General features: G+C 40.2%; 4 protein-coding genes across 25 annotated transcripts; 2 read left to right on the forward strand and 2 right to left on the reverse strand.

The window, feature by feature from the left end:
* Window positions 1-39,307: 39,307 nt before the first annotated feature.
* On the forward strand, window positions 39,308-42,831 carry PDC (phosducin). Its single transcript, XM_008503285.2, has 3 exons — window positions 39,308-39,368; window positions 41,018-41,178; window positions 42,304-42,831. Exons 1-3 carry the CDS (start codon window positions 39,308-39,310, stop codon window positions 42,829-42,831), a joined length of 750 nt encoding a protein of 249 aa, XP_008501507.1.
* Window positions 42,832-47,162: 4,331 nt separating this feature from the next.
* Window positions 47,163-65,146, reverse strand: ODR4 (odr-4 GPCR localization factor homolog). Of its 5 annotated transcripts, none has more exons than XM_030455544.1 (14): window positions 65,017-65,146; window positions 64,127-64,261; window positions 62,914-63,045; window positions 62,437-62,532; window positions 61,540-61,646; window positions 60,785-60,821; window positions 60,522-60,662; window positions 59,810-59,905; window positions 59,326-59,391; window positions 57,567-57,695; window positions 56,946-57,036; window positions 55,238-55,423; window positions 50,300-50,392; window positions 47,163-48,379 (listed from the first exon to the last, which is right to left on the reverse strand). In XM_030455544.1, exons 2-14 carry the CDS (start codon window positions 64,223-64,225, stop codon window positions 48,312-48,314), a joined length of 1,341 nt encoding a protein of 446 aa, XP_030311404.1. In that variant the 5' UTR covers window positions 64,226-64,261; window positions 65,017-65,146; the 3' UTR covers window positions 47,163-48,311. The 5 variants fall into 5 exon arrangements, with proteins under 5 accessions (XP_030311404.1, XP_030311403.1, XP_030311405.1 ...); XM_030455543.1 differs by having other exon boundaries at window positions 64,983-65,141; XM_030455545.1 differs by lacking the exon at window positions 65,017-65,146 and adding an exon at window positions 64,869-64,969.
* A 394-nt stretch (window positions 65,147-65,540) lies between these two features.
* Window positions 65,541-103,859, forward strand: TPR (translocated promoter region, nuclear basket protein). Of its 3 annotated transcripts, none has more exons than XM_030455697.1 (51): window positions 65,541-65,733; window positions 67,381-67,485; window positions 67,944-68,017; window positions 69,367-69,463; window positions 69,831-69,934; window positions 70,698-70,862; window positions 71,452-71,544; window positions 71,695-71,775; window positions 72,626-72,713; window positions 73,158-73,298; window positions 74,388-74,479; window positions 75,320-75,517; window positions 76,036-76,143; window positions 76,664-76,890; window positions 77,716-77,879; window positions 78,464-78,603; window positions 78,681-78,829; window positions 79,139-79,301; window positions 79,726-79,860; window positions 80,604-80,744; window positions 80,910-81,078; window positions 81,563-81,729; window positions 82,736-82,888; window positions 83,560-83,676; window positions 84,722-84,925; window positions 85,024-85,208; window positions 85,619-85,766; window positions 86,138-86,275; window positions 86,958-87,089; window positions 87,310-87,440; window positions 87,783-87,993; window positions 88,332-88,478; window positions 88,862-89,060; window positions 89,968-90,173; window positions 91,036-91,097; window positions 91,926-92,134; window positions 92,439-92,711; window positions 93,453-93,601; window positions 94,254-94,337; window positions 95,195-95,395; window positions 96,668-96,799; window positions 97,357-97,447; window positions 97,884-98,068; window positions 98,874-98,942; window positions 99,679-99,773; window positions 100,395-100,501; window positions 101,299-101,394; window positions 101,595-101,751; window positions 102,512-102,630; window positions 103,153-103,251; window positions 103,644-103,859. In XM_030455697.1, exons 1-51 carry the CDS (start codon window positions 65,583-65,585, stop codon window positions 103,697-103,699), a joined length of 7,107 nt encoding a protein of 2,368 aa, XP_030311557.1. In that variant the 5' UTR covers window positions 65,541-65,582; the 3' UTR covers window positions 103,700-103,859. The 3 variants fall into 3 exon arrangements, with proteins under 3 accessions (XP_030311557.1, XP_030311558.1, XP_030311559.1); XM_030455698.1 differs by having other exon boundaries at window positions 99,682-99,773; XM_030455699.1 differs by having other exon boundaries at window positions 93,459-93,601.
* Window positions 102,997-120,648, reverse strand: PRG4 (proteoglycan 4). 16 transcript variants are annotated; one of them, XM_030455710.1, is made up of 12 exons: window positions 120,583-120,648; window positions 119,815-119,913; window positions 115,059-115,178; window positions 112,690-112,791; window positions 110,649-110,997; window positions 108,670-110,486; window positions 107,615-107,701; window positions 107,298-107,437; window positions 106,308-106,464; window positions 105,333-105,512; window positions 104,997-105,122; window positions 102,997-104,001 (listed from the first exon to the last, which is right to left on the reverse strand). In XM_030455710.1, the coding sequence occupies exons 2-12, from the start codon at window positions 119,909-119,911 to the stop codon at window positions 103,898-103,900; spliced, it is 3,279 nt and encodes a 1,092-aa protein (XP_030311570.1). In that variant the 5' UTR covers window positions 119,912-119,913; window positions 120,583-120,648; the 3' UTR covers window positions 102,997-103,897. The 16 variants fall into 16 exon arrangements, with proteins under 16 accessions (XP_030311570.1, XP_030311561.1, XP_030311567.1 ...); XM_030455701.1 differs by having other exon boundaries at window positions 108,670-110,596; window positions 110,636-110,997; XM_030455707.1 differs by having other exon boundaries at window positions 108,670-110,035; window positions 110,177-110,997.
* Between the last annotated feature and the right edge of the window lie 22,518 nt (window positions 120,649-143,166).

The following is a 143,166-nucleotide window of genomic DNA, read 5'->3' on the forward strand; positions in this document are numbered from 1 at the left end:
TTCTTTTTCATATGACCTGCTTGTGAAAAGGGAGTCTACATCTTCTTGGTAGCCACCCTTTGTACACAGGCACATGGCAATAAGGTCCCCCCTAAAGCTTTTAACCTTTTCTCCAGGCTGAACAAACTCAGTTCCCTCAGCTTTTCCTCATACAGCAGGTTTCCCAGTCCTTGGATCATTGCTGTGGCTCTTCTCTGGACTCCCTCCAGCCTGTCCACATTTTTTTTTTTTTTTACTCCAGAGACCAGAACTCACCATGGTATTCCAGGTGTGGCCTGACAAGCACTGAGTAGTGTGGGATGATGCCTTTTTAATCTTTGCTGGTGAAGCTGTTGTTGATGTAACCCAGCATCCTGTTGGTTTCTTTGCACACTGGTCACTCATACTGAGCTTGTTGTCCACCAGGACCCCCAGGTCCCTTTCCACAGAGATGCTCTCCATTCAACTGTATTCCAGTCCAAGCTACACTATGTTTTGTTTTCTGAGGTGCAAGACCTTACACTTGTCCACACTGAGCTTCATAAGGTTCTTTTTAGCTTACTTTTCCCATCTGTCTAGGTCTTCCTGAATAGTGACTCTCTCTTCTGGAGTGTCTGCTTCCCCACTCAACTTGGTTGTCTGCAAACTTCATGAGATCCAGAAAGATGAAGCAGAACTTTATACCTGCAAAGGACCCCTGAAGATGCCATCATGTTACCTGTTCCCTTTGCCCTGCAGCAGGAAGAGGCAGCAGTAACAGAACTGACACCTCCTGTAATTTGGGGATCTCTTTCCAACCCCAGAACTGGAAGCTGGAAGCTATGGGAGGGTCACAGCTGCACCTGCAAAGTGTTTTCTAAATCAGGTACAGACAGCCCAGCAGCAACGATGAATTTCTATTTCATTTTCTATTTCATTTGATAAAGGGCAATCAAAGGTTAGTCTTGGCAGTTAATTATTTGGAATTAGTCTATTAAATTAGTGTGAATGGTTTCAAATATCTTAAACTTGTGATACATAAAATACATAACAGCTAGTAGGTAACAAAAGAGAACCTGGCACCTTGAGTTTAAGGTTTCATTTGCTTAAGTGGTAGTGTAAGCCATGCTCCAGTTCTCCTCTAATGTTAAGAACCTGGGGTGAGAGAAGACCAGAAGCACCTGCACCTGTGTTGTGTCTGTAATCCTCCTGATCACACTTGTGATTAATGATGTTCAGCCTGTCTTGAGTATAAACAAACACACTCCAAAACCAAAAAAGGGGTCCAAAATTGAAAGGAATTTTATTAATAAGTTTTACTAATGTCTAACTCACCTAACTATGCTTAAAGCTAAGACAGAACTTAGACCTGAAAGTTCTAATGGACCTTTATAGCCATTAGGGCTTACACTGCAGAAAGCTGAAGGGTGTTAAGCCACAGGGAACACAACTGTGCTCATCAGAGATTGCCCAGTTACATCCCCATGGGAATAACAAGATGGGGAATGGGAGCTGCAAAACACCTGCAGGCAGTCAGCAACCTGAAGACAAAAACATTAAGGTACACCACATGGATTAAAATTAGTTTTATCAAGCATTTGGGAAGAGATTTTCCTCTGCCTCTTCATCAGTTACCCTTCTGCTATCACAACAAAAATTAATAGCATCTTGCCCAAGCCAGGACAAATCTCTTGCCAGGTAATTTATAAAACAAAATGAGCAACAATAAAACATTTACTAGAACTGCTGCTGAACAAGGAACAAATTATCTGCTATGACAAAAAAGTTGGACAGGGTGATCCCTACAGAAACATTAATGATCACACTAACTCAATTTGTTCTATTAATTAATACTACAGTAAAGGCCATATACTCATTATGTCCTTTTCCATCTCTGAAATTAATGAGCTCAAAGATGTCCTTTTTAAAACCTGCCAATAGTCACCACCTGGCTTGCTCACAATAGACCCTTTTGAGAATTTGGAGACATCCTTTACATACCACCCGAGTAATTCCAAGAATTAAAATAAATCCCTGTTTTCTGAAAATTAGTCATCAGGTCTTGGTCCACCATCGTTGTTTCCAGTCAAAACATTTGAAAAAGGAAACTACAGCAGCCAAGATCATCAAACATTGAGTTCCTGGGTTGGACATTTTGATACCTTAAATTTGTCCATGGAAATTTGTTGTGCTTGAGTGAATTAGTAACCTGGAAAAAACCTAAAATGAGTAAAAAAACACAATAGGTTGTGATTCATTTTTTTCACTGCTAAGTGTCTACGTGCCTTCATACCATGCTAGAGGACACACTTTGGTTACCAAGCAGATATCCAAACTAGCATATGCATCAGCAAATGAGGGTGACACAACCACCATCACTGAAGAGGTTCTTTGACACCATAAGGATAAGTCTGTAAGGAAAAAGAGAGGACACAGGAAGAAAGAATAAATTAAGAAGTCATCTTCACAGCAGGAATCTCTCCCTAGGTATCAAGCAATGTGTTTTGCTTCTGAGGATGATGTTAAATATTAAACACTGAAAAACAGCAGGTTTTTTGCAAGAACACTTGGCCTCTAAAATGGTAAATCCTTTTGTTTCCACAGGTAGACATTGACTTATCACTGTGGAGAAACTTTTGTGAAGGAAAGTGAAGAGGCATGTGGTTGGTAGGGACAGCATAGCTAACTAATGGTACCTATGTGTGTTAACCTATTAATACCAATTATTTAATTGCAGGAAAGGAGAGTTTCTGATGAGAATCACTCTCACCAGAAATAAGCAATGACTAAACATGCTTTGCTTATACCATTTTCAACCCACGTATTTCAAAGTGCCAGCTTGTGCAACAGGGGCTGGTGGTTTTGTATCATGACATGCAAATACAGATGACACCTTTACTACATGATAAAACAACAGCTGGCAGCCAGCTCTTGGAAACATCCATCCTGCCAAAACACCCAAGGTAATTGCATCAATCACTGGCTCCATATAAACAAGTTCATAATTGGTGGCAGCACAGTCTGCAAACCATCATGGATGAGTTTACTTACAAGGCAGCGTCTCTTACTACAGTCATATCTCCTGCAAATGTGTGTGATTTCACTGATTTCCTTAAAATTCCATCATTTTTGCACTGAATTGGACCTACACAGGCAGTGCAGGGGGATATGGCCCTCACAGTTCAGCCATCAGCCATTAAGAAAATATGGGAATATCACACACCAGCAGCAGTCCTCAGAGAAGGTCAGACCTTGAATTTCAGACTGAATTACAAGAGAGAGAATATGAATCATGGTTGGGTCAAAAAAACCCTTTTATAGACTGCACACAACTCCTCACTTTCATCTAAGAAACAAAACATAGCATAACTTGAGGGTGAGGAGAAGATATAAAAATAGCCAGAATTTTGGTTTAGCCAATTATTTTCACTTGGTGGAGGAAAGGAGTTGGAAAGTTCATAACTATTTTTTGGCCATTTTTAAAAAGCTGCATTTCAAACACAGAAAAATCTTACAGATTGTTGTTTAGGAGTTTTGTTTTGTTTTGTTTGTATTGGTTAAAATAAAAATGAAAAGGTTATCCAAAGGCAGCAGTGGTTTCAAAATTAAGTAAGATAGCTCCATGTGGCACTTAGTTAAGCCAAAATAATTTTTTTATGTCTTATGTCAATAAAAAACACTGAAGATGCTATTTTGATTCTAAAAATAGCTCTTTTTTCAAGTTTGAGTTGTGTTGCTGAACAACACCTCTCTTCTGCCCAGCCTGTAAAGTCCACACATACTGTACAGATTGGAACAACTAAGACAGCAAGCACAGACTGGAGCAGTTTCCCAGAGGAAAGAAAAAGAAATTCAATTTCAGAAGTTCACAGTTAGCTTACTAGAACAGGGAGGAAAAAAAAGAGAATTACATGTCCTTATGCTAAAAGGTTTTAAATTCAGCATGTTTTTGCAGGAATTTATCTGGCATACAGGGCTGGATTTAGAGCTGAGATGAATTTTACAAAGATTCTTAGTTTGAGATGCACTCAGCTTACCTGGGAAGATTAAATTACTTTTTCTTCAAGATGGAAAAAACCCTAAGAAAACAACAACAACAAAAATTTTCAGCGCACAAGTGGTTCTTGTATTTCAGAGACTGCAGTTAGAGCAGGTCAGTAAAAAGAGAAACAAAAGGAGAAGTGGATATTTGTCCTGGCACTGGATTCCTAAACCAGTGTGCTGAGCGAAGGAGAAAGTGCTTTTCCTGGTGTCCCCCTCAGCTGTAAGGACAAAGTTAAAGTTCTTTATTTATCATTGGCAATATCTGCCCAAATGTTCATGTTCAAGAACTACAGGACTCTCTCATTTCCTTATGGAATCACAGAATCCCAGACTGGTTTAGGGCTGGAAAAGACCTTAAAAATTATTTAGTTCAAACTCCCTGCCATGGGCAGGAACACCTCCCACTAAACCAGGTTGCTTCAAGCCCCATCCAACCTGGCTTCCAGGGATGGGGAAGCCACAGCTTCTCTGGACAACCTGTGCCAGTGTCTCACCCCCCTCACAGGAAAGAATTGCTTCCTAATGTCCTGGCTGTCCCCATCCTGGTCCCCAGGCTCTCTCTCCATCAGAGCCTGCAGACTGATGCATCACAGCCTGGAAGATGAGCCACACAGGCATGACTCTTTCCTGCTGTGTTCTGGGGTACTCACACACTCACAGAGCTGTATCCATGTGGGACAGAAAGGGAAGGGAAAAAAACATCCTGGTGTTTGACATTTTGAGGAGCGGGGAGGAAAGACTGCGGTTTCGTGGGTTTCCTCCCAGCCCTTCTCCATCACCCCCTGTGATCTGACACCAAGCCTGTTTTCCTACCGTCTGGAGACCAGGATGGCAGACGTGAGTGCCAGACAGGTTTATGATTTTGCCTGGCAATTATCTTCTATCTTTTGATAACATTCTGTACCCTCCTCCTCTGCAGACAAGAGCTATCCTAACACAGACGCTCTCTGAAGCAGCTCTGGAAACTGCCATCCAGTCCAGTTTGGGGTTACCATTCTTTTTCTTTAAATATTTATATTGGAACAACCTGTTGAAATATGCAAGTGTATACAGAAAAAGCCTTGAAACTGGAGGAGACGGCCAGTTCTGCTTCCTTCAGCTATTTGTTTTCTTGTTGCAGTGGAGAGAAGCCAAAATACAGGGCTGGAAGGAGTTCAGACTTAAACCACTGGAACATGGTAATGAGATTTTTTCCAGTACTAGATAGAGTTTTTTCTATCAGTTTGGAAAAGATTCTCAAAGCCTATCAGTGAGAGGTTAGGGAAAGGTCAGGGAAAATGAGCTCCTTCCAACAAGGCCCTGCTTTAACTATTTAGTTTTATGAAACTATACAACAAAATCTAAGGACAGAAAAAACACAGGAGAAGATAATGACCAGCAGCAAGAGCTGTGGGATGTATTTAACTCAGAGAGGAGTAACAATGTAAAAGAAACTTTAAGGCATCTTCCTGGTCCCCTAAGCCCAGGTCAGATGTGCCTATTCAGTTGTGTAACATAACCCACAGCACCCTGCTATAACTTAAACCAGTTACCAACAAACCCAGGGGCTGCTGGAGAAATTTCAAGCAGCAGGTCTTCCCTTGCAGCATCACTGTCTCTACCTGTTGCCAGGATGGAAAGAGAATGAAGGTGGAAGATGATGTCTTTTTAAAGCATTTCCTGTATTTTCAAATGCTTGCAAAAACTCTGATTCTTTCTTACATCTGGAAGGAGCAACATTAATTTCATCTAAAGCCTTCATCTCCCTTTTATACTCCTCTGAGGCACTTGCATCAGCTGCACAGTATTTCCTCATTAGCCACCTTTCACTTGGTACTAAAAGTCAAGAATAATGTCACTGATATTCGTCTTGAGCTAAATATGATCACTGCTTCATATAAACCAAAAGTTTACAGTTTTCTCTCTCCATGTAGTTCCTTCAGTGCATCATTTGCAGGCTCTCAGCACACCCGGTCCAATGCTGATACCTCCTGTTCAGCTGACACACTCTTCACAAGTCCATTGATCGTGAAAGCAGCTGAAATCTGACTTTTGCCTTGCCTTGCTCCTGTTGGAACTGCAATAAAGGTACAGTGCAACATAGAATGCCCACCAACCTGGACTTCTTCATTCAGAGCACCCAGAGCATTGCATAAAATTTTAGATATTCAGCTTCTCACACAAAAACGGGGAGACTTCCCCAGATGTCTTTACTTTACCTAGGATACTCCAGAGGTCAGCTGCATCTCATGAAACCCTATTTATTATAAGAGGTTAATGATGTGAAGCACCATTTAATTCATCCATTCAGTTATGTGGGCTGAGATTTCTCAAAGGAGGTGAAGGCAGCTGGGTGGTAGGATCAGTGGATTTCAGTGTATTATCAGCACCAGCATCACACACACACGGCTTAAATTCTTGGGTATATCCTAACCAGACTGTCACTTCAAAAGCAAATACCTATTGCTTATGTCATAGACTTCAGGTTCTTGACTTAGAAACAACTCATGATAGCTACACACATCATTCACAGCACAGAAATTTAAAAAGGCAGCTCCTCTTCATACCTAAATCTGGAGGTGGGCGAGGGTCCAAGCTTTCCTGAGCAAGCCAGCCTGAGATGAAAGGCTGCCAAAACAGACAACCATATCACACCTGGGGACCCTACTCCAAGCTAAACAAGAGTCTTGACCATGCATGTCCTTTTGTCTTGTCTATTTTTATTTTAAGCTCTTTGGGCAAAGTATCTGGAGATCTGATCCGACCTGACATGATGAAATCCACAGAAATATAAACAAGAAATATACAAGTGCATATGAAAAGTAAAGCCCTTCAGACCTTGTCCTGCCTGCTGGATAGAGAACATCTTTTTTTTTTTTTTTTTTTTTTGTGCAAGAGAATCCAAAAAATACTCAGGGTAATTAGCCAGGCAATTACTATAGACAAAATTATAATGACCACAGCAGTATTTCTCAACAGCTCCCTGAGTGCATTGTAATGCAACAGATAACAGAAGAAATGGTGCCAAAACTGATTCCAATAGACATTTCTACAACCACTTCAGGAAGTTGTGTCAGACATTGACAGGTCCATTGAGAAAAATCCATAAAAACATTCTTCAGATGCACGACCTTACATTTTTTTGATGTTAGGTAACCAAGGATATGTTCGGAAATTTACTTCAAATCATTCCCTTTCCTCAGATCCAGCATGTAACTGTTCATCTGAATAAAAACCTTGGATGTGTTCTGCAGCTGCAATGGCTTAGGAGAGATTTCTGACCAGAGGAATGTGACACTCCCACTGTTTCCACTGTTCAGGAAGGAAAACTTTGTGAAAGGCCTTCATAAAGCATTAAATCTCCCAAAGAAAAACTAACTGCTGTAAGCATTCTCCACAGCCAGTAAAAATAAAGTAGCTGGCTTTGTATTATTTTACATTAAAGTTTTTACAACCACAACATTGCAAGGCATAGTTTTGATTAGGCTGCAGGCAGTGCTGGTACAGAAAAGTTCCAAACCAAACCCTTAGAGGCATGTGGAAAAAGGAAAGAGCCTTCAGCAGAGGCATGTTAACATCACATAAATCAGGCTAGAATGGCAGTCAAGACAAGGATGATTTAAGAAATGCATCAGTTCAAATGACAGAGAAAGTGAAAGCCCCGGGACACAGAGAACGTGATCCCTTTCCTTTAAAGTTTGGAGTCTGCCAGATTTCAGTGCTCCTGGGCTCAGTGCCACCAGCACCATGCCAGAGCAGGCAAGAATCCTCCTCCTCAGGCAATGATTGGCAGCTTCCCCAAAGGAACACTTTCTGAACTTTAATGAGGTAACAGAAATACCCAAAGGAATCAGAAAAGGCCCAAAGTGCTATTTATAGCCTGTTGGTATGTTTTTAGCTTTGTGAATCTCACAAAGCAGTGAGCTAAATGAAGGTAATTAGTCTTTTACTTTAGCAGTACCTGAGCAAAGCCAAATCCTGTGCTGAGTCTGCTTGGATGGCTCCAGATCCCAGTGTCATCCATCTCATGGTCAGTTACTGAGCTCTCCACCCACGTTTGGAATTCCCAAAGCAAAACTTCATCATATCTCTCCTCCTTTCCTCTTGGATTAAAACAAACACATTTACACAAGATAACACCCATTACATCTGAGCATTGTGTCAGTTTCTCATTCTAAGAGAAATAACCTCTTGTGCTTCCACACTTCATGATGAATTCCCCAAATCATCTTCTCCTAATGCAAATTTTGCCCTATAGGTTTTGCTATTGGGGAAAAAAAAAAAAAAAAAAAAGAAAAAGAAAAAGAACAAGAAAAAGGAAAAAAAAAAGAAATGCTGCATATCCATGAAAAGAGATCAGTAAAAGAAATATTCAAGAACCATGTGAAGGAGAGAAAAGCCACCCAGAAGACAGTCAGTCACTCTGATGAGAAACAATTCACCCCAATCAAGTCCATATGAAGTTTGCACTCAGAAAAGAGCAGAGTCACAGTGCAGTAATTAGAACATGAAAATTACTTTGCTGCAGCAAAAAGAGCACAAAGTGCAGATCACTGAGTTCTGCTGCCTAGATTAGAAGTAGAGGGCTGACAGGGTGCTGGACAGATACTGTGACCAAACCAAGATCTAAGGAGCTGCCATCATGGTCACATCAAACCAAGTCCTCAAAAAGGGTTCCAGATGTCTGGGTGCAAAGGCCATCAGCCAAGTCTCTCCTCCATCTCCATCTCTGTCACTAGACAAAGCTTAAGAGATGCCAAGAGCTCCCTTGGATGGTAGAAGAATGGGACTTTGGACAGGGATGTGCTCCAGAGAGGGGAAATGAAACATCAAAAAGGAAAATTAAGTTAGAACTGTGGAAGATCCTGTCCTTTACTCTTAAAAAGCACAGCTAGCACATCATCTTACTCCAGACTGTCTTTGTCCTGTCATGTCTCCTCTTAAATCTCAGTCCTGCAGGAAAACCTTGTATGGTTGACCTCAACAGAAATAGATGGAGTTAAGCATCTGTTTTAAAACAGGGATAATGATTAAGAATCTAAAAAAAAAAAAAATTTCCTATTATCAGGAGGGAAAATTTAATCTAAGAGCTTACTGGTGCAAGTAGAAGCATATCTTTAACACTTTGCTGAAATTACAGTGAATGACTTGCCCAGTGCTCATGTCAGTTGAGCCTCTTGTGTAATAATACTACTACACTGCACTAATCCCCTTGCACCTTCAGGATGGAAAACTTAAATTCAGCTTAGCATAAAATCTCCATAGAATCATAGAATCATAGAATTGGCTGGGTTGGAAGGGACCTCAGAGATCATCGAGTCCAACCCTTGAACCACTGTTGTGGTTGCTAGACCATGGCACTGAGTGCCACATCCAGTCTCTTTTGAAATATCTCCAAATTTTATGAACAAGTGCAAAACAATTTCAGCAATTCTTTTTTTTACACCACCACCTAGGTTCAGTAACATCTGTGAAAATCTTCCCCTCTTCCTCAGCTTTTACACAGAAAAAAAGTACTTTTCCTCATATCTTCTTTCGTTGCTTTTAGATTTCATTTTATGAAACGTTTGATATTGTTTTCCCACAACACATATAGGGAAAGCATTTGCAGAAGCTAAGTCTGAAGTCTGATTTGCTGATGTCACAAATCACTTGTTAGGAGGATGGTTGTCACAAATAAAGGGCTCAGGAAGGTCCTTGACAACAGACAACATTGGGTCAGATTATGAGCTGGGGTAAGTCTAAGGCAGACACAGACTCAGGGACTACTGAATGCTTCTTTTCAAATACATCTCATAATCAGCACATATGCTTCTTATCTTTATATCTTAAGGATTCCATTATCCCAAGTCCTACCTCTTCACCAACACGAGGCAAGTATGGTTCAGAGGAAATTATAATGAGCCTGAAGCCACACAAATATTTGTAGATATATTTAATATAATCTTTTAAAGCTATAATATAATTATATAAAATTATAATTATGTAAAAATAACTATAATAATTTGTAGATATGTATTTAATAAAATATATAGCATAAATCCCAGGTCTTGGATGGAAATGCCCTCTCTTACCCTACTCCTTTTGGACTCTGCTTGCTTCCATAGGCTCCCTCAGATGCTTTCCCTTGGAGTGCAGTGACAGGCCAAGAGACTGTGAGCCCCACTCAGAGCTGGCAGACAGGTACAGACAGATGCAAATTAATTTCTTTCTTTCTCTTTCTCTTTCTTTCTTTCTTTCTTTCTTTCTTTCTTTCTTTCTTTCTTTCTTTCTTTCTTTCTTTCTTTCTTTCTTTCTTTCTTTCTTTCTTTCTTTCTTTCTTTCTTTCTTTCTTTTTTCTTTCTTTCTTTCTTTCTTTCTTTCTTTCTTTCTTTCTTTCTTTCTTTCTTTCTTTCTTTCTTTCTTTCTTTCTTTCTTTCTTTCTTTCTTTCTTTCTTTCTTTTTTTTCTTTCTCTATATTATATGCAGGACTTGAGCACAACCTTGTGCCCAAATTAATTGGAGCAGGTTCAAATTTACCCATTCTAAGCAAATCCTGAGCTATTATTTGCTGTGTAGAAACACCCTTGCTTTCTTCTCTCCACATGGTAGGCACTGCATCCTACAACTGCTTTTTAAAACTCTCTAGAGAGAAAAATGAAGCCTAGAGGCCAAGAACCAATAACAGATTTTGCAGATGAAATTGTCAATTTTAATTTAATGTCATTGCACAAAATGTCCCAGAAATCAACCAGCCAGCCAGTACCAGCCCAGAAGCATCATGAAATGCTACTATCATTGCTAAGAAAGCTTATGCTACACAATGAAGTTTCAAATCATTTGAGGATATCCCTGTCTATTCATGAGAACAGAGTGTATTAAAAAAAGAAAGATGCTTTTTTTACTACCTTTCTCAAGATGTTTTGATTTTATGTTTTCTGTGAGACAATGAAAGATTAATCAATAAACCAATGCACTGAGCCTTCATTTTGAAGGCCTTTATGTTCTAAAGTGTCTTGATCATAGTGTTCAGAAAATTGCTTAAAACCCTTGCTTCTGTTGAATGGTATAGATCAGTTGAACAGCAGATTTCTATGTCTTGAAAAGATATAGAAAAACATAATATGGAAAATATAATTCAGGCCAGAACTTGTCTTTAATATCCACAGAATCTGCACATATTTCATGGTTTAGAAGCAGAGAACCTAAAACACAGAGAAAAATGCCTGGATTTGCCATAACAGCTTTAAAAATCCAGAAAGGTATGGCTGTTTGACCTAAAAAAACCAAATAGTGTGAATATGTTTATGCTGAGAGTCCTTCACAGCACAGCCTTGTGGGCTAAATGCAGTTGGAAAGTTCTGTGCATTTTTTTTCTGCTTCTTTTCATAGAAAAGGGCTGTGCCAGCATCAGAGCGTTGGGCACCGCTGCTGCCTTGCTGCTCTCCCACTTGCCAGAAGTTTGCTGGCATCAGCTGGCAAATGTGCCAGGTGCTGTGTCTTCCCAACAGGGAACTTACAGTCACCCAGTCAAAGTGGAATCAGATTTGCATACTCAATTTCCTGCACAAAGAAGAAATCTGAATCTCAAATGCCCAAAGTGAAACACGCACAAAGGACCTAAAGGCTAAGAAGGTCTTGCACGTGGATAAGGCACGGTCTGGCCAGATAACTCACCATGCCCAAAGGGCAAATATTGATCAGAAAAGTAATTTTCAATGAATTAAACTTAATTTTTCAGCTCCTCCAGGGAATCAGAGATGACTCAGGAGTTCACGCTCTGCCATGTCTAAATGTGTATGGATCATGAAAATATGCAGGTGATGTGTTTGAAAGTGTGTGAACATGTGTGTATGTTTGAATATATATAAATAAAACAACAGATGCACCTAAGTCAGAAATTGTTCAGTAAAAAGCCAAGGCAGAAAAAGGACAGAATTTCAGCTCCCAAAGGACATTTTCCAGGACTCCTGTTCAGAAAACTAAATTAGAAGCTTTACTTATCCCCTGAAAATACTTGAGTGGAAGTTACTGAGAAACAGTAACCATGGAGTCCCAATTATGCCATTTTTTACTGTCATTTTCCAGGGTTTAACAACATTAGGCTGCAATGCTTTAGTTTCTAAGACATGGACAGTGCAGCAAGCTGCCAAGAAACATCTTCACTGGACATAATGAGTACTTGGCCTCCATCTGAGGAGGAGTGGCTCAGCCTAATTACACTCTTCCATGACGCAGAGGAGTAGACCTGATGACCAACAAAGGATTCCTTCCAAATATCTTTTTGTGATTATATGCTGATTAAATACCTGTGTGTATGGCCAGCTTATTTCCCAATTTTGCTCAAAATTCATTGTGCAGACTTGGATCTGCATCACTTTATGACGTCTGGTATTATATTAGGCCCGACGAATAACCACCCACCTCCTTTGGATGTCTGTCCCAGTCACTTTGGGGGATTTTTTTTTCCTTCCCCCTGGTTTTAAAATAATTGACTCTCTCTATATTATAACCATAGCCCATGTACACAGACTTCCCACCCAGCCCCACACACACAGGGCCAGCACAATGAGTCTGACATTCCTGTGCTATGCTGTCCAAAGTTCTGCTAAAAAATGTCCTTGATAATCTCCAAAAACCCCACAAATTTATCCCAGGCAACTAGAGTTTCACTGCTGCCCATGACACACGACTTTAAATAAACTCTGTAGGAGCATCAAGCCAGTGAAGAGAAATCTGAGATGGAGCTTAAGGATATCAGCAAGCACTGCAGTTCTCTTACTGTTAGAAATGCTTTGTTTGGGTTTTCTTCCAAACAGGCAAATAGAAGTCCAGAAGAGCTCTTCTGGTGTTCCAGTGACATTGCTCAGCAGAAGACTTTCCATACAGCCACTGTAAGAGCCATGCATGCTCTGATCCTCAGAGACACCATTCCAGGCATCTGTAGCTTGGCACTAGGAAAGAGCTGCTTCAGCTGCAAACTCTTTGGACCAGGAGGAACTGTGAGATTCTGTATCCAGACACCCCCTCCCTGCCTGCAGCTACCTCTCATCTGAGGAGCTGCCTGCATGGTAAATCAATAGCAACAGGAGATTATCTGAATCACCTGGACTTTTTTTCTTTTAAAGCATTCACTGAACCATGTGTGTGGAGCTCTGGTTAATCCTTGGGAAGGAAGCAAACACAAGCAAGCTGTCTGCACATGGCTGCTTAAAGCTCTTGAATAGTGGGATGGGCCAGTTTAATCATTTCACTTTTGAACCCAACTCTCTCCTCTGTCAAGATATTTGAATCATGTTACCCATGTCCACAAGAGATTGCTGTAATTGCTGATTGCTGATTCCTTTACACCCAGCCCATGAGAACCACTGGCCACTGAGTTGTCAAGGTGTATCAAGAACAGGGAGGTGATTTTAGACACCCAACGTGGCTTCAGAAAGGGCAAATTGTGCCTGGCCAATCTGATGGGTTTTTACAGTGGGGTGACAGCACGGGTGGATAGGAGAAGAGCAACTGCTGGGATTTTCCCTGACTTGCATGGTGGCCCACACAACATCCTTGTTTGTGAAGCAGAGAGATGTGGGTTTGGTGGATGGACTATGTGAAGGATAAAGAATTACCTGGATGGCCACATTCAAAGAGTTGCAGTCAACAGCTCAATGTCTGAATGGAACCAAAAAAACAGCCTAGAGAGCAGGTCAAGGAAGGTGGTTCTGCCCCTCTGCTCTGCTCTACTATCCTGATACCACACCTGGAGTACTGTGTCCACCTACTGGGGTTCCCAGTGGGACCTTCCAGCTCTTCCATGGACCTGCAACAGCTGGTCCAGAAAAGGCTCAGAAAGATGATGAGAGGCTGGAACTGCTCTGCTATGAGGAAAAGCTCAAAGACCTGGGGTTGTTCAGCCTGGAGAAGGTTCCATGGAGACCTTCTTGCAGAATTTCTACAATGTATATAGGGCAGTAGCACCTTGTCCAGGCTCTTCCCAGAGAGGTATCAGTCCTGGGGTCCAGGTGCTCACCCATCACCATGACCCATGGGCAGCAGCTCTCTGACCACTGCTCAGTCTAAGGGGGCTGCTCCTAATGGATGGGACATGTGCTGGGCCTAAACAGGACAAGTTCAGGGTGGCACAGGACTTTTGGAATGTCAAGGGAAGAAACCACAGGTGAGATCTGAGAGAGGTGCAGGGGTAAGGGATGGTGGGTCAGCTGTGGGACCAGGGGAGTGTCAGGCTCAGGGGTGTAGGGTGATCTGTACCAGGGGCTGGACAAGGGCTGTGGCTTTGGGGGCTCTGACATCAGGGGCCAGCTACTGAACAGGCTGAGTGCCTGAGCTCTGTCCTGGGGGGTCCAGCTGTCCCCCATATGCACATCCTGTGTCACTGGTGCCCTTCCTGGGGATAGAGCCCCTCCTGGTGACACTGAGAGCTCTCAGGGAACAGAGGATTGGTCTGAAGGGGTCCTGGGGAAGGTGTCTGTGGTGAGATGATGGCAGTGGGGATGCAGGGGCCAGGAGCCCAAAGGTTCCCTGTGCCAGCACAGCAGGTACCAGCCTGCCCTGGCAGAGGCTCGGATGCAGAGCCAGGAGATTTTCCCCTGGCCAGAGGTTCCAGGGACCAGGGGCTCAGTGAGCCTTTCCCCTCCCCAGCACCTGAGAACACTGGATTCTCAACTTCTCTGTTGCCTGGAGGCTCCAGTGGGGAGGGTGCAGCTCTCTCTGCACCAGCACCTGAAGATGCAGAGCTCTGGGCTCCTCCCTTACCTGCAGCCATGCCCCAGGCAGCAAGTGATGGTGCCAAAGTGGGCAGGATTTCTCAGGCTATCCTCAGCGAGCAGGACTTTGCAGCAAGGGCTGAGGGCCAGGGCATTGTCTCTGATGGTTCCATGGCCTTAGATGTTCTTCTGGAGGAGCTGCTGGAACACTGAAGAGGTCCCTGAGAGAAGCTGCAGGAGAGAGAGATGGCAACACACAAAGTGAATCTCTTATCCCCTTAAAAGCAGCTTCTCCCCAAGATGGAGATTCCTGGGATGAGGGTCACAGAGCTCCTGTATGATGGGAAGCTGCTGGCTTCCACCATGCCTGCAGGGCTGACAGAGGAGGCCACTGCAGTGTGGGGGGAGGTCAGCTGTGCCCAGGACCTGTAGTGAAATGAGGTAATCAGGTGTTGCTAATTAGGAGGTGGGAGGCGTGAGCTTGTTAAGCCCACCTGTGCCCAATTAGGGCTGACCCCAGCTGCACATGAGCAGGATTGGGTGACAAATAAACGCAGCCCTACACCCACAGCTCAGGGGCCATGGCCCCCGTTCCTCAGGCTGACCCTGGGGCTCTGTGCTGGGCTTTCTCCTGGAGCTGTCTCAGGGGACAGCAGCAGATCCAGCACCAGGTGGGTCCCCACAGGCTGGCCCAGAGGGGACATCATGGGGAGGCAAGTGATGGGTGTGTGGCGTCCCAGGCTCAGGTGTCTCAGAGCCTCAGCCCTCCTGTGCCTGCTTTCAGCTCTAAATGAACACTTGGGAAGTTTTCCCCACTTTCCCCCCAATGCTTCTCCATGCCAGGTCCAATCCTGTACCTTGTCTCTCTCCTGGGTTGGCAAGGTACCCATTTCAACATGTTCTGGGTGGCCCATGTGGGCCTGGACCCTTCCAGCCCAAGCTGGGACATGATGCCCAGGGCACAGAGCAAGGTTCTCCCTGCAGAGCCATCTGCTCCCTGGTGGGCACAGCCCAGGCTGCAGGACTGCCCTTGCTGCCCATCCAGATGGGATGGACCCGTGCCAACCTCCTGAGGGTCAGCAGGCCAAGTGTGAGGTCCTGCAGTGGGGCAGGGGCCATCCCCAGTGTCTGTGGAAGATGGGATGAAGGGATGGAGAGCAGCCCTGTGAAGAGGGATGTGGGGTACTGGTGGCTGCCAAACTAGACAGGAGCCAGCAGTGTGTGTTTGCAACCCAGAAAACCAACCATACCCTGGGCTGCATCCAAATCAGTATGGCCAGGAGGTAGAGGAAGGAGATACTCCCCCTTACACCCCTCTGGTGAAACACCATCACCACTGCTGGGGCCAGTTCCAGGGTCCTCAGCACCAGACAAACATGGACCTGTTGGAGTAAGTCCAGAGGAAGCCACAAAGACAGTCATGGGGCTGGAGCACCTCTGCTATAGAGCCAGGCTGAGAGAGTTGGAGGGGTTTGGTCTGGAGGATAGAAGGCTCTTGGAAGAACTTATTGTGGATTTGTAAGGTATAAAGGTTACTTAAAAGAAAGATGGAAAAACTTTCTACCAGGACTTGTAGTGACAGGACAAGAAAGAATAGTTTTAAACTGAAAGCAGGTAGATTTAGACAAGATGTAAGGAAGAAATTCCTTATAATGAGGTGGTGAGACATTGGAACAGGTTGCCCAGGGAAGCTGTGGGTGTCCCATCCCTGGAAGTGTTCAGGGTCAGGTTGTAAAGGGCTTTGAGCAACCTGATCTAGAGAAAGATGTCCCTGCCCATAGCAGGAAGGGAGGATCTAGATGATCTTTAAGGTCCTTTCCAACCCAAACCACTCCATGATCATACTGAGGAGTGGGATTATGAGGGACCCACATCACTCTTTTGTAAACAGAGAAAAGACAACAGCAGAATTGCTTCATCTTACTCCAAACTACCATTCAATTTTAGGAAACAAAGAATACCACCAATAATGAGACAGAAAAAGTCTTACTAAGTGGCAAGTGATTAGTTTAGAGACTGCAAGTGTGTTGTCAGGCTGTTCACAGCCTCAGCCTTTACCCATTGTTCTGCTGGAAGATTTCATAGAATCATAGAATCCGAGGTGTTGGAAGGGACCTCGAAAGATCATCTAGTCCAAACCCCCCTGCCAGAGCAGGGCCACCTAGAGTACCTCGCATAGGAACGTGTCCAGGCGGGTTTTGAATGTCTCCAGTGAAGGAGACTCCACGACCCCCCTGGGCAGCCTGTTCCAGGGCTCTGTCACCCTTACAGTAAAAAAATTTTTTTGAATATTCAACTTGAACCTCCTGTGCTCCAATTTACACCCATTACCCCTTGTCCTATCGCTGGTCACCACTGAGAAGAGCCTAACTCCATCTCCCTGACACTCACCCCTTACATATTTGAAAACATTGATGAGGTCACCCCTCAGTCTCCTTTTCTCCAAACTAAAGAGACCCAGCTCCCTCAGCCTTTCCTCATAAGGGAGATGTTCCACTCCCTTAATCATCTTAGTAGCTCTGCGCTGGACTCTTTCAAGCACTTCCCTGTCCTTCTTGAACTGAGGGGCCCAGAACTGGACACAATACTCCAGGTGCGGCCTCACCAATGCAGATTTGCTGCCTCCATCCACCAAGGCAGCAGAAACACAGGGAGAGAGGAACATTGCCTTAGGTAAGAGTGCTCCCTTCTGGCTACAGGTCTGAAAAAAAAACTGAAAAGAAGCAGCTTTTCCTTGCCCAGATATAAATTCAGAAAGTCAGACATCACATTGTCCTATGCACTTCATTAAAAAACAAGAAAAAAAACCCCAAACAAAAAACACCAAAAAAATCCCAACAACCCAAGCAAACAGAAAAACCCAAACCCAAAGGCAACAAACATGTAGGTGCAGAGTATTTACACACTATCAGAACCCCTCATCACACAGCCAATACAATTAAGGAGGGAAAACACTTTTTAAGGAGGGAACAGATGTCAGAACAGATGTCTAAGCACTTTTAGCTCAACAGTCCCACTATTTCCAAAAAACACAAGTTGTACCATGCTTTCTGCAAACATCTCATTAATAATCTACCATTCCTATACACTTCACCATTAGTGGAATACTAGGCACTATCAAATTAAATTGTTTTGATTTTGTAGAACAATGGTCACTTTTTGAAAAGGGTGAACCAAAGTTAATTATAGTTTTTCTCTTATTAACAAACACAAAAAAAAAAAAAAAAAAAAATCCAGACTATTTTCCAGCCAGACACACTGCTCAAAATCTTTTCCAACCATCACACACAAGGAAGCCAAGGAATGACAATTTCAGCAAAGTCTCCATGTCCTCATATGGGTTTTTATCCAACCAGTAAATTCATTTAGCATTTCTATTTTAAAAGCATTTAAACAGTTGAGCAAACTGCAATACCCACAGCCTAGGAGTAGTTTACAAATATGGTAGAGAAAATAACTGAGCTTGGTGCAATTCCCATCATTCACATTTTTCATGTGAAATTCATACAGAAATTCATTCAAAATACTATTTTTTCAAAGCTGTTTAGGTAACACCAGCTATATATGGTTCATTTTAAGAAAATTTGAGATAGTCCCTTCAGTCATGGGGTTTTGAGTGACTGTTCTTACACTTTCCTCATCCAGCATTCACTCAAAGCTGCTCTCCAGACTTTATTTCCCAACGTGAATTCCATAATCTCAGTCAACCTGTTCATGGAATTGATCTCACAGCCACCACAACTGTGAACTATTTGTCACAGCTGTGACAAATACTGGGCTAGAGGCCCCAGGAGAGAGGGAGAATTTTATTCTACAAGTCAGCAAATGACTGCATGAAATACATGTAAAATGGTAACTCCAGATATGGTTCCCACACTGAATTGCCCTCTGTTCCTTTTTTTGGACAAAAGGAAAGGCAAGCACATGGTTTATGGCATGCAAATGGTTTATGAAATGTCAAATTGAGGGGTTTTTTCCTTTTTTGTGTTTTCTTGTTTTTTTAAGTTGTTTGTTTGCTGTTTACAGCATTTCATTTTCTAAAATCTGTTCAAGATAGCAAAATCTACTGATGTACCCAAATAGAGAGTAATATTTTCCTTCTCAGTTGCACATTCCGAACCTCTCGGCAGAGATCGGTGAGTTCGGAACCGAGAGAGACGTGAGCAGAACCAGACCCAAAATCCCGATGCTTCCTGCACCGCTTCAGGCATCCCGCTCCTCCTTTCCGAAGGCAAACACTGACCTCTATGGGCAGCACGGAACGGTGCAAAATAAGAATAACAGGCCAAATATCTTCAAAAAAATAAAAATAAATAAATAAAAAATATTCCAGCAGCTTCGTGCACTTCTTTGTAAGACAAAGCCCTTGCACCGAAGTAAGATATGGATAAGGATTCTTCCTCTGGCTGTGATGATGCTCTCTGCAGTGGAATAGTTTGCATGTAACCAGGGTGAAACAGAAAACACTTCTAATCCCAAGGGAATGGCTCACAAAGCATCCCCAATGCCTGGGCTATTCCAGATCCCAACCTGACTCACTGAAGGTGGTTCTGAGCCCAAAGACAAGGAGGTAACACGGGCATCTCGACTGCAGGACAACATCTGAGAGCCTCCTGGCCAAGGCTGTGCTGGTGCTGGTCCAGCCCTGGTGTGGTATGGAAGATGGGATGATGGGCCAGGAGGATGCAGGAGCAGAGGATGGGAAGTTGGGAATCCAGGTTTTCCTCGTTCCTCTTCAAAGGCAGGGTGCTGCCAGAGGGTGCAAAACAGGGAAAAAAAAACTGAGATGCAAACTGTGACACAAAATGCAAAAATAGGAAATAGCAGTGGGTGGCTGGGCAGTGGGGAGATGGGATGAGTCTCCCCTCTACAGTGTGGGGACAACCATAGCTGAGCTTTCTCCCAGTGCTACCATCCAGATGTAAGATCTTACCATCTCCTCAGTGAAAAAAGAACTTAACAGACCAAAAATTTCAGGCTTGCTCTGCCTCTGAGCTGCAACAGGGCAAGACACTGCAGCTCCATGATGATCAGGACATGGAAAACAGATGCTCTTCTTCCTGCTCTTTATTTTGGTCTTCCTGAAGTTAATAAGAATGCAAAAAAATGGAGCTGTCCTAATTGGTTTAGGATCAGATTCCACTTCAAGATTTAATCCATCTTTCTGCAACAAAAGGCCTTTTAAGCCACTGATGAACAGCTATAATTTTGTAAATGCTCTTGCAAGCACAAGTTCTTCATCATCAGATGTAAAACTATCACAAAATCACACCAGTGATCAATTTTTAAAGATGTTTTGCTGAAGTTGTGGCAAGTACACTACAGCTTGCTAGCAGAGAAAATGTAATTTTAAATGTAAGCCATGAAGAGTATGTTTTAACCTAAAACTGTAGAATCTCATCAAAAGAAAGGAGGAAACAAAGGAAAAAAGAGAAAACTAAACATTTAAGAAAACTTTCTAGTTGCAGAAGGCTGTAAGTTATTTGAAAATGGTATTTTTAGGCATCAAAACTTTTTTGGCAATGCTGATTTCAAAGGCTGCCTACACAAGGCATACTGGGAATTTTTAAATGTTTTAAATGTTAAATGTTTAAATGTTTAAAAGTGTTTTAAATGTTCCTGTGACTCGCAGAAGGGAAAAGCTAAATTGTGATGGAGCTAAGACTGAGTGATGGCCTAAGGCATATCCAGGCCTTGCAGGAAAATAATGCTGTCAGAGAGAAAGAAATCAGCACCCACAATCTGACGTTGAAAAAATGGATTAAACAGATGAAAGTTAAACATTTAGAAGCAATTAAATTCAGTATCATATTTGACCACAAAGCAACCTGAAATCTAACATGACTCTCTAACATGACTGGAAGCTGATGAGTTTATGTTTAGAAATCCCTTGTTTTCCCTATTTCCTATGTTCTCCTCCTGTTCAGTCCTGGAAAAGCTCTACCAGCTTCTTCATTGCCAAATTGAATTCTGCCTCCATGATGCTGTCTGAAAACAGAGATATTGAATGTTTTAATAGGGTATGAAATTTCTTGGTTTGCCCTTTGGAACAGAGCTAAGTGAGCTTCCAAATTTAATGGGATCCTCCATTAAAAATTAACAACTGTCTCATAAAAGGCCTTTAAATTTTGCATAAGGAAGTGAAAGACATGATGCTTTTGAAATCTCTAGCAGCTGGTGCATGTCAGGTAGGGAACAGCTCAGGGACAGACTTAGCAAAGGGAGACATAGTCACACAGGAACCAAAAACAGGCAAACAATCAAATAAAATATGCATATAAATTTCTACATTAATGCTAGAAGTTGGGGGAAAAACATCACTGAAGCAGAATGTCTCATTTTAAAAAGAAATACTATCATTTTGGCTTCTCAAAACTGTGATTTTTAATTTTTTTTTTAATTGGGGCACGATGCTTAACTCCACAATTAGATTCCATCAAACCCAGGTTAGGAGTTCCAGCATGGGGACATTTCATCCTGGGCCATATTTCCACATTGTCCACTTGGCAGCTGTGCCAAGCCACTGTTTAAGCTGCCAGCAACTTAAATTCAGAAAAAAAATCCCTGCCATCATGCATAGCTTTGTCCTTCATTGTAATACTCTCCATGGAGAAATCTGGCAGGTGCCCAACACATCTATGATGTTATTTCTGAGGATAAATCAAACTTGAATATAAAATTGAGTTTATTGATACAGAGGAAAACTGAGTTCTCTTTGCCTTTTCTACAATCTCCTTTCTAAGGAAACAGTAAGCCCATTTTTCAGTAATTTGCAACTGACCCTTAAACAGCAGTTACAGAATTAACAACTTAACCAGTCACAGACCAGCTAAGGTTGGAGGGACCTCTGGAGATGGCCCAAATCCAACCCCCTGCTCAGGCAGGGCCAGCCAGAGACAGTGCCCAGGACTGCCCAGTTGGATTTGAGGATCCCCAAGGATGGAGGCTCCACAACCTGTTCTTTCCCAGGGTTCAACCACCTCCATGGTTTTTGTCCTGTCACCAGGTACCCCAGGCCACTCCTTTATACCCATCAGATTTTCATAAGCATTGATAAGAACCCTACTTGACTCCTCCTCTCCAGATTGAGCCCTCCCAGCTCCTTTGGCTTCTTTTCACCCAGCAGATGTTTCAATCCCTTAATCATTTTTGTGGCCCTTCACTGGGCTCATTCCAGTAATCCCACATCACCCCTGTACTGGGGAACCCATGACTGGACACGGCACTCCAGATGTGCCTCTCCAGGGCTGAGATAAGTGACAGTGGCCTCACACTGACACGGCCAAGCTCCCCCAACACTCCTGGGTGAATGCCATGGACTTGATTACACCCAATTTCTTTAAATGTTCCCTAACCCAACCCTTCTCCAACACAAGGATGTCCTCTCTGTGCCAGAGTTTATGGGCTCAGGAGGATGGGTATTAGTGCAGGCTGATCTTAGCTCTGGTGAGCTACTGGTGTTACCAGGGGTCAAGCCTGGTAGTTGACTGAAAGCTCATCATTATTTTATCACTAATATTACTCACAAATTAGACAAAACCTTGGTTAACATAAGCCACCAGATGGCCACTCCAGCAACCAGGTTCCCAACAGTTCACGGCATCCTGCAAGCCTCACTCACTATATGCAAGGGGTAGTAACTTCAGGTTGAACCTCTGCTGTGTTCTCTCTGTATATATCAGGGTTTTAACGGGGTCAAATGTGCTGATTTTGGTGCCACAGTCTCCAGGAGTGCCCCAGAAGCACTTTGGAATGAGCTGAAAGCTGTCAGCAACCCAAAGCTGTGAAAGGAGCACAGTTCAGAGGAACTCTGTTGGATTAGGTTTATCTCAGCAGAGATTGTAAAAGGATAAACCCATCAGCTAATTCAAGAGACGAAGAACTCCAAGAGAAATGTGCTGTGAGGGAGAGAAAACCTCTGCAAGTACAGCAGGTCCCACCATCTCCTGGGCATCAGAGCATTTCCCACTTCCCCTGGACCCAATAACCAAAACGAGACACAAGCTCAAGGGCAGAGGACAGCACAGCACTCAGGCCATTCTGGAGCTGCCTCACCATGGGCATGGACACTGAAGCCAAGGTCCTGTCCTTTCCCCACCTCTGCTGGTGCTCATGATCATAGAATCAGCTGGGTTGGAAGGGACCTCAGAGATCATCAAGTCCAACCCTTGAACCACTACTGCTGCAGTTCCCAGCCCATGGCACTGAGTGCCACATCCAGTCTCTTTTGAAATATCTCCAGGGACGGAGAATCCACTACTTCCCTGGGCAGCCCATTCCAATGTCTGATCACCCTCTCTGTAAAGAAATTCTTTCTAATATCCAACCTAAACCTCCCCTGGCACAACTTAAGATTTCTCAGTATTTCCACAGAGCCCCCTTCTTGAGCTCATCTGTGCAGAACAAGGGTGTGAGGTGGGACCTCCCTGGCTGCAAAGCACCCAATGCCACCTGACAGCCACAGCTTCAGATGTTTAAATACAAGTCTCCTACTTAAAGTTGCTCTGAATTTCACTGCTTCTGAACACCACAGAAGTCATCATTTATAGTTCTCCACACAATAAAATTCCCTCTCCCCTTTTTTCATTTGCACTCTGTAAGTACTTCATTTTTCAAATTAATCTGTAGCTAGACATGACTGGGTGATTTATTGAAATATTACCATCATTTCCAGGAACAGTTTTATCCTTTTTCATAAACAGCAGTCCTGTCACAATTGAGAAATATTTAAAAGGCCATCAGGATTTTAAGGGTAGCTTTAAGGGTAGTGACAGGTTCTTATACAGAAGAATTATAAGCACAGTGTATCTTCAGCATTTTTAATACATCTTGCTCTGCAACACCAAGGTGCCATCTGTATCTCTTCTTTAGGTCCTGTTGTTTTTCTCCCTTCCCAATTATATCTATGCACGAAATCCTTTAAACCTCAATCCAGTCTGCAACTTCATTGGCTCAAACTAATGAACAGAATTTTCTAATTCCCTAATGATAATCCTATTACCTGTCCAAAGCTATTTCTGCAAGGGTCACCATTACACAGAGATGTAAATCTGGGACCAGGTCTATCTGTGGTCAGTTGAAATCCAGCTCCTTGCCCGGGAAGCACCGAGGACGTTTCGGCAGCGCTCGCCAAACCCAGAGCTGAGTGACTGAGCCTCTCAGGTAGAGTGATCTGGATACTGATTGCCTTTCAAGTTTTGGTGTAGTAAAGAAATAAAAAATGGTGTTTTGAAGATGGCCGCAGCTGCTAAAATTGATGGGTAGTGTATTAAATGCTCTCATAGATAAACTGAACTGAAATGGTCTCTCCTTTTGACATCGGGCTGAAATGCAGCTGTTGAGACATAAAATAGCACCAGCTTGTGAATTTGGCAGCCTGCTTTGATTAACCTGAGAATAACAAGCTATGAGAGCTGTCATTATTTGTGCTTTAAATAAATACAGGTTTTGCTTTAGCATAGACAGTAAGTGGTATTTCCCAGCAGATGGAGTTGCTTGGGGGAAGAGGTACTGTAACAGAATACTGCCCCACTGCATGCCCAAGCTGTCAGAAGTGATGCTTGTGTCTAATTTAGCAGAGCTTTTCTGTTCCCTGCATGAAATCTTGTATTTCTTGATTTGATTTTGTCATCAACATAATTCAAAATGGGATTCCTGCTCTTTTGTAACCTATTCCTAACACATCTATGAGAACTCGCAAGAGAATTTAAACATGGAATTTCTTCTGCCTGTCCAGGGATGGAGCTCTGTGCTCCAGTGAAGGGTGAGTGATGAGCTCAGCTGTCTGGGACAATTCCCAGAAAATTTTCATATCTGGGTCCATCGTTTTCAGAGCCTCCAAGAAACTAAATCCTAATTTTAATATAAATCCTTCTTAACTGGGTTTCCAATTTCAGGCTTATAATTGTTTTCTTGCAAGAGAATCTTTTGATAAGTATAAATGTGAAGAAAAACAAGGCAAATTACCAGACAAGATATTTTGCTATGCAGCTGACATGACAGAATTAATTTTAAACAGGTTGCAAGTATGTAACTAGGGGTATAAATGATGTATTACATGAAGAGATGAAGAAAATGTCCCTGTCTACCTGATTTCTGATTTGAGGGCAATCTGCTCTTTACAGCAGTGGAAAGGTCTACAGCTTGGTGGAGTGGCAGAGCCTGCTGCACTTCAGCATTCTGCTGTTCTCAGTAACAGGACTTTATCACTTCTGCTCAGATTCTGGTTTGGCAGTGGGCATAAGGACAGCTGTATTTATATATATTTATATATATATGTATATATGTAAATCCTTAGAAAATAACCATAAGATGAGCTAACAAAGAAAACTAAGTGTATGTAACAGTCCACTAAACCCCCATTTGTGGATACTGAGAAATCAATATTTGCAGCTGAGATCCCCAGAAGATGAGCATGTTGTGAATTGTACAGGTCTAAGTAGTCAAGAAAGCTTGAGGCAAAATTACATTTTGGAATCCTGCTTCCAATCTGCTTACACAAAAAAAAATTTGATCTTCACCATCAGGAGCTCTACAAGTTTTCTGCAAGTAATTGGTATTCTTTTGACAGGAGGGAAGAGGCTGAATATAAAAGTCCCTCTTCTGCAGCCAGTACACACCAGATTGCTAGAATTATATGTGAATACTTCATCCTGCTTCAGAATGGGATTTTAAGCTGATCTCTGTTATAAATATTAATGTCTAATCCTAGCAATTCTAATTACAGGACAGCTCAAATCATGGGGAAATGCATTAGGGAATGAAAGATAATAATCAAAATAACACAACTTGAGAGAAAATTATGCAGCTAAAGATGATTGCTGTACACCTGTATATGCAACTCCTGGTTTTCAGTGGTAAAGGCAATTCATCACTTGCAGCAATGTGTCTTCAAGCCACCACAGGGTTCCTTTATTCCTAATTCACAAACTGAAAAAACAACCCTGGGTATTTTACATCTTCAAAACACTCGTGACTTTGTGTGTTTCCATCCTCATCTCAACTGCAAAAATCACTTCAGAAGACTGGCCTGGCTGATACCATCAGTAGCTCCACCTCAGTGGGGAAACAGTTCTCAATAAAACCTGTACTACAGTATTACTACAGTCTTACAGATTACAGGGATTAGTCAGAGCAGTTGTGCAACTGATTGCAGTGACAGGAGGCTGCAATTCTCACTCTGTTCTGCACAACTTCAGAATAGCCTTGAATGCAGAAGATGCAAGATCTTACCAAAAAAATCTGCATCACACTTAAATTTCCACCTCGTCTTCTAGACCTATTGCCTTCTTAGGCCATTTTCAGATAGCCAGGGGTATAAAACCAGAATTAACAAGGCAAATGGTGAGCAAGTAGGAAAAAGAAAAATCAAGTCTTCTCCATGATTTGTTATTTTTAACATGGCCGAGGGATGCAGGGAACTCAGCTACAGAGTCTGGTAACCAAGTGCCAACCCCTCTGAAATGACCCAATAGACATCATCTTAAGGGACTACCCACAGTCAGACTGAATTCTAACCTTCATTCTGGATTTCTTGAAGGACCACGAAGATTTAGGCTGAGTTCCAGTACAGTAAAATGTTCCTCACAGATTTAAATGTAAGCTGAACATGCTATAAATCAACACAGAGAACTCTCCTATATTGTGATGAGCACATGCCACAGGGTTTTGCCTTTAATGTTCAATGCCTACAGAGTTTGAGGGAAAGCTGTAGAACAGTTTTTACAATCAGTATCTGAGAACTGCTTAGTGGAAGGAAAATACCAAAAAAATATGAGTAGAAGAACATAAAATGAAAGAGAGAAGTGAGGTCTACCTAACACCAGGTATGAGCAGAGTTGGCCAAAATTAGGGGAACAGCACTTTGAGGCAAAAGAAAAAAAAAATCAAAACAAAACAAACAAAAAAGCCTTCCACCTCTTTCAAGTGAATCCTAACCATAGAATCATACAATGGCTGAGGTTGGAGGGGGCCTTAGAGATCATCTATTCCAACCTCCCTGCCAGTTAAAGTGAGAGATCTTGTGAATTCATGTCACCTCTTCTATTAATGCTTTTTTTAATTAAGATGAAGTGAAAAACTTCCATTTTTCACTGGCATTTTAATTCCAAGCAAGGTAAGGGCAGCAACAAGTAGAGGAAGTATGGCAAGCCTGGAGAACAGCTCCAGATGTTTGCCTTTCCAATGACTCAGAACCCTTTCCACCCATAACAGAAGAGAACAGAAAAGAAAGAAGGAAAAGGCAGGAAACAGCAGTAAGGAAATGCCAATCAGTTTTTCTCACTGCATTCCATCAGAGGAAGGAATGGCAACACCAAATCCTGCAGGGAGAGCTAGGCCAGGCTTCAATGAGCCAGCCAAAGGACCTTCTGCATTATGGAATCCCTCAAGGATTTGGAACTCTGCGTTATGGAACCCCTCAAGGGCAAAGGTTCCCAGAGAAAATGATGAATTCCCACTCAGGTTCCCTAAGGCAACCATCCAAACAGGATCATAGAATCACAGAGTCACAGAATCCCAGTTTGGATTGGAAGGACCTTAAAGCTCACCTGTGTCCAAGCCCCTTGCTATGTGTAGGGACACCTCCCACCAGACTAGGCTGCTCCAAGCCACATCCAAGCTGGCTTTGGACATTTTCAGGGATGGAGCAGCCACAACTTCTCTAGGCAACCTGCTCCAGGCAACCTGTTGCCTCACCACCCTCACAGGAAATAATTTCTTCTTAGTATCTCATCTAAATCTCTCCTTTTCCAGCTTGAAACCATACTTCCCCCCCCATCCTATCACTCCGTGCCCTTGTAAAAAGTTACTCCCCAGCTGTAGCTCCTTTTCACTTTTTTTTAATCAATTCATAGTTGATTAGAACTTCTACAAAAGCAATACCTTTGCTTTTAAAACATTAAAGTAATAAATTTGCATGGCCTCTTGAAATTAAATTTCAGTAGTACAGTTATTCATTATGGGCCATTATTATTAAAATATTCTTGAATAATTCCATTTATGCAACGTGTTAAGAAGAGTTGCTTTAGATGGAATTAAATATTTTATCTTGAGATGAAAGCATGTTATAGTAAAACTGTGCCATTTTGGCACAAAATATCAAAAACATTTTGGTGCTGAGCCATGTCCTTTGTAATTGCTGGAATCCAATGAAAAGAGCTGCCTCCAGCAACACCCAGAGATACCCACACATTCCCATTTCTCCTTGGAGCAGGAATGGTGTCTGGCTCTAAAGCAGGGAAGATATTCCTTTTCCCAGAGATCCCTCAGGAAACACCTTGGAGATTTTTAAATAAAGCAAACTGAGACCATTTTGAAAAAAAACTGAGATAAAGCTTCACCTTTTTGACAGCCCAGAACAATGACAATTTTAGGTTAAATCCAAGCATGCTGCTGATCTTTAAGCTCAGTGATGCTTTCCTCTGAACCCTCAATGACAAAACTGTGGGGAGACCTCAATTCTTTCCTCAGAAGAGATCCCAGCATTTGGCAGCTCCTCTGGCAGGTCAGATGCTCTCCAGGTTTATTTTATTCCACACTGCATTTTGCTGGAGGCAAGAGGCACATCTGAAAACCCAGCCAAGCTGAAAATAACCTTGCTAAGCCTTAAGCTGAAGAGGATGAAGCAAACCCTCAGAGTTAGGAGAACTCAGGCTCCATCAGACGAGGAAAGGTGCCAGCCCCTGACCATCTGAGGTCTGAACAGCCCCTGGGGATTTCCTTGCTACAGCCACCTCCAGGCATTTTTTGGTTTTCAGGAGACTGTGTCTCCCAAGGAATGCAAACTTGTTCTGATTGTACCTGTCTGAATCCTCCCAAGGCTCTATGGTTTGTCCAAAAAGGGATTCAGGCCACTGAACCAGGTTGTTCAGAAAATCTCAGTAAAGCACAACCTATGGTAAAAACACACTAGAACACATTTATTCAGCTCTTACTTAGACTACTTAATAAAACATTTTAGAAACTGGCTATTTAGTTAAAATACAGGAGCAATCTTTTTAGGCCTTTAGAATTTTATTATACTCTTCTGTTTAGTATGAAAATTGATGTGTCATCCAAGACTTCAATATTTAAAATGCAGAGATTAATATAGACTTGCTGTCATACAGACCAACCCAGTGTTTATCCACTGTTAACTACATAAATGAATTATGACTTGATTTTTTTTTTTTTTTTAGAGAGCTTGTTGGAACACATCAATAAATGAGGCTCTTACAAAGTGATTCACATTGGAACAGTTCTACTGGGACACTTAATGTCTTAACAATCATTTATCATGTAAATCCAAACTGACATCACAGTCATCTGAAATAGCATGTTTTTTTCTCTGATTTATTACACTCTCTGAGTTTGTATCTGAGTCTAATTCTCCCAGAGGGAGGGTGCAAGCTCTCACATGAATTCACACCATCTTTAACCCTGGTGAATCCACAAATGCAGCCCCTTGAGGTGCTGAAGCCACTGCAGAAAATATTTTAGACACCAAAATCATCAGGAAAAAAAAAAACAGCTCGAAAAATCAAATTTCATTACTTATAGTGATTGCAGAATTCCTCTGCTGCCCAAAATACATCACACTGCAGATCCCTGCTGCTCCATCCCCTTCCTGTAGGAGCTGCAGCCAGGCTCCTACCACAGGCTATCCAAGCATTACCCTCTGCTGCATAAACAGATCCATAGGGAGGAGAAAAAACCCTGTCAGGACACCTTTGTTATCTCTTGTTCTTACTTCTCTTGATCCCCTGACTTCTCTGCTGCACACAGAGGAAGTCAGGACCTGATTTATCTCCTCACGTTGGCCACAGCAGCACCAAGACAGAGCTGCTCTGACACTGCAGGAAGCACCTAAATCCTGCAGTAACTTCCTACAGCTCCAGGAACAGAGTTAGAACACATTTTTCCTATTCCAGGCAGTAGAAACTTGTGCTGTTCAGTATAGTTCCCATTTAGCCTTAGGATGAGCACCAAGAAAACAAAGGAATTGAGGCACCTTTGCCCATAGAGCAGCAGCTGTGATGCTGTTATGTCTTGGGCTTTGCACACACATTTTCACCTCATGCAGGTGGAAGTAATGCTTCTCCTGGGCTTTCTTAGAATCACAGAATCATAGAATCAGCTGGGTTGGAAGGGACCTCTGAGATCACCAAGTCCAATCCTTGATCCACTACCACTGTGGTTCCCAGACCATGGCTCTGGGTGCCACATCAGTCTCTTTTTAAATATCTCCAGACACGGAGAGTCCACTACTTCCCTGGGCAGCCCATTCCAATGTCTGATCACCCTCTCCGTAAAGAAATTCTTTCTAATATCCAACCTAAACCTCCCGAATTCTCTTCCAAATTCTGTCCCTAGGAGCTAAACCAGCATCTGAGCCCTGTATTGGGATGCACATACAGAGAGGATAAAATCAATCAGGGGGATTTATAATAGACATTTTTCTGCTAAAATCATTTTATTCCTTTCATTTCCTGCCTTCCCTATCCCTTCTTCTCCCCTAAGCAAACAAGATGCTGCTTCCTGCTGCTTGTCCCAACAAGCCCTTCTCTGCTGATGCTCCTTCCTCATGTCCATGAAGACTTTTGAGTGTCAGAAGCCCAATAGAATACGTGACAGTTGGATGACTGCAGCTTCTCATGAGTGATACAGCTGTAACGTGACTGTAGGGAAGGCTTAAATATTTGGAATAATTTCAGGATAGAGCCATGTCAGTCCCTGTGAAGGAGTCTTAGAAACAGCTCATTGTAGGAATCTGGCAGTGTTCAATGCCATGTTGGAGAGGGCTTGGAGCAACCTTAGCAAGTGGGAGGTGTCCCTGCCTATGCAGGTTGGGGTCAGGACTGTATCATCTTAAAGGTCCCTTCCAACCCAAACCATTCTGTGATACTAACTAACTGCAGGAAAATTGCCCCAGAATTTTGCCTTCCAGTTTTTACATAGATAAGTCAGTCCCAGGGAAAGGATTGATAACACAGTTTATCTCTGTGTTTGGGGGCAGAACAGGAAAAGCATGTTTTAAACCATCAAAATCATAACCTTTATGTATGCATCCAGACAAACCTGTGCTAATACCTCAGCTGCTGCAAACTGCAACCCCAGTTCGCTTCGTTTTGTCCTGCAAAGGAAACAAAACCATGAATTCTCATTTCATGCAGCTTTACAAGACACATGTAGAGCTATTCAGAGTTTAGCTGGTGAAAGTTTGCCATTTATATTTTTGTACAGGATGCAAAGGGAAAAAAAACCAAAAAAGCATAAAGCTTTTGGGATGATGCCAATCACATAAAAGATCCATGCAGGAGAGGGATAAAGCAGGAAGCCAGAGACCTGAGGGAACCACAGCAGGAGTTATGGCTCTCTGGGGCCACGTGGTACTGTCCACTTTGGCTTTCACCTTCTGATTTATAGAGGTCCCATGAGGAATACATCCCTACTACTGCTTCATCCAGCTATAGGTGCCACAGGAATGTCAGGATCAGACAGCAGAGATGTTGCACTTGGTGACAGTGCAAGCAAAGGGCCAGGCAACCCTGCTGGAATGGGACTTGAGCATCAATTAACCAGTTAATCAATTATTTTACAAATGGTTACTGCATTTTTTTCACAAGTGATCAAGTTTAAAAAAAAAAACAAAACAGAAACCATTGTGCTGTACACCTCCAGCTGGAAAGAACTTTACAGTTCAACAGGGAAAACTTTTTAGTTCAGATTTGGGTACCTTGACCTCACTTAGGATCACCTCTGCTATTCTCACAGTGGTTTTGCTGCCTTTTAACAAATACAGATAAACTCCCTAAAAGTGTGGCTCTTCCCACTTAAGATAAATATATAAATTAATTCCCCAAAGCAGCAAGTTGCACCTTCTGCTCTGTAAAGGGAAAACAATTTTGGATCCAACAGCTGCCCGTGTAGCTACTGTGTTAGTGTGTCAGGAGAGAAGAAAATCGTGGGTTTATTCATATTTTTGCACACATAAGAGACATTTGAGGATGGCTGGGAGGTGAGATAACAGGGCAGTAGAACCATCCCACCTTAGGCAGTGGCTCTTCCCCTCCTTCCAACCCAGGTGAAAAGGCCCCTTGGGAGAGAAAGGCAATAATTCAGTGTTAGAGCATCAGCTCTGGGAGAGAACTTTCCAAATAAAATCTTCTGCATCTCAGAGGATGCACATTGCTGCTCAGAGAAAGCCAGGAATGAAGAACACATCAGTTGAAAAACTTTCAGGGATAAGTTCTACTTTATTTTGGGGTTTTTTTAGTTGCTTAATTCTCTCCAGTTTGAGAGGAAGACTGCTTAGGTAGACCCTGCATTTTCTGGGAACCTGTTGGCTAGATCAAGCCTGCCTTTGGAAACAAAGTGGAGAGATACAGAGAAAGCAAAAGCAAGGACTCCTACTGATTTATGGTTATAGATATAATTAAAAAAAAAAAAAAAACCAAAAAAAAAAAAAAAAACCCAACAAAAAAAACCCCTAAAAAACCCAACACCAAACAAACAAACTCAACCAAGCCAAATAAACCCCCCAACTGACTCCAGAATTAGAAACCATTTCTGAAGCCAAACCTATTGTGCTAATTGTTTCCTGTGAGGGATACTGGGCATACCCAGTGCCTTAGGAGGCATTTTTAACTAAGCCTTACCCCAAATCAGCCACTGGATGTTCTCCCAACTTCACAAGTTTTGGTTCCTCCCAAGCCTCCCCTGCAGGGACCCTTTTTTCTTTTGAATGGAAAGAAGAGTCCATTCAAAGCCCCTGCAGGGTAATACTACTTCTAGAACTTTAATTAACATCTCAACAAATTTAAGTTTCTTCCTTTTCCCATAAAATGCTGCCCCTCAACCTTTCTAAATGCCTGTCCTCAGTCACTGCTAGCATTACAGCTCTGACATAAGTGATTTTTGACTTTTTTTGACTTTTGACTAATCCTAGGGATTATCCATGCTGCCAAACATCTGTTGAGCTTGGAATAACAATTATATATGAAAATATCATCATGCCTTTCCTAACTGCAGCAATAAACTCCAACCAGAACTCTGAAGGATGTGTCAATTCTGGCAGCTTACTGATGTTTACTGAAAGTTCAGAAATTAAATATCTACTTAAGCAGCAAATGGAAACTCTGTTCAGACTTCCAGAGTACCATGGTGAAATAAATGCTCAATCCATCTGACAAACTGGGCCAGGCACTGAGGTTAAATATGGATTGAAGTTTGTGCCCTTAAATCTCTACATTTGAAAATGTTGCCTTCTGATTTCTCTTCAAGGAGACATTTTCTTGGCATTCAGCCATTCTCCTCTTCCAATCCACCTGATATACCTTAAAAAAAAAAAAAAAGAAAAGAAAAGAAAAAAAAAAAAGTAAAACAATAGGTTTCCTGGTAGAATTAAAACCAAAACCAAACTAGTTTTTCATGACTGTAAGATCGGTGTAACTATTCCAACATACACACAGCAGGCTCCAAAAATCTGCATCCTGAGTTGCAAAAGACATTCACCTTTTAATAGACAAAAATTAGGCTTTTCCAAATAAAAAACTCATGTAAATCACGATTGAAATGTAGCATTATTAACACCATTATTAATACTTCCTTTGAAATAATAAAACTACCTCTATTTTAAAATATCTGTATTCTGCCTTTCCATATGAAGCATAGTGGTCTCGTGGTAGCAGTGAAGTTGACTGATGTGAAAGACATTTGGTTAATTTCCCATTTCAGAGCAGAATCCAGAGATAAATGTACAATCCAGAAAAAAAGAGAAAGCAGGAGGGTTTTTTTGTTGGTTTTTTTTTTAAATCCTACGATTTTTAACCTAACACAATGCTGGAGCCAGGGAAATTTCCTAACAGGGAAAGCCTGAAGGGTAAATGAAACATTGGAGAGAGAATATCTATTTAAAATGTTTCCACCTCACAGAAAAGAGCAGGGTTAACTCTCCCAAAGCGGATCGAGGGAATAATCCCATCCCTTAACCCTCTCAGCAGTCACAGTGACCCACAGCAAAGCTGGTGGCTTTCTACGTCACCCCATCCTATATTAGATTGCCTTCCCATCACCCTATCTTCTTTAAGCAAACAAAGCCTTGTTGAAATTATGGCTTTTTTTTGCTTTTTTTTTTCCCCAAACATGCTGATCTCATCACTCCGTGACACACGGTGGCTTTCCTCTGGGTAAGCCAAGAAATTCCCATTTTTCCATGCAATAAATCCATGCCCACCTGAGTGACACAGTGATGCTGCCAGTGGCCAATGCAGAGAACTCCAAAGGCTGCCTCTTGAATCCCTATTATCACTTGTATCCCTTGAATCATCCACCAGAGTGAAAAGCACCCAGTATTCCCCATGAGGAGCTGTGGGCACCCTGTTTCCCACCAGCAGCTCCCAGCCTCACCAGGAGATCCCTAAAGGTGCTTCCAGTTCCCACCTCCCTCTGGGGCTGGAACTCCAACCTTGACATCCTTTTTACTTATGTAATGATGCCTCCTGCAAACCTAAATGCACACCTGACCATGGGGTGGAGAGCTCCCCATGTTTTTTTTTACCCCTCTCTTTCTTTTCTGAATGGGAGCAGCTGCAAAGCACTTGGTTTCTAAAATACCACTGTGCTCTACCTGTCCACCCAGCCTCTTCTTCAGAAAACAGCAAGAGAGACCCAGCCCAGGGAATATGTTGGAATTGTAGGATCTCAGACAGGAGCTACCGAAGAGGTCATGGCCAGGGCTGAAGCACACAGGTCCTACCCATGCAAATCCATGTTCAACCATTGCAGCTCAGCCCACAGATCCCACCCTGTGGGCCACTGACGTTGCTAAGATGGCTTCAGGGATGTTGATGAGCTCTGGATTAGGCTCCTTGGAAATCTGTCCCTGCCCTTCCAAGGGCAGCTGCAGAGCCTCACACAGAGGATTCGCTTGATTTTACTTCACTGGGACATTTCCACCCCTTGGGTTGGGATGAACACTACTTTGTTCCATCTTAGTTTACCCAATTCCAGCAACTTCACCACTTAAATCCAAAGATGCTCTTGGCTTGTTTGATTGAGAAGCTGCCCAACCACTGGGAAAGACTGGTGCCCATTATCACAGAATGGTTGGGGTTGCAAGAGAGCTTAAAGATCCCAGCTCTAATCCTCTGCACCTCCCACAGGACCAGCTTGCTCCAAGCCCCATCCAACCTGGCCTTGAACACTGCCAGGGATGGAGCTGCCACAGCTTCTCTGGGCAACCTGGGCCAATATCTCAGAATCCCCACAGAAAATAATTTCTTTCTACTATCTCACCTAAAGCACCCCTCTTTCAGCTTGACCCCTCATCCTGTCACTTTATGCCCTTGCAAGAAGACCCTCCCCAGCTTTCCTGAAGCCCCTTGGGGTGCTCTAAGGTCTCCCCAGAACATTCTCCAGGATGCACAACCCCAGCTCTCTCCTGCCTTCTCCATCTCCAAACCTGCCTTCATGATTCATGTCATTTGACAGAGGGGACAAGCACGAACAGAGAAGAAATTCTGCAAATGGAGAGCAGGAAAAATGGGCAGAGAAGTGAGGTTCAGTCAGTGCTTGGGTGGAGGGAAATGCTGTTCACATTGGGACATTTTTCCCAGGAGGCAGGAGCCACAGGGCTGACTGAGCACACACCTGTAGCTCTGAGCAGAAGTGTACAATCCCACCTTGCTGCTCAACATCCTTTCCTTTCATTCTGTCATTTCCAAGATTCCCCACAATTTCATGCTTCCCAGTTCATAGGCCACGTCCCACCAGTCACCGATTTACTACCTCACCTCCTCCAAGGCACAGAACTACATTTTTGGTAAAATTTGCACATAGAGAATGGTGGATTTCTGCCTTCACCTTGTGTATACGTTGAGAAAAATATTTCTGATGCTTGCTTACTGGATTTGTAGTAAAAATTCTTACTTTAGAAAGCAAGTTTTATTTATTGCCTTTGCCCTATCACAGAACACATCTTGCCTTTTACACTTTTAGATTTATTTTTTTTAATTTCCCTCCCTTCTGTTACTATAATTTACCACTTAGAAGACACTATTTTTGTATTTACAGCTGCAATGTATTACAAGGATTAAGCCTTCATTGCAAGAACACAGTCACAGTGCTTTCTTACTGAGCTACCTCAGACATTCAGTATGCATAGGAGAAAATAGTAAAAAAAAAAAAAATTAAAAAAAATAATTGTAATTTTGGGTAAGCAAAACACTTCCTGAAGCCCAAAGGCACAAAATATTTGTCACTAAGCAGAAAGCATCATTTCAGATTGCATCAAAAGCAAACACTTTATTAAATGGTCATTTCTCCTCTGCAGGAAGGCTGGCCCAGCTGGTCTGATGATGACAGAAGGATGAGCATTAGTAATAGGAATTGCTGCTCCTGGGCTACAACAGATCCAAAGCTGACAGAAATAAAGGGTAGCTTCAGGCATATACTTAGTATGTGGGCTTTTTTTTCGGTGGCCAAGTGTCTTTTGGGACACAGAAAGGTGAAGAAAGCAAAAATTACAGTTCCACTTAGAAAGTCTGATGTAAAGACAGGAAAATAAAGAATTTACAGAATGCTCAGTCTCCTAAAATATGTATGGAAAGTCACCATATGCTTTACAAAACACATTAATTGATGATCTGATAAAGAAATATTTCCTCCCCATTAGCCCTTTCCAACTAAGAATGTCAAAAGCTTCTTTTGTTCTCAAAATCAAGGACAAAAGCTAATGAAAAAGCAATATATCCACTGAATCAGCTTGTTTTTGTTTTTCATCACCAGGATTGGTACTCATTTGGCACATCACAAGTTATTAAAATGGTGCAAAGGAAAAGCTTGAGATGAGCAGACATCCTGAAAGGTCTGTCAGTACCTCCTGAGATCCATCAGACACAAAGAGCTTTAGTGATGCCATCTACTATTGCTTTACTATCACTGCAATCACTCTGTGCTGCTGGGGGACTTGATTACCCTGTTCTGCTCTCTCTGTGTGCTCTTACCCCAGGTATTTAGCAGGACTGGAAGACTACATTCTTACATGGGAGACAAAAAATCAGGCTTAAAGCAGTGAGGATTCTGTTAGAGATGATTGCAGTGGCCAGGGATGAATGTCAGCCCATCCATGAGCACCAGACTGCACACTTTTGTAAAGCCAGGGCGGTGTCACCCATAGACCTGAGACACCTTGCTCTGGGTCACAACCAGCAGCCCTGTGACACCATTCTGCTTTACTGGCTCAGCATTACACATTTCCCCATGGAGGCCCTTACACAAGGTGCTCCAAAGCTGGCAGCACCCATATTTCACCAAATATTTAAGGACCTAATTTTTACTTTGGGAAATGCTGCTTGCCCAGCATATAAAAGAACACCCCCAAAAACAAACCAAAACAAAACAACCACAAGAAAAAAAACCCACCAAACCCAAACAGCAAGAAAAATACTCCACCTAAACCCTTAAGAAGGGTGTGAGAGAACTTCCTACCCTGGTGATTGCCCCTTTTTGCCCACACACTAAACACAGGAGCTTACACCCTTATCCACCACGCTTTCTTGCCAGGAGCAGCACATCCCACAGGAGAGCCAGCTCATCCTAGAGCTGAGCTTCCCACGGATCACCTTGCAGCTACACGTTCATCCGCCCTTGTCCTCCACTGCCTAACTGGGAAGGCACCAAGCCCCTGTAATTCTCACACCATCATGATAAGAACAATGAATATTTCTAACTCTTCTGAGTGGAAAGGGGAAGAGTTTGCATGACTTGCTCACAGCCTGACTCAGTGGCAGGGCCAGGATTAAGATTTAGGAGTTTCCCACTCCCAGGTCCAGGGCCAGCTTACCAGGGTTGTTACCTCATGCCACACTTCAGAAGAATGGTGAAATGCAGCCTTCCCTGCTGTTATGATTCACCTAATCTTTCCAGATTTATTAGCTACAACAGGTCAGTAACATAACAAAGGAAAGCCCTCCATAAAGTTTAAGCAATCATTTCCCATCACTAAAGTTTCACCTGAAGCGTGGTCAATTTTTTGGCTCGAGTCTGCAGCAGGATGTTTCAGTTTCAGGTCCTGTATTTTTAGTGCCTTTCACGGCTAAAAGCTAAGAAACAGCAAACACACAGAGAACCATATGTTCAAAATCATCAGCAGACAGAAAAGGTCTTTGTAGGTGTCCATCTAAGTCACAGCAGTGACTTTCAAGGCTTTGACCCAGCACATCCATATAGCTGTCCATGCCTGACATGGCAAAGATTTTTAGTTTTGCCTACAATAGAAGGGATTAGCATTTCTATTTCAGAATTGACTGATTAACAGCTGATCCAGTTATCTGGATAGGTCCTGACAGCAAACTATCTACAGATCTAGCAGATCTAGAAGAAATAATTTAAGCTAACAGATATCGGGAGAATCAGATACCTTGTGTCTTGCTCAGCTGTTACTTGACTTCATTCCTTGATGCTGGTGTGTTAAAAAAAACCCAGTGCATTTCCTCCTCTGCACACAGTCTACAATAATAACATCACTTCATCATAGCATCTTCTAAACATGGCACTCATGGCATGATAACCTCTTGGCAGTCACTTCAAGATGGGATTTCCTGTGAAGGCAAGTAATGCTGACTTTAACATTTGAGCAGATAAAATCACACTAAACAGGAGCACTAAAATCAACTGCCTTAAAGAGTCCTGTAGGCAGTGACCCTTCATGGCATCAGAATTAAGGTTTTTAACTGAGAACTTTTGATATGTGCAGCATGAGAAAAGACTCAGTTCTGTGTGGTAGCAGAACTCATGGCGGGGTCTCTGTAGGTGTCTATAAGCAGGATGGTAAAAATGCATGTAAAGAATCGGTACTTTTCTCCCCCCGTCTATCCTCTTGAAACAGATCATTGACCTTCTTGAGAAAGCTGCAGTACCCCAGGAACGTTTACTATGACTTTCAGGAGCCACAGATCAACAGCCTGAACTTCAGAGTTCAGAACTTCACCCCTCAAAAACTCTCTGTAAAAGATAAAAAGGGTGTTGCTTGAGTACTGCTGTCCCCCGGGGCCCTGTGATTGGGCCTTAAGTTGGATTATTTAAAGAACAGGTGACACAAAAGCTATTTTGATTTATAAACCCTGTAGTTTTTCTGGTTTTGGTAAATGGCCCAACCAGGATGAGCAGTTGAGCTCCAGGATGCTCAGAAGTCTCTTGTCCAACAGGTTCAAGTATTTGGCTCCATTTTCTGTATGACAAACAAGCAGTTCAGGTAACCCCTAAAAAGAAGGACTTGCAGCACTTGGAAAATCAATAGGTTCTTGAGGGAGAGGCAAAAAAAATCTTAAAGACAAAATTACTCACTACACATTCCCCTTGCAGGAAGTTTTACAAGAACTGTTTCACACCATCTTCCAAATTCTCTCCATTGGCTGTTCTACTTTTACTAAAAATCTGGCCTGACTCCTCTTCAAAGAGACTGACATATATCCTAATTGTACTTTAAAAGAAGACAAGAAGCTCCACAGTTAAGTGTAGTTTTATCTTCACTGATACCTGCTAACTGCAGGAAATCCCATCCTGCACCCTACCTGCTGTAAGCTTATCCCTTTTCTATCCTGCTTTTAATCATTCTCCTTTTTGAACTCACAGGATCTGCTCCAGCAACCAAAATGGAAGAAAATGCCAACACCAGCTTTGAAGAAGATTTTGAAGGACAGGCAACACACACAGGCAAGGAAACTAACAGTCTTTTTTTCTTTTCCCTAAAAATATGATAAACTGTACCCACTCAGTGGGTAAAACCCAGAATCCTGGTGGATCCCACTGGCTTGCCAAACCCCTTGCACAGAAATAGAGTTTCCAAAGCCAATGAGATGTATTCTGAAGTGAGCAGGTGACACCAAACTCATCTTTGTGCCAATCCTCCTCATACCTGAAGCAAATGGTAAACACAGAAGGCACCTGAAGAAGCCACCAACAGCAATGCCCAGTGCAGCTCTTGTTGGTTTACTGCTACAGTCATCAACTTCCTCCTTCTGGGGAAAAAGGAATAAAACAAAATAGCAACAAAACCCACACACTAGAATTAGCTTTTAAGGTTTCACTGTAAAGGCTGAATTATTTGCTTCTCTTTACAAAAGGAACATTCAGCATTAAAAGTGAACCTATAAATCCTTTTGGCAAACCTAGGTCAGCATTTAAAACCTTTGAAAGCATCCTTACTCAGAATCACAATTCTTTTTGAACCTGCACTCCATCACTGTGATTTTTATGAGCACTGACACTGTACTCAGCTCTCCAGGCAAGCATCACTACATCCCAGCCCACCAGCAGGTAACTATATGGCAGTCATTCCCTCCCTCTGCTCTGAGGGCTTCTTTTCTTTGGGCTACAATAAACATAGCTCAATAAACATCCTCCTGGGACCCAAAAGTAGGGCACTAAACCAAAGCTTGAAAATAATTTTGGAAATCAGGCTACTAGACTGCTATTGCTCTGTCAAGAGGTTCAGGCCTATTCCTACTTTAGAATCACTCTTGCAAAATACCAGGTCAACTTCCCTTTCTATTAAGGGATGTAGTGCCTTTAGCCAACACTTCAAGGTGTTGAAATTCAATCCAAAACAGTCTCAGCAGCTGGTAACACCACCTCCCACAGGAAAGAGAGAGCTGCTCACCTTGCCTCTTCTAAATTTTCCATAGATAAACTTCACCTTTTAAAACCCTAAAATACTCCTTTGTTTTGCTTTATAATCAAAGATGCAAGTTAAAATGCTTCAGAATACCACCAGAATTTTGCAATTATTCTTTTTTTCCCATTTCAAAATAGAACTGCTTTAATCCATCAGATCCAAAGACCAAGCTGTGCATTACAATCATAATTATCACAGCATAAGCCTTACTGGTTATTCTCCCAGTGGAACAGGTACAGGTTTAATAAAGAAAGAAAATCATCTCAGGTGTCCTGTATTATTAGTTGTACTCCAAGTCCTTACTCATGTTATGTATTCAAATACAGTGTCTGTAGAGAAATGCAAATACACTTCTGTTTTGGCCAACATGTCACTTTTCCCAGGCTTCAGCATCCTCATCCTTGTTAAAACTACTCATGTAGTACAGCAAAATCCTTTTACAGGATCCTGATAGGAACCAGACCATCAAAGTGACCCAGGTTAGAACAATCCCCCTTCCTTCTTTCTTCAGGAAGCTAATGCAACATGTAGGTCCCAAAGCTCTGGCTTTCCACACTGGAGAGCCCTCTGGATGGGAGGGGGGTGGATGGATACACTGTGAAACAGAAGGACAAACCAACAAAAAGCAGAAATTTCGTAAGACAGCTTCTTGTTGAGCCAGTTTCTCACCTAACTTCATCTCTCTTAGGACCCAAAGGTGTCATCAATGACTGGAGAAAGTTTAAATTAGAAAGCCAAGACAGAGGATCCTTACCCTTGAGCAAGAAGGAAATCCTTAAACAGATGTCTACACCACACAGATCTTTCAGCAAAGATGATAAAGACACCAGACAGAGATTCTCCCGTAAGGTAAGAAAAGCAAAAGGAATTGGTTTCTTTCTCATATAAAACATACCAGTTATAAGCCAGAAAACCCTGAATTTGCCAGATTCAACTCTTATGGCACAGTAGCACTCACACAACAGACAGAACAAATGCATACCCAACCACCTGCCCTGACCTAGGATCTAACTTCAGTAAAATAAGCAGCCTATTTCACAACAACCTGTCTTCCTCCCTTTCCTGCCTTCATGCTCAGTCATTCCTTTCCATGGCTCAGGCAATAGTAAATCTCAATCCTAGTCAGGATGGAGCTCTGAGTCTGAACATCCCTCATCACCACTTACCAGGTCTGAAAGGATGTGGGGGATGGGGTGGGGACAGGGAGGACAGAACATAAAACCCAAAAAACCTGACAGGAATAAAATCGTCACCCCATTGCAGCTGCTGGCAAAAATCCCACCAATTCTGTAAGATCCAGGGTTTGCAAATATGGAAGCCAGACTTATTTTTCTAGTTGGACTCAAGCCCCTCAGTTCAGAAAGGAGATTGAGGTGCTGGAGCAGGTCCAAAGGAGGGCAACTAGGCTGGTGAAGGGATCCAGCAAAAGTCCTGTGAGGTGAGGCTGAGGAAGATGGGGGTGTTCAGCCTGGAGAAGAGGAGGCTCAGGGGAGACCTCATCACTCTCTACAACTCCCTGAAAGGAGGTTGGAGCCAGGGGGGGGGTTGGTCTCTTTTCCCAGGCAACTCTCAGCAAGACAAGAGGGCACGGTCTCAAGTTGTGCCAGGGAAGGTTTAGGTTGGATATTAGAAAGAATTTCTTTATGGAGAGGGTGATCAGACATTGGAATGGGCTGCCCAGGGAAGTAGTGGATTCTCCGTGTCTGGAGATATTTAAAAAGAGACTGGATGTGGCACTGAGTGCCATGGGCTGGGAACTGCAGCAGGAGTGGATCAAGGGTTGGACTTGATGATCTCTGAGGTCCCTTCCAACCCAGCCAATTCTATGATTCTAAAGGTCTTTTCCAACCAAAACAACTCTATGATTCCATGAGTGCTCTTCTGGCTAAGCTTTTGATGTGATGTCCTTCAGATAACTGTGTCAGCACCAAGGGATGACCACTCACTCATTTAAAACTCTCTCCATCTCCACAGATGAGCATGCAGGAATACGAATTAATCCAAGATGAGCAAGAAGATGAAAGCTGCCTACAAAACTACCGCAAACGCTGCATGCAGGACATGCACCAGAGGCTGAGTTTTGGGCCAAAATATGGTTACGTGAGCGAGCTGCAGAACGGGGAACAGTTCCTGGAAGCCGTGGAGAAGGAACGCAAAACCACCACCGTCATCGTCCACATCTATGAAGATGGCATCAAGGGTTGTGATGCTCTCAACAACAGCTTGACCTGCCTGGCAGCTGAATATCCCACTGTCAAGTTCTGCAAGATCAAGGCCTCTGACACAGGGGCTGGAGACCGCTTCTCAAACGAAGTGCTCCCCACTCTTCTTGTCTACAAGGGTGGGGAGCTCCTGAGCAATTTTATCAGCATTTCGGAACAATTCAACGAGGAGTTTTTTGCTGTGGATGTGGAGTCTTTCCTAAATGAGTATGGGCTGCTGCCTGAAAGGGAGCTTCCAGCCCTGGGAAATGGTGACACGGATGAGCAAGATGTTGAATAATTACAGAGCCATAGTCCTCTTTCTCTCCCTTCCCTCCTCAGTGTGTTGTAAATGAAGTTCAGTACCACCCACCTCATGTAGAGAAGGCTCTCCTTGCTCACTTGTTTGTAAGATACAACTGGCTAACTGGTAGTGTGTGAGTTTTACTTAGAACACAGGTAACTGACAGTCCTGTACATAATTATTTTGATGCCAGCCACAAGCAGGAGGAAGAACAGGAGATGATACTGGTGGTGATCTCTAAGAAATTTAGGAAAAATAAAATAAAATTAGAAATGGAGGGCCCGTGCCTGTCTCTGCAAAGCACAAGAACAACTTTATTTTAATGGGAAGCAGGACTGATCCATCCCCCTGCATAAATGAAAAGCTGTCTCCATCATCTTGGAATTACAGCAAGTCCTTACTCCTCAGATTATTTTTTCTGACTTCAGTAGGAACAAGATCTTATCCACCAGTTTTAAGGACAAACAAACAGCCCGAAGTCCTTGCATTCCTACATGGCTTAGGTATCTAGGATGTTATTTTATGATTCCACATTTAACTTTCAATATTCTTGAAAATACTGAAGTTAGCTCAGTGCTTCTATAAATTTGTCATCCAAACAGCTTACACAAACACATTATCAGCTATTTTCAGGTCATTGTTGCTCCATGTTTTGAACAGTATTATTTAAAATGTCTGCAAGTTACTGAAAAAGTACATTGTGCTTCTGTAATAACTCTGAATAAAACTTACTTAAGAGCTCTCAAAACCTGCCATTGGAAGTGTGAAATACATTGATAGTACAAATCCTTAAACTTAAAAATATGTGAAATATTAGTAAGCACTCATCAGACATTTCATAAACTCAAAGTTTTAAATCTTGCTAAAGGGATGCTGCAGAGAACTACACTTTCACAGTCTGAGAGGAAAACACAGAGGAAACAGTGTAATCTTCCTCCCTCTCTCTCTGTAGGTCTAAAAAATCTGCCTCCTCCAGTTCTCATACAAGACAACAAAACCAACAGAAACATTTCCATTGCATCTTTTCACACTGGCAAAGCTGAACTGTATTCTGAGGACAGAAATATCTGTAGCTTAGCTGCATACAATTTTGTTAGTAGCATTTGAGATTTATCAAAAGGTTAAACATTATTTTCAGTGCTCACATGACCAACCATTTTTATATGATTTGATAATTTGGAGTGGAAGCTTTCAGTTTTGCTTGGGGTCAGGATCCCAGCACAGAAATGTCACCCTGCAATATTCTCCACATGGATCAGTAAGACTGCTAAGACCAAGGAACCATTGCTGCAGTCATAGAACCCACTCACTAAAAGCAGGTTCTTAGCACCCTTTTAAGCACATTTTTTCCTCCGTTTGTCATTTACATGGGAAATTCACAGGAGTAGCTGGAAGTTACACTACTTTCCAAGAGATCTGCACAACAAAATCATTCTACTCAAAAGGATTTGGGAAATATAAGGCTGCAAAACATTACTGAAGGAGTCATGAGATACCATTTCAAACAAAGTTACTTAAACACAGACTTAAGCCTTGTTTTAAATAATGGCCAAAAATTAGAAGAAAATCTGTTTTATTTGTTTGTCCAGTTTCAGGGACTATCCAAATGGTACCAAATTTCTCCTTTTAATGTTGCTTTCCCACAGGTTACTATGTTAACAGAGCACCAGAAACCACACCTTGGGTACACCGAGCAATAAAAAGCACGTTCCTTCTCATCTCTTACTAATGTTCAATCTCCTTTAACCTGGAAAATAACTCATTATTTTATTCCCCCAATAATTCAAAATAGGATCTTCCCAAACTGTTATGCTTTCCATGTTGTAAGTTTTTCAAATGCAAGACCACCACATGTTTTTCTGACAGAACTCCAGGTAGAATAAAGCCTTTCCCTTACAGCTAAAATCACTTTAACATTTCATTTGCATCAGCAGGTTGAGTACTCAGAAAGCTTCCATTTGTAGACATACTTGGTATTATGAAAATCTTATGCTAACAGGTTCTGTAGAAAATAATTCATTATCTTCTATAACAAAAAGAACCAGTTGCCTGAGTAGCACAGCAATATTTGTCTTCTGTCTCTACATTAATATTTTAAAGAAGAGGCATGAAAAATTTAAGTCCTCTGCACAGCAGAAAATCTCCACAACACTGGCAAGAACCTAACATTTTTTAGAACTTTCTTGCTTTATCAAACTTGGTTCACAAGTTATCAGGCTGCACATCAGCAGCTTCATCACGTAACCTTCGTTTCTTTGAGGAACCACGCTGCAAGAAAAAAACCCCTAACAAACAATAACCACCACAGAAACTACATTCATGATTCTAAGAAAGAAGCTGACACTCCAATTTAAGAGACAGACTAGGCATGCTTAAGCAGGATTATCCTTCAACCTGTAATTTAAAAAAAATAGTAAAGAAAGAAAGCAAGCCTCAACATAAGCTCATGACTAACCAAGCTGCCAAGAAAGCTCTGATCACAGGAGTCATCCATATACAAAAAAAAAAATACCCCAAAACAACAAAACACCTTAAAAACAAAAAAGCAAGACTTGACTCAAACATCACACCACTGTATGAAGGGTCTTGAATAATTAAATGTTTTAATTAAGACATGGGAGCTGCCTTCCTGCTACCCTTGGCTAAGGTTACTCTTCCTTTTGACTCAAAATCCCAGAGACCCTGAGTGTCCTTGGATATTCTGACATGGACAAACACAGAGGTGGGAGGGAACTCATTATCAGTGGTGTCACTGCTGATCAGACTAAGAACAGCTCTAGTAGATGCATGACTGCTACTGGCATGCCAAACACTGACCCTCAGATGTGAGGAATTACAAACCTCATTGTACAAGACCACTTGAGGCTTTTTAAAACTACACAGCACAGAAAATAAGGTTTCCTTAAAATTATTTTTTAACATCAATTTGAAAAGTACACTTGGAAGAGCCAGACTTCCAGATGTGGAACTTCCAACCACTTCTTCAGACTCTTCCATACTAAACTAAAAATCTATCTGTAGTCATGGATATGAGTTAAAAATGCTCAACTTGAGCCCGAATGGAGCTTTCACAAACCAAAAGCTTCAGATTACACAGATAGCAGGAAAAGGATGTATCTCCAAGAAACTGAGCAAAAGCTAAAAGCATCTGTCAGGAAAGAGCCTTATAAAAGGTTGTTTTGCTTGCTTTTTTCCTCCCCTAACAACACACCCTTTTGTTTTATTTCCAGAACTCAGTCTCTCACATTATCAGTGGCTAACAACAAAAAAAGGATGGGAAGCAAGATGACAGTGAAATCCCCTCTTGGGCAGTTCTGTAATTTAGACAAGTGAGAACCTGCTTTTCTCTACATCCACTGTTTCCACATGTCAGGATGACTGGAAGGCTTAATCTGTAAATACAAGTCAAATTACTAGGGTTTTTTATCTTTGACAGGGTTAAATTGTTGCCTTCTGACACAGATGGTGGGTAAATACAGACTCCTCTACCAAACCAGAAACCTCATCCAAAGCAACTGCTTTCTTTGCCTTCTTCCAACCTCAAACTGGAAAATTAAGACTCCCACACATCCCCGATACCTAATTAGTTATAAAATGAAGGATTAATTTGATGGTCTGTAGTAACACCATAAAGAAAAGGATCATTTACTACTCATTGAATAAGCTTCCGGGGGGTGGAGGAAGAAAAACAACTCTGCTAGGTGACCTATGGAATAACACCTCCAAACAAGCAGCTCTCCTTTTTATACCACAGGTGCCAAACAAGAGTGTTTGATGACAATTTCTTCTCTGGTGTAAGATATTTTGAACCTCAAACACTGTAGAACTTCTATGGCTGAGTTCGGAGTAACAGGCAACTACAGAGCAACCATTTGGTATCTTACCTCCAAAGGCATCCTCCCTTTTCCACCCTCCCTCCCCCCAAAAAGGAAAGAAAAGAAAAAAAAAAAAGAAGAATTTGTTTCTTCTCATTACTCCTTTGTTCCTCCTTCTAACAAAGACTTTAGCATAGCACCTTTTAAACTGAGTGTATTTTGAAGGACATTAAAAAAATCCTCATTTTCTAGACAGCACTCGACCTCCCACAGAATTATTTTCTTTTGCATAATGCCATTTTGCCTGTTGATTCCATACATTTGCACAGAACATGGATAAAACATTCAGCAGGACTCACCTGACGTCAGTGCCTCCATCAAAACATTCTCTTTCCTCCGAGATCCTACTCGAGCAATACTCAGCACAACAGACCAACACAGTGTTAGCATAGTTCTAAAACCAGATCTTTTTCCAAACATGTAAAAACAGAATACACAGCGGAGGCAACAGTATTTAAGACATCTTTCTCAGTTGCCCTTTATTAAAAGCATCCCAGTACATCCCTGGTTATGCTTTAGAACTGAAGTGTTTGTGTTTTTTCATAATGGTCCAGTGTGCCTTTGTATAAAAAAGAAATTTGCAGTGGTACTAAAACACTCTAAAATCTGGAATTCTTTTCTGTTGTAGTTCAGATCCAAGTAAACATCTTTATCTTTACATCTTTATTAGCCTTACTAACATTCTTCCCTCTGTCCCCTCTTCTCATGACAAGTATATATAGCAGTATATATTACCACCTAACATACCCAGCAGAATATCTCATAAGGAAAGTTATCTGTATATAGTCTAAAAATCCTGATTAGCAAACAATTTCAACAACTTGCATGGATCTACAAGATAATCCACAAGGGCTACCTAGATGTAGCTGTTGCTGAAACATTTAATTTTCCAAGAAAACAATGACTGCATCAGAACGGGACAGAGATCTCCTCATCCATAGCTACCAAGTAAATAGCAGCACATATATATTTTATATATATATATATGATCTCAAAAGTTCTACATATTTTGTTGATTTGAGTTCCCCAGGTCTTGAACGGAGGCATTTACAGGGTTAATTGGTCTAGTCTTGAAACTACTAGAAACTATTTGTATACCTGTTATTCTAATTAACCAATATTACCTAAAAATAATGCATGTGGCTTCATTACATATATATTTTTCCTCTGATTAACTATGAGAGGAGACTTCTCTTAGGAAAGAAACCTTAAAGCACAAATTGTCACACCTGGTAACTACACAAGTCTTACAAATACCCTGAAAAATACCAGTAGTAGCATTTTCCTTAAAACAGCAAATAGAAGGAAAATTAAGGTTCTACATTTGTTTAAGGGATCCTTCTAGAATACAACACTGTTATTCTTTTATGGCAAACAACAAGGTTAGTTTCTTGTAAATTTGATTCACCTTCTACTTGATATTGTAACCTCATGAATCTACCTGATACAGAAGTGCATGCTTGAACAAGGTAACTGAACCTATCATTACAGTTGGGATTGCACATTTAACTGGGGAACAGTTCTTAATTACTAACATATTAAACCCAGATGTTTCCATCTTGTTATTGGCCCATACTTCCACGAAGCTCCAGGTGCTGCAGCTTAATCACTGAAGTAATTGAAAGAGAAGATCGATGCAAAGACTGCGACAGCAGCTGCTATGACCACACCTAAAACAACAAAGGAAAGGCACCCAGTGAGTGGCAGGGGCAGCAGAGTCAACAGCAGCAAGGGTGTGGAGGGCAGGGTCAAGACAAATGACAAGCAGAAGGAGAAACAATCAGAGCCACCCCAAAACCAATCTACCACTGCTAAGCTCAAATCTAAAGTGAGGATGTTTGATAATCGATTATTAAAGCTCCAGACGACATTTCTGATCAGAGTAAGGTCCTTCCAGAAACCTAATACTCCATACTTCTGTAATAACTTGGCCATGTCCTGGCCCATAAAATAGTGCACTGACTCTGCACTACTGCTTCATTCATAGAATCACAGAATCATAGAATTGGCTGGGTTGGAAGGGACCTCAGAGACCATCAAGTCCAACCCTTGATCCACTCCTGCTGCAGTTCCCAGCCCATGGCACTGAGTGCCACATCCAGTCTCTTTTTAAATATCTCCAGACACGGAGAATCCACTACTTCCCTGGGCAGCCCATTCCAATGTCTGATCACTTTCTCCATAAAGAAATTCTTTCTAATGTCCAACCTAAACCTCCCCTGGCACAACTTGAGACCGTGCCCTCTTGTCTTGCTGAGAGCTGCCTGGGAAAAGAGACCAACCCCCCCCTGGCTCCAACCTCCTTTCAGGGAGTTGTAGAGAGTGATGAGGTCTCCCCTGAGCCTCCTCTTCTCCAGGCTGAACACCCCCAGCTCCCTCAGCCTCTCCTCATAGGATCTGTGCTCGAGTCCCTTCACCAGCCTGGTTGCCCTCCTTTGGACCTGCTCCAGGACCTTGATATCCTTCCTAAACGGGGGGGCCCAAATTCCAGGAATCGGGCCAGAAAAAATAAAAGCACTAAGCTTTAAGGAACAAAAGCCATTAGGAAGAAATTCTTTAGTGTGCGGGTGGTGAGACACTGGCACAGGTTGCCCAGTGAGGTTGTGGCTGCCTCCTCCCTGGAAGTGTTCGAGGCCAGGTTGGAGGGGCCTTGGAGCAACCTGGGCTGGTGGGAGGTGTCCCTGCCCATGGAAAGGGGTTGAAATTAGATGACCTTTAAGGTTTTTTCTCTTCTGAATGGCATTACATCTACTCTGTCAGTCTCTGTGTAGCACAACAGTCATTTTCCTATTGATTAACATGCTTCCTCCTGATGCAGTTGAGAAGATGACACACAAAAAACCAAAACACCTGACTGATGATTCAAGGGAAAGCATTTCTATAGCCAAAGCAAACACATATTTACTGATACTACTCTTTAATCTTCAAGTTACCATGTTCAACTTGTAAGAATTAATAGAAAGCTCCAAGAATAAACAGAAATCAAAAGTTAGTTTTGTTAACTCAAGTGTAACTGTATTTTTATATGAAGGCAGTCAAAGCTCCCTGCAAAGAGAACTGTACCAAGTGCAGAAAGACAGATGACAGGCTGGATGAATGAGTATCATGAAGAAGTTGTAGTTGAAAGACAAGCTCTGTGGCTGGGTGTTTCCTGACTTACTGAGGCTGACAATTAGCACCCAAGCCCTTATGTATTTGTCAGCTTCTGAAGATTCAGTGAGTCACTGCTCAATTTGTGGATGCCAACTTGTCAAAGCCATTCAACTAGTACAGAATTCTAGAAGTGGTAACTCTTCAAAAAATCAGAAATAAAGCTACGAGCCTTTTGTATTGACTTGTAGGCTGAAAGAATGCAAACACTGGTTTTGTTCCAGCTGCAGGTTGTGATTCTTTCTTCCCCAGAAACATTTTGCACCTACAACACTGAAATGGGGACTCATTTTAGAAAAGCTGTTGTATTAAATTAGCAGCAGAAATTAAGACTTTTTAATTCATTTCATGAGTTTATTTATAATGCTGTGGAAGGTAACAGGACTGAAAGAGCCCATCATTCCTGGATTGCCAGAGCAAAATCAGGGAAGTAAACATACCCATATTTTGTTGAAGTTTCATCAACAACGTTGCTTTTGTCAGCTTTTTCTCTTGTGTGTCATCCACGTTGTCAGTAACTGGACAAATGTCAACTGCATGGAAATCAAGTGAAGAAGTAAATACCAGGTGAAAAACTAGTAGCTGTGTTTTACAGTTGAATTAACACAAAAGGCCAAGGACTTCATATCAGCTTTATAAAGTACATTTTTAAAGTAGGAAAACACAGTTAACTGCTGTAGAATTGGCCCAGTATCAACAGTATAGTACTAACCTATTCTGTATGGCTGAAGTAAAAAAAAAAAAAAAAAAAAAAGAGCAAAAATAAATACAATTGGGAAGAAGTTCCTCCTTTTAAAGTCATTTTCCACACCCTGCTTTGAGAGAAACCTTTCTAACAGCTTCTACATGCCCTGGAGACAATGTGGAGGGAAACACCAAAATGAGCTATTAACCACCTCCCAGGATCAAAGTTTTCCCTTCAAAGCCATTTCTGCAGAGTTCAGGCTACATGCAAACCCACTGCCACTAGAAAAGTGAACAGAGCATCATTTCCATACCCAGCAGCTATAAATGCTTTTCTTTCAAAGCACAGAAATTCCTTTGAAGACCTCTTAGAAAGACACCTTCAGAGCAGAAATAGAGGACACACACATTCCCCCCTGGAATAATTACTAAATCCTTAGACTGCTCAGCCAGGAAGTGACAGAGCTGATGGGATTCAAACCCATATATAACTATTTCCTTTCCAAAGATCTCCCTAACCACATGGCTATATCCAGCTTGTAAGAGAGGGGGAGGAAAGAAAGGAGATTAATCTTGAGCCCTCTGGCTGAACTTCTTCATTTGTTCCTCACAGAGCAAGTATGCTTTGGACTGTGCTGCTAAGGGATAAAGCTGCTTGATGGTGGAGAGCCAAATTTGCATTCCTGATCCCTGGATAGTTTGCTAAGGCATCCCTCGTCAAAAGTTCCTGACTATGATTCAGTAGCTGCTATTGCAGGTATCTTCTGGACAAGTAAGCATTAAGAGAAAGTGTTTGTGCTACTGCAGGGAGTTCTAGATGCCTTCAGAAAGAACAGAATCTGTGTGATAAGGAAAAGACAGATTGTTTATAGTCATTAAATGACCAAGAAAAACTCACAGCAAGACCAGAAACGAAGTTCTAGCAGCCCACAGAACACTGATCTAAATAAAACAGATACCCCACTTCCAGTGCAGAGCTGTCAATCAATTGTAAATTACAAATGATGCAGGGTATGAGTCCTAGGAAAAGGATTTTCATGGAAAAGTACTTTCTCTATCATACCATTAGCTATGGAGGAAACGTCTAATCCAGGTGTGTGATCAGCAAGGTTGTTCCTGCCATGAGTCATGGGCATGATTGCCTCCAAAATCTTCTGAAGTCAAACTTACACAAGATCTGTTGTGTAGGCTAAAGCATTCAAACCAGGTATTTATGACCTACCTTTAGCCATTTTTACCCCTGAACCCACTGACTTTGCATAGGATGTGCTACAGCAGAGCAATTAATAATTGTCTGATATGAATCTTAATAGGTCAGCAAGTTATACAGATACACACACATGCAACATTAAATGTAAACATTGCTTTGAGATCTGTCTCCAAGCTGCACAGATATGCAAAATAAAAATAAGGACACAACACTTCAATGCAAGTGGTGCTTTTTTGAAGGGAAATCATCACATATCTCTCCAGCCCACTGGTCCACGATGAGGCTGCAGTTTCAACACACCCTAGATAGCCCAGATAAAGAGCTCATATCATAAATATATGAGCAGAAATCTTCAGCTAGAGTACATAAACTACTAATTGTTGCAAGATGGCTTTGTAAGTAAGTACCTTAACTAGCCACTATGAGCACCCTGTTCTCTCTAAACTACTTAAGAGTTTTCAATTCCCTAAAATAACATATCACTTTTCCAGAAGCTGACCCTATTTCTCAGGTCACCTTTGAAGTCCAGATTCAGCAGGTTTCTTTCTTCTGCTTTAGTTCTGATGAGCAAGTAGGAGAGCTTGTGCCCTTAAACTCTGTGTTTCTTTGCATCTTGCTAAGAACTGCTGCACTTTTCTGAAGGCAGTTTTTGAAGCCCACTTGCTCAGAAAAAAATAAACAAACAAACAAAAAAACCCCACAAAAAACACAAAAAGAAAGAAAAAAAGAAAAAAACAAGAAGAGAAAAGAAGAAAAAAAAAGCAAACCTCTGGAGCTATTTAGTTACCAAAGGCATCAATGCCACTAAGTTACAGAGGCTTCCTTTTGAAGCAGCTGTGGTATAAAATCCACAAATAGTTTCCAAACCCAGATGCTTTCTAGCACCAATTTTATGAATCTTTAATTATTCATTTTGCTAGCAAAGACAGGGAAGTGATTACCACTACAGAAGTCTTATTTCTGTTGATCCACTCAGGGTATTTAACAACCCCCCTCCTCCTGGCACCAAGGAGGAGCAGGGATTTAGTAAAGCCAATCATAAATACAGAGCTTTCAATTGCTTCTGTTAAAGCATTAAATACCTTGCAAGTACAGTGTTAGAGCTATTTATATCTTTCAGTTATAAATAGGCCAGGTTTTACTTTCTATTTTCAATGTAACAATTTTAAACCATGACCCACTAGTGACTTCACTGGAAAGCACAAGAAATCAAGAGAAAAAACTGTAGGAGCTGGCAGCAGAGGCTGAACTAAGTACGACTGCAAAACTGACTTTCTCAAAATACCTTTATGTCTTATATTTTGACTAAAAGCTGCTTAAAAATACATCTTTTAGCTATGCTGATTAGATCCTCCTCTTCTCAAGTGTTTATTTTAAGGAGCAATGAAAAAAGAAATCTCTGAAATGCTCATGTTCTTGAATTTTAAACAAATCTTTTTATCAGCAAACTTTCCCCAGAACTTCCCTATGGCAGCAGTTCCAGTTAATTCAAGGTTGCTGCCTAAGATCTCAGGAATTTTGATACAAACAGAAAAACTGATAATAGCATTTACTGTAAAATTATTTTCATACCATTACTGAATATTGACCAATAAACTCTATAAGACCAATAAGCTAAGCTCTAAGAAAAAATAAATGCCACACAAGCTGGAATGATGTGCTGAAAAAGCCTTTTGACACATGAGAAACCTAAACCTCTCATTGTATCACAAGAACTTGTTCACACTAATATTGAGACACGTTGTACCAAAGGACCAATAAAAATCAAGTTGCAAAGTTAATGCATTTTCTTACAAGACAGAACACTTTTCTTACACACTTGGCAGCTTTAATACCTAAAATGGCCTTCCTGATGTTAATAAAAGTGTATAAATAACTTCTGATTTTAATAAATCACAAGTTAATAATGCTGTAACAGTGACTCAGCCAGAACAGCACTGTGCCACTACCATTATTGCTATCACTGCTATTAACACAACTCATTCTCTGGACAATCTTTGTGGGACAAGGCCAGACTCTAAGGTTTTGTTTGTGAAACCTCTTTGTATGTTTTCCTGTCTCCTCTGCTATGCAGGTGAGAGAAAAACCCCCCACACCTAAGTCTGAAACCAGCAAGCTCCAAGAAGACACAAACTCATTTTTTGAGCTACCTGGACATCATTTTCCACCTATGACTGGCACCAAATCAACTGGAGTAACAGCAATGCATCACAGGGATCTTTCTTCCAGACCACACATCCTTACATCAGCAGCAGAGCTGAACTGAATCATCTCCCCACTCCCTCCCACACCTATCTACACTGCTACAACAATATTAATTTGCCTGCCTAAATTATACTAATTCCTTAAAGCTCAGTGATAGTTAACTTTATATTATCTTGTGTTATCTTGTAACACAGGAGAGATTTTTATTGGCTTTCCTGTTTTTCCTGAGGTTCCTGAGCTGTGTGTATCTTCTACACCTCCAGGTAATGAAGCAGATTTTAGCTAACGTGTTTAATTAAAAGCCTGGGAAAAACTGATTAATTTATGAATTTCTGGTTAACTCTGAAATTAAGAAACTCAGAAACCTCCTCAAGTAAACAAGAAGGTCAAGTAGAATATCAGCCATCACAGTTCACCCTACATAGCAAGCTTATTGCTACACTTCCCATTTTTTTGTCCCCAAGTACTAACATCAAAAAGTATGCATGGTTCTTGTCTGAGAATGTGTGGGTTTTTTGTTTTTTAATTTAAATTATAAAGCTGTAAACTGAAGCTTGTATTCATGTTGATGGGGGGGAAAAAGGGGAGAAAAGAGATCTCTTCCCTGAGGTCACAGGTCGCATTATGAGATGAATTTCAATTATAAATTTAACTCCTACATTGAAATTAAAGTCAAATGGGAAAAAATCCACAAACCAGGAAACAATACAAGCCAGAACTACTAAAAAAAGTAACCAGAAAATAAAGCTTTAAAGGTTTTTCTTACAGTTCAGCTGCCTGTCTAGGATCACTCCTAATCCATGTGCCAATAATGTCTGCAAACCTTGTTTAATCATTAATTATCTGCTGCAGCTGAAGAGCTGCAACCATGGCTGCAGAAATAATGCAGCCCTGCACTGGAAATGGGGTATCTGTTTTATTTAGATCAGTGTTCTGTGGGCTGCTAAAACTTGGTTTCTGGTCTTGCTGTGTGTCTTTCTTGATCATTTAATGAATATAAACAATCTGTCTTTTCCTTATCACACATGCATGTGAAAGAGCCAAACATTTGATAGGAGAAAAGAGAGGTCTGTAACAAGCTGAACACAAAAACCACATGAAACTACCATTTTTCACAAATATATTTAAGCCATAATTGGACTGATATAAATCCTGAGTGCTTGATATGGCGTGAGCCAATTTCAAGTATATCCATATCTATCTAAAACTGGCTTATGCCATTAGTCAACATTTTCATAATCCATGATGCAGTCTCTCCTGGTTCTCAGAAACTGTTTACCTGTGCTGATTTCCTCTGCTATATGGATATCTTCAGCTCGCACAGACTGATCCAACATCTCAACAAAACGTTCCTGGATTTCTCCAGTGGCCTCATCACCAAATTTATAATCACTGAGCATCACACTGGATCCAGCAACAGGGACAAACAGTCTTTGAGGTAAGACATGATATTCCTTCTCCAAATCTAAAAGAAAAGAGGGGAAAAACACCATTCAAATAAAAGCCTTGCCAGTTATGGTAAGATTCCTTGCCAGTTATGATAAGATTCCTCAGTAATCTCTGACTATAAAGATAAAGCTATTGCAAAAGCACTGCTCCAGGTTTCCATCTAAAAATCCTGGTTTCAGGCATGGCTTGGGCAGTTGTTACAGCTGTTACAAGGCTACTATTAACTTATGTTCTTACATTGGCCTCTCCAGAAATACTCGAGATACCTCCAAAACAGACCGTAAAATGTTAAACAGACCTTTTTTTCGTGTTTAGACTGACTAGCAAAAAGAACTCTGGGAAACACTACAGATAAGAGAGTGCACCATGTGATTTCAACACCACCGAGAACTGCAACAGCTTCAGGCCATTGGGAGACACAAAGTGCTGGTGCCACCTACTGAGGAAACTAAAAACTGCAACTCAGCTGGAAACGTCTGGTGGGGTAAAGTCTGGGTAAAACCCAGAAAAAAACGCATTGCCTTAAAGTCAACGGTAATCAAGAACACAAATCTTTTTTCCTTACACAATGAATCTGTTTCAAAGGCTTTCCCTGATATAAAAGCTTCAAATTTATATTTAAATTAATAAGCAATATTTGTTTTAAAAACAACCAAACAAAAAACCCAACGTAACAAGAGGATAACTTGATACTGCTGCACTGACTCAAAAACCCCTCAAGAATCCCCCAGATGGGAGATATGGTCTCAGCATTTACCCCCTTAATTTTTAATATAATGATAGGAAGTTTTTATTTTTGTTAGATCAATTTGCATTGTGATCTGGCAGCAACATGGTGTTAAATTCAAGCTAATGCAATCCAGCAATTATTCATGGTGCTGAAATACCTGATTCTTTAAAAGACAAAATATGTGCAACAGTATTGGAGGAAGTGAAATAAACTAGGGGACAGAGACAATACAAATGATGTATTTGTATTGTCAGCTAAAAAGAAAAAATCAGAATAATTCACATCATAATCCCCCCACCCAATGTTTATTTAATTTAATTAACATCCAGAGCTCCTGTCCACTAGCATTTGTAACACGGGCCATGGAAAGCCACATCCATCTGGCTCTTTGAGTCACCAATTTTTAGCATACTTCAATATTAATAGGAATAATATACAACTTTTTTTTTTTTAAAATACAACTTACAGTGTCCAAGTTAGAGTCAGAACTTCAGTTCCAACTTCAGTGACAGGAGTTTCAGCTACATCATTTTTAAAAATTTCAGAACTTGTGATCAGTGAGAGAGAAGCTGCAATGGCAATTTATAGACACTGAACACAAACCTGCTGTGAAAGCTGTGATGCCAGAGAACATAACTGAACCTGACAACATTTCTCCAGGTTTAAGAAAAGGTCAAGGCTGCCAAATAGAAACTGTGGCACTTGCTTTTTGTTCTGCTCTAACCATACTCAAACTTCAGCAAACCAGAATTTTCTACAACAAGCAGAATTCACCACAAATACAAGCTGCTGGTTTTTTAATCCCTACTTTTTTTGTGAGGTCCTTCATTTATAATCATATCTTCAAATAGTATTTCACAACGATCACTCAATGTGTTTATGATGTCTCTTTTCAATGCCTGCAAGAATAAAGGGAAAACATCAGTAATATAAAACCCATTTACATAACAGCAAAAATATTAAAATCAAAAAAAGAAAATAATAAAAGATAAATGAAAAACTGAGGAAAATTTTAGTATTGTTAGAATAAAAACTGACAACTTCCAGATATTAACATTAAAACTAAACAAAAATAACCATAAACCATTGACTCAATAAGAGGGAAAAAACAACCACTGAACAAATTATCTGTACTTTCCTTCTACACATACAAAAATACAGTCTGTAGACTTTTCTGAATTTTGAGAAAATTCTTCAAACCTCAATCACTTTGACAATTTGTGCAAATAAGCACCAGAGAACAGCTCTAGCAAGACTGAAGCTGCTAGCAGTGAAAAAGGAAATTAACCCACCACAGTTGCACAGATAGTTTCTAAAACGTTAAGTGGATGAAAATTTTCCCACTTCAGACCATGTCATTTTGGCAAGGAAAAACCAGTACCACAAATTTAATGTATTTATCTTTCTGATTAATTAACATTTTTAATACCTGAATAGCTTCTTTAACTTTAGGCTTATTGTTATGGATGTAGGCTCTGCATTTCACAGCACCTTTGAGATTTATGGAACCACTGCAGACCTGGACTGTAGCTGTTGATCTATGGCTTGAACCTTGGGACTGAAAAATAAACAAGTTTCAGTTTTATCTTGTTACCAATGCACTAGCATACCTTAAGATGCTTACAAATAACATCTCTTTCCCCATAATTTATAACTCCAATTTTATTTATTTTTTTCTTAGTTAAGACCAAAACCCTCTCTCATTTTCCATTACGGAAAATATATTAACTTTTCCAGACATTCCATTTCTTGCAAGTATTTGTGTCTAAAAGACTTTTAAAACTTTGCAGGCAAGTGGCTCGTGGCTATTATTAGTATTGCAAACTAGAAATCTTTTTAAGATTGTTCTTTTTAAACAATTAACTTTGTATGCTTACTATACAGCCACAATAACCTACGGTATCCTGAGAGTCATCCCCCATCTGTCAGTACTAAATTATAAATGTGGTCACATTTAGAATGTGTCAAACTGTTGCCTAGATATATCTGCCCTAATTACCTAAACAATCAGTGTGTTGTAGGAAGGACTCTAAGACAGCACTTATAAGACAGGGATACAGGAAGTACGTAAACTACTGCCAAAAAAACCCCAGCACCTTAGTTTCTCTGAGGCAACTAACCACTGGAACAATGCAACAACAAAAGCTCAGATACTTATCAACTCCTTAAAATGGCATTTTGTAAATTTCCTAGAAGTTTTGCTGAGCAGAACTTTAGAGAAATCAGGAACTCCCTGAGGAACTAGGGGGGCCCATGCTGTGTGACAAGCCTACAAAACAATGCCCAGGCACAATGGGACTTTAGGACCAAGACTGGGACAATTCAGTGTTCAAGTCAGCAACACCTCAGGTAGAGAGGAAACTCCTGACACAAACCCAACACCTCCAGGTGATTCAGCTCCCAGGGCCTGTCCCTCAATCCATCATGAGTGACTGAGCTGCTGATGAAAGCATTCAGGTGAGTGTCCACAGCTTGCATGACAAGCCTGGAGAAAAGGAGGCTCTGAGGTGACCTTGGAGCAACTTTCCAGTATCTGAAGGGGGACTAGAGGAAAGCTGGGGTAGGGCTCTTTACACAGGTGTGTAGTGAGAGGACAAGGGGAAATGGTTGAAAAGTTGAAGGGAGCTTTAGGTTAGACATTAGGAAAAAAGTCTTTCCTGTGGGGGTGGTGAGATGCTGGAACAGGTTGCCCAGGAAGTTGTGGCTGCCCCATCCCTGGAAGTGTTCAGGGCCAGGCTGGATGGGCCTTGAGCAACCTGGTCTGGTGGGAGGTGTCCCTGCCCATGCAGGGGGGTGGAACTGGATGATCTTTAAAGGTCCCTTCCAACCCAGCCATTCTATGATAAGGTGAAGCATGGGGTGATTGTGAGCTTCAGAACAATGAAAAGTCACCTGGAAACCAATGAACTTGTTTGTGGGTTCATTTCAATACCCAGTTTTTTACAATTTTTCTTGCAGCTGTACTGTGCAATTCTTAGACAATGATGTTCTCACAGCATGAAACTTCCCAAAGAAATCCAATGAACATGTCAATTCATCCAGTGCCACTGCCAACATCCACGGGGGGAATAAAAAGGCTTAGACACAGTAAACTGTATTTCTAGACAATAATTCATAATGCTCTTTTTTTTTATTCTATTTTATAAGAGAACAGAAAGATTATCCTTTACTAGCCACTCAGTACTTACCAGCTGTGTCAGAACTTTCACATCAGAGAACTGAGGGCTGGGCTGAGTATTTCCTCTTAACTTTTTCTGAGGTGGTGGAAAAAAAAAATTGTGTCACAAAACAGGAAAAAAAACCTCCCTGAATCAAAACCTCTCTATGATATAATGTGTGCCCTAATGCAAAAGAAACAGCACAGAAAATAGCCATGAAAATAGAATTACAAAACTCAAAGTAGAAATGAATGCATCAGGCAAAAAAGTCTCTGATCTTTATTAATATGGAGATCTTCAGAATGTCACCACCTACATCACCTTAGTCATGCTCTCTAATGAGGAGGCAGCACACTTTTAGTCAGACTTCACACATAATTATTGTGACACAAGGAGTCCTGTGTATTAGCTACCTGAAAGAGGCCAATTAGATCAACAAGTGTTGTGCAGAAGGCATTGCAGCCAATACTTTGGAACACTGTTGGGGTTTAATCCCTTTTTGTGTGGTACTCACCTGCCCTTCCAGCAGCTCTGCATCATCACCCTTAACTTGACCATTGATCAGAAAAACACCATCTTCTATTTGCTTTGACCATCGATTTAATCCATTCTTTTAAGAAAGCAAAAACACACACAAAAAAACTTGTTAAGAAAAAGGAAAGAGCTTTTCCTTAATGGAGTTGGGCAGCACTGGAAATTACAGAAATACGTGTTGTTAGCTGAGAGTTTTAAAGTCTCTGAAAAATCTGTCTATACATTTGCCAGAAGCTTCATCTTAAAGCAAACATGTTCAGAATCTATCCATTAAGAATCAAGTACCACAAAATCTTTCAGTGCTATCCCAGGGACAAGATTTTTGTATAGATGGATGCAGCCCCCTGAAAGTCAGTTCGTATTTAAAGTAAGCCATACCCCCTACTCTAACTGGATGTGACCCTTCACTAGGTAAAGCAGAAGATTCTTTAGTTGGAATAATCATGACAACTGCCAAATAATTTTGAGCAAAGGAAACTGCCAACACTAAGCACAGCAGATAAAAAGCTATCTGCATTTTTTACACTACAAATGCTTCATAGTAACTCTTAATTAGATCTGAAAGAAGACTAAGTACCAAATACTCTCTGCTGATAGTCCTATTCTCCTCCTCACATTAATTCTTTCTGTTTAATGTAATGGTCAAAAGAATAAATGCAGGGACCATCTAGACAACTGGTGGAGGCAGTTACCTTTGTGTTCTTCTCCAAGTCATGGTTGGGTGAAGTAGTAAGAAGTGGAATGTGAATGTTAACATTGACTGTGCAGTACAAAGTTGACCAGGAAGCAGACAGAGCGCTCTGGTATTTCCAGTCTGCTGGTTTAGCTGAGCTCTGGGAGCAGAAATAAACAAAAAGCAGCTATACAAAACACTGTGTAACTCAGAGATATTTTTTTAAACATTATTTGCTCATGTATGCAAAGCTGTATATGACACACAGGATGATGAACTTACCTTTGGATCTTGTACATCATAGGTTCGGCAAACTACTCTTTGCTACTTAAAGAAAAAGATCAGGTGAAAGCAAAAAAAACCCCAAAACTAATAAGAACAATTCACAATTAACTTTGCCCTTAACTTTAACTTATTTCTCTGAGAAAAGTTCTCACCTTTCATTAGTGTAAAAAAGTGGACAGACATTTGACTGTAAGCTTCAACAACCATAGTGATGCTGTCTCATCTCTTACAAATAGATGAAGATCAATAGGAACTGCCAGGGAGAACCACCAAGGCACCAATTTGCAATTTGTCCTCATTTCACTCACCTCACTATGGGAAAGAGAGGAGACTGCTTTGTCTCTTGCTTTCTCTCCTTGTATTATCCCATTATCAACAGCCCCAGCACTCCTCTGCAGCACTGATCCCACACACCCACTGCTCCCCCCTGGCCTGTCAGTAGCATCAGGAACAGCAGCTATACAGCATTCTGGGTGCTTTTTGTCAATTTATGCAAATCAAAACTAACTGGGGAGGCAGAACTTGATGCCACCACACACAAAAACCTAACAGTAAGAAATGATGGAAATCCTGCAAGGATAAGAGGGTGAGTAGTCTTATCATGGCTAATCAGAAAACTCCATCATTTCAACTTGTGCCTATCTGAACTCAAACAACTTTCCCTCCCCAATTTATTATTTAGTCAGGAATAACAAAAGAAACAAAGCTGGGGGCAGCTGTCTCAGTCAATCCACCTAGCTCATAAAGGATACTTCTTTGTAGCAGAACAAATCTGAAGAGCTGCTCTGTCTGAGATCTCCTCCTCAGAAGGTTTCCAGAGCCGCCTTCTACTCAAGGACTTCTCCACTGAGAAGATTAGCTAAGGATGAAAAAGTGGTATGGATTTTTTTATCAAAAATAAGGCATCATAATTTCTGAAAAACAGCACTTGACTACAGTTCTGTGCCTGCCAGCTGAGGATCAGAAGAGACAGCTGTGCAAAATGGCTACTTATTAAAAAAAAACAAAAACACCAAATAGTGCCAAAACTGAACCTGGCACATTAAGCTTCAAACCCCTCTCATGTTTACATCACTTACTTATGAGCCTACACCTACAGAACAGAAACTAAATGTGGTACCAGATGCCCCAGTCCTGCAAGAAAAATACATTTAAGTTTACTGTACATCAGCACAGTCTAGGGAGTTTTTAAACATAACCCCTAAGTCAAAACCCACTGGTTCTATACAAGATGTTACTCTTAAAACAAGCAGAACTACAGATGTTTCACCATCACAAACACCTTTAACATGAACAACTCTTTCAGACATTAAAAGCCAGCATGCTACCACTACTAACAATTGTGCCACAAGGACTTAGCTTAACATAAACCCTGAAGATGTTTTCCTTAAGCCTGAATGTCCAATTCCAGCAATACAGCAAGATTTGCTGTTACAGTCAGAAACATCCCAAGAAGCAGAAAGTGAGCAAGCACAAGCTGTGGTACAGTCCCACCAGTGATTTCTGAGCTTTCACCCTCAAAACCATACATCAAACCACAAGATTTGTGCTTTTAGAAATAAAGCAACAAAACAACAGTGTGTACTCAAGGCCATGATTAAAAAGTTACTCAGCTTTCCACATGAAGATATTCCCATCTTCCCACTTACCCTGCGCAAAGTGTTTTGGGTGTCCTTTGATAGTTCTGGGGTTGCAATAATAAATACTCCAAGGACCAGTATGCCTCCAGGGAGCATTCTAGAAACCTTAAAAAGAGAAATGACTGTGTATTAATAGGAATCAGAGATCATGCAGCTATGGTAGTCTGACACATCAAAAATTTCTAGTGAGATAAGTGTGCACAAAGAGCAGAAATTAAGTAAGCAAGATTGTCACTTTTTGGTTACTTTGAAATGTAGGAATGCAGTAACTGACAAATCTTGCTTCAGCTCTGTGAAGTCTTTGTTTTGTCACAAACTCTGAAAACAATTCAGGTGTTTTGGTCTCACACAAATTGGTTAGGAAGGTTCTTTTACTTAGGGAAAAAGGCTAAAAAAAAGTTTGAGATTACACAAGCATTATGACAGTTTTAAGGCTTATTTTGTTTCTGTTCCACCCACCCCCTTCACAACCTCCTGCTGTGCTACCTGACTGGCGTGTGTTGTTATCCACTCCTCATCAACAGATGCCAGTCTTGGAGAACTGATGCTCTCTTCCTTCTGCTCTTCCTTGGGAGGTGTTCTGACAGCCCGAATGACATAGTCTCTTTGTGGGGAGCACTTTCAAAAACATCAGAGTAAGAAAACACAGCATGAGGCTGACAGCAAGTCTGAGGATGTACTATGTATGTAACACAGTAACTGCAAGGTCTGCTTTACAGGAGGCATTCACAGAATCATAGAATTGGCTGGGTTGGAAGGGACCTCAGAGACCATCAAGTCCAACCCTTGATCCACTGCAGCTGCAGTTCCCAGCCCATGGCACACAGTGCCACATCCAGTCTCTTTTTAAATATCTCCAGACACGGAGAATCCACTACTTCCCTGGGCAGCCCATTCCAATGTCTGATCACCCTCTCTGTAAAGAAATTCTTTCTAATCTCCAACCTAAACCTCCCCTGGCACAACTTGAGACCCGGCCCTCTTGTCTTGCTGAGAATTGCCTGGGAAAAGAGCCCAACCCCCCCCTGGCTCCAACCTCCTTTCAGGTAGTTGTAGAGAGTGATGAGGTCTTCCCTGAGCCTCCTCTTCTCCAGCCTGAACACCCCCAGCTCCCTCAGCCTCTCCTCATAGGGTCTGTGCTCGAGTCCCTTCACCAGCCTGGTTGCCTGCTCCTTTGGACCTGCTCCAGCACCTCAATCTCCTTCCTGAACTGAGGGGCCCAGAACTGGACACAGGACTCAAGCTGTGGCCTCACCAGCACTGAGTACAGGGGCAGAATCACTTCCCTGGACCTGCTGGCCACCCTGTTCCTGACACAGGCCAGGATGCCATTGGCCTTCTTGGCTACCTGGGCACACTGCTGGCTCATGTTCAGCTTCCTGTTGATAAACTCTACAGCTATCTGTCACAAGAATAACTCCACCATGATTTTGCCTTTGCTTTCCTTAAAGCCTTGTTTACGGGTAAGTTTTACCTTTATGGTTTTAACTGCTGTGCTGTCTCTTTCACAAACCATTTCTGCAAGACTTCAGTAGCTGACTGACACCACAAACCCTCTCCAGAAATCCCCTCTGGTCGTATCACCACCCTCCTGCACTGTACTAGCCCAGTATAATGTTAATGGACTTATCTGATGTGATTAATGGGTTTTCTCCTGTTAACATGACTGAATAGAACAAACATAAAATATTTCACTCACCTGCCCTATTAGAAGGCCAGTGACATAAGGCTTTGGTTGTGTGCTCAGGTCTGAAAGATACTGCCCAATGCTTTCCTCAACAAAGTATGTTCTGCCCATTGCTGCAGGTTTAAGATGAAGTACTGTTCTTTCAACCTATGAAACAAGTAATTTATAAAGTCAAAGAAAGCACAGGCACTACACCAGCTACATGAAAATACGACCTCACACAAAAACCTTGAATAGGTTAATACTTTATTTGTCAGCAAAGCTTAGTTAAGCAGTTTTACAATCTGCAAATTTGGGTTTTTTTTTTAAATGAAACACATAGCTGCCTTTACTAGAGGAAGACATATGTGACACTAATTCTAGAAAAAAAACCATTTTAAACAGCTACCACTGGGATGCCCTTTGCAAGTCATGCAAGCAAACGCTAAGGAAAAACACATCAATCTCCAAGCAACAACTCCTTGCTGCGTTTCGGCAGAGGCCAGAATGCAAAGTGCACATTTTTGCACTCGCACTTCTTCTCCAGGGACTCCCCAAACTCTGCATGTGCCCACAAACACGCTGTGCGCGGTTTCCATCGCCATCCCTGAGGCATTCAGAGCACGGCATCTGCGGGCAAGGCCCCCACGGCTCCCACCGGCAGCCACCGCCTCTGTCACTGTCACCGTCACTGTTACTGTCACCGCCACCCCTCTTCTCTGCAGCCCTGTGCCGCAAGCAGCTCCACGCACCGAGGACCCGCACCAGGACTGACCCCGAGGGCGCTGACACGACGGAGCGCACGGAGGGGAGGGAAGGGCAGCGCATCCCGAGTCCCCGCACAGGGACTCGGCTCTGACCCGGGGGGAAGCGGGAAGCAGCCACGCACCGTGCCTCAGCCCATCCGCCCGGGATAAAGTCACCTCAGCACCTGCCGGTCCCCGCGCTGCCGGTGCCAGTCCCGCTCCCACGGGTGCGTCCCCGGGTTCGGCCGCCGGACCCTGACCCGCTCGCTGAGGTGGCCCGCGCGACGTCAGCGGCAGGCGCCATGCGCGCGGCGGCGCGGGAGGATGACGCGCGCAGCTCAGCCCCGAGCGCGGGAAAAGGGCGCGCAGCAAGAGGGGCGCGGCATCGCCATGCTGGGAGTGGCGGAAAGGGGTAGAGAGCCTCCGCCGGCATCTCCTCTGCTCGCACAGGCGAAACCCCAGCAGGACGAGAGGGTCGCGGCTGACTTGGAGCCGAAATCTTGGCGACTCCACCCGGTTTCAGCGGCGTTCGCAAGCCAGCCGCTGGCTACCGCCTCACTCAACATGGCGAAAGGGCTGAGTCTACCGGAGGCGGAAGTGCCGGCAGGCTCGTCCTTGCCTTCCCGCAGAACTACATTTCCCATGGTGCCGCGGGGCCCGGCACGCCCCCTTCGGCCCTGCCGCGCCTGCGCACTGCCCGGTGGTGGCGGTGAGGCCCGGCGACGCTGGGGACTGCCGCCAAGATGGCGGCCGTGCTGCAGCAGCTGCTGGAGCGGGCCGAGCTCTCCAAGCTGCCCAAGCAGGTGCAGGGGAAGCTGGAGCGGTTTCTGGGGGACCAGCAGAGCGAGATCGACGGGCTCCGAGCCAGGCATGAGCGCTTCAAGGTGGACAGCGGTGAGTCCGGACAGGGAGGAACCGGGAGGAGGGGAGCGGCGATGAGCGGGCTCATCCCGGGGCAGCGGGAGCGGGCAGGCCCCGGGTGGCTCCGTGAAGCGGGGGCTGCGCTGTCTGAGGGCTGAGCGCCTTCCCCTCATCTCCGGGGGTCGAGTAGAGGCAGCGGGAGGGCAGTTCGGTCGGGGCCGGGTGGGCTGGGTTGGGGTCAGGCCCACTGCCGGCCTTCTGGGGAGGAGTGTGGTACCTTGGTCCCCTCTGAGAGGAGCGGGGAGGGCTGGGCTTGACGGGCCGGTTGTGTCTCCGAAACCCTCTCGGGGGTGACATGGGACCTGGGAGGTCGGGGTGTGCGTCCCCTGGCTGGGAAAAGGGCCCTGAGGCGAGAGGGGCTTTCCCTGGGCTGGGACACTTCAGTTCAGACTCACGGGGTTGTTTTATCTCGCTTTCATTTGGCAAGAAAAGTTCGGTTTTTTATTCTTATTTATTTTTCTTTCGTAAAGCACTGTTCAGGCTTAAAGCTGCCTTCAAAATGGGCTGAAAGAGCTGATATTTTTCATCAGGTTTTTTAACAACCATTGATATGCTTCAGTCTGCTCTGATCCTTGTTGTGGAAGAGAAACAATGATTTGTTTACCCAGCTCTCAAAGAGCATTAGGTGTTTACTTTTTCTGCTAACTTGCATATTGAAGACAGCAGCCTTTCCATAGAATGCTTCTGATGGATTCAGCTTTTTCATATTGTTTTGGAGGTTACTTAATCACAGAAAAATAAGACCAGTAGAGAACTGTTTAGAAATGGAGGAGTGTAGGTGAGTGTAAGCAAAGGTTTGTGTATGTGAATCAATTTATCAGGTGGTTGACATACTTCTACTGTAAATTTTACTTACACCTTTCATTCTTTTTTGTGATAAAAAACCTGCTAAGGGAGATTAATAAAGTGTAAATTAAGATAATCCACAGATTTTAGCAGGTTAGGCTCTTCCAGGTGTCTTCTCATACATGGCTGGAGGTGCAGCATTATTTGAAATTGTAAAATATTGCAAGAATTGTAAGCCTCAGACAAATAAAAATCCTTTGACACTTCCTTAGAAGCTCAACATGCCTCTTAGTGAAATTAGTTCTGCTTTTAGTAAGTGTTTTGCAGTTAAATGACACAGTTACTTCAGATAACCAAACTGTACGTTATTTTTTTTTTCAGTGCTGTGGGAAATGCAGCATAGAGTACAAGAATTAATTTAAGAAATGTTTGTTACAAACTTTCTAAACCAAATCCAAGATACTTAAGGTTATATGGATTTTATTGTACAAGTATGGAAATGCAGCTAAAAGAAGTTTTAAGTTGATGTAACTGAGACATAATCACCCTGATACAACATTCTCTACCTGCATCAAAACACATCAGCCTATGCTAACAAAGAATTCTACACAATGTTAATAGAATGTGGAAATTTGCTTTTTTGCCTTCAAGATTACTTTTTTCTTCAAATTCCACTGTAGCCTTATTATTTTTAGGTTTTTCTTTATAACTATTTAATAACAATGACAACTATACTGGTCCTTGATAAAGGTGAGAAAGGAAAAGAAATGTGTGTTAAGTGAAACTGAGATAACTGTTATTTTGCATTTGCATTTTGCAATTGTTATTTTGCAGAGCAACAATATTTTGAAGTAGAAAAGCGTCTGGCTCAGAGTCAGGAGAGACTTGTAAATGAGACAAAAGAATGTCAAAGCCTCCGTGAGGAGCTTAAAAAACTTAGTAAGTATAACTGCACATCCATGAGATGGGACAGGATATTCATTCTTTACTCCAGTGTTATGATGATAAGCTTTAAGTTTTGAATAGGAGCTGAAAATCAACCCATGAACTACTTCTGTTATTCCTGAAAGTAGATGTTTTGCTTTTGTGTTCAGGACTGTTTTTTTCTTAATGGAATTTTTGTTCTAATGGGAAAAAAGGTTTGCTTTCTGATTTTTGCAGTAGTACTGACAGAGTGAGTTATGTGTTGCTGTTAACACTAAGTGCCTCTGCTCTAAGGATTGCACTTGCCACAATGCTGCCTGGTCCATCCATAGGGAAGTCTTGGTTTTTCTTTCTTTTTTTTTTTTTTTTCTTTTTTATGTTGTTAAGGGAGATTTTGTCTTAATTGCATTTGTAGGGTGAATTCTGTCATGTTACAGTGCAAATCCCTCACTACTCATCTTCTTACCCAACAGATGAACAGTTGAAGTCACTGAATGAGAAAAATAAAGAACTTGAAGCTGCTCAGGATCGTAACGCAGCCATTCAGGTACTGGGAGAACTCCACCATAAGCTGAGACTTCAGTTCCCCTGTCTCATTGCACCTTAGAATGCAGTCTGTTCCCAACTGGACAATATAAACATCAGGAAAAATATGTACATATTTGGACAGAACATGTCTACATGTCCATCTCACTGTGTGCTCAGGAAAATTGTGTGGGTTTTTTAAGTAAATGCTGGTTTTTACCAAATTGAATTCCAATTAGTTACAATTCTCCTGTTAGAGCAGATGCTTTTATTTCACTTTGGGTGGATTGTTTGGTTCAAGATGAAACCTGTTCTGAAGTGACTTTAAGCCAAACCTCAAAAATGGGACAAAGGTGCAATGAGGAGTTCTGTTTTTCCTCCATCCTTTCTTCCATCCTGGCAGAGTTTTCCTTGTGTTATGCTCGGAAGTCAAGGGGTTGCTGGATGAGTCCTGTCAGTTGACTGATCCAGCAGAACACTGATTTTGGAGCAGGAAGTAAAAACATTTTATTAGATTGGTATGTCCACAATGAGAAGCTGAATCTGTTTCCCCAGAGGGGCTTAGCTGGACCTGGCTGAAGTGGTTTGTATTAACACCTTAGGAGGCAGAGGCAGTGCCATAACCTATAAATGTTCCAAGACTTTTATCTGATTTCAATACTGATTTTTTGCATGTGTTCATTCCATAGTCACTTTGATATCTTTTTTATTTATCCAAATAAAACTGTTTTCAACAAAGTCTTAACTATCAAAGCTGTCTTACAAGGGGTGTTAAAACTGGGAGTGATTTTGAACAGTTGCTCTTCCTTGTTTGGGATTTCTTTTAGACCTTTAGTTCATTTCATCTGCTCCAAGTTCAACATTTCTCATTCTAATCTTCATTCAAGTCCAGCTAAAACCAGAGGGAATGTTGAGGCAGTCTGGATTTCTCTGAGTCAATGGAAAAGCAAAGGCATGAAAACTACCTTGAGGTCTTGAGAGCTGTGTGGTACCTCTCTTTGCTGTCTAATCTTAGTGGTATTTTGCACTTAAGCACAAAAGGCCAGCTGAACATTAGTATCAGAGCTATTTATGGGGGAAATAAGCATGGATTGAAATGTGTTGGCTGTTAGGCACTAGATGAAAGAGGTAATGAACCTACATCTGTTAGAGCTGCATACCCCAACATGAGGGAAAAAAGGGAAGCATCTGGGTTTTCCTGCTCTGGAGTCTACCCAGCTGCCCACTGGAACTACCTCTTACCCAGTACCCAGCTGGCTGGGGTTAACTTACTGTGTTTTCCTTGCTTCTTTGTGATGGTGAGGGCAGGTAGTGAGTATGTGCTGTTACAAAAAGCTGATCACATTACTGCTCTTCTGCATTTTTTTTCAGAGTCATTTAAGTAGAGAAAAAGAAGAGCTGGAAGCTGAAAAGAGAGATTTGGTTCGAACGAGTGAGAGACGATCTCAAGAAGTTGAACATTTAAATGGTACAGCCAAGAACATACTCACAAAGTTCTTCACATGACTTTTGCTAAATAAAAGACATGCTTGAACAATTGAACTGGTATGGAGTATCTAGCTTGTGTAGGCAGCACCAGATAATGGGGTAGCAGGGAACAGTGTTTAGAGAAAACAAGACAAGTCAGGAAATGACATGTTAACTGCAGAAAAACCCGACAGTTTGTCTTCTGGTTTTGTAGGTGTAAAATCCTACATTATACAGTGTCTTATTGCAAAATGTACAGCTACATGCATTTTATCTTACATGTTATCACTCTTTACAATTTAGTTGAGTAGTTAAAAAACTGAAGGTTCTATAATTAACTTTTTTTAATGGTGATTTCCTTCTTCCAGAGGATGTTAAACGCTTAAATGAAAAGCTTACAGAAGCAAACACAGAAAAGGTGAAACTTCAGTTAAAGTTGGATGAACTTCAAACATCAGATGTTTCTGTAAAGGTAAGTGGTGCTATGAATGTATGCTATGTGTTAATGTTCTAATGAGTAGATTTTGACATATGGTGTCATCATTGCTTGGTCATTACTGACTTTGAAAGTAGGTCGAGTGTAGCCTTGTTATGTATGTTTTAATATATTTATCATAAATATATCTTTTATATATATGTTAATATTATATATATTGTTGCCATATATTGTTGTTGTTATTATTATATATAAATTACAAATTATTTGATTCTAAAATAGGTGTCTGTGACTGCAAGTGAGATATATAGTTATAAAAGGCAAGGGGGCAGCAAGCTGGGCAAGCACTCCCAACTCTTATTGATGGCAGTGGTGGCTGCTTCTTCATGCTAGGGAGAAGGGCTCCAGGTCTGTGAAGGCAGGTAGAAGGAGATAAATCATTAGCTATGAACATGCAGCATTTCTCTGTGGGCAGAAGAAACTCCATGAAGAATTGAGAAGAAGAAGGAAGGAGAAAAGAGGGGGTGGAACTTGGACACTATTTCCTTCAGCTAGGTTTTTCCCTAGTGTTCCCAACTAACATAAACTTTGAGGAAGTTAACTCAAGTTTCATTAAGTTATTTGTAGTTTGAGACTGGTAATTTAATATTACCAATGTAGCAGAGAACACTAGAGGTCATTTGGTGCTATTTATCAAATTACAGTATTTTTTTGCTACTTCTACTCTGGCCATAGTATTTAGATTAGCTGCTTTTTTTCTGTGGAACCAGTACAATTAACACTGCAATTTTCTTTTCAGTACCGTGAGAAAAGACTGGAGCAAGAAAAAGAACTACTGCAGAATCAAAACACATGGCTGAACAATGAGCTGAAAGCCAAAACAGATGAACTTCTACATACTGCTAGGGAGAAAGGCAATGAAATCTTGGAGCTTAAATGTAATCTGGAGAACAAGAAGGAGGAGGTAGTGTAATTACTGAGTGGTTTTGCCATTTTTAGTAAGTTATAACATTTCATTAACTGCATTAAACAAAGACAGGTACTTTAATAACTGCATTCATGTCAAAAAAAAAGCAAACAGTGCAAGTTGCAATTAATAGGGAGGTATTCTTTCTTCTAACTTATTTTTAAGGAATTATCTAATATAGAAAAGGTAAAGATATTAAATATGCACTGGAAATTCTGGAATTGCTGATAACAGCAGTATATAGGGTGTAATACTATTGAAATATATGAGAGTACAGTTCTTAATAATGGGAAGGGGCTGAAGGCTCTGACTTGAATATTCTTTGGGTGATGGGGTGGTGATATTTTTGCTTTCCTGCACTAAAACACATGGCAGAATCAATGTCAGGATTTTTAAAAAACTCTGCTTCAGTGAAGGATACCTGAGCAGTTTCTTTAACACCTGTGACAGCTGGTTGGGTTTATGCTTTCTAGATCTTTTGGGGTTTATTTTTTCAAGTAAAAAATAAATATAATTAGTATTTTCCAAAATAAAGTGGGTTGGAAAGACAAATGTATACATGGTGTTCTCATTTATTGTTGAACAGGTTTCCAGAATGGAGGAACAGGTAAACAGCTTAAAACAGTCAAATGAAAATCTTCAGAAGCACGTGGAAGACCTTTTGAATAAATTGAAGGAGGTAGGACAGCTTGAAGTATATGTGTAACAGCACTACAGTTAATTAAAAACTAATTAAAATTTAAATTAATTACTTGAAAATGAAACAAAATGGGTGAAACAGAAATAGCAAAATGCCTCCCAACCCTCTCTCTTCTTTAATATAAACCAGGCAAAAGAACAGCAGGCCAGCATGGAGGAAAGATTCCACAATGAACTGAATGCCCACATAAAATTATCCAATTTATATAAGGTGAGTTTATTGATTATGTTTTAAGTGTATAATGACTCGGGGCTGAATATTAGAGTCACGGGCTAATTAGTTCTGTTTCTTATTTTTCTTGCATATATAATCACAGAATTAATTTGGGTTGAGTGTTTGAGTTCTACATGAATATTTTGTCTGTTTTAATGTAAAATGATGTCTCTTCATCAGACAACAAGGCAACAGCTAGCTTTTCTGGAGCATAATGCCTTTCCATAATTTCAATTTCATTGTTGTTGGTTTGTTGAGGGGTTTTTTCCCTCCTATTGATGCTTATTATAGAAGAAGTGGTTTGAAGGGGCTTAAAAGTTTGTCTTCTGTGTAACATAAAGTTTACACATCTGTCTGACTTGGTACTAAAAGTCTCAAGATTGAGCCTGTTCTGAGTGGAATCAGTTTTACTTCAGTTGTTTCTGATGGACTTGCAGAATTGCTGAAGTGTTGTACTGCCTTGTACTTGAGAGATCTTTAACTGGAAGCAGAGGAACATAAACTGCTTACATGAGATTCTCTAGAAATACAAAATTTTTCAGAATGATGAAAATTGAATACTCAGAATTTCTCCAGATTTTCTTTAATGAAGTCAGCCTCAGCTGTAGAGTGGCAAAAGAGCACACATTTTCTTTGAATTTGTCAAATCAGTGTCAAATTCTTACTCTCAAACAGACAGTTTCCTTCAAAGTGAGACTCAATACAAGTGGAAAGAGTTGTCTGGTTTGGGTGATTCTTTTTAATTAAGAAACCCTTGTGTTCATCATTTTGGGTCACTTTGAGCTTTTGTATAAAAATTGTTGCTATTACTCTGTACTAAAAGGTTAAAAAATATGCTTCCATGTAGAGTGCTGCTGATGACTCTGAGGCAAAGAGCAATGAGTTGACAGGAGCAGTGGAGGAGCTGCACAAGCTGCTGAAGGAAGCAGGGGAAGGTAAGCTGTGAGTCAGACAAGGTAAAGGGGGCTCCTGGGTAACCTTGATGGATGTAAAGATAGGTTTTGAGCGTTTGTGAAGGGAAGGGGTGTGTGAAGGCTTTGGGATGTTGCTTTGTAACAAAAATTTTGTGTCAGTAGTTTCCTTGGGCAGCGTGTTGGGGAATTGTTTTCATATATACCTGGAATTTAAGATTTAATTTTGCAAGATGCTGTCTTCATTTTAGTTTCTCATTTTAGCTGCCTTTTCACTGATAAAAGCACAGTTCATTTTCCAGCCTTCTTCAAAGCAAAGGTGATAAGCTTCTGTCAGGCACTAAGGTTTTTTTTATCAGCATGATATTCTGCAGATAACATTAAGTAAAATTAAAGGCAGATGTGCAGAGTTTGATCCGTTTGAAAGGAAAAAATAAAAAAACTCCTGCTTGTCTGATCTGATTGTAGCTAATAAAGCAACCCAGGAGCATTTGGCTGTGCTGGAAGAGACAAAAGCTGAAATGGAGAAGGAACTGAGAGAGAAGATCAGTAAACTGGAAAAGGAGCTGGAGAATGCCAATGACTTACTGTCTGCTACAAAGCGCAAAGGTGGGCAGAACACTGGGAACTCAAATAAAAAGCCTCAGGCTTTTCTATCATAGGTGTGAAAATACCATACTGAATGTATATAGGAAGTAAGTGCATTAATATTTTGCTCATTTCTTGTTGAAAAATTTAGAAGCTTTTTCATGTGTATAGGTATGAAAATGTTCTTTATATATATGCAATATAAACACATATATACACAGATGTGTATAGAAATGTATAAATTTTTTCCAAACCAGAAAGCACTCTTCTGTCAAAATGCTTTCTAAGGTCTTTTATGTATCTGATTAATCAAAAAAGGGAGAGGAACCATTTTCTAAAGGCTGAATCATCATGCTCTTAATGGTTTTCTGGAGAGGAGACTGAGCATAATAAACTATTCTTATAGTTTCAGAGGAAAGGGAGAGGAACTATTTATTTCTAAAGGCTGAATCATCATGCTTATAATGGTTTTCTGAAGAGGGGACTGAGGATAATAAACTATTCTTATTTTCTTCTCCCGCCAAGAAAAAGCAACTGGAGCACAAACCTCTCATTAAAATTCTAACATTAAATCTTGTTCAGTATTCACTGTTCTAGTTCTGTCTTTTTGTGGAAAAGAATAGTTGGTTTGCTACATGCAAGTAATTTTTAAAGGAAGGAGAGTGCAGGAAGGAACAGAGAGGCATAAACTACCTTTGCTGTTGCTGTGTTAATTTAAGGAAAATATGTTAGTGCTTTGTCACTGTAAAACTCCAGCAGTTTGCCAAGAAATCTGACGTTAAGCTTTGCTCCAGCTATTTCAACTGCATACATTCAGAAATTATCTAAATGTTGAGAGTTTAATACCAAATGCTTTTCAGCATTTCCTAATAGGAGACATTACCAACATATGACACAAAACAGTGCCTGTAACACCAGTCATTTGCCCCTGAACACATGTAAGGTTACAGACAGCTCTTAAACCAATAGCATTGAGAACTTAAATAGTAATTTAGAATTACAGCAGTTCTAAATTACAGAGGTGTGAGAAGACATTCTTTATGTTAAAGACTACTCATGACAGGAGCTATTGCAGCTGTTTTAATTGTAATTGGTGGATTATGTCTTCAGGAGCCATTTTGTCTGAAGAGGAACTGGCAGCTATGTCTCCCACTGCTGCAGCAGTAGCTAAAGTAGTCAAGCCTGGAATGAAATTAACTGAGGTGAGTGAGAAGAAACTCTTTAATTTCAAGATGCTTTAAATGCCAACAAAGATGTGTGTAATAATATAAGAGTGCACACTTCCTTCACTCATTTGGATTTGGTGTAATACCTGACTGAAACCAATAAAACTTTTTCATGCATTCTAATTAAGTTATTGGAATTTTTTTTTCAACATACTTTACAGTTTTTCTGAAGTAGATCAAAACATTTGTAGGTTGGTTTTTTTTTTCTGAAATAATATCTTTGAGCACGTACACATTTCTGAATGGATTTTTGGCAGGAACTTTATATTTTCTCCTTTTTTTCTTGTTTGTTTACTCGTTTTTTGGTTTTTTTTTTTAATTCTGCTTTGCTCTGCATTTGGCATATACTTGCAGGAAAAAAATGAACACAATATGGCCTACATATTCTACGTTTTTTTACAGTTCTATTTATGCAATTTGTATGTTCATTTTTTTAATTGGTCATTCTGTCCAGCCATTAAATTACTTTCTTCCATGCTTGCTGCTTTCTTTTGTGATACTAGGTTTGATGCTTCAGTTGTCTTAAACTTGCTTAAGATTTGCCTGTTTTACATAGAATTCTTTTGTTGCATACAGTTGCACTATAAATGTTGGACATTTTTAAGTTAATAGAGATGATGACTTTGCCATGGCATGAGTCCTAAAAATACATTGTTCTGAAAGGCCAACTCATTTCTCTGAATTATCTCATTTAGAGTTGTGTTAAATTATGCTGTTTTAAGGTATGAATTGTATAATTACTGGTGGTTCTTTTTTAAGAGGTCTGTCCAGGTGTATCAAAACCAACCAATGAAACTAAAAAATGTTTTGTTGCAGCTGTACAATGCATATGTGGAATCTCAGGATCAATTGCTTTTGGAAAAGCTGGAGAATAAGAGAATCAATAAATATTTGGATGAAATAGTGCAGGAAGTAGAAGCCAAAGCACCAATCTTAAAACGCCAGCGTGAAGAATTTGAGCGTTCCCAAAAAGCTGTTGCTAGTCTGTCTGCAAAGCTTGAACAAGCTATGAAGGTCAGTGTAAAATAAAAGAGCATGTAAAATTATGGAAAAAAGAGATTTTGTTCATAATGTTAATGACTGTTAGTAGATGTATGAAATAATCTTTGTCAGATTTCATCGTTGGAAAATCTGTTGAAGTTTCTAGCTTGCGATTTATGGGACTTCACAAAGTATTTTGCAGAACTAAGATTTTTCAGTTTTTATAGTGAACGCTTAAATGTGGTGCGTTGCACTCTCTGATTTTCTGAGAGAGCAGAATTCTTTATAAACAAAGATTAGTATTTGTCCAAAGAAATAAAATTAGACTTTGATTCTCACTTCTCGTTGATTTTAATGCGTACGCTAATACAGCATGAAGGAATGTGGCTGTTGATTATTAAATATGTAGAGTTTCCAGTTGGGTGTGTAACTTTATGGTACTAAAGCATAGTTTGATTTGCAAGGCATATCTCCACGTGATGTTATCTCTCTGGAAAGGAACATGTCTGAGTTGAATTGCTGTGAATTTGTCAATGTTTGTACTCTTGCAGGAAATCCAGCGATTGCAGGAAGATGCTGATAAAGCCAACAAGCATGCCTCTCTGCTTAAAAGAGAAAACCAGAGGCTGGAAATACAAGTCAAAGATCTTTCACAGCAGGTAGAACAAATGTTGCTATGGTTATATGTACTATTTGCAATTTTATTTATTCATGTGGTTCTCCGTGTCTGAAATTTACTTGGATTGTGTTCAGCCACAGTCACATAGATTTGGGTTGTTGTAAGAGCCTTGGTGATACTTCTCTTCAGGACAGCATGGTATATACATTTCTGTTTATAAATTTGGAGTAAGTTTAGCTGGATAGGAGTGGTGCTGCTTTAGGATAATATTGCTAACCATCTGATGTGAAAAACGTAGATATGACTTTTTTGATAAGAATGTCCTGTGACCTGTTCACAAAATAGAACACACGCCTATCTAACAATTTTAATGTGGTTTCCTTTTCTCAGACTATTTTCTCTCTAATCTAGGCATTTTGCAAGAATTTATTGATTGCAATAGGTTGTATCTTGTAGGAAAAAACTCGTTTAATTCCAGGCACTTGATTTTTAACACACTGTTTTTCTGAGCAAACATTTGAGCCCATGTGCAAGTCTTAAACCAGAATGTTCTCTTTCAGATCCGTGTGCTGTTAATGGAACTTGAAGAAGCCAGAGGCAATCATGTGATCCGTGATGAAGAAGTGAGCTCTGCTGACATCAGCAGCTCTTCTGAAGTGATCTCTCAGCATCTTGTGTCTTACAGAAATATTGAAGAGCTTCAGCAGCAGAATCAGCGCCTCTTGGTGGCTCTTCGGGAGCTGGGAGAGGCAAGAGAGAAAGAGGAGCAAGAAACTACATCATCTAAGTTAGTTCTCTGTTCCTCTAGTAGACTGGTTATGCCAAGTATTATCAGGGATTTGTTCAAACACTTTGCTTCTGATTGTTATTAATTGTGCACACACGTAAATGTGCAAATTGTTGTCTCCCTGAAGGGTGTGGATTGGGCAGCAGCTTAAAGATCATCTGATTCCAACCCCCACTGCCATGGGAAGGGATGCACTCCACTAAGAGCAGATTGCTCCAAGTCCATCCAGCCTGGCATTCAACACTTCCAGTGGGGGTCATAAGCAGCTATGTACTTCATAAGGGCAAACTGTTATTAAGCAACACTGTATTCAGGTTTAGATTAAAATGCCTTTATAGCTACACATCTTAAAATAGATCTTCTCCTCAAAATCCAAAGTAAGAATAATTGTTAGGCTTTTAGTGAATGTAGTTTCACACAACAGAGCTGTTGTTTATAAAAGAAGGATTAAGTTTCCAGTCCTGTTAGGTGAATAAAAAACTGAATATGTGCTTATTGTTCCCTAGCTGTGAAGCCCACAGATAATGTAATTGTGTATTAAAAGGTCTTAGCCTGCTTCTCTGTTCATGCTACTGACTGTTGTTTGAAATTATTAACATGAACTGAATAACCTCTATTCTGCTTTTTGTGGAAGAAGCCTACTTTTTTTGTCTTCTACAAAAGGCCAAAGACCAATTTTACTGTAGGTTTGCTCAGAAATCTCGGTGCTGCTTAACTTTCGGAGATACAACCGATGTACAAGGACTTGTGTCAAAATGTTAGGCTTGTGTCATCTTGGTTTGCCTCAATGTAGAGGTTCCTGAGAACAACTTTTGTTGGTTTCAGGATTTCTGAGCTTCAGGGTCAGCTGGAGGAGGCTCTCAGTGAGCTGGAGAAGTTACGTGAGTCCCGACATCATCAGCTGCAGCTGGTTGAGTCTATCGTCCGTCAGCGTGACATGTTCCGTATATTGTTGGCACAGACCACAGGAGCTATCATTCCCTTGCAAGGTAAGCTTCTCATTGAGGCACTGAAAAAAACCCATAAAACTGTCATTTATTATGGGCTTTTGGTAACAGTGCTGTAATAATACTGGTAATGTGTGTTCATCTGGTGTTCAACTTGTACCCTTACTTACTGGACAACCCATGAATTAGGATTTAGACAACGTGGGTTTACTTTTACAGTGTAAGAACTTGCTACATAATGGCTGAGGGTAGTGGTGAACTCTGTGTTCTGGTAGTGTGTTGTTGATACAAAGAATGGACAGTCATTCACTCCCTCAGGGGAGCCCAAGACTTCCCCAGTGTCACGGTTTAACACTGGCCTGGCAATTAAACTGAGTAACAGATGTTCTCTGTTAATCTTCCTGATAAAGAAAGGAGAGAGAATAAGGGAGAGAGACTTATGGGTTGGAAACTAAACTACACAATTTTAATGAAACAGTAATGATAACACAGTATTGGTTTTGGCTGTATTTCAGTCTGTACTTAGCTGTATTAGGTCTGTTATCTGCAGCTTTGTCTGTTGTCTGCTGCTTTGTCAAGCATTCATTCAGTTGTTGCCCTTAAAATCATCTTTATATTTCTTTTAGCTTCAGGTATATTACCAGAGGACATTTCTCTTACCTCTACTCCAAAGAGGCCAAGTTTACCTCAGGCCATGTCAACTCCTGCTCCAGTGTCAATGACTGAGTCCGTGGAGACTGTGGAGGCTAAGGCTGCCCTGAAGCAGGTACATTTTTTCACTAGAAAGCTTTCACTGTTTCTTTTTGCTCACATAAGCACTTAAATGTCTGTTCTTTGATGTAGTTGCAGGAGGTTTTTGAGAACTATAAAAAAGAAAAGGCAGAGAATGACAAGTTGCTGAATGAACAAAATGAAAAGCTTCAGGAGCAGGTCACAGACTTGAGGTCACAAAATGCAAAGATATCCACACAGCTGGAATTTGCTTCCAAACGGTAAAACAGCTCCTTCATTTCATTGCCTTTTCCATGTTTCCTCTGTCATTGGAATCATGGTGACTGCTTGGTATCATTCACTAAAGGAGAGTTGCCTATTTGACATTGGTTTTATCTGTTCTGTTAACACAACAGAAAATACAAAGGTGGGATCAAGAATGCACCTTCTAGTTGAATCATTGAATCATAGTGATTGAGTGAGTGACATGAGTGAAAACTGGGGCACAATACCATGTACAGCTGTGTGCTTTTATGATTAGACAGTTTAATGAGGCAAACATATGTTCTACTTTGTTGTTCCGTGTGAAGTTATGAAATGCTGCAGGACAATGTTGAAGGGTATCGTCGAGAAATAACATCTCTGCATGAGAGAACCCAGAAACTCACAGCAACAACTCAGAAGCAAGAGCAAATAATTAACACTATGACTCAAGACCTGAGGGGAGCTAATGAGAAACTGGCAGTGGCAGAGGTTAGTACTACAGTGTTTTTATACTGATAGATATTAGGAGCTTGCACAAGAGTGTTCCTTATGATTGTTTCGAAAGCTGTCAGAACTGAAATGTGTCTCTTTGTGAGTGCATCAGCTGTTATATTTATAAAAGCTTGTATGCAGGTATGTTAAATGCCTACCTACATTTCTATCATTCCACAAAATATCTCCCTTGCTGTGTCAATAGGAACAACATTCCAAAGATGTTTCACTTTAAAGAGAACCAATGCAATCAGTCAGACAACTGTGTTCTTACTGATCTCGACTTCATTTGCCTGAGTTTACAATCTATGATTTAAGTGTACTTAAATAATATATTAACTGATCACAAAAATAGTATTAAAATTAATGGACAGATTTGGGATTGATAAAGAAGTTCATGTTATTATTTGCTGTCTTAAAGGTGCGAGCAGAAAACTTAAAAAAAGAGAAGGACATCTTGAAGATGTCGGATGTGCGTTTGACTCAGCAGCGTGAGTCTTTATTAGTTGAGCAAAGAGGACAGAACCTCCTGCTCACTAATTTGCGAACTATTCAGGTAGGTGGATTATTCCAAGGTCCAAGTCCGGTTTGTCTTTCAGAGTTTTCCATAAATACCTCTTGAAATAGAATAAAACGTTCGTGGGATTTGGTTTTAAAATGGATTCTTTTGTTGTTGTTGTTACAAAGTAATGCTGAACATAAAATGCTTGAGCAATTTGTTTAGGCAGGTTTGTTATTCCTATCCTAAACTAAAATACTCTGTTATTTACCTGGGCAAAGTCCTGAGAATTCTGAGTAGAATAGAAAGGTTTTCACCATAAAATGGAAACAAAACACAAGAGACAAGGTGAAATGAAAAAATCTGCATGTTAATTTTTACGATAGCATAACTTACCTGCCTTAGATGTTTTATTTAAGTTATGTAAGTTGTTCTAATTTACATTTACTTCTACACTTTTATCTCTTCCATTACAAGCTATATTGAGTGTAAATATTTAAAGTTGCAGATTTTACCATGTGACTGAATTCTTTTTCTGTAGTGGATCTTTCAGGGGATTTTAATCCCTAGAATTAGACTGTATGGGTACTAGATTTTCTTTTAATAATACTCTATAAATATTACTTAAAGGTAGCGCTTAGGATGTATTTTTAATAGTTTTCTGTATCTACCTATTACTGTGTGGCCCCTGCAGTAGCTGTGTTGTGACTGGGGCAAGTGTTGTGACAAAGTGTTGCAGTAATTCCAAGGGAAATGATTCCAATGTATGGTAACCATAGTGTATAATGTTCTTTTATCAGGGAATACTGGAGCGATCTGAGACAGAAACAAAACAAAGACTCAACAATCAGATAGAGAAGTTAGAGCGTGAGATCTCTCAGCTGAAGAAGAAATTAGAAAATGAGGTTGAACAAAGACATTCCCTTACCAAAAATCAAGAGGTAAGAATCATTATAAATACACTAAGCTTGTTCTAGTGGAAATCAATCCACACAGTTTCTGCCAGCTTACAGTGCACTGGTTTTCATACATGAAATTTCTAAACATATTTGGTCTGCGTGGCATTTGTGCCTAACTCTGCAAGTTTAAGAACCCTGTGTTTTCAGGTTCATATCCTGGATCTGAAGAGGCAGCTGGAGACTGAGACAAATCGTCACATTAACACAAAGGAACTTCTAAAGAATGCCCAGAAAGAAACTGCAATGTTGAAACAGCAGCTTAACAACACAGAGGCTCAGCTGGCATCTCAGTCATCACAGAGGGCTCCAGGGAAAGGTAATAAATATGTTTTTCTATGTTTAATTTCTCTTTATGTTAAACATTGCTGTCTGCAGAATTGTAAAATTCATAATTAGCAGTAATTCAGAAGTAGGAGGACAATGCATTAAGTAATCAACCTCTTTGTCTTTAGCAGTCACATGTTGAAACAAGCAACAATCAGGATGATTTGTTAAAGTAAAATTGATGCCCATGCAGTCTTTGACAAAGGGAAAAAAATTATAAATACCATTTATTTTTATTTGGAAGAACCTAAGTCTTAAGTTACTTATTTTTAATTAGCATGGGTTTTGTCTGAATCATCAGTGTTTAGTGTTTAGCTACTGTTTTGGTTAGGGCTGGCAATTTTATTTAGGAAAGCTTTGTGAGGGTGATTGGTTTCCCATACTGTTACCCTAAAAAGACCACTTTTCAGCAGAATAGTGATTTTAAAAAATAGAATTAAACTTCATCAGCTAATGAATGTATTCCAATATTCTAGGTCAGCCTAGTACAAATGAAGATGTGGATGATCTTGTAAGTCGACTGAGACAAGCTGAAGAACAAGTTAATGACTTGAGAGAAAGACTGAAGACCAGTTCCAGTAATGTGGAGCAGTACAGGGCCATGGTTCTTAGTCTAGAGGAATCCCTTAATAAGGAAAAACAAGTAAGTGTTGCCATTGTTTATTGGAGCAAAAAGGGAAACAAAATGAAAGATGTTATTTTTCATACATTTTCACTACAGTGCAGCCTACAGGATTGTGGGAAGAATTACAAAAAACAGTAAGGTTAGTTTAGGAGGCATCAGAATACAATGTAGGAAGACCATATTTTAGAAATTTTTATTAAAAACTCTTTAAATCGTGGAAATACACCTTTTTGCATACTTTGCTCCATACTTTTAAAATCCTGAATTGTGAGTTTGACTCCAAGCTGTATTTTGCCAATGTCTTCCATAGAAAGAAGGTAATTAATTTTAAAAAACCTCTTTATTAAACCCTGTGATCAATTATTAACAATATTAAGTAGCTCTCATTCGAGCAGTTAAATTCACACCTTCTGCATCAGTAAGGTCTTCAGAGGTGCAGAAGAACATTCTGTATGGGATATTCATGTTAAAAGCTTAAGAATGACCTAATCTGTCATACACTCCACGATGTTAGTATCAAATGCAGCTTGTTTTTCCAAGCTGTTCAGCATAGCAAAATGACACAGCTTGGTAAAACAGCTCTCACTTTCTGTGGCAGTTCCAGCATCAGTAAACAACAGTTTTGTTTGTTCAGTATCCAATTATTTGTTTGTCTTTGTTCTGTTACTGTAAAAACTTCATTATGGTTGCTCTGCTCTAACAGTGTTGCAGATTCTACTCGGTAATAAAAAGATATGCTGGCTGCTGCACATTTGAGTGCAGTCACCTAAAACTTCTTAGGGAGCAGGGGGAAATTTTTTTTAAGAATTAGGGTTAGGGTCATTAGGATAATGAGGTATTGCAGCTTTGAGAGGAGGAAAAATAAAAAAAAAAACATTCAGTGCTACTGATTCTCCACATTTTCGGTTTTGTTTTTCTAAATGAGATGCTGTTCTGGCTTTAAATTGGTAATAAAATCCTGGTTTCACATAAGGCCTTATTTAAAGGAAAACCAATTGATCTCTTATGATGTATTTTAATGAAGGTGACAGAGGAAGTTCGTGCAACTGTTGAAGCTCGTCTGAAGGAGTCTTCAGAGTATCAAGCACAGCTGGAAAAGAAACTGATGGAGTCAGAGAAAGAAAAGCAAGAACTGCAAGAGGAGAAGCGTAAAGCTGTGGAGAGTATGGAGCAGCAGGTACACACTGAATGCCCCCTCCCCTTAGCTCCCTTGGAGAGAGTCCACAAGAATGTGCTTTTACATAATCCCTTAAATTCAGACTGTTCCCACAGTTACTAGTGCCCAGAGCTAAAGATTTTAGGATATACAAAAGGCTAACTGAATTTGTGAGAGGTTTCCAAACATGAGTAGTACATTAACCTTAGATCTCTATCTGTTAGGAGGACTGAGTATTTAGAGCTGTCACAATCTCTCTGAACTTTGAGCACAGTTTGCAGGAAAACCTGAGAGAGGTTTTGGAAAACTCTTTTGGGAACATGAGCTGGAACTAAGTTTGTAGCATGCACATCTTTGAAAACCAGAGTGGTCTGTGTCCTTAATTGTGCAGTTAATATTCAGGCTCTTACTGGGTTTGAAAGAAACAAGATGACTTCAGATATAATTACTGCATGCCCAACTCTAAAAGGACAGTAAAGTATTTTTTCTGGGAAAGAGCTCTGTATATTAATAAATCAAAACCTTGAAAGTGTTTCCCTATTTTATTTTAAAATAAAACTAAATAACCAGCTTTGGTTTCTACATTATTCATGACTGCCTGCATTCAGAGTTTTGCTGTGTTCCATACTGTCTTAGTTTTGTTCTTATTTTGCTTTTTTTTGTTGTTGTCCCTCTCTCCCCCATCCCTATAGCTATCAGAACTAAAGAAGAGTCTGACAACTGTGCAGTCAGAGGTTCAGGAAGCTCTTCAGAGAGCCAGCACAGCTCTAAGTAATGAACAGCAAGCCAGACGTGACTGCCAGGAACAAGTATGTTTGTAGTATTTCCCTATTTTAGCCAGAGATAGGAAACTTACTGCTAGTTTTTCATTGTTTTTAGTTGAACTCAGAACATTTTTTAAAGGTGATGCCACTAATCAGACTTTTGGAGGGAAGCAAATTACTCTAAGAGTATTTTGTGACCAGCTGCCTATTTAGTGCTTCAGTTTTCTACCTGATCAAGTATTGCAGTAAGGTCAGCTGAAGCTGTGCTGCAAGCACAGTTTCTGTGATGTTTAAGAAAACAAGATGCAGTGGATTGCTGTTTCTGAGATCTGTTTCATTATGTAAAAAAAATTGATCAGGAAATGTAGCTAACTCTTCTGGGTGTTTGGTTGGTTGTTGGGTTTGGTTTTTGCTACCTCACTCTCCGGAAGGGAGGAGTGAACTCTCACAAGAAGACAATGGGAAAAATGTCTTTCTAACCCAAAACAGTTGTCATTTTTTAAAACTGTGGGGCAAAATGATATTTAGCAGCACTTGATTTAAAAAAAAAAAAAAAAAAAAAAAGGCTTTTAGAAGAATCTACTTTTCTCCAGATGAGAATTCCAGCAACACTTACCAGTGTAAAGTAGAAAAAATTTTGACTGCTGTTTAATCCAACACAAAATTCAGTAGATGGGCATTTCATCTGGTACTGTGGCCATTGTCTGTCCTTAGCTTTTAATCTCATGCAGTAAATATCTTTGCCCATTAATGTGTAGAAGTAACAAGTGGATGGTCTTAGACTAAATGTCTGCCTGTTATCTGTGCAGAATCTACAGCAAAAGTAGATAGTGGATTAACTATAGAGACTGTACCTATAGAGACTGTCCCTTCAGATTCTAATTTTTCTTAAAAACAGCATTTTCTTTATGGGAACTGTCCTAAGTACATTTTTCTTGTACTTGAGAATAGCAGAGGTTTTAGCCAGTGGTTTTCTTTTTTATTCTGTGCTCACTGATTTTGTCTATAATTAGAGAATCTCGTTGTACCTATCAAATATATATCATTAAAGGTAAAAGAAACTATTTTTTTTCTATTTTTTTTAATGCAGGCAAAGATGGCTTCTGAAGCTCAAAATAAATATGAACGGGAATTAATGCTTCATGCTGCTGATGTTGAAGCCTTACAGGCAATTAAAGAACAAGTTGCCAAGAATACAGCAGTAAGGCAGCAGCTAGAGGAGGCTGCCCAGAAAGCTCAGTCTGAATTGCTAGAGAGCAAAGCCTCCTGGGAAGAAAGAGAGAGAATGATCAAGGTATGGTTGTTTTTATAGTTTCAGTGAGGTTTGTTTTTTTTTTTCCAGTTAACAGAAACAGCCACAGAATTCACAACCATTGAATAATTTTGTTGCAGGATGAAGCTTCCAAGCTTGCATCCCGCTGTGAAGACTTGGAAAAACAGAATCGGTTGTTACATGAACAGCTGGAAAGTCTGAGTGACAAGATGGTGACTTCCATGAAAGAAGCCATGCCAGCTGCAGTGAATGTTTCTCTCAATGAGGAAGGCAAATCCCAGGAGCAAATCTTAGAAATTCTTAGGTAACTTGAGCCCTAGGCTACTCTCAGTTGTTATAAATCAGATGCCAAGTAGTTCTTATGTTTGAAGAATAATACATAAAATTTAAGTGCTTTTTTGTGCGGTAGGAAGTGGTTGTCTTACTTCAGTAACTAATAGAGCAGGTTTCTTTCTACTCCTAGGAAAATGTGAGTCTATTCTGACAGGAAGCTAAATCAGACTTTAGCAAACAGGATTGACAAGAAAGTTTCAGAGCTGACTTTTTTATGTTTTTTAGGGGGCTTATGTAGATTTTGAAGGACTTCTCTCTAGGATGTCCTTTTTGAGCTTTCTGAACCAATATCTATCCTCAGTAGACTGTCAGGTACAAGATGCTTCTGCTTAAAATGCTTTATCTTTCATTTCCATACACGTGCTGTTCATTTTCTTGCAGATTTATACGTCGAGAAAAGGAGATTGCAGAAACCAGATTTGAGGTGGCCCAGGTGGAGAGTTTGCGGTACCGCCAGAGAGTGGAGCACCTGGAAAGGGAGCTCCAGGAGCTTCAGGACAGCCTCAATGCTGAGAGGGAGAAGGTGCAGGTATGGTTGGATACTGCTGCTTATGATTAAGTAGGGAATTCGGTTCTCTGTTTTACTCTTGTCTTTACTGCTTATACCCAAAAATGAAGAGTTTTGGAAGAATTGGCAGTTCTTCAACTGGACATGTAGCCAAATGGAGGGTTTTGTTCCAAGCCCCGTGGAGAAGTGTGGCAAAGTCATGCAAAGGGGGGGGGGGAAATTCTCACTTTTTTTCTCCATCTCCTATTTCTGAAGCATTAGTTACTTATTTTGAATGTAGGTGTGGCATAATGAATGTCATGACAGCTTTCCAAAATGGTGTTATGCCCATCTTAGGTTGTGTCTCTGCCTGTGCAAGCAAAACAGATAATTGAGTTTAATCTTTTCAAAAGGTAACAGCAAAAACCATTGCACAGCATGAAGAATTAATGAAAAAAACTGAGACCATGAATGTACTGATAGAAACCAACAAGATGCTTAGAGAAGAGAAGGAGAGGCTAGAACAAGAGCTACAACAGGTTCAAGCAAAGGTGAGTTCTGAGTTTCCTGTGTATTTTTCAGATGATCAAGTTGATACACCATTGCTAATTACAGTAAGTGCATGATTTAGATTGTGATTATTCCTGTGCACCACACATAAATGAGGAAACTTCAGTTTTTAGAAGACACTGGTCCACCTAGAAAACTTTGAAAGTGTAAAGTCCAGTTTCATTTAAATAAAACTGAAAATCAGCATTTATCTTTGGCTAGAAGTATACCAGTGACAAGAATATTATCAGCAAATAAATGAAAAATGTCACAGTGATACATATAAAACACATCATGACTTTATGAAGAATTTAAAGAGGAGATCATGCATCTTCTCATTTCTACTTGCCAGTTATTTAATGGGATCCAGTGCAGTGTTGTTAGATCATTAATTACATGTTAGATGCCAGTTTCCAGTACCAAACTGGAATGAGAAGCTAAGGTTGTGAAGTCATAGCTGTGGTTTTTATCTCTCTGTAGGATCATTCCCTGCTCTTGCTCTTTGTCCTTGTCCCTTCCACAGCTGGCCACAGAGTTTTGGAAAAGGAGCTTATATCAGGGCTTCTTGAGGGTGCTGGTTTTGCTCTCTTATAATCATCATCATCATCATCCAAGGACTATCCCATCCATTTCCTTCTGTCTCATAAGATCCAGAGAGTTTAATCCCCAGTTGTGTTTTTCCAGGTACGCAAGCTGGAAGCTGACATTCTACCTCTGCAAGAGTCCAATGCTGAACTGAGTGAGAAAAGTGGAATGTTGCAGGCAGAGAAAAAGCTGCTGGAAGAAGATGTTAAACGCTGGAAAGGGAGGACTCAGGTGGGGATTCCATGTTTTCAAAGATGATGTTGGTGGGAGGTGGGTGGCAAAACAAAGGATGAGTAAAGTTCTCAATTTTCTTGAGAACAAAGCACTGTTTACACAGCTTCAAAACAGGCTCTTCTAGTTCATAGGCATTCCAAATCAAAAAGCAATATCTCTAATTCAAAGCTATTTTCTGGATATAACTGTATAAAAAACTGTTTTCTAAACATTCCAGCACTTACTGAGCCAACAGAAGGACACGGATCTCGAAGAGTATCGGAAGCTGCTCTCAGAGAAGGAGGCAAACACCAAACGCATCCAACAAATGAGTGAGGAAACTGGCAGGCTTAAAGCAGAAATAGCCAGGTGTGGTATAAGTCAATTAGTAAAAAGTTTTGTGCAAAGCAAAATACTTTATCTGGAGGTGTAATTTCTTAACAGTCTCCATGTAACTATGAAACCTTTTGTATTCTTAATTTATAGTTGATAGTATGCAGATAAAATAAGTGAGAATCTTTTAGCTGAACTGTCTCTAAACTAATGTATGGTAGAATAATTTGTATTCTACACTCATTCATATGGCAAAATCCTAGAAAACACAATTTACTACAAATAATGTCTGTTATATTACACAGAATTCAGTACATTTCAGTACTGCTCAGTTTCAAACATCTCCTTTGCATCTTCCTCCAAACTCGTGTTATTTAGAACTAATGCATCCTTGACTACAAGCCAGAATCTTGTTCAGAGCCTGAAGGATGAAGTAACGAAAATAAGAACAGAAAAGGACACTTTGCAGAAAGAACTAGATGCCAAAGTGGCTGACATACAAGAAAAAGTGAAAACTATAACACAGGTCAAGAAAATTGGGCGCAGGTACAAGACTCAGTATGAGGAGCTGAAAGCACAACATGATAAGGTACATACACTTTTTTGTTGTTGTTGTTTGCAAATACATTCTGTTAAAAAGGTATGTTGTTAATCTAGTCGTGTTTGATCTAGCTAATGATCTTTACCTCCACTTAGTATAATACTGTGAAGAGAAAGCAGCAAATAACATTGTTTATTCTGCTTTTAGCTCTTAACTGCCAGAAAGTATGAGCTGTGCATCACTTAGTACTTTACAGAATTCTTCACAGAACTTCAGATTTTTTTAGAGTTCTTTGGTTTTTGCCCAGAATATTTTAAACTGCTTGCACACAGAAACAACTTGTAAAAGTCATGACATTTAGCCTGCTACTGTTTGACATATTTCAGATGGTTGCAGAGGCATCAACTCAGTCTTCTGTAGAACAACAAGAAGAAAAAGTTTCTGCCCAGGAAGTACAAGAGCTGAAGGACAATCTCAGTCAAGCTGAAGTGAAGACAAAGGCTTTGGAGGCTCAAGTAGAAAGTTTACAAAAGGTAAGGAGAGTGAACAATTTCAGAGTACTGTGCTCAGCTGCATAGAAGAATGTGAGGATGTTTTTCTGTGCCTGTGCATGTATGCACAGAAGTACATGAAGTGACTTAATTGTACCTCTCTACCTTGTTGGAAAAGTGGGGCCTTAAACCTGGTTTAAACCCCCTGTCTACTTTGTGTCATGATGTTTCTTGGTAAAAGTAAGTGGGAAAGAGAATGGTAGTCTGAAGTATTGCATTCAGAAAGGATTTGACTCCTCTGTTGTTGATGATAAGCTTTTTAACTTTAATACAGCTAATACTAGGTCCTTGGAGCCTCCTAGAAGAGGTCTTTGCCAAAGTAGCTGGTTATGGCCAACAGCTGTGATCTGTCTCTCTCTGTATAGACTATAGCAGAAAAGGAAACTGAAGTTAGAAATCTTCAGGAGCAGATAACTCAGCTACAATCAGAACTCGCTCGTTTTCATCAAGACCTGCAAGAAAAGATAACACAGGAAGAACAGCTGAGGCAGCAGATCACTGAAAAGGAAGAGAAAACCAGGAAGACTTTGCTTGCAGCCAAGCAGAAGATTGCACAGTTAGCTGGTATTACAATATTTTTTCTCTCCTTCAATCATCTGCTTCAGTTTTGATTATTTGTATAGAAAAGCATTTAGACAGGATGCTTAGGAAAATGTAGTTTACTTCACAGGTTTTTTCTTCAGCTTAAAGTTTTTTTTCTAGATGAGATATTACAGGAATTGTTCTAAAACTTAGAATTTATTTCCTTCAGGAGATGATAGAAGTATATAGCTAGCTGAACAGTAGGGGTAAAAAATGAGTTTTGCTTAGTTCTGGTCAGCCAACATAACAACTACCATTTTTTTATCCTTCTGTTGATCAGAGCAGGTTAACCTTACAAACAGCTTGGGTAATTATCCCCTTCCTTAAGTTTACAAAAACTTACTGCCCCGTTTATTTTTAATTGACATTGAGAGGAATGGTAGTGTAAGAGGTTGCTGAATGCATCTTGTTTTTTTGTGACTACTTGTTGATTTAATTTTTGTTTATATATATATAAATAGTATTTATTTATTTATATTTATAATCTATTTATCACAGAAAGTTAGGGGTTGGAAGGGACCTTGAAAGTCCAGCTTCCCTGCCAGAGCAGGGTTACCTACAGGAGGTTACAAATGAACACGTCCAGGCAGGTTTTGAATGACTCCAAAGAAGGAGACTCCACAACCTCCCTGGGCAGCCTGTGCCAGAAATCTGTCACCCTCACAGTAAAAAAATTTCTCCTTGTGTTTATATGGAACCTCCTATGCTCAAGGAGCATAGATTTGTATTTAATTTGAATAAATAAATAAATTTCAAGATGTAATTTGGGTTTCTTAAAATTTTTAAGAGTTCAGAATACTTGAGTACCCTATTAACAGAGAGCTATTCAGCATTCACTTAGTAGGAAGCTTTTACAGTGGCAAACCTGAGTACTTTCCTATTCAATTAGGTACAAAAGAGCAGCTAACAAAAGAAAATGAAGAGTGGAAGCAGAAAAGCAGCTCCTTAGAGGAGCAGAAGACTGAGCTGGAGGTGCGGATGAGCGCGCTGAAATCACAGTATGAAGGGCGAATCTGCCGTCTGGAAAGAGAGCTCAGAGAGCAGCAAGAACGACACCATGAGCAACGAGATGAGCCACCAGAGTCCACAAATAAGGTACAACTCCTTTCAGCTGGCTGAAGGATTGGGAGTGAGCAGCTTGCCTGTCTCCTGACAATGAGAGCAGCAGCTCTGAGTACAGGCACTGCTGTCCGGTTTGGTTTTGTGTAGCCAGTAATGGAATATTCAGGACTGTAGTGAAATGAGGCAACCAGGTGCCACTAATTGCCAGGTAGTGGGCATGATCTTGTGTTAAGCCCACCTGTGCCTAATTAGAGCAGGCCCCCACTGCACATGAGCAGGATTAGGGGGGCCAGTAAAAGGTGAGTCTTGAAGCACAAGCTTATGCCCACAACCTGGCAATTAGGGGCACCTGGTTGCCTCATTTCACTACACAGGACTGCTTTACATGAAGAGAACATCCAAACATCCTAAATAGCAGATTCTACTCTTATAGGGGGAAAAAAAGAAAATCAAGACATAATGGAATCCACTAAACTCTTCCCTGGTCCTAGTTTTGGAAATGTACAAAATGGCTTTAGTAAAGATTCAGAACCGAGCTTAGAACTTCATGCCAGAATTTTCCAGTGGTGGCAACTGTACAGTTAGATCATTCCATGTGAATCAGCCAATGAATTGTTGGCTCTCTTTGTATCTTTCCTGATGTGTATAATGGATTCTGGCTCCTGTTTTTTCAATGGCTTCAGAAAACACCCTAGAAATCACTGAACTGCTTTACATACATGGTATGGCTGGTATGATTTGTCTTGGATTTGCAGTCATAATGGAGTTTGACTTGGTGTGCTCACAGTTCTGTTAGAGAAACAAATGTTAGCAAAGATATCTGTCTGCTGAAGTATTTTATGAAATTTCTCACTCTGTATGTACGTGGCATTAACTTCTGCTTCTTATTTAACAGGTCCCAGAACAGCAGAGGCAAATCTCACTGAAGTCTACTCCAGCTTCAGGTGAAAGAGGAATGTGAGTTGAAGGATCTGGGAGTTTTGAAGTTTCTTTAGTTGGGAGCTTCTTGAATTTGTCTTTATCTAAAGTTGCTCTTCTTTGTAGTAAACCACTGGCTTTGCACATTTTTTCTTAAGTGACTTGGAAGATACTAATTGGCATAGTACAGTCCTCTTTTCTCAGCCACATTTAATCAGTAAAGCTTTTAAGTTGTTAAATTGTCATATTAACAAGCAGGAAGTGTAAAAAAATTTTTAGATGTTTTCAGATTTCAGGATTCTTGAGGTTGTACAATTTTGATTGTCACCTTTGACCTTTTTGGTTGGAGGAGATCTTCCTTGTGGAAAAATCTCAAATAATAGATTCAATCTCAAACAAAGACTAAATAGATAGATAACAAACTCCCTTCTTAGCTTTTGTGACAGCATCCTTTTGAAAGCAAGGCTTTTGAAAATGCCAGTTAAAATGTGGCAGATCCTTGTCTCAGCCAGGAGATGATGTTGCTCTGCATTGGGTGAATCAGTTAGTTTTAGCGTAAGATCTATTACTCACTGTAATTAGGACCCAGCACAGCTAATAGTATGAGCTACACATGGCTTCTTTTGATCTTGCAGATTTCTAGTTGATTGCTGTTGAAGAAACCTGTAAAACCACTAAGCTGGACAAAATGTTACAGATTGTGTAGTCTGTGTCTTTTTCAACTATAAGCAAACTTTGCAAGACAATTCATTATGCCCTTCTCAGACTTTCAAAATTTAAACCTTTAAAATCAGTATTTCTAGCTCTGATAAAATTTGGTATTTTTAAGATCTGCTTTCAGCACTACCATAATGTCCTGTTTTTTAGTGCTAGCACATCAGATCCACCAACAGCAAATATTAAACCAACTCCTGTTGTGTCAACTCCAAGTAAAGTGACTGCTGCTGCAATGGCTGGAAATAAATCTACCCCAAGAGCCAGCATCCGTCCCATGGTTACTCCTGCTACAGTCACCAATCCTACCACTACTCCAACAGCTACAGTGATGCCTACAACACAGGTGGAGACTCAGGAGGGTAAGTAAAAACACCTATATTTTTAATATAAGGATCTACAGTAATCATAAATGCTACTTTTGACTTGAAATCTCTAATGATAATTTTGAAAATACCTCAGGTAATCTTGTTGTCCCTGCATTTATTTCAGTATTGCACTTCTGTAGCTGCTTCTGTTGATGTTTGATTCCTCAACTGAAGACAGGCATAAGAAATGTTGACTCAATCTGCAAAAATGTGCTCATTAAGAGATCTGAACTAGAATTTGTCACCTGTACTAGGTAATATGAAGAGAGTTGAATGTGCTGCTGGTTTTGCCTTTCAGCTATGCAGTCAGAGGGACCTGTGGAGCACGTTCCAGTCTTCGGCAGCACCAGTGGGTCTGTGCGTTCCACTAGTCCCAACGTTCAGACATCTCTCTCTCAGCCCATCTTGACTGTTCAGCAGCAGACACAAGCAACTGCTTTTGTGCAGCCCACACAGCAAAGTCATCCTCAGATTGAGCCAGCTAATCAGGAGCCATCCCCTACCATTGTAGAGATTGTACAGAGCTCTCAAATAGAGAGGCCCTCCACTTCTACTGCAGTGTTTGCCACAGGTTGGTTTTATTTTATGGCCCTGCCTGGTTGCATAGTTCCTTTGAAATAGCTCCATTTGGACCCTTGTCAAACCAGGCTTAACTTCAGCAAAAGAATTTGCACTTCCACCCCTTGAGTTTGTCAAACATTTTACAAAATTCTGAGGTTAGGCTCTTTTCTTGAAGGCTTCAGAAATGGTACCCCTGGAATGTTGCATTCCTTAAAGCTGAAAAGCACATGTTTCTGTATTTATTCAGAGCAGCATTGTGTTTGAATACATTAAACCTTGCTGCCTCTGTTTCCATGGGACTGTTGGAGCAAGTTTAGGAGTCATGACTAAACTACTTAAGGTGGAATGTAAAATACAGAGAAATATAAAGCTACTTTGTGTCAAAAGCTGTTGCACATTTGTTTGCCCAACAAAATGGGCTTTTGTAAATTGCTTTTTTTTTTCCCAGCTGACACTCTGTTAAACTTTTAGGTGTACTTGTCAAAAGTAAAGATGTAAAACATATTTTAGTTTTACCCTGAAGCTTATAATTGAGGTCAGTTAAGATGTGGATATAGGTTCAAGGGCATATGGCTTGTAACAAAAGGGGTTGATGCTTTCATGTCCTAGGAAATAATAACAGGTGGTTCTGATTCTGTTTATTATCATTCAAGTGCAGGAAGAAGCAGCTTTCCAGGGTAAAATACCAAACCTTTTGATTTTCTGTTTTGTTCATTTGTTGTTCTGAAAATAACCAAGAGGCTTTTTTAAGTTTCAGCTACCCCAAGTTCTTCACTGTCGAAACGTCCACGAGAGGAAGAGGAGGATAACACTGTGGAAAACTCAGACCAAATTTCTGAGGAAACTGTGGATGTGCCACTTCCAAAGAAACTGAGAAGCATACAGAGAGTTGGACCTGAGGTTTGCAAGAACATAATCTGTCCTTTTGGAAGATTTTAGTGGGAATAGCAAGTATATTACTTCAGAGCAAGTCAGTTAATTATTAATGTGACTTCTTAAATTCTCAGGATTATGTATAATACCCCAAGTGTATAATAAAAGGCAGAGGTTATACCAGTTTCAGTGAATGATAAATATCTTAGTGAACTGTAGGATGGAAGAGAGAGAGCCATATCCTAGCCTTGAAGAGGAAGAAGAGATTTTTCAGTGTGATCTGGAAGGTCACTATCTGCAGTTACTCTGGAATAAAATAGTGTAGAGTCTGTGCAAGAGACATGCTACATACAGAAAAGGGCAGGACTATAAGAATATTATCTCTTAATTAGCTGAGAGCATAAAGGTGGGATGGGAAACCTTGAGGCTTCTTTTTGTTCCTGAAAAGATCTAGATGCTGACATCCAGTGGACTGGTATGGGAAAACTGTATTTCTCCAGGGTAGAGAGGAGGGATGCTAATTAAAAGCAGAAATAATAGTGCAAAAAGAACAAAATGTTGCCTCTGATCTTTGTGGGAAAAGATAGTTTTTTAAAAACTAAAAAAAATACCTCACATGTGTTAAAGAACCAAACTTTAGTGATGTATTTTGAATGAGAAAAAATGTATGTTCTTTTAGGAGGAAGTGACAGCAGAAGAGAGCACTGATGGTGAGGTAGAAGCTCAAACATACAATCAAGACTCCCAAGACTCAATTGGAGAAGTAAGCATATTTGAAAAGAATCAGAAGGAAATAGCTGGGTTTTTTCTTCAAACTTGGTATTTTTAGAAGTTAAATGTCACCTCAGATCTTGCAAGTTTCTAATGGAAACCACTGAAAACTTTTTTTTTTTATTCCCTTAACACTGCTAGTGATACTTACCCAATTCAGTTAAAAGTTTTTAAATATATATAAATGCTTTAATTATCCATACTTGCTAAATGGAGAGTTTGATAGCTCCATTCTGTGGCTTTCATATGCATTGCATTACTGTTCCTGCAGACCTAGAGAACACACAGTTTGTGCTTAGAAAAGAAATTGTTTCTTTATCCTAAAGAGACTTGTAGTTGGCTGTTTACCCTGGTTAATAACTAATAAACTAGTGCTTCTCTTGTAAGCATCAGAATCTGTTTCTCCTCTCATTTTCCCATCACCAGTCTGTGCACTGAAAGTAGCTGCAGTGTTCAATGCACTCTGAGGAACAGTTGTGAATTCAGGGCAGAGTGTTTCCTTGGCTCTCAGCAATGCCCCATGGGTTTGTATGTGCTTACTGGGCAGATGTTGAGAGCTCCTTGGTTATCTGGAATATCCGGGGTGAACATTCAGACAGCAACATTTTATGGGGGGGTGTTCACATGCATCATATGTGATGGATACACCCAGCCCAGATCAGATTTGGAATTTAAGGTTGAAATAATTGTGTTGTGGAATAGGTCTCCATTTGGTTGAGATGGAGAGCTAGGGAATAAAAACAAAAAACTCTTATAAACAGAGTGGTCACTTTCTGAAGAGCATCTTAAGAACTGTATACACTGCATTTCATTTTGTTTCTTAGGGTAATTTATTTCTGTCGTTTGCAGGGTGTTACACAGGGAGAGTACACTCCCATGGAGGACAGTGAAGAAACTTCCCAGTCCATCCCAATAGATCTTGGACCTCTTCAGTCAGATCAGCAAAATACTACTTCATCTCAGGATGGTCAGTCCAAGAGGGATGATGTCATTGTAATTGATAGTGATGATGAAGATGATGATGATGATGAAAACGAAGGCGAGCAGGAAGTATGTATATCATGGAACTCCATTACTTATTCTAAATAATAATTCCATTATTATTTACTATTCCATTAGTTATGATTTTGTCTTTGATCTGCTGTAAAGCTCACCTAACAGAACTAATTTAATCAAATAATTTTGTGACTGTATAAATAGTCTGCCTTTGAGTAGCCTGAACTTCTCATGTTTTAAAGATACTTGCTAATTCACCTTGCTTTTTTTTAAGTCTTAAAATTTCACAGTGCCCCTATATTATCTGTGATCATTCAATGTTCAAGTATGGCAGCTTGAGGAGAGGCTGGGGGCTGCCACAAGCTGGGGACACCTTATTCCATGTGGCTCTAAGATGGCCCCACTGCAGCTGAGCCCATCAACTGGTGGGAACAACCGTAAGGAAGGACAGAACACTGCACTGGCAGTGTCAGTGTGAGGAGAGGAAAAGAATGGATTAGAAACAGTCCTGCTAACACCAAGGTCAAAAAAGAAAGAGGGTGAGGAGGTTCTCCAGGCATTGGAGCAGATACTCTTCATAGCCCAGGGAAGAGACCACAGTGGAGCAGGGATTTTCCTGTAGCCTATGGAACAGAAGATATTCCCTGAAGGAAACTGCAGCCCATGGAAGAGTAGGCTCCTGCCAGGAACTGTGGCTCCTGGAGAGGAGCCAATGCAGGGACGCGTTTATCTGATGGAGCATAGGAACTGCTGCTGGAGGAGTTTTTGAAGGATTGCAGTCTGCAGAGAGGCCCCATGCTGGAGAAGGGGGAAAAAGTGTGAGGAAGAAGAGAGCAGCTGAGAGAAACTGTTACAGACTGACCACATCCCCTCAGTTCTTTGTCCCCTCTGCCCTGCTTAGACTGGGGAGGAGGAAGAGCAGTTGGGAATGAGGGAGTGAAATTGAGCCCAGGAAAAAGAGGTGGGGGAAGGGTGATGTAGTTGTTTGTCACCATCCATCTCTTTTTTAAATTGCAACAAATTAAGTTAATTTTGCCTGAGTTAAGAATGTTTTGCCTGTAATGGTTGTTGACCCTTAAGCTTTTTCATGGTATTTTCTTCCCCTGTCCTGCTGAAGAGGGAGTGTCTGGGTGGGTGTTTGGCAGGTAACCCACCACAGCAATTGAAAAATCTCTGCACCTGCTCTCTGGATAACAAACAAACTGTAGGAGGAGATCCACAGGCAGAGGTGATCTGTGTACCACAAACTGAACTGCATCACTTCAAGATTTGAAATTATTCCACTACCCTTTCTGCACTTAAGGTTTTTATATGGTGTTACCATAGGACTATGAGGATGAGGAAGAGGAAGATGAGGACGATGATGAAGACACAGGGATGGGAGATGAAGGTGATGACAGTAATGAAGGAACTGGTAGTGCTGATGGTAATGATGGATATGAGGCAGATGATGCTGAGGTGAGATTTGTACCTTTTCTATAACCTGTTAGATTTCTTGGAATAAAGTTGTGTTCTGGTGCATCTGCACAGATTTGAGTAGTTGAGAGAAAATCCTCATGAATTAATCCCCAAAATTGAGGCTAGTACTAGGTGATAGTAATACCTGTTACAAATAGTGTTTTCACAAGAAATGTCAACTTTGACATTTGAACAAGATGAACGAGATCCAGTAAAAAATAATGTGGTTGCAAACCTGGTGAAGCAGTTCTTCAAAAGCTGGGTATTTCATTGTCTGGTATTGTTAAATGGTGGTGACTGTATTGTTCATATTTGTGTATGTACAGATATGCAAAACTTCTGAAATCTCATACAGCTGTATACATTTACCTGACTTGGTAGATATCTACAGAAACGTTTTAAGGTTTTCATATATTTTGTTAATATATATATAATTTTGTTTATATATAGGGATATATACACTTTGTTTACTTTCTGAATCCTTTTTTTACTGCCTTTGTATTCTCTTTACAGCCTGTAAATTAGTGCTAAGTCATAAAATGTTTGTTGTTTTTTAGGGTGCTGATGGTACAGATCCTGGGACAGAAACTGAGGAAAGCATGGGAGGAGGTGAAAGCAACCAGAGAGCAGCAGATTCTCAGAACAGTGGTATGGTTATTAAATGTTTCTTCTAAGTGTGTCTGTAAGGGGGGAACATGCAGAAGCTGTTTTGTGTGTGTTAAAATATGGATTTAAAATGCACACTAAAGACCATTTTAACCTGATATGTTCTTTTCTGGATATATTCTACATTCCTTGGAAAACCCTGCAAGCTCTGGTTGCTATGGAAACTTCTGTTTGATGGCTTAGTAGATTAATCTCCTGGCTAAATTTGCACTTGAATAATCAATAGTATGTTTCAGTGCTGGCGTTGATATAACTGGCACAGGTTATCTTTGAACTGGTTTTAAATAAAAGTACTGTCCCTGCTCTTGCAAGGGTAAAAATACGTTGATGTGGTTGCAGAATTTGAAGATTTGGCCTTCATGTTTTCAGTTCAGTTTGGAAGCCATGGTCTTATTCCTCTATATTCTGTCTGTTTCAGGAGAAGGCAGCACAAGTGCAGCAGAATCCACTTTTCCTCATGAAAGTTCAAGAGAGCAGCAGCCATCATCTGCCTCTGAGAGACAGACCCCTCGGCCCCCACAGTCACCACGCAGACCACCACATCCACTGCCCCCCCGACTGACTATTCATGCTCCTCCTCAAGAACTGGGGCCCCCAGTACAGGTATAAACTACCTGTAGTGTGGTTCAGAAGGCTTTTTAAGAATTATTGTATTATTTCTTCTAAATAATGGCTATTGTAAAAAAATAGGACATCTGTTTAGCATCCTAGAAGTAGTACTTGAGCAAACTGACTTGACATATCTCATCATGCAGAGTATGGCTGGACAGGGAATTTTAAAATCAGTAAGACACTGAAGATGGATTTCTGTCTTGATATTCTTATACCAATGTTGTTTCAGTCAGAGACTGCTGATATTTCCAGTCTAAAAGCTGCTGTTGAACATGTAACTCAGATTGGCAGAGGTTTCTATCAGTCTCTGCCCCAGTGCAGAGTGGGCAAAGGGATGTTTGCCAGTCATTTTCTAAGCTAAACCTTTCATAGTCAGTGCCTGATGCTGTGATTCTGTGATCAGACGTTGATGTACACCTGTAGATTTTGTAAATGAAATCATCACAACCTTAACTTTACAAAAATATCCTGACTGAAATGATCCTTTTCCTGTTAATTTGTTCTGAGGCTTGAGGCTGCATTATTTCTGTGTTCAAGTTTTCTGTCCTCAGTAGTAAGTTAAGTAAAACAGTAATGTCACCCAGAATTTAAACCTGCATGGTTCTCTTCCATGGCCAGACCAGGCAGCAGACATGAGCTGTGGAGTAGCTGCTGCCATGGTCTATTCTTTAAGAAGATAAAATGCCTGTTATTGAGCAGCGTTGTACACTGACATATAATTGTTATCCTTGGCTCTGATTGAATAATTAGAATTCCAGGAAAGCATTCACTCTCCTTAATTTTTTCTTTACTATAGAGAATTCAGATGACTCGAAGACAATCAGTGGGGCGTGGACTTCAGCTTACTCCTGGTATAGGTGGAATGGTGAGTATACAAAGGTCTACTACTAAAAACTTGGATTGAGGGGAATATTTATAACTCCTGGGTTTTGTTTTTTAAAGAAGTCTAGCTACTGAGTTCAGAGGTGGGATGATTTCTGTAGATCTGCAGACAATATTTTGGTCCTGTTAACATCTTTATAAATGGAAGGCAAATAATAGAAAAGTCTCAGGAAGCTAAAGCTTTTAATTACTTGTTTTTAGAATCAGTCTTCTAAAATTGATATATTTCTGGAAAAATTAAATACTAGGGTATTCTCAGCCTCATCCTAAATGATAAGGCTAACTTATATCTCCATCGAATTTTGAAGCCTTTATTCAACTTCAGCTATATTTGACAGAACGAATGCAAGCTCAGTGGCGGGAGGGGGGGAAGAGAGACTCACTGACTAGAAAAAAGATTCCTATCTATTTATGAATGTGACACCCTAAGATTTCTTTGTAGTCAACAGGAAGATGTGGCACTTTGGTTGGATGATCTCATGCAGCTGATGTTTAAAAATCCCTTAAAAGTTGGATACTCTGCAAGTGTTTGTTTTGGGTTGGGTTTTTATTGTAGGGCGGTCCATATAACAAGCTCAGATTTAGATGTCTGAAATCAGTCAATTTTTTTAGAGCTAAATCCATCTTTATTTTGCTGGGCAGTGGAAAAAGGAAACCTTTATCTCAACTTGTTAGAAACTGGAAGTACATTGTAGGCTCTCATGAGTCTTTTTTTCCAGCAGCAGCACTTCTTTGATGATGAGGACAGAACAGTTCCAAGCACACCAACTCTTGTAGTTCCACATCGTACAGATGGGTTTGCAGAAGCCATTCAGTAAGTAGATGTAAAAAAACCACAGTCATTTATTTCTTTCTGGTTTTCAGTAGAGTTAAAATAAATTCAAATTAAATCAACTTGTGACTGGAGTAACATTAAAATGTGCTAAGATGTGTGACAGATGACTGTATCTAAAAGTAAGTAATTATTAGCTGTGTGTCCTGACACTTATCAGCAAATGAAGGGGCAGATCATCTCCAGTGTATTGTAAGACTTAAGACAGAACTAAGCAAAAAAAATAGGTTCTTCTGTTTCAACTCCTCTCCACTTCCTCCCCTGCTAACATTAGCAATAAAGAGGAAAAGCTATCTCTGATGTGTGGGAGACTTCTGGGCAAGTTCAGCAATCTACTTAAGAGCTTGAGAATTCATAGGATGAATAAGTAAAGAATATTCTGTTCAGGAGTGTTTTACTGATTTTGGATGCAGTCCAATTAAGTTTGATAAACTAACTGCTATTTAATTAGTTTTGCTGATATTTGTGGCCAGTACTAATTCATTTAGTCACATGCATAATTCATACTTTGTTTCAGTCAAGTTTTCTTGTCCTTTCTTCCCCTCCACCCCTACCCTCAGCACTGGAAAAATTGCAGAATTCCTTAAATGTTTATTTTGATAGTTCCCCTCAGGTAGCTGGAGTTCCTAGATTCAGATTTGGACCCCCTGAAGATATGCCACAAACTAGCTCAAGTCACTCTGATCTTGGTCAGCTTGCATCACAAGGAGGTAAAGCATTTCTGTGCTTTCTTTTCCATCATGGTTCCAGTGAAAAATTAATAGTGCAGTCAGTAAAATGCAGTTTGCTTCAGATACTTGCTGAAGTATAGAAACCTGTGACTTTGAAGTAACTGTCATCAGAGTGAGACTCTGCAGAAAGTAAAATAGTGTCTCCTTCGATGCTGCACTCATATTTGTAACATGGTTTGAAAAGTGGAATGTTTCTGTGGGTAGGTACAAGTGGGCTTGAGAATGAGAGAAGCTGAAATTTTATCTGTCTTAACAGCCTTTTTCCAACAAAAATGATTCTATAGCATATTGCTTATTCAGTGCAAGAAACTTCATTTAGGGATAAAAGTAATAATGAGGGAATGGCTTTTAACTTTACTGTTCATTGTAGCTTTCCTGTAGTAAAATAATAGAGGAAACAGCAAATGCAAAGAAATCTTTAGGATATATCCTTAGCTGCTTTGAGTTGTCTGATGTCTTTGCTGTTGTCCCACATTAGCCCCTTTCCCCTGCATCCCTGTTGGCATGGAGCAGTATGCTCTTCTTTGAGGAAAACTCAAAATAATGCCATAAGAAAAATCTAAAAGTAAAGCAAGTAGCAGTTTTTTACAGCAATGTTTTACCTTTCAATAAATTAAAATCAGCCCTTGCAGTAAGTCAAAACAACTTAAACCAAAAAAAATCTCCACACTTGAAGTACAAATTACTGGATTTCAATACGTGTTTAGAGAGAAGACAGCAATTAATCTGTTTTTGTAGCTGGCTATTTCAGTTGTCACTGAAACTTCATGTTGCAGGCTTAGGAATGTATGAAACTCCACTATTCCTTGCTCATGAGGAAGAATCAGGGGGTCGTAGTGTTCCAACAACACCATTACAAGTAGCAGCACCAGGTAAGTGGCAAGAAATTTGCAGGCTTAAGTAAAAACTGCAAACCTTGACTTTAGGGAAAAGAATTAGATTGTTGTCACAGTGCTTATTGCTGACAACTGAGTATTCCAGTAGCCCTTTCCCTGAGATGCCTAAGATTTCCATAGATTTTCTGTAGGAAATTCAAACTAACTCTGTTTATTAAACTGCCTTCCCTGAACAGTGACAGTTTTTACTGAGAGTGCCTCAGCTGATGCTTCAGAGCATGCCTCACAGTCTGTTCCAATGGTGACCACATCCACTGGGAATCTGTCAACCACTACAGAGGCTGGAGCTGGTGATGATGGGGATGAAGTTTTTGCAGAGGCAGAATCTGAAGGGTAATCTGTGACTCCTTTGGTTGACTAAGACTTGATGTCATGTTAGTCTTAATGATTTATTTCCATCCCAGTGTGCCTGTGATTTATTTTCAGTTTAACCTGCTCTGGTAGGAAGGACAGCTCATACAGGGTTTAGTAATTTTATGAAGGAATACAGGAAGACTTTTTCATCTAAAATCAGAGATTTTCTTCTGATTTTCTCCTGATTTAACATAGCTAATATAAATCAGCCAAAAAGAGATTTTTGTATTTTTTTTCAGAATGTAAAGGCCTCTGTAATAGTCAAATACTGATGGCAAAGGCCCCTCTTTGAAGGACTGGAGTTGGCAGAATAAAGGCAGGAGCATTCCTGTTTGCTAATACAGGAATGTAGGTATTGCACCAATGATACTGAGGAGTAACTAGTCAGTGGTAGTCCCTCCATCCCTCCCCATTACACCACAATCATGTTACTTTGTGTAGTTACTCCTAGTTAACAGCTCCTGCAACCTTCTCAGAAAGACAGTATGTTGGATATGGATCTGGCACTGGGCTGCCTATCAAGGAAATTACATCGTGTTTTTTTTCTAAAAGCTAAATTAATCTCTTGTGATTGGAGCAGGGACAAAATGGGATAAAACCTGCAAAACTTCTTATGGAGAGACATTTGCAGAGAAGTCTCTGCCCCAAGATTATGCTGCTTTTTTATTTTTCCCCCACTAAGATTTTTGACACTATGTAAACACACTCATATGTTTTTCTCCCCCTCCATCTCTTCTAGAATTACTTCAGAAGCAGGCCTGGAAATTGATAGCCAGCAAGAAGAAGAAGCTGTTCAAGCATCTGATGAGTCAGATCTTCCTTCAACTAGTCAAGACCCTCCTTCTAGTTCATCTGCAGGTATGGGTCCATAGCTGGAAACAGTGGTTTCATACCAGTTCATGAAGTGTGGGAACTTTTTTTGAGCAGCATCACGGGCTGCTAATAGCCAAGAAACACAAGATAAGGAAGAGCTCTTAGAGGAAGGTCACATTTTGATGTCTACAGTCTTAATGGCAAACAGTTTTTACTTGAGTTGCAGTAACTAGATGCCAGAGGGAAAATAATGCTTCAAAGAACAAAAGATCCTATGGTGATTCTCTCCACCATCCATCTTATGTTTGATGTTTTCCATTCAATCAAATCCTCATAGGACCAGTAAGTCAATCACTGAGTTTCCAATTTACCACCTAGCACAGGGGATGAAAAAACTCCCAAACTTTCTTATTTCGAGGCTTTTATTTGTATCAGAGGTCAATGAAAATAAGGCTGCACCTTCATATTTTAAAGTAAATTCAGGAGTATAAGGCATGTGAAATCCTGTAAATGTGAGAAACTGTACCATACACAAACATTCTTTCCTGCATTTTCACCCCTCCACAGACACAAGCAGCAATCAGCCGAAGCCCTTCCGACGTGTCAGGCTTCAGCCACCAACACTAAGAACTGGTGTTCGTGGTCGTCAGTTCAACAGACAGAGGGGTGAGTGTTTGTGGCTGCTCATATTCAGATTCTTTAAAAAAAACATGGTTACAGTACTTTCTTCCTGGGGGGAAGTATATGAAGCAGTACTTCATACACTGTGCTTGCGTGTCAGATGTAAAATAATGCAGCATCCCTGCCCAAACTTTTATGTCTGTTAGCCCAGAAGCTCTGGAGTTCTGGTTTAGTGTGTATCTGAGAACTCTGCAGACAGGCAAACTTTCTTCTTCAGTGGCACTTGACTCTTACCAGTGGAGGGAGTAAAGTGCAGTTAGATATTAAGCTTTTCTAAGTTTTAAAAGAACAAAAATCCTTTAGTTTAAATCAGTTTCCCACTTGGTAGGTAGGGATTCCTGCTCTTATCTCACTGTTTGTTTTCTTTCCCAATACAGGTGTAACTCATGCAATGGGAGGCAGAGGAGGCCTGAACAGAGGAAATATTAGTTAAATGATCTGTAAAGTCATTACAGCTGTGTATACTAAAGTGCCAGTTTGCCTGTGGTTGCATTAGTGTCATGAAGCCAGAGCTTAAAGCAGCATTTTATACTTAGATTTGTGTGCAAACATTTCAATGTCTTTTATTAATAAAATTAGACAAAATGTCAACATTCAAATGGCATCTTCTTTTAAAATCCTCTGCTGTGAATCACTTGGTAGGACAGTTGTACCAGTCTTTGGATACAGTCTTTCCTGTCAGAGCAGTAACAGGTCTTGCTATTCTTTTGCCAACATCCAAGCTGTAGTACCGATCTGAAATGAAGAGAGGTCAGAATTAAATTCCAGACTCTACATTTAGTACATGGAAAGGATCTTGAAGTTAAACCCTTCCTCTTAGTTTGATTTAGGCATGAAGAACTGATTTTTTTCATTCCCCATGTATTTGTGGAGTTGAGAGGCTTTATTCTCTACATGTCCTTGCATGTATTTAGCTAAGTTTTACTTACTGCTAATAGTTATATCTGTCCCAAAAATAAGGAGTAGAAAAGAATACTCTTAAACTGCTAGAATACAGAAATAGTCTTAAGAATGTGAAAATCAGACTAGTAAGTGCTTTTGTAGCACTTACTACAAAAGCAGGAGCTCTGGTCCCTGAGTATGAGCTGGTCTGTAAGGTTAGGAATTACATCATACTGGCAGACACTTCCTTTAGTATCTTCTGTTTGGATACAGGTAGTTCTTAGAGCTTTTTTTCTGATAATCCAGAAAATTCTGAAGAATGCTTTAACACGATCCTAGCTAGAGGGAAAGGATCTACCCAATCTGGAATCATAAATACTTTTTTCAAAAGAAGTAAAAAGATTCATGTGCCTCCCTTTTTCTTTTTGTCAAAAACATAGCTCCATGGAAGCCAGTGAAAAAAAACTACCAATGTGTTATCAGGCTCAAAGATTTAAATCTACTATTAGTATAATTCTGCATTTAAGCATCAGGATTTTTGTCACTTTATAAGCCTGAACTCTTATGGCAGTGCATTCCACAACTGGCTAGTTTGAATCATTGTACCTTGTTGCTGCTAGTTGTCCTGTAACTCTTGATTTCATTTTTTTTTTATTTTTATAAAGAAACATCTTTCTATTACAGGCAACGTTTTAATTTTCAGACTTTTTAGTACTGCTTAAAACGAGTCTTGCAGAACCACAAGCAGAAACTGAAGCTTTGGAAAGCTGAGAGATCCACGAGCTTCTTTCTTTCCCATCCCCTAGTTTTTTTGAGACACGTAGTAGTTTGCATTAGCTTTAACTTACTGTAAGAGAAGGCATAGTAGTCATAGCCATCTGGCTTATTGTGGTTGGGTATTGATATAGTTGAATGAATGACTTTTGGGAGCCCTCTCCAGTAGGCAGTCGTTTTGATTTCCTTGCGCAACATTCCTGCAAGCAAAAGAAAACCGAAGTCAGGAGATGTCACAGTGTGTCTGCTCTATGCTGGCATTTGCTTGTGTGGTCTACAGCAAGCCAGGTCTTTTGGATTACAACATTTAAAAAGTACTATATTAAAAAAAAAAAAGAAACAATGTTGTGTTTCACAGGCTACTAAGATTAAAATGATTGTATAAAAGAAACTTAATAAACATAAGTTACCAGATGGATGTGGGTTGATTCTAACGCTCTGAATAACTGTTGGGTTTCTCACTGCACGTTGGAAGCGTCTCCTTATTACAAGCCTTGGGACATAAGCTGGGTATCTGACTGTCACCCGGGTCCTCCTTTGACACTTCTTGGCTGGTTCTTGTCTGTACACATACTGCTGCATGTTGCCATCTAAAACAAATGTTGGTTCATTTGGTTAAAACAAACAAAAACCCATAAAACCCCCACCAAGCCACCAGCTACATCAGAAAGGAAGAGGTCACTGCTACCTGTATTACACACAGGAAACCAGTAGCATTTTAATACATGTACAGCTGTGGCAGCCTTATATCTGTGCCTACATTTTGAGATTAAAAAAGCCTTGCTTTCTAAATCCAACATGTCCTTACAGCAGCAGACTATACTCTTATAGTTACTACAGTAAGTACAATTCCAGGGGAGCTGCTGCATTTGCTGCCTATGCTCCATGCCAGGGTGAGGGTAAGACCCATGTTGTAGCCTGCATGGGAGGAGGGCTAACATCCACAAAAGGAATTTGCATTTTGTTAACCTCTGCTTTTTAAATTCAAATAATTCTTGTGTACATTGTTCATGTAGGATAAGGAATTTGCATTCATTTAAAACATGAAATTAAAGATAAAGACACTTACATACATAATTATTAACCGGTAGGAGTAAAGCCTTCCCTTCTATAACTTGAGTCTAAAACAGTTTTGCCACCAGATAAAAGTTACTTTAATGTTACTTTAAGGGTTATATCCCTTAAGGTTCTGCGTATTTTAAAACGTACTTAAAGATTTGTAAGTACTAATACAAATGTTTAAAGCTTCAGGCTATTTTTTGATCACTGGACATCACTTCTGTTTCTGTTTTTTAAAGAAGAGAGTCAAGAGAAAATGGTGATTTATCCCTAATTAAGGCAACTCAAGCACCCTTTGATTACCTGTGAACTGAAACACGACATACCTTTTTTGATAAAGTAAACAGATTCTGGTCTGTTGTTGTATCTTGCCACGGGAAGGGTTGCTACTATTTTCCCACTTATCCCTGCAAATCCATTTGCAAGAGGTTTGGGGTAGCCTTTATCCATAACACCATTAGTGAAACGCCAGTATAAGGGGCCCTAAGGATTTGAGAAAAAAAATAACTTTCAGGGAAGTCAGGTTTTGGTATCTGAGCCTCAACGCACACCTGAAGAATAATAACTAACATTTCAATAACTACATGGTAAAACTCAGGAAGCAGTCCTACCTCCATTAAAACCAGGAAAAAACAACTATTGCAGTTTCGTAAAATACCCTCTGCAGACTTTTAACACCACCTTTTAATACAGATGGAGTGTCTTCAAAATTAATTGTGAGCAGTTACTGAACAAAGCAGTTTACTTATTAAATCTCTACATTTTCACAGACAGAGAAAGCTGCCTGGATGATTAATTGGAAAATAACTGCATAATGAGGTTTTCACACTTCACTGTCATCTTTCAGGAAGAGAAATATTCAGGAACAAATTTAGGTCATGTTTAGGCAAAGGAAAGACATGATAAAATCCCTGTATTTTAAAGAGCTGGGTTTTTTTAAAGTGTTCCTGATGTAAATACCTCTTGGTTATCACTTACTCTGTCAGTGCTTTGCTTACCAGCCGATTACAAAGGGAAAAAAACAAACCAAACAAACAAAAACAACAACAACAAAAAACAACCTCAATACCTGAATTGAGTTTTTTCCATCTCTAGCCCGGGGTGAGGGATGTGGGCTTGAGAGGCGAGACACTACCGTGCCTTCACCCACGGAGTTTCCAACCCTCCGGGCTGTTTGAAAACACCTTTTTTTTCTACCAAACGAGCGACGCAGCCCCAGAGCTCTCCCCGGCTCCCTTTCTGCGGGGCTGTATTTCGGAACCGGCACCGTTTTTGAGCCGGGCTGCCCACAGGGGCCATGAGGTCGGGCTGCTCACCTTGATGAAGAAAGTTTTGCCGTCGCAGTTGCACCTGGAGAAGACGGCGTCGATGGGAGAGGGGATGCCCCAGCCGTCGCTGATGCGGCGGGGGTTGGTGGTTGGGGGGTTCCTGCCGTTCAGCAGCCAGTAGTAGTGACCTGAGGGACCGGAGGAGAAGAGGTCACCCGGGGGGTTAAACCCCCGGGAACATGGGGAACATGGCTCCCCTTCTCGCCCTCCTCCTTCCCGCCTTCGGGGCGCTGCTGAGGGGATGAGCCCCGGGCCCTGCAGCCGTGAGGAGGGTAAGGGAGAAGGAGGAAGGACAGGCTGCTTACCCCTGAAGACGGCCAAGGTGCCGTTCGGCAGGGCCACCATGCTGTCCGCCGGCTTCCCGTTGCACAGATCCTTCTCGTCGTTCACTGCAGTAAAACAGAGGGGCTGTGTTTGTGTGACATGAACACACAGCGCGTCACCTCCCCATGCACCCCGGACGCCATGGTCACCTCAGCCCTGCCCGAGGCTCTGTCCTCCAGGCCTCTGTAAGGGCTTTAATTATTCATTTGAGAGAGATGAAGGAAGGTTTTGGTCCTAGGGGTGCGAGACCAGTCGTGTAGCAGCCTGGTACAGTTTTACTGGAGTGCCCGCAAGTCAGAACCAGACCTATGGATGCATCCAGTGGTAAGTTCCTCCACTCCTTCATGCTCCAGATGGTTTGCCTGGTGTTCCTCTAACCTGCCCTAGGGAATTCACAGCCTCCTCATTTCTTAGAAAAGCATTTACGTCTACTTTCAGTACACATAAAGGAAGGATGAATTGGTTTTGGACAAAAATCCAAGTATTTTCTATCAATAAAAATTTTTTCCTCCAAAGTACCTACCAATATATGACCAGAAATAGTGTTCAAGAACTTGAAGGCTATAGCTGTGATTAAAGGCAGAGCACATGAAAAATGTGGCAAAAAGCACAAAAAGAAGACAAGACAAAGATTCTGTGTCTGTCTTGCATGACGTTTTTTGTATGTGACTATAAATGCCAGGTTGGGTGCCAGGAGCAGCAGTGGATATTCAGCCTGGCTCCCTAGAAATGTTTTCATGAGACTTAAACATTTATTTTCCTTGGCCTTTTTATGCTTGCATCTTCAAGAGCAGAAGCTTTTCAGCAGGACTAACTACTGAGAGAAGATCATGCTCTAAAGTACATGGAGAATTTCCATGCCCACGCAATTAAAAACTGAAATACCAGTTTCAGGATGCTGCCAGCTGCAGCAGCGTGGTGAGAAGTGACCACAGGGACAGGAGTGCCATGTTCTTCTTGCACCAGACAGAAAGGTCCTGCCTGTCCTTTACTCACAGGTTTTGGTGTGCCTTTGTACCTACTGAAATGCAGTTACCTTGTGTTGCTCCAGGTACAGCTGGGAAGTCCTCAGTCTCTGATGAAGGTTGGTTGTTTATCTCCGGCTCTTCTTTTACTGGCAGAGTGTCAGGGTCAGCTGGCTGAGGAACCTCCTGGAAATGTATAGTTGGCTTGGATGTCCCATTAGAAATTATAAACATTTCTTCTATTGTGTCTTTTTTCTCTCTTGTAGCAGTCTCTTTGGGTGCTGTACTTTCCTCTCCCTTATCAACACCAGGGGCCTCTTCAGGGGCATCTTCTACTGCTTTTTCAGGTGTGACACTAGTTTCTTTGATGGTGGTTACCTCTTTTTTACCATCTGCTGTTGGCTGTACAGCAACACAGATAGCACCCATGCTCTCTTTGGCTGCTGCTGTCACAGACGGCTTATTTTCTGTGGTTGTGTCTCTCTGAGTTGTTGTTACAACCTCATCAGGTTTAGGAGTTGAATCTATTTTGGCAGGTGTTGCCAGCACAGTGGGTTTGGGCACGGGAGTTGTAGCTGCTGTTGTTGTAGTTCCCACAGGGCTTTCTTCTTTTTTAGCTGTTGAGGTCTCTTCTGGTGTGGGAGCCTTCTCTTCTTCAGCTGTGGCTGCTTCATCTTCTGCAGGAGAGTCAGCAGCTGTGTCAGCCTCGGTGGCTGCAGCAGGGCCCATGTCCTCAGGGCTGGTGGGAGAGTCTGCCTTGGTTGTTGGTGCTTCTGGGGTGGTCTCTTCAGGTTTTGGGGTTGTGGGAGATTCAGCCTTGGTTGTTGGTGCTTCTGGGGTGTTGTCTTCAGGTTTTTGGGTGGTCTCTTCAGGTTTTGGGGTGGTGGGAGAGTCAGCCTTGGTTGTTGGTTCCTCTGGGGTGGTTTCTTCAGGTTTGGGGGTGGTGGGAGAGTCAGCCTTGGTTGTTGGTTCTTCTGGGGTGGTCTCTTCAGGTTTGGGGGTGGTCTCTTCAGGTTTTGGGGTGGTGGGAGATTCAGCCTCAGTTGTTGGTTCCTCTGGGGTGGTCTCATCAGGTTTTGGGGTGGTCTCTTCAGGCTTTGGGGTGGTGGGAGATTCAGCCTTGGTTGTTGGTTCTTCTGGGGTGGTCTCTTCAGGTTTGGGGGTTGTCTCTTCAGGCTTTGGGGTGGTGGGAGAGTCAGCCTCAGTTGTTGGTTCCTCTGGGGTGGTCTCTTCAGGTTTTGGGGTGGTTGGAGAGTCAGCCTCAGTTGTTGGTTCCTCTGGGGTGGTCTCTTCAGGTTTTGGGGTGGTCTCTTCAGGCTTTGGGGTGGTGGGAGAGTCAGCCTCAGTTGTTGGTTCCTCTGGGGTGGTCTCTTCAGGTTTTGGGGTGGTCTCTTCAGGCTTTGGGGTGGTGGGAGAGTCAGCCTCAGTTGTTGGTTCCTCTGGGGTGGTCTCTTCAGGTTTTGGGGTGGTGGGAGAGTCAGCCTCAGTTGTTGGTTCCTCTGGAGTGGTCTCTTCAGGTTTTGGGGTGGTCTCTTCAGATTTTGGGGTGGTGGGAGATTCAGCCTCAGTTGTTGGTTCTTCTGGGGTGGTCTCTTCAGGTTTTGGGGTGGTCTCTTCAGGTTTTGGGGTGGTGGGAGAGTCAGCCTCAGTTGTTGGTTCCTCTGGAGTGGTCTCTTCAGGTTTTGGGGTGGTCTCTTCAGGTTTTGGGGTGGTCTCTTCAGGTTTTGGGGTAGTGGGAGATTCAGCCTCAGTTGTTGGTTCCTCTGGGGTGGTCTCTTCAGGTTTTGGGGTGGTCTCTTCAGGCTTTGGGGTGGTGGGAGATTCAGCCTCAGTTGTTGGTTCCTCTGGGGTGGTCTCTTCAGGTTTTGGGGTAGTCTCTTCAGGTTTTTGGGTGGTCTCTTCAGGTTTTGGGGTGGTGGGAGATTCAGCCTCAGTTGTTGGTTCCTCTGGGGTGGTCTCTTCAGGTTTTGGGGTGGTCTCTTCAGGTTTTGGGGTGGTGGGAGAGTCAGCCTCAGTTGTTGGTTCCTCTGGGGTGGTCTCTTCAGGTTTTGGGGTGGTGGGAGAGTCCGCCTCAGTTGCTGGTTCCTCTGTGGCCTCTGGGGTGGTGTCTTCAGGTTTGGGAGTGGGAGAGTCTGCCTCTGTCACTGGTTCCTCTGTGGCCTCTGGGGTTGTGTCTTCAGGTTTTGAGGGAGTGGGAGACTCTGCCTCTGTCACTGGTTCCTCTGTGACCTCTGGGGTCGTATCTTCTACTTTAGGGGTGGTGGGAAGGTCTTCCTTGGTTGTTGGTTTCTCTGTGGCCTCTGGGGTTGTGTCTTCAGGTTTGGGGGTGGTGGGAGAGTCTGCTTTGGTTGTTGTTGCCACTGTTGTCGCAGGGGTCTCTGTCTGAGCTGTAGTGGTCTCTATGGATGTATGAAATTACACTTATTTAGCTTTAAAGTATTTGAAACATTTATTTAAACTGGAAAAAAATTGTTAGTTGTTAATCAAGTTAAGTTGTTAAATGCCAGTTTATGGACTTAGGTAACTGTCAGAAGATGCATAATTTAGAAGAGCCAGACTGACCTGGGCTAAATGGGAACTCCTGCATGGGTCTCTGCAGCAGCTTCCCTAAGTTCTGAGCAATCCTTTCAAGTAACCTGTTGCAACTGCAAGTGCAGCATGGCACAAATTTTAGTTTGGTGTTGGTGTGTGAGGCTGCCTGGTGATTCCCTCCCTGGTCATGGCAGGGGAACCAGGCTATAAACCACAGCCTTTCCAGAGGGGCATTTCCTTTCTCTGTTATTTGTTCCTCTGGCCTTAATGATAGCATGGCCTGCACCCATCACCTGGATTTTCATGAGAATTAGGGAAATACTTTCTGAGTCCAGACACCTGAATGCATCTCCTGCTGTATCTATATATTGGGTGTTTTTCCTCTTTGGGATCTACAGCTACAGCTCTCTTCATGTGTATCTGTAGTTCCACTGACTAAAGTACAATTGTTAGCACAATGTATTCAGCAAAAGCTAACAGTAGATGTTTCTGAGTTTAAGTCTCTCATTGTTATCTCTGTGATGTTTTGCAGCTCAGTTCTGTTTTCACCCTGTGTTTTTTGATATGATTCCTGCTCCTGGCTGCCTACCATTACAGCTGAACTAGCATTCATTCCTTGAAAACCTGAAAAAAACCCCCAACTTCAGCTTCATGGGGTTTGGGGCTCTTGGTGTTCAGCTTTTGAGCAGATCTGAAAAGATCTGAGCTGTTCCTGGTGGTCATGGCCACTGGTGCAGTGCCTCTCCCAGCTGACTGGAAGAACTTAAAACACTGCAGGGTAAGAAACAATCTCTGTGTAAATGTATTGTAGGAATACACCCGAGGTGTCTGAAATACCATCAGCCAAGAGGAACCCTGTTAATGGTTATTTGAGTTTCCTTAATCTTGTTTCATTTGATCTGCTCTATTGATTTTTGCCATATGCAATTGTTACAGCATAAAGGTGGATATAATATGTAAAATTAAAATGTTTACATGTAAGGATTAAAATATGGGCCACAACTGACTTGTAGTCTCATTTTGTACTTCAGATTTCAAGGTCAAACTGTTCTCCCAAGTTATCATTTAAAAAGCTGGAACAGAACATCAAAACACAGGAAAGCAACATGTTTTCCATTCAGAAAAAATGAATTATATGTGTTTTCTGAATCTGTGAGGTCTGGCTTGATTAAAGCCAGAGAAACCTGCTGAGAGACCTTTCTGTCCCTGTCCTGTCAATTCATCCCTGTCCCAAAACACAACACCCTTCTTGTTCCAGCCATGAACTTGGTCCAGAATTGCCAATATTTTGTCAGTTCAATGTATTTTTGGAAGCTGTGTGTGAAAATCCAATAGAGCCACAGAAGACATCACCACAGTCCAGCATCTGTGTTGAGTGAGCTCTCCAAAGGCAGCATCCAGAGGTCTAGGTGAGGTAATTAGTTTATAAACCCAGCTGATCCAAGCTTGGTAACTGTCTGGTAATGTCTCACATTGCCTTTCTATTTCCAGAGCAGGAAAATGGTTTTTAATGTTCCTTTAGGTAACACCCATCCTGTTTCATTCATGCTCTTTCCTACCTTCCATAACTTCATTGGGCTGTGTTACTTCCTCTGGCTTCTCTTCCTCATTTTTTGGTGGTTTGGTTGGTGGAGGAGTCTCAGCTGCCTTTTCTTCATGAGCTGAAAGAAACAAAATAATCTGTTAAAGGGAGCATTTTACTTTATAGGTGCTTGGTGTCAACTGTATAAGAAAACAAAATACAAAATTTCAGTGACCATCCTCTGTATAAATCCAAGTTTCTTCCTATCTAGATAGGATTCTTTAAAGTATTATTAAGGAGAAAAATATCAGAAATACCCTTTGGATCCTTAAGTGTTAAATCAGAAACAAGAGAAATGCTAACATGGATTTTAAGGCTGGAAAAAGGAATTCTAAACGGAGCTCTGCATTCTGAAAATTTGTTGCATTTTTTAATGTCAGGGTTTTTTTGTTTGTTTGTTTGTTTATTTTTTTGACTACAGATGTCTTGGGGCTAACTCATGTTAGTTTATCTCTGAGAACTACCACATTAGCCAAGGATTTACTGGTGTCATTGTATTTGTTCAGCCATGGGACAATTCCACATATGAGCGACCAATTCCCAGAGACATCTCAAAAAAAGTTGTTTCCTTAAAAGAGACAGAAGCTACAAATTCCATGTTTACACAGACCAAAGAAACACCACAAGGTGTAAGTATTAAGCTAACTTCTAGCAGGTCAAGTTTTAGGAGAAACTGGATGTTAGTGTTCAGATTTTTCAGCTCTGGAGGTTGCATGGAATTTCACTTGCATCCAAGAAGAGACAGAAAATACTTATTAATTCATTGTTGGATTAAATTGTATAGCAAGAATTGAGACCCCCTCTTCCCACTGGTGTGGCCTTGTAGAAGGATATTGTTAGTTGTGAAAAAAGTGTGATAGAGCTCAGGGCACCTGCAGGATCTTTTTTGATCCAACTAAATGTGTAATCAGCTTTAAAGAAAGGATTTGTACTCATGCCTCCTAAGGTGATGGCCTTAGGATCAAAGGATTTACTTTCATAGCAGGCAAGGTTGGGTGTTGGACTCTATGATGAAGATTTTCTTGACAAAGAGAAATAGGATTAAATCAGTTGAATCAAGATTTAATCAGGATTAAATGAGTCAGTGGGGGAGGGGGGAATGTATGATCAGTCTGTGTGTGTGTTCAGGGGATACAGGGCTTCTGGAGAGGAGGAAATATGGACATTGGAGACTTGGTCCCACTGTGCAGAACAAAGCATTCAGAAGATGTAGAAAACAAAATGAAATTTCATTGTTTGGCCTTAAGTTATTACACTTTTTTAAGGTTTGAAAGGTATCTCAGTTACTCACACATATCAAAACTACTTAGTATTAAATATTGAGTACAGTGGTAGGCTAGGCTTTGGGGATTTTTCATAGGTTTTGACACAAATTCATAGCAAAATTAACTAAAATACTAGAAGAGACTCTAAGATTATGAGCAGTTGGTTAACTTTTCTTTATATTTGAACTGAAGAACAAGTGAACCAGCTGTCATTTGTGAGTATTCATGGGTGTGCCTCTAGCAGGCAAAGGGAACTGCATCAAGGGAAGCAAATTCACCTCTAGACACTTCTAAGACACATACCCCCTCCTTCTAGGCATCCAGTCAAAAAATGGTGAATACAGAATGTATTTCAGTATAAATTACTGTGCAACAGAAACCCAAGCTGCTATACCAGCACTTGGGGACTGGGAGTGGTTGGTAAAGGGAATCAAATGATAATCCAGAGCTCTCTGGTTTGTTAAGTTGCTCATTTTGGAACTTGGCTGCTTTGGGGGCTGTCTGCTCTGTAAATGCAGCAGCCTGGTGCCAAGCCACGTTTGCCAAGTGTGTTCACAGAAATGAATTTCGGGCCATAAGTAGCAGAAAGTTGAAGGACATGATGAGATTAAACACACTCTGTTGGTGTTTCCTAGACTAGGATGCAATTGCTGGTGTCTTCAAAGCTACATGAAGTGAAACTGCTCCTCCAGTACAACTTCAGTCCTTGACTTCCACCACTGATGTAGCTTCAGAAATGTGAGTGGCAGTGCATGTACCTTACACATATTATTCTGGGGGATGGTTCTAGTAGTACATCAGAGTATGGCTACTGCCAAAAGAGGCTAAAATAAAGTAAAACTTTACCCTCAGAAGCCATCTTGATGATGGCTTCCAGTGTACACATATGTAAAGTTTTAACGTTTGAACAAATGGCCGTTTTGCTTTTTTAATTACTTTTGCTATTTGTTTTGGAATGTTGTTCAGTAGCTAATTTCCTGTCAGCTTCTGCGAAGCCTGCAGAGTTAATGCTTTGTGACAACACAAAGCATCTTTGTTGAAACATCTCTATGAAAAGTGTCACGGTAAAGAGATTTCTTACCTTCTTTACACTCTTTGGCGTAGTCTGGGCAACATTTGCCGTAGCGCTCGCAGTCTGCATCACAGTCACACTCCCTTCCTCTTTCAAAGGCTTCAAAGCAACGTCCTTTGCAGGAGAGTGCTGCATGAGGCAGAAGAAGGGAGTCAGTGTTTTTTTGCTAGCTCCCATTTAATGCTGGGACCTTTCTACAGTGAAGTCATTTGCTTAAGCTGATGCAAAGAACAACTTTGTGAAATTCAGGTGGTTATTCTGGTTTGATCCAGAACTCGCTCGTGTAACTGATCAGGCTGTACAACCAGAACTGCCCTTTGCCATGGCATTGTATTGAGACCATTTAGAATTTACAGAGGAATAAAATGTGACCTCAGAGTTCACTTTAGCTAGGTCCCATCATAGAAGTTTTCCTTTTCCCTAATCAAGTAGCAGTTATCTCAGAAATAGTATACAAAGTGTGGGTTGGGCTTTCAAAAAAGGTGTTTGCCAGGGCACCACTTTGCATCAAGAGTGATGTGTCTACCAGAGCATTTCTGAAAAATAATTTGCCTAAATAGATCATGACCAAGTGTAGCTGGTGTCTGAGCAAACTCTGCACCTTACTTGTGTGAATGAGTTAATGGAGTTACATAAAGTGACCATTAAGAAACATTATCCCAGTCTATTTAATACAGTTCTTACATTCTTAGTACTATAGGAGTATTTACCATATTTTGATATGATAACCATATTTTAGAATTAATTTTATAATTAATAACATATTTTATTATTAATAACCATATGCTTAATCATTCATTATTTGTTAAATTCTGATAACTTCAGCCACTACAATACCTCTGTTTCATATTAAATAACTAAATTATTTTGGAAAGCACGTACACAGCTATTACAGACTTCAATGTAGAAGACTACAGATGTACAGACTTCAGTACAGACTGTATTTTGGAAAGACAAAATTTGACCCTGAACATTTACATGACATTACAGTCTAATATTTATTAGCATACAGTTGTATCTTTGATAGGTACTTTGTTAACTCTTATAGTGAAATCATTATGTTAGGCCTGAAATGGGTATTTTCTGAGGATGCTTAGCATGTCACAGAGCTGCAACAACAATTAATTATCACTTGTTATTTCCAGAATTTACCATATGTTCTGTTATTATTGCCCTGTATCTTTTCTGTAGGTAAGTCTCTACTAAAGTCATTGTCTTTGTGGCATATGGAGCATAAAACAAAATTTTACAGTTAAATCACAATCTAACAAAATTAGGTCCACTGTACAGGCAGGTTCAGTGTAACTAAGGAGTGAGTCTGTTGATGCCAGAGGATTCATGCCATGTGCCTAGGTGTTTTTATTTTATAACATTAGGGCAGTTTTTATTCATAAGCAATGTCTGACATTCCTCTGATGTACTCAGCACTGATCACACACAAAATTGGGCAGACTGCATGTGTCCTGTAGGGAAGGTGCCTGCTGTGCTTGCCTGAGTTCAGTGATGGAGGCTTCCTCTAGCCTTAAACTTTTCCTTCAGATGCTAGGTAGATCCTAGAACAACTTGAGAATCTGGCCCACAATAAATAAATAGCCTACAGTGATAAAGTGCCTAAATACGTACTTTCAGTTGTGAAAAATGCTGATGTCCCCTTGCAAAGTGGAATCAGGGCAACTGGAGTGCAAGGTTTGCAGTGTGCGTGGCAGAATTAGCATTTTGGAGAGTTCTGTGTCTGAATTTGGAGCAACACTCAGCCTATATTGCCAAATCAAAACAGCCTTACAATACACCTGTAATCTTATGAGAACTGATGTTCTTCTGCACTGGTGATTCATAAGAAAATATTTTTAAACTCTCAATAAAACAGTTTGAAATACCCGCAATTACTTACAGTATACAGTTTTACCTATAAATAAAAATAAAGCATATGATAATACTCATCCAGCCATCCCTTCCACCAAACTCTGGACATCTCTGGACGTGGCTCTGATCCAGAGTAAATTTTTATCCATGGAAGGGACACCCTCAGACTTTGGATTAGACCTTACAGCCTCCAGACTTTCTAAATATGAGTTGAAGTCTTCTAAAATTTTTTCCTCAGCTGGAAAATGCTGAGCTTGCTTTTACCTTTTTTGTGTGTTTTGTTTTGTTTTGGTTTTGTGTAAGAGACAAACAGACAGTACAAATGCACAAGGGAGAAGAAAAAAAAAGAAAACATTAGGTGACCTGTCCCTCCCCCTTCTTGCCAAGCTCTGCTCTTCAGAAAAGCAGAATCCTCTCAGTCAGAACCTGTGGGTACCCACTTTTCTTTGAATGGCTGGGGAAAAGCTATCTCTGAGTTTTTGAGAGGGAGTCATACATGTGTGAGAGAACAAGGACACAGTGGATTAAGAGACATTTAAGCATTCAGAGGAGAGACACTGGTGTGGTAAGGAGCTGGAACAAATGGAGGGGAGGTCTTGCTGATAGAACTGGCTGTGTTTGGGAACTTACCCACTGTGCAGACTTTGTAGAAGTCAGGGCAGCACTCCGTGTAGTGATGACAGTTAAAATCACAGTGGCAGACATGCTCTCTAGAAAACCCTTCCCCACATCTCCCTGTACAACTTGGTAAATCTAAAATCACACAACACTGGTGTAAACATTGCCAAACTGAAACAGGGTGTAAGGAAATGCTGAATGGCAAAGCAGTCAGATGGTTGCTTGGAGCCAGGACCAGCAGCAGGACCTCAGGTTAGAGGCTTATTTATCCTGTCTCTCCTGAAGATTAATGAATCCCTGCAGGGTGGTTCAGTAATACAACCACAACAGTTCTGGCATCCAGGCTAGCACATGCAGATTTATCTTAAGCAGTGAATCAGCCAGGCACTGTGTTGTTTTTTGCAGCCATATTCTCCATCTAGTTTCACCCTGTGTTTGGTTACAGATGTAAGCCTGTACCATTTTACCTAAAGAGACCTTTGCTGTTCATAAGGTTCTACATAATAACAAAGTAAAATCAGTTTTGCTTGCAAACTGGTGAGCACTGCCATAATAAATACAGGTCCTCAGAGCCATTTTTATTGGCAGGTTTTAAAACCTGCCTGTCCTTTTTTATTTTCTTCCCTGAGGTCAGAGAGGAATTTGGGATCAGCTCTGAGGTTAGGAACAGATGGGATCTAGTCCTCAGAAAAGCTCATCCCTCAGTGGCTTTCCTGCTTTGGTGCTGCAGTGTTAGTGGATGCTTGGTGATGGTAAATGGTGCAGGTTACCCATGGTAAGCAAGACATCAGTAGCTCTGCCTTCAAACTACACCCACTCAAGCTTGGCAGCCATTTGGTACCTTCTACTGCCAGGTCAGATATTCACCCTGGAACAACTCCCCTTCCTATGCAAAAATCTCTACAAACGTAACCCACTAACAGCTTCTTCTGGGAATGTAACATGCAGGACCACAAGGGAAGCGCCCCTAAATACAAACAAAGAAGCTGAACAATCAGCAAGCTAAAACAGAGTTAAGATAATCAGCTGAAACATTGAGGAACAACATGAAAATAACAAGAAATAACATACAACACAACACCAAAGACAATTTCTAACAGTACACACTCACATATGTGTGTGTGTGTGTATGAAGGAAGACTATTATTATTTTTTTATATATATTTTATGTATATAACAATTTTATATATTTCAGTTTTTCAGCAGCTAGGTATCAGGTTTCTGTCTTTACAAATAATTAATCAGGACTAGGTAATAAGTGGGGAATTTAATGGATTTAAGTTAACAAGATGAGAAGAGAAGGTAATTCTCCTTTATCTGCCCAAAATATTGCACCCTTCTTCCCTTACTGATGTAAAATACAGATAGGTCTAAAAAAGTAATACTTTTTCATTCATTTATTTGTTTTAAGTTTATGACTTGTAAGTTAGGAAGTTACTTCTGAGGAAAATAACCTATATGGTTCTAGTGAGTGTTGGCAAGAGTCTTGATTTTTTTCTGAAAATAGTAGGAAGGCTCCCATCAACTCCAGAGGGTACAGACTTGGACTGCTCTACCCTGCAGGTCATATCTGACATCTGCTGTGCCCTGATGAGCTGCTCAGATACTAAAATCTTATGTTTTCTACTATTAAGTAAAAAAAAATATTGTCTGCCAGCAAGTAATAATACAATGTTATTACTATAACAACAAATAGCCATTCAAGAACTGTAGCAGCACAGGACTTGCCAGGCTGCAGGTTCATCTGTTTCTCCATAATGTTGCTTATTTAGTTAGAAATTACAGAGCTTTGAAAGCAAATAAAAATCTCTATTATTAGTCAAGTAATTGGCAAAATTGGCCTTGGTGGTGGTAACAGTAATGCACTTAATGGCAAAGCACTTAGCTGTATAGAGATAATCCTTTCCCTTAGCCTGTTGTATATTTCTAACCAAATTATGTGGATATTGTAATTGTAGTTTCTTCCCTGAGTCATACTACAAGTCACTTGGGCTAAATATTTCAATCTGAGGGCAGCAGGATCTCTAGAGCATGTCTATGGCAAACAAACTAAGTTTACACCCATTTTTCATTATATTTATGTTATTCCTCAAAAGAAGAGGATCATTATGTACCAAAATATATCTATGAAAATATTCAGTGATTATAAAACTGAATCATGACGCTTACGTGAATAAATCCAAAGTTCTAGAACTTAATATTTTTATGAAGATGCATTTGAAACATTTTTAGTATTTGTCAGATAGCCTAGATACCCTCCCTTCAACTTTGTATTTTACAGTACCTTGAGAAGATACTTCTTGAATCAAGGACAGTGAAAGGATCACCAGGGATACAGAAAGTATGTTCCAAATGATCATTACTTTCAGGTACGACATCATTCCTGGGAAGAAATAATCTCACATCACTACATGCAGTTCAGTTAATCAGCTCATAATTTGTTTTTAACAACGCAGTGCATATCTGTAATACTAGTTTCATAAAAGCATGAAATCATACTACAATTATTCAAGGACAAATTTATGTTTTAGAATTACTCTATAAATTCTCTCTTGATTATTACTAAATTAGCTGTTAAATTTTGAAGTAAGACTGGGAAAATTAATTAATAAGATTAAGAAATCTTAAGAAATATCACACCTTAAGAAAATAACACATCTTAAGAAATAAGATTTCTTATGATTAATTATTAAGAAATCTTTATTAAGAATAAATTTTTGCAGTATTCTGTTACTTGAAAACTACAGCCACAATCTTCTTTTACTGTGGATCCACTTCAGTATAACAGCTCTAAGGTTATAGTACTGGTAAATATAAAAGTAAATTTTAAAAATAGACAACTTCAAAACACTAGTTATTAAGCAGTATAATATAAATCATAATATATCATCAGAATATTAATGTTTAAATACATCAAATGGAAACATAGAATAAAAGTAAAACTTTCAAAAGGAAAAGTCTGGCTTTTCTGTTCCAGATCATAATATTCCTTTTGAAGAAGAGCACTTGGATCAAAACACTCAGAGCAGAGAAAGAGAGGCAGCACACTTACCTAACAAAGAGGATGACTGCTCTTCGTGGTCCTTCAGATGTCTTATATATTGCTTTGTAAATAGGTGGAGGTTAACTAATGAGCTTGTTAACCAAAGCCTCCAATGACAGCTCATGACAGCAAAGTTTCCACATGAGCTGGAAGAGGGCCCAGATGACCAGACTAACGCAACATCTGGAAAATACTCCCATTAAGAAAAATGATTACAGAAAAAATCTAAATAGGGACTTACTAGTCAAAACACATTTTGATTTCTGAGGGAGATGTACAAATTGTCCTGAATGCATCTGGAAGGCATTAGATGTTGCACAGCAATAAAAAAATCATTAAAGGCGAACGTTGAGTATATTTTCTTTGCTGTCAAATGTAGCTTAGGTATTATCTGCTACTGATAGTGTATCTTCTCCAGAAAGTTTTGAGATATAATTCATTCAGTTGTAAGTAATTCCCCAGTTCTGCACCAAGTATTTTTTTTCCTTGTCTTGTCAATACTCCTTTTTCTTTTCAAGTACTTTCTTCTTACAGTTTTGGCTGAACTGAATGGGAATTTTGCCAAGGTACTGGCTAGAAATCCAAGAATTTATTCAAATCTCAGATTTGTTAACTATATTACATGTAAAGTATCAAAAATTAATGAAAGAGACTTAAATTGTTTCAATGGTCTTTGTGTTTATTGGTTTCAGACTCGGGGTTCTGAAATGGTTGTTTGCAACTCTCAGAACTAAAAGATGTTTCCATTGATGCTTTCAATGGTCCTGACCCTCAGAGTTTGTGGAGGATTTTTTATTCAGAAACAGCCCTAAAAGCTGGGGAACTTTGATTCTTCTGTCTTATGATAGTGCTTGAATCCCAAAGTAATTCTGTTATCCAGAAAAGATAAATATGATATATATGCATTGGTCCCAGCTGAGAAAAGTGCTTAAGCATGAGCTTGAATCTCTGAAGAAAAATAATCTAGGCATCTCTGAAAAGGATGGGTTTAGCTATGAGCTTGAGTGTCTCTTCTTTACTTGGTCTAGTGATGGTGTAGCTTTAATATTCTTATGATAGAATTTTACATTTCTGTATTAGCACAATAGAGGCAATTTCATTCAGTGTTTCTGCATTGTGGCTGCTTCTGCTTTCTTTTGTATCACAGTCATGCTTCAATTATTTGATTCCAGTCAGTAGAAGAATGCTTTTTCATTGCTCTAGGAAGACATAGAATCTTAGTAAAAGTATCTCAAGTTATTTAGACAAGTATTAAACTGGAGCTTAAGCAGTTCTGTTTGTTCATTTGCTAGTCAAGGTTCTCTGTCCACTGCCAACCTGCTTAGGAAGTAACCAGTATACTTGTGGAAAAGGGAACTGAGGCTCTGAGATTTTATGAAGTTTATTTAAGGTAAAACAGAGAAGGAAATACATATTACATGTCTTATAGCAAGAACTTCAGTTCTGTCTTTAGTGGAGCTGACCATAAGCTTGATAAAGACACTGAGGTTTGAGAAGAAAGGTGCCTGTCTATGGATATTAAAGCCTAGGGGAGGGGTTGTTAGGGTAGCTAAATAGGATCAACATAATGAGATTTTTTTTCTAGAAAAGTACTAAAATCCTTATAATTGAAATAGTTAATGATTTGGTCAAGCAAAACATTTAAAACTATGTTACTGAGTATATCCTTCCTTTAATATGCATGATAGGGAGATTTGTTGACTCTTCCATCATTTCACAGCCAGTACATGTGTGAGTCCTGTTTAATACTGGCTAGCTACCTGAGGGGAAAAAAGATACAGCAAGTAGGAAACAAAAAGTAACAGAAGCTCAAAATTATTACCATAATCTGTTCTGCATTATCATAATCTGTTCCTGTTAACATGCCAAAACTCAATGAAGTCATAGAGAGACAATTAAGTACATACACAACTTCAAAATCTGGTAGTCACCTTTGGCTGCTAGAGTTATTATGTGTTACAGATATGTTGGTTTTAGTAAAGTTGTATTGTTTCATTTCTCCTATAAATTAAATTTTTGGAGCTGGTATGGGGTTGCAAATTTTGAGCAATAGGTTCCCCGACAGCAGTTCCTGGGTTTATCTTTATCTGAAGTGTGTTTGTTACAGCTGCATGACTGTTGGTGGTGATCAAAGTTTCTTTGGCATTAATTATACAAGTTTCAACTAGAAATTGATACTGCACAGTGTTTGCTTCAGGTCAAGGTAATTTTAGTTTGCAGCATCTGACAAAATATGCTGATTTTTTACTAACCTGTGTGAGTTTCATTTACCTTTGTGATGCATGGAAACTGAGGATGGCATAGATTTGCTCTGTTATCTGTGGAGAAAAAGATCTAATTAAATATTCATTTCAAGGTACATACTGTTTGAAAGACTGGTTGAAGATGAAATAAGAAGTCTTTTTTTTTTTTTTTTTTTGAGAATAAGGTACTCAATCCAGATTGATTTTCAGTTCTATGGCGGGCTTGGTGTCTGAATTTTAGGCAGATCATTTATGCTGAAGGATAAAACAAGATTTTCAGGTATACCAGTTAAATAAATACTTTCATAAAAATATCCTTTTTCATAACATAGAGTTCATTAAGGTACTTTTGGAGAAAGGCCTAACATCCATGTGTGCTACATGGAATAGCTCCAGAAGAGAATTAACAGGATGTGAAAAGATACATTTAAATCCTGGTGTCACAGCTCCACTGCAAGGGGGTCTGTGCTGGCACTGCCCAGCACATCAGGTAACAATCTGGTGGGCTTTGCATCCCAACCAGTTTCCCCTGGTCATTCCTTTATTTTCAAGAATACACTTCAAAATCCTGCTTTAAATTATTGTCATGGTTCCTGGGAGGTGGTAAGAAATATTCACAAACACAGGCACAGAATTCTTATGGACAGGATTCACTTGCTGCTGTTTTGCAAAGGTTTGTGTGCCAGTGAGAAGGACCATAAGAGTGACAGTGAAAGTGTAAAGAGGGAGCTGCATGGGGTGAGATGCAGACACATCTGAACCATTTTTTAGTTGAGCTCTGTCTGAAATGGACTGAGAGCTGTAGCAGAAAGGGAGAGTACAAGATGTTCCACTTCCTTATTTTTCTTTCTGCTGCATTTAAGGGAACAGGACTCATGACATCTCTGGTGAGTAAATAAATATACATGGCTTTACCAGCATTTTGCTTCATCTTGGAACAGCATGCAAGGCCTAATACTGTGGTTTGCCACTCCAATTGGAAAGAGGTAGGGTTATTTTTTGTCTGTTACTTAATTGCTTCAGTTAGGCATCAACTGAGGAGTCATTTAATTTGGCAAGTGTTTCAGACAACAGAAACACTTCATAAAATCTTGTGAGGCCAAAATCTTATCTGTAGTTCCTAACTTAATTAGCTGATAACATTTTTTTTTAAAGAAAGAAAAAAAAGAAGCCTTTCTCTACAAGTCCTGCTTTGCTTATCTATTGAGCTCATCATAGTTATTTCTGTATTAATGGATTCCTTATGTTGATGCCCATGACTCATCTATATTCTTATGCCTTTTCAAGCTCTGGCTTTTTCAGAAGCTCATCAGTCAGTCACATTTATGATAGTGGTTTTGGGATGTGTTCATATTCCCTGGAGATGGCCTGTAAAGTGTAAGCCAGTGGAATCTCATAAAACAGTCATCGTGTTTATCTGTGTCTGCTCAGACAGATAACTCATTGCTTTTCAGTCCCATCACTGTTCCTCATTCTCATAGTGGTATGATCCTCATACCAGCAGAATCCTCAAAATACCACGTATTTTTCATATAAATACTGAGCTATATTCTGAGGCCCTGGGAGAACTCCACTGGCTGTAAGACCAGCAGAAGTTATCTGGAGAAAATGAGCCAAGCAAGAGGGAAGAAAGCCAGAAGAAAACAAAAGAGCATGTATTGAGAGTAGTGTTGGCCTGATAGTCACTGATCAGTGTGCCTCTTTTTCATCTTTAACCTAAAAGGGGATTCCTAGAAGGAATTTAATTGAAAGTTATGTGAGAGTGCTGAAGGTATCAATAAATAAGTTAATTAGAAAAACTGTAAAGAACCACAGAAAAACTTAGCTCCTGCAGGAAGGTCTGATGCACTTCCAGGTTTATGGTCGTGGGGAGGTGAGGAAAGAGAATGATGCAGAGGTGGCAAAATCCCTAATGTAGGAAACATGGGAGATCACAATTAATTCTTTTGGGACATCTGGTAACTGATCAAAGAACTGCATTGCCTTCTATGATCAGTCACTTTCTTCCATGCCAGAACTGGCTCCATTTCATTGGAGTATTTTATTTGACTATAGGAAAAAAATGTTAATTTTGAAGAGCATTTACATATGATGGCTGAATTTTAAGACAAAGAACTATTAATACCATAACTTTTCTGTGATTTATGAGTAGTATGTGTAGGGGTACTTTTATTGCAGTGAATTCCACTGTAATAAGCATCAGATGGTCACATACCTCATCCAGTTGATGTAAATATAGATTTATTGCATTTACAGTTCATAAACTATGGAGAAAATATTTAAAAGAAAGACGTATATATAAAAATAGGACTTAGAAATTTCATTTGTCCTCACAGAGATAACAGGTGAGGCATAAAGACAGGTGGAAGATGAAAGATGGAATTTGCTTGTTTGAGCTATTTTTACAGTACTACCAAAATCAGTAGGATAAATCTTTTTAGTCTGGAAGAGCTTTATACTCAGCACAGCTGCAGACATCACTGAATATCTTGAAGAACAGGATAAACATCTCTGCTGGCTGTTTCCATCTATAGAAGTGTATAACTTGGCCTCCTCTGGAGCCTTGACCCTAACTAATGCCATCACTTCATAGTTACTGTAATATTACTTGCTGGGTCCTAACAATTTCCTCTAAAAGACCTTTGCAGGTTTTAATCCCAAAGCTGGAACCTGGCTTTACTTAACAGGGCTGGAATCTCATTTTGTGTGGAATGCATGCTCTGAGTCATGCAATGGGGGCAGACACTGAATGACAGAATTGCAGGGAGAAATCTCAGAGAATGTCTGACAAAAACAGGACTACTCAACTGTTTTTTCTTTCTTTCCCAGTATATGAATTATTCTCTTCTTACCTTGGGTCGAGTGAAATGGTTATTGATTTAGATCCAGATAGCATAATTTGAGACTGCTGCCTTATAAAAACATCTCACAAAATTAATTATATTCCATACTGTTCTTTTTTTTATTAATATAGTGTTTGGCTGAAATATCTTACTGAATAATAACAACAAGAAAAAAAGATTCAACTATAGGAAGAAAATATTTTGCACAAGATTTGACAACATGAAGTAAAGTGCATGAGAAGAATAAGGAAAATGAACTTGCAAGGTGCTTCAGGTAGGAAAAAAGAGGCAATACTAGGAAAGCAAGAAGTTAGACTTGTCTTTTTATAACATAAGAAAATATGTTCAACAGTTAAACTGAAAATCCAAATTAAACAGTAGGTGAATTAGCACCTACTCCTGGTTAAATTGTGAATGAAAGGTGCATTTCTTTCAAACCACAGTTTTTTTTATTACTATGTACAGAGCTATTGGTGAAGATTCCCAGAAACAGTTAAAGATTAACACATTTGCTTTGACAAAATAGCAGTGAAAAAGTGTCAGACAGTATTGCAAGAGTTTTTTTAGGTTTGGTTGGTTGTTTTTTTTTTTCAGACATGGTATGAAGTAATTTTCTTGTAACTTGAAGAATCATCTTTCTTAGACATCACTCTCAGGCTGTTATAAATAATCCTTTTGACACATTCTCAAGCTTTCACCTCTTACTTATTTAAGCAAAAACGGTCTGTTTAAATGTGTATATTCAACGGGGAAAGATGTGCTGGAAGAGTAACAAGTAATTACTACTTCACACTTCTGTGAGAGCTTTTTTTTTCTCTTTGGAACTTCTGATGCTTGGCTTCAGAGTGAGAAATGAACAGAAACACTTCTGATGTGTACTCAACAGGAAAGTCTTGAAGGTCAAAGTTTATGTACAAAACCCCCTCTTTTGGCATTAATGAATACTGTATATTAATAGGAGCAGAGAAGGCTGCCAGAGGCTTCTGGAAGCTGCTTTTCTTTCTTACTGCAAAGACCTGTTTTTGATCATTCATAGTTTTACAACATTCTGAATTATTAATCTGAAATATTCAGTACTTTGCTTCTGCTTGAAGATTCTGTGGTGTGAAAGAGACCTGCAGTGAACAGGAGATGGCTGGGTATTTGGCAGAGTGGATTGTCTCAGCCTGGTATGACCCTTTTTCTTTGTCAAAGGTAAAGATTTAAAAGAAAAAAAATAATTAATTTTCCTTTCCATTTCAATGATCTTTGGAAAAGTTGTTTTCTCCTATAAATGCTTTCAAAATTAAATCTGTCTCTGTGAAATCCTTTTTCTTCTCAGTCATCCTGCAGGAGCTGCACACACACAGCATGACTGCAGCAGCTCAGAACAGGGCACAGAAACACTGCTTGCACTTTAAATATAACAGGAAGATTCTTCCAACAAACCAAATGATTGCAAAAATGTGAATATTCAACAGGGCTGTGGTACATCACAGGTTCTACAGTGCTGATCTAGGTCTGAAAATGAATGATCTTTAGCCTGGTCTGCTGAGGGACTAACAAGACAACATGAAGAAATGTTTATCATTCAGGTATCTTTCTGCTGTATCAGGAATTTCTAGGCATTGGTCTCTGTCTATTTTAAGTCTGATGTTGGAACTGAAATAAGTATTGGATTTTAGAAATCTCAGACTAGAAGACCACTTAATGATTCTCAGGGTCACAAGGTAGCTGGGAGCAAGAATGGCAGGAGCTTCCCTCTGGTAGGGCATTAAGTTCTTAACCTCTCTTAATCCTCTTCAAGTATATGGACTACCATTAATTAAAAGGTGCTGTTAGGGTTGGGAATCTGAATAAATCCACAAACCCCCTCAGCTGTGACTGTAATTGAGGCTGGGGTTGAGGTCGAGCTTTGGAAACATGAATCTTCAAGAACTCAGTGGATTTTAAAAGCACGAAGGGTTAAAGAGTGCTGGCAGTAGTAGGGATTGTTTTTCCTGTGTAAATGATTCATCTCCCTCCTAGACTTCCGATTAAGTTTATGGTTTGAATTAAAGATAGATTATTAAACCAGTGATTCAAATTTGTGGCTTCCAGTTTTAGGGAGATGTCTGCCAGGGCCTGTTTTCTTCCAGGTACAGTAGGGATTGATTGAGACATTGATATTACTAAGCATATATTGGATTCAGAGTTCAGGCTTCTGTCTTTGAAGCTCAGCTACTAAAAGGTTAAAAAGGGGAATGAGGGATGAAGATATTCTCTTCTTTGGTGTTGTAGGCATTAGTCTCCAAAGTGAAATTCAGTTTTTGAGGTCCATGCTATTAAGATACTCTTTTATGTCTGTATTCAGTATATGCTCAGTAATAGCATTTCAGTGTATTTCATTAACATTGAATTTATATGTTCAGTTTCAATCTACATTTTTTAATATTTGTTTGTGTCAGTCTCTTCCCATGTCACTGTGAAGATTGGCCTCATTCTGGTAACTGAGGTAAGCATAAGGATGTGGACTTGCACCTACACCTTCAAGAACCTTTAAGTGTGGGCAGACATGAACCACAGCTTTGTACTTTACTTTTTTAAAGGTATTCATCTCTGGCTGTTAAGATTGGGTTTATGTTTCAAGGATTTAACAATTCAGTTCATTAATATATACTTTATCTGTGGAATTCCCTCAGAAAGAGGGTTAGAGTTAGAAGAAACCTGGGAAATAGAATTCTGATGTCCTGAAATCAGTGGGCAGTGACAGCTGAAAAAAATGGTTTCAGAAAAGTGTCAGAATGCAAATCTTCAGGTGCATGTACATCTGCAAGGTTCTCTAGAAGTTCTCTGGTAGCAGTAAGCACCTAGAATCTTATGTTTTCTTTCCATATTTGAATGAGTCCCATAAAATTGAATCTCATAACTCAGCTACTGTGCCTAGGGTAGAAATTCCATATTTTACCTATTAAAAAGGTAGAGGGGTAAAACTATTCTTGGATTAGGAATTCTTTCATTTTTTTAGTGATTTTAGTTCCATACTGTGTTCCACAGACTTTATGGGCTTAAGTGGTTGTGTGATGCTAATAAAATGTCATGTTTTGGGGATGCTTTTGCACATATGAATCTTATGCTTAGGGTTCAGGGTTGGAAACCCAAGGTACAGAAATCTGTGGCCCTCATATAATCTGGAAAATAAAACAATCTGGAAAGAAATCATATTTCTTCATATAATGAAGAAATAAAGAAGATTACTTAACCTCAGAAGGACTTGTGATTTATATTCTGGCTTAGTATGCAAATGATATTTTATGAAGGCTTTGGAAGCCAACATTCCAGGTGCCTTGTTCACTGATGAGTTGAACAGGGTCAGAAGAATCTGTTGGTAGAGGTTTTAAAGACTCTGATAGTCTTTAACTAAATGGATGAATCTGGCACTTAAGCTTAGTGTTAGAGGTTATAAATTGAGAAATTTGGAGCAGGAATTCCCTCTGTGGTGCAGATACTGGGGATGAAGTCTGCTGACTTTTGACTGCTGACACATTTGTCCCTTAGTTTTAGTTGGAGATCACCTTGGTGTTTGAAGTCCCAGCACCCTGCTTTTTTGCTGATACTTTCCAAAACTATATTTTGTGCTAGTGACATTCACTGGCTGTAAGTATGCAATAGTGTTGTTTGTTGGACAGATGGGTACCTTATATTCTGGTTTAACATTTAGGAAACACCAGTGCCAGAAACCCCTTTTATGGATTGCTGTTACTGATGTTACTTGTCCTATCCTTGTCCTACCTTAGATTCATCACAAAATGTAGCCTTAATAACAGCCAGGGAGCAAGTGCCTGCAATGATCCCAGAAAGAAAAAACAGAAGGATCTTTCCATCCCAACTAACATCCTTGTAGAATATATGACCATGTGTTGGTGCACCTCACAGGTTTTTGCTCTTTTGGGCCCACTGTGAAAGGAAGGGACAGGACACTGAATTCTGGCAACAGATTCCTACATTTTCTGTAACTAACATCTGCAAATGAATCAGTAGCTTAGAGTCACCAAACATAGCCTGCTCTGCTTCTGTTCTGGTATTCTCTTTGCTGATGGCTCTTAAACTCTATTTTTGAGGGACTCTGAGTTGCAATGAGGACTGCAAGTAGGAGGAAATTCCTCCAATGGGTAGAGAATTCAGGAATTTGCATTGAATTGGGGTGGCAGGTTCATAGATAATACCTGCCTGCAATAAAAGCTTAGTTTGAAAAATTGTTTATTTTCCTTAGCTGGACAGTGACGATTCCCTTTCTAGTGCAGACTGTGGGAAAGAATCTTCTTTTTTTCATCCAAAATTTGGATGTTAGATTCTGAAGTCAGAAAGGAGATGTATTTGTACCCGGGATTCCATAAGAAGGTATTTCAGGGAAGTAGCAGGTCATCCTGATAAGTTTCTGTTCTTCCAAAGAAAATTTCATCCTTGGCTTTTATACCCCTGCTAGCATATTCCCTTCCAGGCTGGTCCCTCATGGCCTTCTGGCAATCACAGTCTCTTTTTCATACATAGCTTTGTCAGAGTGTTCCTGAGTACATCAGCTTTTTTAACTACTATTGTTTCATAATAATATTTTCATAATATTCAGAATTTATTAAGTGCTTTTCTGAAGAAACAATTAAGTCCTTGCCCTGTGTGTCTAGCAATCATATTTTAGTACCTCATCAGGGATGTATCTGGAGGATGGGACATCTTTCAGGCAGCTTTGTTTTATACTTTTCAGAGTGAAAATATGTTGAAAGATATAGTTTAAAGATTGAAATTATAAATAATGCACCAGCCTTAGGATAGTTTTATTCCAGAAAGATTAAGCTCAGTGAATTGTCAACATCCCTTGATCAAAGCTATTTTTCAGAAAACAAGAGAAAAATCTAGGGATGCTGATAAAAAATGTGTTGACATAAGAACAATCTTTTGAGAAAATATTGATTATCCTTTGTTTGTGGATGCTGTGCCTAAGAAACAAATCTCTAAAGAAAAAATACTATACAACTATGCTGCCTAAACATGGCCTTCCAGAAATCATGTAGTTAATAAAATGGCAGTTTTAATTCTTCCCTTTCCTGCTGAGGAGTAGAAGCCTTGAGATGAAGTGCAGGGGAATGTGCTGTGATGCTGCTAATGGACATTGTGGTCAGCCCTGTGCTTCAGTGAGTGATTCAGACCAGTTACTGCTGCTGGCAAGTCCAGAACATGAGGGATGAACAGGATGAACAGACAAATTTTATGGGAAACCTCAATCTAACAGCTTGCCAAAAACAACTCCTACATGAACTCGGTGACTACATAATGATATAAGAGTGAAAACTAACTATGAGATGAATGTGGAGGTCAGATAAGAACAGCCCACAGAAAGATACTGCAATGGTCATCCCATTGAAAGGAAAATCTGTTGAAAAAGGAAGCAGTTTGCTTACTCTTTCATGCCAAGCTCAATGGAACTTCAGCTCTCTTGATGATTTAATTAATCTTTTTTTTATTATTATTGATTTTTCTTTAAGTATGACAAGAATAGACACATCAAGTATACAATGATATGGAATATTAATTAAGGATATGCTCCAAATTCAACAGTAATTCTTTTTAAATGCTTAGCTTAACTTTTAGATTGAAGCTGTTTTATGTAAATGTGATCTGAACTCCAGTTTGAAAATGATCTTTGATATCATTAAAATTTACATCAGCCAGTAGGAACAATTATTAGGAAACATGTAAGGACAGAGAAGCTAAAGCAAGTGAACTACAGGCAGCCTGTCAAGTTCTAGGAAATTAATTTCAGAGTGCTCAACAATATGCAACTTACTGCAGATGAAGGAGCTCCTATGAAGATAGTGTATTAAAAAAAACAGTAATTTGTTCTCCTGTGCATTACAAGACAAGTTTAAACCAGCAAGATCTACATGATAAACAGAGACAAGGCACTTCTCTCCTAGCTTTTCAGGCATAAGTTGGTGACCTTTCCAAGTGGGTGAATGTGTTATTAACTGTTTCTGTGAAGTAGAGTTTCTTCACTCCATGAAGCCTGGAGAAGGGTAAATTTATGACTCTGGCTTGCATAAAAATTGTTTTATAAGCAGAATATTTCAGACATAGGTATTTAAATTCCAGATACATTTGATGCTTACTTCAATGCACTAAAGTGATTTTTCTATCCAAATGCTGTGAGAATGCCATAGGTTTTAAAGGGTTATATTTCTGAAACGAGCAGAGTGTTAAATAGGATATTTTTTCATCCTTATGTCACTGGAGGAACAGATCACAAACTGCAAGTGCAAAATTATTCCAAAACAATAACACTGTGGCTTGAACTGTCTCTCTCAGGAGCAGCAGAGCAAGAGGAACATGGGCAGCTGGGCTGATGCAGCATCACTCAGGTGTGAGCAGTACAGAATATGGGCAGCACTCTGCAGCAGAGCATCTGGTGTCTTGTCCTCTTTACTTGACCTCAGACTTGCTAATCCTGGAACCATCTCAAACATTTCAGTAAGCAGTTGAGACTGATGGTGTTTTCAGTCTAGCTGGCAGCAAAGGAAATAATTCTGCAACTTGATAAAGAACCAGCATCAATTCAAACCTGTAGAGATTAACACAGGGCAAACCTGAGCCCCATTTAGCTTGCTGAAGAAAGAACAAACTTGCTTGTCAACCTCTGATGAAGCTTGAACACTTGTTCCTAAAAGTCCATTGAAAAAGAGCATGTAAATGTGCCTAATTTGCACAGAGTGAAGAACAAGCAGGAAAGCTCAGTTATTTGCAGTGCTTTATACAATCTGATGGTCAATATTTCATTTAGGATCTTGCTTCAATTACTAAATGATCCTTGGAAGGGACCAAGTATGAAAATCCACTTATTAAAATATTTACATCAGTAAAATATATGCCTAAAATAATAGATGATACTATATTGTAATCCAGCCTTTTTTTCCTCTGTGAATGATAAATTTTAAACTGCAATACTTTTAAATTCCAAGAAGCTATGCAGAAGGTAAGGAGTTTCCCATTCTAAACAATTTTCAGAATATGTACCAATGCTAAATATCATCTTGAGGTTTTATTGAGATTATTGTGGTGCATCTTCCCAGTATTTTTTAAGGAAAACATGAAGGGCAGCCTGGCACTGCTATGTGATCATCCTGGGTTTTTTTTTTAGGTAGGTTGAAGCCCTTTTGTTTCACCTCAGATTTACAGACATGGATGGTGACCAGGGGGCATGCAGTATTGGGAGTTGCCTTCCCTTTTGATCAGCTGCATTATTAGATCCAGTGACAAATTAAATTAAGCTTTAGATTTCATCTGTTAACAAGAAGATTAACAGCAGTGTTACAGGCAGGCTCGAGCCTGGAGCAGTAAAAGTTCAAGGGATCTTGGAGGACGTAAGTGAAGCCCGAGAGGCACTGAAAGCATAAATGAGTCCCTCAGTGTTGGTGGGGATGATGTAGTGGTTTGTTTAGCCACTGGGGCATTGATGGTCATGGGTTGGGCTGCAGACACAGGATGTGTGAGGAGAAGTCAAATTTGGCATCAGTGAGGGGCTCCCAAAGTGTCGGCAGCGGGGACTGACTGGAAGATGGAGTCACAAAGGGAAGGGGAAAGGCACTTTCTGCCAGCAGATAGGTTTGTATGTTTTTGTCTTTGGGAATTCTATGGGGGCTGGAGGAGATGGCTGTGGAATCTGCAAAGGTTGCAGAAGTTTGGCAGCATTTTAGGGTTGACGTTATGCTTGTAACATTCTGTTCCAGGGCTCTGGCTTGGGCTGATGACTCTGCGTTACTCAATGGTAACACCCTAAAATTCTTCTCCAGAGGGCTCAGGTTACTCAGCAGAGTTAATTAGGTGTCTAGATAAAACTTTAGTTATTGTGACATCTTGTTGAAATTTTTCTGGTGACATTTTGACCAGCATGTTTCAGGAAATCAGGATCCTGGATTCAGTGAAAGTAGCCTAAGAATATTAACAATACCCCGTGGACTGACATGGAATCCTGTGAGTGTTTTCAGCTGTCCATGCACAAGTTACTGAAACTGAGGCAGGTGAAAAGAGATGTTGCAGTAATAAATAAAGTAATGGGAAGGTTCAAGAGGAAACCATAGTTTAGTTTGTGAATTCTAGCAAAGAAGAGCTTTGGGTTCTTTGTGTTAATACCTCCAGGCTATAAGAATGTGAGGCCTGAGAGGAAGAGGGCTATTTAAGCTAAAGAGCAAAGTCTAAAACAGCTAAAAGTCTAGTGGGTTCATGCAGTTTGTAAAATTAGGCACTGAGGTTTGAAAACATCCTTCTGATCAAGAAAGTTTTAAGATGGACCTGGATACAGGTTTGAAAATGAGGTGAAATGCAGTGGGAAAAGGATCTTGGTGACACAGAATTTCCTCCCTGGTGTCCTTCCCTTGCTCTCTTCGTGGTGTGCATCACTAAAAGAGAAAAGTGGAATGGAGATTGTATTTTTAACTTGATACTATTAAGACAGCAAAGCAGGAACAGTTATTTTGCAGTCTTTACTTCACCGGGAATGGATCTGATCCATTTCCATGTATCACGGCCATCTGTTGAAGAGCTTGATTTGGGCAAGTAGTAAAACTTTGCTGTGACACCATCACATGGAGAGGCAGCAGCAGTCATTTCACAGCTCCCTGGTTCTGGAGCCCAAACTCTGACAGCTCTGATATTCAGCTTCAGTCCCTCTCCTGCCTGGGGGCAGCTGCAGCTTCATCAGTGGCTTGGAGCACCTGGGGCTCTGTTGTTCCTCTGTTGTCCTTCCCCTTCTGTGAACTCTGTGCTTCACTTACTGGTTTTCTCTCAATGTGAAATTTAAGCAAAATTTCATGAGACTTAAAGGAGAAAAAGCCATGGGTACCACAGGAGTTAAAAGATAAAGCATGTGGTGTCTGCAGCTTTCTGTGTCAGACAAAATCAGATTATTTTATTGTTGAAGGTGATGCTGTTGGAGCATCTTGATCACATTATAAAGGTGTCTTTTATTTCAGTTTTGGAACCAAAGCTAGACTTAAACTTGTATTTCCTATATCTATAATATAGATTATAAACTTCAATATTACACATGGGTAGCTCTCTGAAATACCTGTTTAGGATAATACAAGATAAATTAAATGCAGTTTCCCCATTTCGTGTAATTTGTAGCAGAATCATATCACTAAATAGTAAAAGGGAGAAAGCATTTATGTTTGCTACCAGTCCCTTCATGTAACTTACATTAAAGGGAATAAAGGGAATTACATTAAAAGGAATATTGCTACACTCCCAGCTATAAAGTTGGGTTATGTTCTTTTGCAGTCTCTTCCAACCTCATATTTGCCCATGAAAGCACTTTAATTCACAATTCTCTTAGATGTCTCAGTTAATCTATGAATAATCACCTGGAGGATGGGAGGATGAAGACATCCATAGAGCAGGATAATTATCTGTACTTTTTGCTCCCTTTTTCTTTTTTCTTTTTCTTTTTCTTTTCTTTTTCTTTTCTTTTTCTTTTTCTTTTTCTTTTTCTTTTTCTTTTTCTTTTTCTTTTTCTTTTTCTTTTTCTTTTTCTCTTTCTCTTTTTCTTCTTCTTTCTCTCTTTTTCCTTTTCTTTTTCTTTTTCTCTTTTTCCTTTTCTTTTTCTTTTTCTTTTTCTTTTTCTTTTTCTTTTTCTTTTTCTTTTCTTTTCTTTTTCTTTTTCCTTTTCTTTTTCCTTTTCTCTTTTTCCTTTTCTTTTTCTTTTTCTTTTTCTTTTTCTTTTTCTCTTTCTCTTTTTCTTCTTCTTTCTCTCTTTCTCTTTTTCTTCTTCTTTCTCTCTTTTTCCTTTTCTTTTTCTTTTTCTCTTTTTCCTTTTCTTTTCTTTTTCTTTTTCTTTTTCTTTTTCTTTTTCTTTTCTTTTTCTTTTTCTTTTTCTTTTTCTTTTTCTTTTTCCTTTTCTTTTTCCTTTTCTCTTTTTCCTTTTCTTTTCTTTTCTTTTTCTTTTTCTTTTTCTTTTTCTTTTTCTTTTTCTTTTTCTTTTTCTTTTTCTTTTTCTTTTTCTTTTTCCTTTTCTTTTCCTTTTCTTTTTCTCTTTTCCCTTTTCTTTTTCTTTTTCTTTTTCTTTTTCTTTTTCTTTTTCTTTTTCTTTTTCTTTTTCTTTTTCTTTTTCTTTCTCTTTTCTTTTCTTTTTCTTTTTCTTTTCTTTTTCTTTTTCTTTTTCTTTTTCTTTTTCTTTTCCTTTTTCTTTTCTTTTCTTTTTCTTTTCTTTTTCTTTTTCTTTTTCTTTCTTTTTCCTTTTCTTTTTCCTTTTCTTTTTCTTTTTCTTTTTCTTTTTCTTTTTCTTTTTCTTTTCTTTTTCTTTTTCTTTTTCCTTTTCTTTTTCCTTTTCTTTTTCTCTTTTCCCTTTTCTTTTTCTTTTTCTTTTTCTTTTTCTTTTTCTTTTTCTTTTTCTTTTCTTTTTCTTTTTCTTTTTCTTTTTCTTTTTCTTTTTCTTTTTCTTTTTCTTTTTCTTTTTCTTTTTCTTTTTCTTTTTCTTTTTCTTTTTCTTTTTCTTTTTCTTTTTCTTTTCCTTTTCTTTTTCTTTTCCTTTTTCTTTTTCTTTTCCTTTTCTTTTTCTTTTTCCTTTTCTTTTTCCTTTCTTTTTCTTTTTTCCTTTTCTTTTTCTTTTTTTCCTTTTTTTTTTCTTCTGTGAACCTTGTTCCATGTTCACCCCCAGGGACCTTTGACTTCTGCCAGGACAGTAGTTTGCTTGTGATTCATATGTGAACTTCAGAAAATGTGGACACTTAGGGATGATTTTGGGGATATGATGTTACTTCCACCCTTTTAAATTTTTTACATGTATAAAATCACTGTGTCTGGAGTAATATTAAAGAGTATTGTAAACAGCATTTATTTGAGGCTATTACTCTTTCACAAGACTGTCTGGCAGACTGCAGGGCTTTACCAGATGTTCTGATTTACTAGTACTGTTGCTCATCTTTCAAAGTCAACTTATTTAAAGTAAGGTCAAAACAGCTTAAAGAAAAAAAAGAAAAAAAGTAAAAAAAAAAAGTAAAGCACTGCCTAATAGGAAAATGTAATCAAATATTTTCTTTACATACAAAAGGAAAACTGGCATAGAAAATAATAGAAAATCTCCTGAATATCTGTCATATCAATGCTGCAACTGCCATCAGAGCTGGCAAGTTTTATAGTATCTGATTTTTTTCTGTTGAAAAACATCAGATTTGATATTTTTTTAAAAATCAATTAATGTCTCCTGAGAATTCTTCTAGCAAGAGAAGAGATCCTTTTTCATTGCTATGATAATTCAAGTAATAGCAATGATTATTTGTTCCCAAGAGAGACTGTCAGAAGTGATGTACAGCTTTCTGGGAACGTAAGGGCAAAATTGGGATGTGATACCATGGGTGAAATGGTACAGTAACTAACAAAAAATGAAACAAGAATACATTGCATGTCTTGCATGTATTACTTTTATTCAGATATCAGTGGGATATCTGTGTGAGATACATCTCTGTATCACTTCATCTCTGTGTTATTAACTCCCACTTAGCTGGTGATCCCTCAGTTCCTTGGAAACACGAATACAATCAGGCATCATGAATGTTATTTTTGCACAACTCTGTTTTCCTCTCTTGCCAGGATGCAGAATGACTGACACCCAGGGGTCCTTTTTGAGCATCAGCATTTATTCTATGAGACATGCCTGGGTTTATATCATCAATATCTGGCCACAGGTTTGTGTACAATTGATGAGTGTTTACTATGAGCTGTTCACACACCCCTGCTCCCATGCTGAGAGCTTAGGACCATTTTTCCACCTGTCCAAAACTTAAAGCAGATCTGCTAGAAGTTTCTTCTCTAACTCAGTTACAAGGTATCAAGCCATTTTCTCTGTTCTGCTCTACCAACTCTGCTTCAAGGTTGAAGATTCTGCTCTGCTAACCAGGCCAAGGTTGAAGATAATGCTCTAGGTCCAACTGCATGGCTACACTGCCTGATGTGTAAAATGTTTGGTTTGATCTTTAAACTGGTTTCAATTCATCACCTTAGCAGCTCAAATCCAAATTTTGCCCTCTACCTTTTGGGTCATCTGCTAATACTCACTCTCTGATCGTAGAGTCACAGAATGGTTTGGATTGGAAGAGATCTCAAAGATCATTCAGTTCCAACCTCCTGCTGTGGCCAGGGACACCTCCCACTGGATCAGGTTTGTTCCAAGCCTCATCCAGCCTTGAAAACTTCCAGGGATGGGGCATCCACAGCTTCTCTGGGCAACCTGGGCCAGTGCCTCCCCACCCTCACAGGGGAGGATTTATTCCTAATGTCTGGTCATTAATAAAAACATGTAACTCAGGTACTGAAACTGGCACTGGGGAAATTCTATTGAATGAAAAATTCCAACTAAATAGTCACCAAATCAGCAGCTGGAAGAACTCTGACCTGGTGTCTGGAGAACAAAATGTGTGATCTGTGGTGGCCTCCCTGATGTTGTATTCTAATTGTATATATTTCTCCACCATTAGAAGCCTGAAATCAAAAAATACCAGGTGCTTATTTCTGTTGACAGTCTTAAAAATATTGAAAATACATATTCCTTCCCTGCTTGGCACAACCCAGAATTTCATTCCAGAAGTTCAGAATCAAACACAACCCCACAGCTGCAGATGTGTTTGCTCATTAACAAAGCTTTTTGATACTGTGTGTGTTCTGCTCTCATCAGAAACAATAAAACAAAAGAACAAAATCCCAAACATATTATAAAAAAAAGCAAACAAACACCAAACAAAACCAAACCACACATCCATTGTTTTAGCAAACATGGACTGAAATTCTAGTTCCTGATTTGAAGATTTTCTGGTGTGTTTTGGCAGGATGGTCACATTTGGAAGTGCTGACATACTCTGTAAACTGTTGCTCAGGATGTTGTCAGGAGTCAATAAACTTGGACTAAATCTGTAAATCTGTGGTATGAAACGTGACCTGGTGTTCACTTATAGTCTCTGGTTTATTCTAGAGAGGATCAGTCTTGGATTATTGGGCCCTTCCTTACTGTACCACCAGTCTGTCACCTCTTCCATCCACTCCTATGGGCTGGTACTTGGCAGTAACAGGAACTCATTTTAGTCATGCCCTGCCAGCTAAAACTGACTTTATTGATAGCAGTGCTCACATTTTCAAGAATTCTTCTGCATCACAGGTTTTCGTGTAGTATCAGTGGACAAATTTCAGTGCATCTTTTATTTCCCAGATTGTGACCCAAGGAGTCCCCTGCCCTTCCCCTTGGAGTACACTGCAAAACAGGTCTTAAAATGCAAAATGCACACATGCACATCTTGTGTGTCTTCTGTCTGTAACAAAATGCATCTGGGTTTTAGATACAGAGTTTGTAAAACTGTAAAAGGAAAAAACAGGTCAATAATTAAGCCTTTCTTAGGGGAAATAATTATAAAAATGCTGATTACCAACATGAAGTTACACTGGCAGATGTTTAATACTTTCCAAAACCAATTTTTAAGATAGCTTCTACAGAAAAAGATGTTTAGACTCCTTTCCTGTAGTTATGCATTTGACTGTCTTTGCTTTTATCTCTGATGGCATCCTAATGGAGTGCTCTGGAGAAAGATTTGAAAGAGCAAAGTGCTTTTGTGTGTATGAGGGGAATTCTGCCATATTCAAAAGGCAATTTGAGAGTAAGAGCAAACATATTAAAAATCTAGCAAGGTTGTTTCTTGACAATAAAGAAAGATTGTAGAGGACTTGGAAACAAATAAGTAGCTGATATTGGTAGAATAATATAAAGGCCACAATCAGAATTATTATGAGTGGGGAAAAAGGATTTACTGTGGTCAGAGAAAAAGTTGTTGCCATTATAGAGCTGGCTGGAAAGTTGATGTTCAGATTTATAAAGCTCATCTGTGGATAGAGATGGCTGTGTTGTTGGGATGGCTAAGAAAAAACTTTGCTTTCAGTGTAATTCAGACCAAATATCTCATTTGAAGATGGTGTATCTGAATACCAGAAGTGTTTGTTGGAAGACAAAAAGGCTGACAGAAAAGACAATGAAGAGACAGTTTTAGTTTTGCTGGGTTGAACAGGCATCCATCCATCCCTTCATTCATCAGGAGATGTCAGGCTGGGATTTATTTTAGCTGGAGGAAAAAGGTAGGAGTTTTTCTCAGCTCAGCTTCAAGTGGTTGGAGATCTTTGTCAAAGTGCTATCCACATTTGCATCTTCCATTTTTAGGATTTTGTTTGCTGGAAAACTAGCTAATTACCAGACTAATTAGTGCCTAGACCAGGCACTAAGGAGTCATGTTAAAAATCAATTTATAGACATATAGTGAAATATAGTAGGGCCCTCAAGTAAAAGCAGTACTTATATATTACAAAGTGTTAACACAAATAAAATGTGCAGACACAGCCAGAGCCATCTCTCACCCTTACAAATACTTGTAAAAATCTACTGATGGTTCATTTATTAAAATATTAAATCTAGATCATTAAAATGCCTCCAATTTTAGCTTGGCTTGTTAAGACTCAAGTTTCAGGCTGGAGAGCCAGTTATTTTCTATTTACTCTTTTCCAGCATACAAGGTGGGAGCAAAACCAGTGCTATGTGGTTATTTAGATATCACCAAGGCTTAATAAATAAACAATGATGAGCTTGGCAAATGCTGAACTTCACTGCTGAGCCTAAGTGCTCCAGTAACAACTTTACTTTAAAAAAAAAATGTAGTTCTTGGCAAAATACAAGCTGTTTTGACTAGCTGCTCTTTAGATGCTCTTCCACGCTGTTCCATCTCATTCTGCAATGTTTCCTTTCTGTCTTGTTTATCATTTTCAAATCTCTTATAAAAAATTCATTTTATAAAGTGAACTTTAAAGCTAACTTCTGCCATTGTTCTTGCTGAGAGCTGTTTGTATAATCACAAGGCATTTTAATTGAATGAGGTGTCCCAATAAGGGTTTTAGCAAGGTTGTAACTGGCTTTCATTTGGTGTGGCTCTTCTGTAATCACTGATGGCCCTTTCTTTGTCTGTAGGAAAGCAACTATCTGTGGTAAAAATACCATGGCACTACTTTGCTGTGTATTTGAGTTGGTGATCACAAACTACTTCTGTACTCCAGCCTCATTTTTTCACAGAATCCTAGAATCACGATGGGTGGAAAAGACCTCTAAGATAACCAAGTCCAACCATCAACCAAGAAAATAAAACAACCAACCAAACAAAAAACCACAACAAAAACCCCACCATGCCTGCTAGAACATGTCCTGCAGTGCCACGTCTCCACATTTTTTTATTACCTCAAAGGATGGCAATTCCACCACCTCCCTGGGCAGCCTGTTCCAGTGCCTGGCTACTCTCTCAGTAAAGAAACTCTTCCTAATATCTACTTTAAACTTCCCCTGCTGCAACTTCAGGCTGTTTCCTCTAGTTCTATCACTTACTTGAGAGAAGAGGCCAGCACCCACCTCCCTGCAATCTCCTTTCAGGGAGTTGTAGAGAGCAGTCAGGTCTCACCTCAGTCTCCTCTGCTCCAAACTAAACAGTCCCAGTTCTCTCAGCCTCTCCTCACAGGACTTGTTCTCTAGAACCCTTCACTCTTGGTTGCCCTTCTCTGAACTCACTCCAGCACCTCTATGTCCTTCTTGTAGTGAGGGGCCCAGAACTGAACACAGGACTTGGGGTGCAGCCTCACCAGTGCTGAGCACAGGGACCATCACTGTTCTCCTGCTGGCCTCACTACTCCTGATACAAGCCAGGATGCTGTTGGCCCTCTTGGCCACCTGTGCACACTGCTGGCCCATATTCATCTGGGTGTTGACCAGCACCTCCAGGTCCTTTTTTCCACTGCAGAGCCTTCCTATCCTCAGGCAGATCAACATTCCCACCCAACTTTGTGCCATCTGCAGACTTATTGAGGAAGCCATCCATGCCCTCATCTAGATCACTCATCAAGATATTGAACAAGATCAGCCCCAAAACTAAGCCCTGGTGGACACCACTGGTGAGTGGCTGCCAGCTGATTTCTCTTGGCTCAGCACAGCTCTCTGGGCCTGGCCCTTCAGCCAATTTTTACTCAGCAAAGACTAAAGGGCAGCATCATTCATGCATCCAAACTCTCTTCAAAACACGAGCTGGGAAATGTTAGCGGTAATATTTTGGCAAAGGTTTTACAGGGCTACGCCCAGTTTTAGGTTCTCTATCAGTCTCCACATCACTGAGGGCATTGCAGAGGAACCAGTAAGCAAACCATGAATATTTTCTTTTAAAGAAGGCCAAAGGGGAGAAAAGCAACCTGACCCGTACAGTAAATATGTGAAGATTTATGAGCTAGCTCTGTCAGCAGACGATGATGAGGAAGGATGAGTAAGTTTGATGTAATCAGTTATTTACAAGGTTTGTATGAAAAATCCCCTTCCTTTAAGCAGAGGAGAAATGGAAGCAGTGATAGTTTCGTTGCAGATTCAAAAGTCTTTTCAGTTTATTATCTCTGACACATAAGCTCTCTGGCATTTAAGATTTGTTCACAGGTCTGGAACTGCCAGGATGTTTTTTGCAGAACTGTTGTGGTACAGGGGTGCCTGACCCTCCCTGTTTTATCACTGAGGCTCAAATTACCAGATTCCAGAGGCATTCTGGCTAAAATCCTGTGATGACTGTGAAGGATGTTAGGGAGAGAGACTCTGGCAGTGCCTGGAACCTCACTGTGTTTATCAGGAACAGTAGTAACCAGACCACTTACTCTCCTCCTCAGGGGTCCTGGCTGGTTTTTCCTCTGAAATTGTGCACCCAAAATCAGGTATGTTTTTTTATTGAAGCCTTTACATGCAACTTTATTTAAGTATTTGATAGAGGCTGTGCTACATGTTACTGCAGTAACCAGAAAACTGTCTTCCCACTTACCACTGAAAGAATCAGTGGTACCCAAGTTCAGGGGATAATCAGGACACCAATGAAAACAACAACAAAATCTATCACTTTTTTTTTTTTTTTAAAGTATATGACTAAAAATATTGTTTTAAAGACTTAAACCATTTTTCTGCAAGTAAAAGAAATTAACACGAATGTCAAAACTTTTATAAATAGCTCCATAAGGGAATTTCAAAGATGGAAGTTATTAACACTTTTTTGTTGCCATGTGCCAACATAGAAAATTTACATATCTATTAAGAACTTCATTATTCAAATAACTAATTTGCTGAGGTAGGGTGAATACTTTAAAGCCCCTCCTTGTTTCCTCCTGGGATTTTTTTTGTTGTTGCTGTGTTAACTTTTCCAACATATTCTATGCTGACAGCAATTTACCACCCCCATCCTTTACTGCTGCAACCCCAAACCACACTTCTCTTTCTGTACCTATACACAGTTTTGACATCTGGATTCTCCCATTTCCCAAGCTACCATGAGTGCAGTTCTGGTTGGGCAGAATTAAACCATAGATTTGCTTCTGTTTCTCTCTGCAATAAAGAAATTTATCCACATGCAGTTTTCTTGCAGACAGACCCAAGTCTATTTTCAGAACAAATACAAAGTACCTAAGGCTAAATG

The sequence above is a fragment of the Calypte anna genome, chromosome 8 (assembly GCF_003957555.1).
Source record: "Calypte anna isolate BGI_N300 chromosome 8, bCalAnn1_v1.p, whole genome shotgun sequence".
Classification (NCBI taxonomy): domain Eukaryota; kingdom Metazoa; phylum Chordata; class Aves; order Apodiformes; family Trochilidae; genus Calypte; species Calypte anna.

Coding starts and splice junctions, on each gene's coding strand:
- PRG4 (XM_030455700.1), bottom strand. CDS start 119,911: ATGATGTCGTACCTGAAAGTAATGATCATTTGGAACATACTTTCTGTA. Junction 110,998..112,689: donor GCCCAATGAAGTTATGGAAG/GTAGGAAAGAGC, acceptor ATACATCCATAG/AGACCACTACAGCTCAGACA. Junction 106,465..107,297: donor GCAAAACTTTCTTCATCAAG/GTGAGCAGCCCG, acceptor TCAAATCCTTAG/GGCCCCTTATACTGGCGTTT.
- PDC (XM_008503285.2), top strand. CDS start 39,308: ATGGAAGAAAATGCCAACACCAGCTTTGAAGAAGATTTTGAAGGACAG. Junction 39,369..41,017: donor AGGACAGGCAACACACACAG/GCAAGGAAACTA, acceptor CATCTCTCTTAG/GACCCAAAGGTGTCATCAAT. Junction 41,179..42,303: donor GACAGAGATTCTCCCGTAAG/GTAAGAAAAGCA, acceptor CCATCTCCACAG/ATGAGCATGCAGGAATACGA.
- ODR4 (XM_030455544.1), bottom strand. CDS start 64,225: ATGGGCAGAACATACTTTGTTGAGGAAAGCATTGGGCAGTATCTTTCA. Junction 57,696..59,325: donor TGAAAGTTCTGACACAGCTG/GTAAGTACTGAG, acceptor TTTATTTTTCAG/TCCCAAGGTTCAAGCCATAG. Junction 48,380..50,299: donor GAAACTTCAACAAAATATGG/GTATGTTTACTT, acceptor TTGTTGTTTTAG/GTGTGGTCATAGCAGCTGCT.
- TPR (XM_030455697.1), top strand. CDS start 65,583: ATGGCGGCCGTGCTGCAGCAGCTGCTGGAGCGGGCCGAGCTCTCCAAG. Junction 69,464..69,830: donor AGAAGTTGAACATTTAAATG/GTACAGCCAAGA, acceptor TCCTTCTTCCAG/AGGATGTTAAACGCTTAAAT. Junction 76,144..76,663: donor TCAAAGATCTTTCACAGCAG/GTAGAACAAATG, acceptor GTTCTCTTTCAG/ATCCGTGTGCTGTTAATGGA.